The 144179-nt window shown below is 54.0% G+C and overlaps 1 protein-coding gene across 1 annotated transcript; it reads left to right on the forward strand.

The window, feature by feature from the left end:
* Positions 1-5479: 5479 nt before the first annotated feature.
* LOC140424669 (fucolectin-4-like) lies at positions 5480-61476 on the forward strand. The gene is made up of 5 exons (XM_072507932.1): positions 5480-5645; positions 18864-18931; positions 19765-20050; positions 44563-44742; positions 61270-61476. The coding sequence occupies exons 2-4, from the start codon at positions 18865-18867 to the stop codon at positions 44717-44719; spliced, it is 510 nt and encodes a 169-aa protein (XP_072364033.1). The 5' UTR covers positions 5480-5645; position 18864; the 3' UTR covers positions 44720-44742; positions 61270-61476.
* Positions 61477-144179: the final 82703 nt, after the last annotated feature.

Raw genomic sequence — 144179 nt, forward strand, 5'->3', positions numbered from 1 at the left:
GCACAGGGTTAGATACAGAGTAAAGCTCCCTCTACACTGTCCCCATCAAACACTCCCAGGACAGGTACAGCACGGGGTTAAGTACAGAGTAAAGCTCCCTCTACGCTGTCCCCATCAAACACTCCCAGGACAGGTACAGCACGGGGTTAGATACAGAGTAAAGCTCCCTCTACACTGTCCCCATCAAACACTCCCAGGACAGGTACAGCACAGGGTTAGATACAGAGTAAAGCTCCCTCTACACTGTCCCCATCAAACACTCCCAGGACAGGTACAGCACGGGGTTAGGTACAGAGTAACGCTCCCTCTACACTGTCCCCATCAAACACTCCCAGGACAGGTACAGCACGGGGTTAGATACAGAGTAAAGCTCCCTCTACACTGTCCCCATCAAACACTCCCAGGACAGATACAGCACGGGGTAAGATACAGAGTAAAGCTCCCTCTACACTGTCCCGATCAAACACTCCCAGGACAGGTACAGCACGGGGTCACATACAGAGTAAAGCAACCTCCGAACTGTCCCCATCAAACACTCCCAGGACAGGTACAGCACGGGGTTAGATACAGAGTAAAGCTCCCTCTACACTGTCCAGATCAAACACTCCCAGGACAGGTACAGCACGGGGTTAGATACAGACTAAAGCTCCCTCTACACTGTCCCCATCAAACACTCCCAGGACAGGTACAGCACGGGGTTAGATACAGAGTAAAGCTCCCTCTACACTGTCCCCATCAAACACTCCCAGGACAGGTACAGCACGGGGTTAGATACAGAGTAAAGCTCCCTCTACACTGTCCCCATCAAATACCCCCAGGACAGGTACAGCACGGGGTTAGATACAGAGTAAAGCTCCCTCTACACTGTCCCCATCAAACACTCCCAGGACAGGTACAGCACGGGGTTAGATACAGACTAAAGCTCCCTCTACACTGTCCCCATCAAACACTCCCAGGACAGGTACAGCACGGGGTTAGATACAGAGTAAAGCTCCCTCTACACTGTCCAGATCAAACACTCCCAGGACAGGTACAGCACGGGGTTAGATACAGAGTAAAGCTCCCTCTACACTGTCCCCATCAAACACTCCCAGGACAGGTACAGCACGGGGTTAGATACAGAGTAAAGCTCCCTTTACACTGTCCCCATCAACCACTCCCAGGACGGGTACAGCACGGGGTTAGATACAGAGTAAAGCTCCCTCTACACTGTCCCCATCAAACACTCCCAGGACAGGTACAGCACGGGGTTAGATACAGACTAAAGCTCCCTCTACACTGTCCCCATCAAACACTCCCAGGACAGGTACAGCACGGGGTTAGATACAGAGTAAAGCTCCCTCTACACTGTCCCCATCAAACACTCCCAGGACGGGTACAGCACGGGGTTAGATACAGAGTAAAGCTCCCTCTACACTGTCCCCATCAAACACTCCCAGGACAGGTACAGCACGGGGTTAGATACAGAGTAAAGCTCCCTCTACACTGTCCCCATCAAACACTCCCAGGACAGGTACAGCACGGGGTTAGATACAGCGTAAAGCTCCCTCTACACTGTTCCCATCAAACACTCCCAGGACAGGTACAGCACGGGGTTAGATACAGAGTAAAGCTCCCTCTACACTGTCCCCATCAAACACTCCCAGGACAGGTACAGCACGGGGTTAGATACAGAGTAAAGCTCCCTCTACACTGTCCCCATCAAACACTCCCAGGACAGGTACAGCACGGGGTTAGATACAGAGTAAAGCTCCCTCTACACTGTCCCCATCAAACACTCCCAGGACAGGTACAGCACGGGGTTAGATACAGAGTAAAGCTCCCTCTACACTGTCCCCATCAAACACTCCCAGGACAGGTACAGCATGGGGTTAGATTGCATTGGTTTTGAAAGCCTACTATAGTACACGCCGCATGTGGCTTCCTGATTATTTCTTGCACGTACAGACTGATCGTCTGCGTTTCGCTAAGTTCAGGGTGGCGAAATGTCGGGCGGACATGTCAGATGTTTCCGGAGTTTCCATCATCAGAACCGATGCAGGAGAGACGGTGAAACTGGGATGGAATCCCGACTGAGGGAGTCACACGTAATGACACCAAGGTGACAAATAAGACCATAATACATAGGAGCAGAATTAGGCCACTCGGCCCATCGAGTCTGCTCCGCCATTCTATCATGGCTGATATTTTCTCATCCCCATTCTCCTGCCTTCTCCCCAGAACCCCTGATCCCCTTATTAATCAGGAACCTTTCTATCTCTGTCTGAAAGACACTCAGTGATTTGGCCTCCACAGCCTTCTGTGGCAAAGAGTTCCACAGATTCGCCACCCTCTGGCTGAAAAAATTCCTCCTCATCTCTGTTTTAAAGGATCGTCCCTTTAGTCTGAGATGGTGTCCTCTGGTTCTAGTTTTTCCTACAAGTGGAAACATCCTCTCCACATCCACTCTATCCAGGCCTCGCAGTATCCTGTAAGTTTCAATAAGAACCCCCTCATCCTTCTAAACTCCAACGAGTATAGACCCAGAGTCCTCAACCATTCCTCATACGACAGGCTCTTCATTCCAGGGATCATTCTTGTGAACCTCCTCTGGACCCTTTCCAAGGCCAGCACATCCTTCCTTAGATACGGGGCCCAAAACTGCTCACAATACTCCAAATGGGGTCTGACCAGAGCCTTATACAGCCTCAGAAGTACATCTCTGGTCTTGTATTCTAGCCCTCTCGACATGAATGCTCACATTGCATTTGCCTTCCTAACTGCCGACTGAACCTGTACGTTAACCTTAAGAGAATCGTGAACAAGGACTCCCAAGTCCCTTTGTTTCTGATTTCCAAAACATTTCCCCATTTAGAAAATAGTCTATGACTAAATTCCACCTTCCAAAGTGCACAACCTCACACTTTTCCACATTGTATTCCATCTGCTACTTCTTTGCCCACTCTCCGAGCTTGTCCAAGTCCGAGGAATTAAAGTGTCCTTTTCAAATTGGCAGGCAGTAACCAGTGGGGTACCACAGGGATCGGTGCTGGGTCCCCAGCTATTCACAATATATATTAATGATTTGGATGAGGAAACAAAATGTAACATCTCAAAGTTTGCAGCTGATACCAAGTTGGGCGGGAGGGTGAATTGTGACGAGGATTCAGGGATCCTACAGCAAGATCTGGACAGGTTGGGCGAGTGGGCAAACCAATGGCAGATGCAGTATAATTTGGATAAGTGTGAGGTTATTCACTTTGGAAGCAAAAACAGGAAGGCAGATTACTAGCTGAATGGTTGTAAATTCAACACCACAGGAAGTAGTTGATGCTAAAACTTTGAATATATTCAAGAGGCCGCTAGATGTAGCACTTGGGGAGAACGGGATCAAAGGCTATGGGGAGAAAGCAGGATTAGGCTATTGAGTTGGATGATCAGCCATGATGGTGATGAATGGCGGAGCAGCTCGAAGGGCCAAAAGGCCTCTGTCGTGTTGTTCACCCTGGGGTAACGCGGATTGCACACGATGCAATTAACTGATCAAGTATACACCAAAGGCATTGGTTCAATAAAAGATTTATTGAACTCTAGCAACAAAACACACAGCTGCCTGTGAGTTAACTCTCTACTACCCTAAGTAAACTAAAGCTAACTATCTACACCAGGCTAGCTCGGGTCCACGAGTAGGAGGTGTTGAATGATTTGTACACCCTGACTGTCACTACAGCGATCACCAGTGGAAAGAGGCAGAGTGCTGATGCCTCGTGTGTTTTATAGGTGTAAGTCCCCCTCTGGTGTCCTGCCTTGTGATTGGTCGCGTTCTGTCCTGTATGTTGATTGGCTCACCCGAGTGTCTGTCACTGCCTGCTTTTACCTCATGATGTGCAGGGGTGCATATTATGCCAGCCTCTTCCTGCTCCTCTCTTCTATGTGTGTTTCTATGTGTGTTCCTGCAGCACCCTGACCCCCCACCCCAGCTTCTTCAATACTGCCTGTCCCTCTCCAGGGGCGAGATTCTCCGCAAACGGCGCGATATCCTCCGACTGGCGCCCAAAACGGCGCCAATCAGACGGGCATTGCGCCGCCCCAAAGGTGCGGAATGCTCCGCATCTTTGGGGGCCGAGCCCCAACATTGAGGGGCTAGGCCGGCGCCGGAGGAATTTCCGCCCCGCCAGCTGGCGGAAACGGCCTTTGGTGCCCCGCCAGCTGGCGCGGAAATGACATCTCCGGGCGGCGCATGCGCGGGAGCGTCAGCGGCCGCTGACAGTTTCCCACGCATACGCAGTGGAGGGGAGTCTCTTCCGCCTCCGCCATGGTGGAGACCGTGGCGGAGGCGGAAGGGAAAGAGTGCCCCCACGGCACAGGCCCGCCCGCGGATCGGTGGGCCCCGATCGCGGGCCAGGCCACCGTGGGGGCACCCCCCGGGGTCAGATCGCCCCGCGCCCCCCCCCAGAACCCGGGAGCCCGCCCGCGCCACCAAGTCCCGCCGGTAAGGTAGGTGGTTTAATTTACGCCGGCGGGACAGGCAATTTATCGGCGGGACTTCGGCCCATCCGGGCCAGAGAATCGAGCGGGGAGGGCCCGCCAACCGGCGCGGCGCGATTCCCGCCCCCGCCGAATCTCCGGTGCCGGAGACTTCGGCAACCGACGGGGGCGGGATTCACGCCAGTCCCCGGCGATTCTCCAACCCGGCGGGGGGTCGGAGAATGTCGCCCCAGATCTTTGTATCATCTGCAAACTTAGCAACAGGGCCTTCAGTCCCTTCCTCCAGATCGTTCATGTATATTGGGAAAAGTTATGGTCCCAGCACAGACCCCTGAGGCACACCACTAGTCACCGGCTGCTATCCTGGGCGGCACGGTAGCACAGTGGTTAGCACTGTTGCTTCACAGCTCCAGGGTCCCAGGTTCGATTCCCCGCTAGGTCACTGTCTGTGCGGAGTCTGCACGTCCTCACCGTGTCTGCGTGGGTTTCCTCCGGGTGCTCCGGTTTCCTCCCACAAGTCCCGAAAGACATGCTGTTGGGTGAATTGGACATTCTGAATTCTCCCTCTGTGTACCCGAACAGGCGCCGGAGTGTGGCGACTAGGGGCTTTTCACAGTAACCTCATCGCAGTGTTAATGTCAGCCTACTTGTGACAATAAGTGGGATCCTGGCGCTGTGAGGCAACAGTGCCAACCACTGAGCTACCTTGCCCCCACAGTGGGTGCACCGACACCTCAGGGACCGCAGTAGTCAATTCACCACCACCGTCTGAAGGGCAACTAGGGATGGGCAAGAAAGGCCCAACCAGCGACCCCCACATCCCGCAAAGTATTTTCTTAAAACGATGGAGCAGGCCCGATGGGCCGAGTGGTCTGCTCCTATTTCTCATGTACTTTCGGTTCTCTCGCTCTCTCTGTACCTGTGGCTCCCTCTTTGTCACTATCTCTGTGCATCAGCATTTGCCGGCAGTTCTGGCTGTTTACTGATTTCTCAATCGGCAGCCTCTCCTGCCCTCTGTGGCAATGTCCCACGGGCATGGCTCTGACCAGCACGTTGAGCAATGCTGAGAATCTCCGTGGTGTGGAGGGTATAATTGAGGAGGCAGCCCAGACCCACTCAGTCCGCACGCTCAGCTCCTCGACGCACTTTGGAAGAAGCTCACCGGGCTCCTGACCAGGGTTAGTGTCGCGCTTGGAATCAATAACACCCCAAGTGACAAATGTGCCCAAGGGCGGCAACAATTTGAGCCCGTCTTCACCAAGAGCCCACCCGGAGTGGGGTAATATTTACAGGGGGTCTCTGGGAGTGGGTTAATATTTACAGAGGGTTTGGTGGTGGGTTAATATTTACAGGGGGTCTCTGGGAGTGGGTTAATATTTACAGGGGTCTCTGGGAGTGGGTTAATATTTACAGGGGTCTCTGGGAGTGGGTTAATATTTACAGGGGGTCTCTGGGAGTGGGTTAATATTTACAGGGGTCTCTGGGAGTGGGTTAATATTTACAGGGGGTCTCTGGGAGTGGGTTAATATTTACAGGGGGTCTCTGGGAGTGGGTTAATATTTACAGGGGTCTCTGGGAGTGGGTTAATATTTACAGGAGGTCTCTGGGAGTGGGTTAATATTTACAGGGGGTCTCTGGGAGTGGGTTAATATTTACAGGGGGTTTGGTCGTGGGTTAGTATTTACAGGGGGTATCTGGGAGTGGGTTAATATTTACAGGGGGTCTCTGGGAGTGGGTTAATATTTACAGGGGTTCTCTGGGAGTGGGTTAATATTTACAGGGGGTCTCTGGGAGTGGGTTAATATTTACAGGGGTTCTCTGGGAGTGGGTTAATATTTACAGGGGTTCTCTGGGAGTGGGTTAATATTTACAGGGGGTCTCTGGGGGTGGGTTAATATTTACAGGGGGTCTCTGGGAGTGGGTTAATATTTACAGGGGGTTTGGTGGTGGGTTAATATTTACAGGGGGTATCTGGGAGTGGGTTAATATTTACAGGGGTTCTCTGGGAGTGGGTTAATATTTACAGGGGTTCTCTGGGAGTGGGTTAATATTTACAGGGGGTCTCTGGGAGTGGGTTAATATTTACAGGGGTTCTCTGGGAGTGGGTTAATATTTACAGGGGGTCTCTGGGAGTGGGTTAATATTTACAGGGGGTCTCTGGGAGTGGGTTAATATTTACAGGAGGTCTCTGGGAGTGGGTTAATATTTACAGGGGGTCTCTGGGAGTGGGTTAATATTTACAGGGGGTCTCTGGGAGTGGGTTAATATTTACAGAGGGTTTGGTGGTGGGTTAATATTTACAGGGGGTCTCTGGGAGTGGGTTAATATTTACAGGGGTCTCTGGGAGTGGGTTAATATTTACAGGGGTCTCTGGGAGTGGGTTAATATTTACAGGGGGTCTCTGGGAGTGGGTTAATATTTACAGGGGTCTCTGGGAGTGGGTTAATATTTACAGGGGGTCTCTGGGAGTGGGTTAATATTTACAGGGGGTCTCTGGGAGTGGGTTAATATTTACAGGGGTCTCTGGGAGTGGGTTAATATTTACAGGGGGTCTCTGGGAGTGGGTTAATATTTACAGGGGGTCTCTGGGAGTGGGTTAATATTTACAGGGGGTTTGGTGGTGGGTTAGTATTTACAGGGGGTCTCTGGGAGTGGGTTAATATTTACAGGGGTCTCTGGGAATGGGTTAATATTTACAGGGGGTCTCTGGGAGTGGGTTAATATTTACAGGGGTTCTCTGGGAGTGGGTTAATATTTACAGGGGGTCTCTGGGAGTGGGTTAATATTTACAGGGGGTCTCTGGGGGTGGGTTAATATTTACAGGGGGTCTCTGGGAGTGGGTTAATATTTACAGGGGGTTTGGTGGTGGGTTAATATTTACAGGGGGTCTCTGGGAGTGGGTTAATATTTACAGGGGTTCTCTGGGAGTGGGTTAATATTTACAGGGGTTCTCTGGGAGTGGGTTAATATTTACAGGGGGTCTCTGGGAGTGGGTTAATATTTACAGGGGTTCTCTGGGAGTGGGTTAATATTTACAGGGGGTCTCTGGGAGTGGGTTAATATTTACAGGGGGTCTCTGGGAGTGGGTTAATATTTACAGGACGTCTCTGGGAGTGGGTTAATATTTACAGGGGGTCTCTGGGAGTGGGTTAATATTTACAGGGGGTCTCTGGGAGTGGGTTAATATTTACAGGGGGTCTCTAGGGGGTGGGTTAATATTTACAGGGGGTTTGGTGGTGGGTTAATATTTACAGGGGGTCTCTGGGAGTGGGTTAATATTTATAGGGGGTCTCTAGGGGACGGGTTAATATTTACAGGGGGTCTCTGGGAGTGGGTTAATATTTACAGGGGGTTTGGTGGTGGGTTAATATTTACAGGGGGTCTCTGGGAGTGGGTTAATATTTACAGGGGGTCTCTAGGGGGTGGGTTAATATTTACAGGGGGTTTGGTGGTGGGCTAATATTTACAGGGGGTCTCTGGGAGTGGGTTAATATTTATAGGGGGTCTCTGGGGGTGGGTTAATATTTACAGGGGGTCTCTGGTAGTGGGTTAATATTTACAGGGGGTTTGGTGGTGGGTTAATATTTACAGGGGGTCTCTGGGAGTGGGTTAATATTTACAGGGGGTCTCTGGGAGTGGGTTAATATTTACAGGGGGTCTCTGGGAGTGGGTTAATATTTACAGGGGGTTTGGTGGTGGGTTAATATTTACAGGGGGTCTCTGGGAGTGGGTTAATATTTATAGGGGTTCTCTGGGAATGGGTTAATATTTACAGGTGGTCTCTGGGAGTGTGTTAATATTTACAGGGGGTCTCTGGGAGTGGGTTAATATTTACAGGGGCTCTCTGGGAGTGGGTTAATAGTTACAGGGGGTCTCTGGGAGTGGGTTAATATTTACAGAGGGTTTGGTGGTGGGTTAATATTTACAGGGGGTCTCTGGGAGTGGGTTAATATTTACAGGAGGTCTCTGGGAGTGGGTTAATATTTACAGGGGGTCTCTGGGAGTGGGTTAATATTTACAGGGGGTCTCTGGGAGTGTGTTAATATTTACAGGAGGTCTCTGGGAGTGGGTTAATATTTACAGGAGGTCTCTGGGAGTGGGTTAATATTTACAGGGGGTCTCTGGGAGTGGGTTAATATTTACAGGGGTTTGGTGGTGGGTTAATATTTACAGGGGGTCTCTGGGAGTGGGTTAATATTTACAGGGGGTCTCTGGGAGTGGGTTAATATTTACAGGGGGTCTCTGGGAGTGTGTTAATATTTACAGGAGGTCTCTGGGAGTGGGTGAATATTTACAGGAGGTCTCTGGGAGTGGGTTAATATTTACAGGGGTCTCTGGGAGTGGGTTAATATTTACAGGGGTTTGGTGGTGGGTTAATATTTACAGGGGGTCTCTGGGAGTGGGTTAATATTTACAGGGGGTCTCTGGGATTGGGTTAATATTTACAGGGGTTTGGTGGTGGGTTAATATTTACAGGGGGTCTCTGGGAGTGTGTTAATATTTACAGGAGGTCTCTGTGAGTGGGTTAATATTTACAGGGGGTTTGGTGGTGGGTTAATATTTACAGGGGGTCTCTGGGAGTGTGTTAATATTTACAGGGGGTCTCTGGGAGTGGGTTAAGATTTACAGGGGGTCTCTGGGAGTGTGTTAATATTTACAGGAGGTCTCTGGGAGTGGGTTAATATTTACAGGGGGTCTCTGGGAGTGGGTTAATATTTACAGGGGGTCTCTGGTAGTGGGTTAATATTTACAGGGGGTCTCTGGGGGTGGGTTAATATTTACAGTGTGTCTCTGGGTGTGGGTTAACATTTACAGGGGCCCTCTGGTAGTGGGTTAATATTTTAAGCCGGTCTCTGGGAGAGGGTTAATATTTACAGGGGGTCTCTGGAGATGGGTTAATGTTCACAGGGGGTCTCTGGGAGTGGGTTAATATTTACAGGGGGTCTCTGGGGGTGGGTTAATATTTACAGAGGGTCTCTGGGGTGGGTTAATATTTACAGGGGGTCTCTGGGAGTGGGTTAATAGTTACAGGGTGTCTCTGGGAGTGGGTTAATATTTACAGGCGGTCTCTGGGAGTGGGTTAATATTTACAGGGGGTCTCTGGGGGTGGGTTAATATTTACTGGGGGTCTCTGGGAGTGGGTTAATATTTACAGGGAATCTCTGGGAGTGGGTTAATATTTACAGGGGGTCTCTGGGAGTGGGTTAATATTTATAGGGGTTCTCTGGGAATGGGTTCATAATTACAGGGGGTCTCTGGGAGTGTGTTAATATTTACAGGGGGTCTCTGGGAGTGGGTTAATATTTACAGAGGGTCTCTGGGGGTGGGTTAATATTCACAGGGGGTCTCTGAGAGTGGGTTATTCTTTACAGGGGGTCTCTAGGGTGGGTTAATATTTACAGGGGGTCTCTGGGAGTGGGTTAATATTTACAGGAGGTCTCTGGGAGTGGGTTAATATTTACAGGGGGTCTCTGGGAGTGGGTTAATATTTACAGGGGGTCTCTGGGAGTGTGTTAATATTTACAGGAGGTCTCTGGGAGTGGGTTAATATTTACAGGAGGTCTCTGGGAGTGGGTTAATATTTACAGGGGGTCTCTGGGAGTGGGTTAATATTTACAGGGGTTTGGTGGTGGGTTAATATTTACAGGGGGTCTCTGGGAGTGGGTTAATATTTACAGGGGGTCTCTGGGAGTGGGTTAATATTTACAGGGGGTCTCTGGGAGTGTGTTAATATTTACAGGAGGTCTCTGGGAGTGGGTGAATATTTACAGGAGGTCTCTGGGAGTGGGTTAATATTTACAGGGGTCTCTGGGAGTGGGTTAATATTTACAGGGGTTTGGTGGTGGGTTAATATTTACAGGGGGTCTCTGGGAGTGGGTTAATATTTACAGGGGGTCTCTGGGATTGGGTTAATATTTACAGGGGTTTGGTGGTGGGTTAATATTTACAGGGGGTCTCTGGGAGTGTGTTAATATTTACAGGAGGTCTCTGTGAGTGGGTTAATATTTACAGGGGGTTTGGTGGTGGGTTAATATTTACAGGGGGTCTCTGGGAGTGTGTTAATATTTACAGGGGGTCTCTGGGAGTGGGTTAAGATTTACAGGGGGTCTCTGGGAGTGTGTTAATATTTACAGGAGGTCTCTGGGAGTGGGTTAATATTTACAGGGGGTCTCTGGGAGTGGGTTAATATTTACAGGGGGTCTCTGGTAGTGGGTTAATATTTACAGGGGGTCTCTGGGGGTGGGTTAATATTTACAGTGTGTCTCTGGGTGTGGGTTAACATTTACAGGGGCCCTCTGGTAGTGGGTTAATATTTTAAGCCGGTCTCTGGGAGAGGGTTAATATTTACAGGGGGTCTCTGGAGATGGGTTAATGTTCACAGGGGGTCTCTGGGAGTGGGTTAATATTTACAGGGGGTCTCTGGGGGTGGGTTAATATTTACAGAGGGTCTCTGGGGTGGGTTAATATTTACAGGGGGTCTCTGGGAGTGGGTTAATAGTTACAGGGTGTCTCTGGGAGTGGGTTAATATTTACAGGCGGTCTCTGGGAGTGGGTTAATATTTACAGGGGGTCTCTGGGGGTGGGTTAATATTTACTGGGGGTCTCTGGGAGTGGGTTAATATTTACAGGGAATCTCTGGGAGTGGGTTAATATTTACAGTCGGTCTCTGGGAGTGGGTTAATATTTACAGGGGGTCTCTGGAGGTGGGTTCATAATTACAGGGGGTCTCTGGGAGTGGGTTAATATTTACAGGGGGTCTCTGGGAGTGGGTTAATATTTACAGAGGGTCTCTGGGGGTGGGTTAATATTCACAGGGGGTCTCTGAGAGTGGGTTATTCTTTACAGGGGGTCTCTAGGGTGGGTTAATATTTACAGGGGGTCTCTGGGGTGGGTTAATATTTACAGGGGGTCTCTGGGAGTGGGTTAATATTTACAGGGGGTCTCTGGGGGTGCGTTAATATTTACAGAGGGTCTCTGGGGTGGGTTAATATTTACAGGGGGTCTCTGGGAGTGGGTTAATAGTTACAGGGAGTCTCTGGGAGTGGGTTAATATTTACAGGCGGTCTCTGGGAGTGGGTTAATATTTACAGGGGGTCTCTGGGGGTGGGTTAATATTTACTGGGGGTCTCTGGTAGTGGGTTAATATTTACAAGGAGTCTCTGGGAGTGGGTTAATATTTACAGTCGGTCTCTGGGAGTGGGTTTATATTTACAGGGGGTCTCTGGAGGTGGGTTCATATTTACAGGTGGTCTCTGGAGGTGGGTTAATATTCACAGGGGGTCATTGGGATTGGGTTAATATTTACAGGGGGTCTCTGGGAGTGGGTTAATATTTACAGAGGGTCTCTGGGGATGGGTTAATATTTACAGGGGGTCTCTGGGAGTGGGTTAATATTTACAGGGGGTCTCTGGGAGTGGGTTAATATTTACAGGGGGTCTCTGGGAGTGGGTTAATATTTACAGGGGGTCTCTGGGAGTGGGTTAATATTTACAGGGGGTCTCTGGGAGTGGGTTAATATTTACAGGGGGTCTCTGGGAGTGGGTTAATATTTACAAGGGGTCTCTGGGGATGGGTTAATATTTACAGGGGGCCTCTGGGAGTGGGTTATTCTTTACAGGGGGTCTCTAGGGTGGGTTAATATTTACAGGGAGTCTCTGGGAGTGGGTTATTCTTTACAGGGGGTCTCTAGGGTGGGTTAATATTTACAGGGGGTCTCTGGGAGTGGGTTAATATTTACAGGGGGTCTCTGGGGATGGGTTAATATTTACAGGGGGCCTCTGGGAGTGGGTTATTCTTTACAGGGGGTCTCTAGGGTGGGTTAATATTTACAGGGGGTCTCTGGGAGTGGGTTAATATTTACAGGGGGTCTCTAGGGTGGGTTAATATTTACAGGGGGTCTCTGAGAGTGGGTTAATATTTACAGGGGGTCTCTGGGAGTGGGTTAATATTTACAGGGGGTCTCTGGGAGTGGGTTAATATTTACAGGGGGTCTCTGGGAGTGGGTTAATATTTACAGGGGGTCTCTGAGAGTGGGTTAATATTTACAGGGGGTCTCTGGGAGTGGGTTAATATTTACAGGGGGTCTCTGAGAGTGGGTTAATATTTACAGGGGGTCTCTGGGAATGGGTTAATATTTACAGGGGGTCTCTGGTAGTGGGTTAATATTTACAGGGGGTCTCTGTGAGTGGGTTAATATTTACAGGGGGTCTCTGTGAGTGGGTTAATATTTACAGGGGGTCTCTGGGGTGGGTTAATATTTACAGGGGGTCTCTCGGGTGGGTTAATATTTACAGGGGGTCTCTGGGGTGGGTTAATGTTTACAGGGGGTCTCTGGGGTGGGTTAGTATTTACAGGGTAGGGGGCACGGACCCATCAATCCTGCGCCGTTTATATCGGGAACGCCATTTGTTTACGTTTTGCGGCTGCTAGCCCCCACTGGGCTGAGCATCACTGTGGGGGCAACACCACACTGGACCTCCGGACATAACCGGAGAATCCCGTCTACGTTCCCCCACCAGGGACGCTCTGTAACCGGTTTACAATCCCCCGGGAGCGCAGTCTGGATGCAATTCCCTTTCCTGGAGATGTCAATTCTCGCATGAGGGAGTCCGGGTCTCGGGCCGCCATGTTGAGCGAACAGCCTCATCGCGAGGCCCCATACTACCCCCCCCCCCCACCCCCGGATCACCTAGGTGGCCCCCCTACCCCCACATACAGGGGTGACCCGACCTCATCCCTCCTCCACTGACCCCTGTAATATGAGGACCCCCAGGAACCCCCGCAGAATGGAGAGCCCCATGAGACCCCCAGTAATAGGGAGAATCCCCAACATGGACCTCCTAATATGGAGACCCGCCAGGTAATCCTGCAGTTGGGAGACCCCCAGAGGGACCCCTGTAATAGGTAGACCCTTCCCAAGGATGCCGGTAATAGGATGACCCCCCCCAACAGGGACCCCAGTAATAGTGGGATCTTCCACAGGGACCTCCTGCTTAAAGGGACCACCACAGATCCCCCCCTCGCTCCACAGATGCCCCCCCCCCCCCAAGAGACCACACTCCTCCATAAAAGAAACCCCTGTCTAGAAGCTAGAGAACAGTCCAGACACGGCAGTGAGAAGAATTAGCACTGCACCACTGCACTTGACGATCCACCTGTCCATTCCTGGAAGCTGTGCCCAGTGTGTGCTTCCCACAGATCCATTTGCTGCAAACCATTCATAGCTGTCTCGTACTGGCCTGTGATTGACAGCTTCTACAAACCATCTGCAACTTTGATTCATTCATCTCCCTTCACAGTTCAGTGGGCTAAGTGGTGAAACTCCAATGTTTGTAAACATTGACCACACAAAGAGAGGTAAGTGCATTCCAAGCACTAAGTGCATTCGGAGTGCTCAAGCACTGCACTTATCTCTCTTTGATGTGGTCAATTTCTTTGATCTATTCCTTATCGATTTATAAAGCATCTTTTGAGTTTTCTTTGATTTCTCTTGCCAATATTCTATCTTGCTACCCCTTTGTTTTCCTAATTTCCTTCTAATTCCACCCCTGGAGTTTCTGTACTTCTCTGGGCTCCACTAAACTGTAAGCCTTCTTCTACTCTGTTTGCTCTGACATTCGGGGGCGTCAAGAAAAGGGATTTTCCAGCAGGATCTTCCGGCCTCACCGACGACGATCTCCCACCGCAAATTTCCACGTGGCAGAGGTTGCGAACGGGAAATGCCATTGACAGCGGTGGAACAAGAAGGTCCGGCGTCCGGCCAATGGTTGGAAGCGTCCGTCGCGGCACGTGGGGTGCGCGGAAAACCCTGCCCTGGGTTTGAGAGTCCCATCCTCTATCTTTACGGGAACGTATTTGTTCTGAACCTGCTTTATCTCTTCCTTCAATGTCTCCCTCTGCTCCCACACTGATTTACCTCAATGTCTCCGAACGGGTAGAGGGAATCCTGAAGGGGGAGGGCAAACAGGCAGAGGTCGTTGTACATATTGGTACTAACGACATAGGCAGGAAGGGGCATGAGGTCCTGCAGCAGGAGTTCAGGGAGCTAGGCAGAAAGTTAAAAGACAGGACCTCGAGGGTTGTAATCTCGGGATTACTCCCTGTGCCACGTGCCAGTGAGGCTAGAAATACGACGATAGATCAGCTAAACACGTGGCTAAACAGCTGGTGTAGGAGGGAGGGTTTCTGTTATCTGGACCACTGGGAGCTCTTCCGGGGCAGGTGTGACCTGTATAAGAAGGACGGGTTGCATCTAAACCGGAGAGGCATAAATATCCTGGCCGCGAGGTTTGCTAGTGTCACACGGGAGGGTTTAAACTAGTATGGCAGGGGGGTGGGCACGGGAGCAATAGGTCAGAAGGTGAGAGCATTGAGGGAGAACTAGGGAATAGGGACAGTGTGGCTCTGAGGCAGAGCAGACGGGGAGAAGTTGCTGAACACAGCGGGTCTGGTGGCCTGAAGTGCATATGTTTTAACGCAAGGAGCATTACGGGTAAGGCAGATGAACTTAGAGCTTGGATTACTACTTGGAACTATGATGTTGTTGCCATTACAGAGACCTGGTTGAGGGAAGGGCAGGATTGGCAGCTAAACGTTCCAGGATTTAGATGTTTCAGGCGGGATAGAGGGGGATGTAAAAGGGGAGGTGGAGTTGCGCTACTTGTTCGGGAGAATATCACAGCTATACTGCGAGAGGACACCTCAGAGGGCAGTGAGGCTATATGGGTAGAGATCAGGAATAAGAAGGGTGCAGTCACAATGTTGGGGGTATACTACAGGCCTCCCAACAGCCAGCGGGAGATAGAGGAGCAGATAGGTAGACAGATTTTGGAAAAGAGTAAAAACAACAGGGTTGTGGTGATGGGAGACTTCAACTTCCCCAATATTGACTGGGACTCACTTAGTGCCGGGGCTTAGACGGGGCGGAGTTTGTAAGGAGCATCCAGGAGGGCTTCTTAAAACAATATGTAAACAGTCCAACTAGGGAAGGGGCGGTACTGGACCTGGTATTGGGGAATGAGCCCGGCCAGGTGGTAGATGTTTCAGTAGGGGAGCATTTCGGTAACAGTGACCACAATTCAGTAAGTTTTAAAGTACTGGTGGACAAGGATAAGAGTGGTCCGAGGATGAATGTGCTAAATTGGGGGAAGGCTAATTATAACAATATTAGGCGGGAACTGAAGAACATAGATTGGGGGCGGATGTTTGAGGGCAAATCAACATCTGACATGTGGGAGGCTTTCAAGTGTCAGTTGAAAGGAATACAGGACCGGCATGTTCCTGTGAGGAAGAAAGATAAATACGGCAATTTTCGGGAACCTTGGATGACGAGTGATATTGTAGGCCTCGTCAAAAAGAAAAAGGAGGCATTTGTCAGGGCTAAGAGGCTGGGAACAGACGAAGCCTGTGTGGCATATAAGGAAAGTAGGAAGGAACTTAAGCAAGGAGTCAGGAGGGCTAGAAGGGGTCACGAAAAGTCATTAGCAAATAGGGTTAAGGAAAATCCCAAGGCTTTTTACACGTACATAAAAAGCAAGAGGGTAGCCAGGGAAAGGGTTGGCCCACTGAAGGATAGGCAAGGGAATCTATGTGTGGAGCCAGAGGAAATGGGCGAGGTACTAAATGAATACTTTGCATCAGTATTCACCAAAGAGAAGGAATTGGTAGATGTTGAGTCTGGAGAAGGGGGTGTAGATAGCCTGGGTCACATTGTGATCCAAAAAGACGAGGTGTTGGGTGTCTTAAAAAATATTAAGGTAGATAAGTCCCCAGGGCCTGATGGGATCTACCCCAGAATACTGAAGGAGGCTGGAGAGGAAATTGCTGAGGCCTTGACAGAAATCTTTGGATCCTAGCTGTCTTCAGGGGATGTCCCGGAGGACTGGAGAGCAGCCAATGTTGTTCCTCTGTTTAAGAAGGGTAGCAAGGATAATCCCGGGAACTACAGGCCGGTGAGCCTTACTTCAGTGGTAGGGAAATTACTGGAGAGAATTCTTAGAGACAGGATCTACTCCCATTTGGAAGCAAATGGACGTATTAGTGAGAGGCAGCACGGTTTTGTGAAGGGGAGGTCGTGTCTCACTAACTTGATAGAGTTTTTCGAGGAGGTCACTAAGATGATTGATGCAGGTAGGCAGTAGATGTTGTCTATATGGACTTCAGTAAGGCCTTTGACAAGGTCCCTCATGGTAGGCTAGTACAAAAGGTGAAGTCACACGGGATCAGGGATGAACTGGCAAGGTGGATACAGAACTGGCTAGGCCACAGAAGGCAGAGGGTAGCAATGGAGGGATGCTTTTCTAATTGGAGGGCTGTGACCAGTGGTGTTCCACAGGGATCAGTGCTGGGACCTTTGCTCTTTGTAGTATATATAAATGATTTGGAGGAAAATGTAACTGGTCTGATTAGTAAGTTTGCAGACGACACAAAGGTTGGTGGAATTGCGGATAGCGATGAGGACTGTCAGAGGATACAGCAGGATTTAGATTGTCTGGAGACTTGGGCGGAGAGATGGCAGATGGAGTTTAATCTGGACAAATGTGAGGTAATGCATTTTGGAAGGTCTAATGCAGGTAGGGAATATACAGTGAATGGTAGAACCCTCAAGAGTATTGAAAGTCAAAGAGATCTAGGAGTACAGGTCCACAGGTCATTGAAAGGGGCAACACAGGTGGAGAAGGTAGTCAAGAAGGCATACGGCATGCTTGCCTTCATTGGCCGGGGCATTGAGTATAAGAATTGGCAAGTCATGTTGCAGCTGTATAGAACCGAAGTTAGGCCACACTTGGAGTATAGTGTTCAATTCTGGTCGCCACACTACCAGAAGGATGTGGAGGCTTTAGAGAGGGTGCAGAAGAGATTTACCAGAATGTTGCCTGGTATGGAGGGCATTAACTATGAGGAGCGGTTGAATAAACTCGGTTTGTTCTCACTGGAACGACGGAGGTTGAGGGGCGACCTGATAGAGGTCTACAAAATTATGAGGGGCATAGACAGAGTGGATAGTCAGAGGCTTTTCCCCAGGGTAGAGGGGTCAATTACTCGGGGGCATAGGTTTAAGGTGAGAGGGGCAAGGTTTAGAGTAGATGTACGAGGCAAGTTTTTTACACAGAGGGTAGTGGGTGCCTGGAACTCGCTACCGGAGGAGGTAGTGGAGGCAGGGACGATAGGGACATTTAAGGGGCATCTTGACAAATACATGAATAGGATGGGAATAGAAGGATACGGACCCAGGAAGTGTAGAAGATTGTAGTTTAGTCGGGCAGTATGGTCGGCACGGGCTTGGAGGGCCGAAGGGCCTGTTCCTGTGCTGTACTTTTCTTTGTTCTTTGTTCTTTGTAATTGTTTCCCGTCCACTTTTGGTAAATCACCCGCTGGATTCTCCGTTGCGCGGGCAGCGCGCCCACGCCCACGGCTTTCCCAGCGATGTGGGGTAGCCACAATGGGCAATGCCATTGGCAGGTGGCGGAAACTAATAATCCCACTGCCGGCAAGGGCATGCCGCCCAGGAACATTCGGCTGGCGGACCGGAGAATCGCGCCCTGGGTGATACTGCCGGAATAGAATCGCTCCTGGTCTGTGCTGGTACCTGGAGTGGCACCCAGGAGTGATTCACTCACCTTTGCCGTGCAAATCTATGATACCAAGGTCTGATGGCTAGCTCCCACCCCCCCCCCCCCGCCCCCGTAGAACACAAATAATGCCCCCTTCCCCACCCCACTGTCAAGACATGGGAGAAACAGGGGCAGCACGGTAGCCTTGTGGATAGCAATTGCTTCACAGCTCCAGGGTCCCAGGTTCGATTCCGATTTGGGTCACTGTCTGTGCGGAGTCTGCACGTCCTCCCCGTGTGTGCGTGGGTTTCCTCCGGGTGCTCCGGTTTCCTCCCACAGTCCAAAGATGTGCAGGTTAGGTGGATTGGCCATGATAAATTGCCCTTCGTATCCAAAATTGCCCTTAGTGTTGGGTGGGGTTACTGGGTTATGGGGATAGGGTGGATGTGTTGACCATGGGTAGGGTGCTCTTTCCAAGAGCCGGTGCAGACTCGATGGGCCGAATGACCTCCTTCTGCACTGTAAATTCTATGATAATCTATGAAGTAGGGACATCCTCTCTCCCCCATCCCCCACAGCATGCACTCATGAGTGTGACACCCCACCCAGCTAAATGCTTCCTGTGTGAAAAAGAGGAAGTGAAAGCACTTAGCTGCTTTTGAAGTGGTGAGGGTCTGTCAATCAAAGCAAGAGTGTTTATAAACATTGTGGTCAGCATCAAAGCTGGGTAATGGAGATGCATTCAAGTGTGAAAGGAAGTATCAATTGGGAAAATCTTCAGCTCAAAGGAATTATTTGTGAGGTGTAATTAGACGTGTTAAATTCCCGTCTGTCTCTCTGCAGGATGTTTCTCCAGATTTTTGCTGTTATCCTGGTGGTGTCCGGATTGGGAAATGCCCACATTGATCCGGGTAAGGAGCAAACAGGCTTTTCAGGATGGGTGTGGGCCTGAGGTGCGACCCAGGGCAGCAAATCAGAGGTGACCTTACAGTAGAAACTGCTTCAAATATTTCATAGAAGAATTTCATAGAATTTACAGTGCAGAAGGAGGCCATTCGGCCCATCGAGTCTGCACCGGCTCTTAGAAAGAGCACCCACCCAAGGTCCACACCTCCACCCTATCCCCATAACCCAGTAACCCCACCCAACACGAAGTGAAATTTTGGACACTAAGGGCAATTTATCATGGCCAATCCACCTAACCCGCACATCTTTGGATTGTGGGAGGAAACCGGAGCACCCGGAGGAAACCCACGCACACACGGGGAGGACGTGCAGACTCCGCACAGACAGTGACCCAAGCCGGGAATCGAACCTGGGACCCTGGCGCTGTGAAGCAATTGTGCTAGCCACAATGCTACCGTGCTGCCCATAAAGGTAAAGAGAATGAGGCAGGGGCACAGAGAGCAAGAGAGAATGGGGGAAAGAGAGAGAGATAGAAAGAGAGATGGAGAGAAATGAAGAGAGGGCGCACATGGGAGGAAGGCAGACACATGAGTCTTGCCCTCTGATCGGCGTGTCAGGTGGTGAGCACAGGCTGATGGGTGAATGGGACTTAATGTAAGTTAGGATATGTTTGAAATGAGTTGAGGGTTGGGGAGAATGGAAGATTGGCGAGGAGGACATTGGAATAATGGAGACTGGAGTTAAACTGTCCCCTAACAGTACTTCCCCATGGAGGGAGAAGATGTTTGTTGTAATGTTTGAAGAAGGTTATGGAACACTCTCCCTGTTTCACCTCTAGATATGAACCTGGCCTTACAAGGGCGAGCCACACAGTCCAGCTTGGACAGTTTCCTGGGTAATGCCATCAATGCAGTAGACGGGAACTCAAACGCGGACTGTAGCCTGGGCTCCTGCGCCATCACCGCCGTGGAACAGGAGCCCTGGTGGAGGGTGGATCTCCTGGGTTCCTTCACGGTGGCCACTGTATCCATCACCAACAGGATTGACGGCAATACCGGGAGCCTCAACGGAGCAGAGATTCGCATCGGAGACTCCCTCGACAACAACGGCAAATCCAACGCGAGGTAAGCGGCAATTCGACAAAGATTCAGTAACGGGGCCCACTGCCTGATTCGGTGCTGCTCGTGATAACACCAGGGTGGAAAGGACGTTAATGGAAAAGCTGAGCATATTAACAGGGAAGGCGACTGGGTAGAGAATCGCTTCTGACGCCAAAATGGTGATGGGCGCTGGGTTCACGCTAAATCGCAATTCTCCGCCGCCTCGACAGCGGTGTCAGTGTGTTCCACTCCGCACGTACAGTAAACACCGTTGGCATATCATTAACAGGCCCCACCCAGTGTTCAGGCCCCACCCAATATCAGAAAGTTAAAAGAAAGGACCTCTAGGGTTGTAATCTCGGGATTACTCCCTGTGCCATATGCCAGTGAGGCTAGAAATAGGAAGATAGAGCAGCTAAACACGTGGCTAAACAGCTGGTGTAGGAGGGAGGGTTCCCGTTATCTGGACCACTGGGAGCTCTTCCGGGGCAGGTGTGACCTATATAAGAAGGACGGGTTGCATCTAAACTGGAGAGGCATAAATATCCTGGCCGCGAGGTTTGCGAGTGTCACACGGGAGGGTTTAAACTAGTATGGCAGGGGGGTGGGCACGGGAGCAATAGGTCAGAAGGTGAGAGCATTGAGGGAGAACTAGGGAATAGGGACAGTGTGGCTCTGAGGCAGAGCAGACAGGGAGAAGTTGCTGAACACAGCGGGTCTGGTGGCCTGAAGTGCATATGTTTTAATGCAAGAAGTATTACGGGTAAGGCAGATGAACTTAGAGCTTGGATTAGTACTTGGAACTATGATGTTGTTGCCATTACAGAGACCTGGTTGAGGGAAGGGCAGGATTGGCAGCTAAATGTTCCAGGATTTAGATGTTTCAGGCGGGATAGAGGGGGATGTAAAAGGGGAGGCGGAGTTGCGCTACTGGTTAGTGAGAATATCACAGCTGTACTACGGGAGGACACCTCAGAGGGCAGTGAGGCTATATGGGTAGAGATCAGGAATAAGAAGGGTGCAGTCACAATGTTGGGGGTTTACTACAGGCCTCCCAACAGCCAGCGGGAGATAGAGGAGCAGATAGGTAGACAGATTTTGGAAAAGAGTAAAAACAACAGGGTTGTGGTGATGGGAAACTTCAACTTCCCCAATATTGACTGAGACTCACTTAGTGCCAGGGGCTTAGACGGGGCGGAGTTTGTAAGGAGCATCCAGGAGGGCTTCTTAAAACAATATGTAGACAGTCCAACTAGGGAAGGGCCTGTACTGGACCTGGTATTGGGGAACGAGCCCGGCCGGGTGGTAGAAGTTTCAGTAGGGGAGCATTTCGGGAACAGTGACCACAATTCAGTAAGTTTTAAAGTGCTGGTGGACAAGGATAAGAGTGGTCCTAGGGTGAATGTGCTAAATTGGGGGGAAGGCTAATTATAACAATATTAGGCGGGAACTGAAGAACCTAGATTGGGGGCGGATGTTTGAGGGTAAATCAACATCTGATATGTGGGAGGCTTTCAAGTGTCAGTTGAAAGGAATTCAGGACCGGCATGTTCCTGTGAGGAAGAAGGATAAATACGGCAATTTTCGGGAACCTTGGATAACAAGAGATATTGTAGGCCTCGTCAAAAAGAAAAAGGAGGCATTTGTCAGGGCTAAAAGGCTGGGAACAGACGAAACCTGTGTGGAATAGAAGGAAAGTAGGAAGGAACTTAAGCAAGGAGTCAGAAGGGGTCACGAAAAGTCATTGGCAAATAGGGTTAAGGAAAATCCCAAGGCTTTTTACACGTACATAAAAAGCAAGAGGGTAGCCAGGGAAAGGGTTGGCCCACTGAAGGATAGGAAAGGGAATCTATGTGCGGAGCCAGAGGAAATGGGCGAGGTACTAAATGAATACTTTGCATCAGTATTCACCAAAGAGAAGAAATTGGTAGATGTTGAGTCTGGAGAATGGTGTGTAGATAGCCTGGGTCACATTGAGATCCAAAAAGACGAGGGGCGAAATTTTCCGGAAACGGCGCGATGTCCGCCGACTGGCGCCCAAAACGGCGCAAATCAGATGGGCATCGCGCCATCCCAAAGGTGCGGAATGCTCCGCATCTTTGGGGGCCGAGCCCCAACCTTGAGGGGCTAGGTCGGCGCCAGAGGAATTTCCGCCCCGCCAGCTGGCGGAAAAGGCCTTTGGTGCCCCGCCAGCTGGCGCGGAAATGACATCTCCGGGCGGCGCATGCGCGGGAGCGTCAGCGGCCGCGGACAGCTTCCCACGCATGCGCAGGGGAGGGAGTCTCTTCTGCCTCCGTCATGGTGGAGACCGTGGCGGAGGCGGAAGGGAAAGAGTGCCCCCACGGCACAGGCCCGCCCGCGGATCGGTGGGCCCCGATCGCGGGCCAGGCCACCGTGGGGGCACCCCCCGGGGCCAGATCACCCCACGCCCCCCCCAGGACCCGGAGCCCGCCCACGCCGCCTTGTCCCGCCGGTAAGGTAGGTGGTTTAATTTACGCCGGCGGGAAAGGTATTTTAGCGGCGGGACTTCGGCCCATCCAGGCCGGAGAATCGAGCGGGGGACCCGCCAACCGGCGTGCCACGATTTCCGCCCCCGCCGAATTTCTGGTGCCGGAGACTTCGGCAACCGGCGGGGGTGGGATTCACGGCAGTCCCCGGCGATTCTTCGACCCGTTGGGGGGGTCGGAGAATTTCGCCCCAGGTGTTGGGCGTCTTGAAAATATTAAGGTAAATAAAGAACAAAGAACAAAGAACAAAGAAATGTACAGCACAGGAACAGGCCCTTCAGCCCTCCAAGCCCGTGCCGACCATACTGCCCGACTAAACTACAATCTTCTACACTTCCTGGGTCCGTATCCTTCTATTCCCATCCTATTCATATATTTGTCAAGATGCCCCTTAAATGTCCCTATCGTCCCTGCTTCCACTACCTCCTCCGGTAGCGAGTTCCAGGCACCCACTACCCTCTGCGTAAAAAACTTGCCTCGTACATCTACTCTAAACTTTGCCCCTCTCACCTTAAACCTATGCCCCCTAGTAATTGACCCCTCTACCCTGGGGAAAAGCCTCTGACTATCCACTCTGTCTATGCCCCTCATAATTTTGTATACCTCTATCAGGTCGCCCCTCAACCTCCTTCGTTCCAGTGAGAACAAACCGAGTTTATTCAATCGCTCCTCATAGCTTATGCCCTCCATACCAGGCAACATTCTGGTAAATCTCTTCTGCACCCTCTCTAAAGCCTCCACATCCTTCTGGTAGTGTGGCAACCAGAATTGAACACTATACTCCAAGTGTGGCCTAACTAAGGTTCTATACAGCTGCAACATGACTTGCTAATTCTTATACTCAATGCCCCGGCCAATGAAGGCAAGCATGCCGTATGCCTTCTTGACTACCTTCTCCACCTGTGTTGCCCCTTTCAATGACCTGTGGACCTGTACTCCTAGATCTCTTTGACTTTCAATACTCTTGAGGGTTCTACCATTCACTGTATATTCCCTACCTGCATTAGCCCTTCCAAAATGCATTACCTCACATTTGTCCGGATTAAACTCCATCTGCCATCTCTCCGCCCAAGTCTTCAGACAATCTAAATCCTGCTGTATCCTCAGACAGTCCTCATCGCCATCCGCAATTCCACCAACCTTTGTGTCGTCTGCAAACTTACTAATCAGACCAGTTACATTTTCCTCCAAATCATTTATATATATTACAAAGAGCAAAGGTCCCAGCACTGATCCCTGTGGAACACCACTGGTCACAGCCCTCCAATGAGAAAAGCATCCCTCCATTGCTACCCTCTGCCTTCTATGGCCTAGCCAGTTCTGTATTCACCTTGCCAGTTCACCCCTGATCCTGTGTGACTTCACCTTTTGTACTAGTCTACCATAAGGGACCTTGTCAAAGGCCTTACTGAAGTCCATATAGACAACATCTACTGCCCTACCTGCATCAATCATCTTAGTGACCTCCTCGAAAAACTCTATCAAGTTAGTGAGACACGACCTTCCCTTCACAAAACCGTGCTGCCTCTCACTAATACGTCCATTTGCTTCCAAATGGGAGTAGATCCTGTCTCGAAGAATTCTCTCCAGTAATTTCCCTACCACTGAAGTAAGGCTCACCGGCCTGTAGTTCCCGGGATTATCCTTGCTACCCTTCTTAAACAGAGGAACAACATTGGCTATTCTCCAGTCCTCCGGGACATCCCCTGAAGACAGCGAGGATCCAAAGATTTCTGTCAAGGCCTCAGCAATTTCCTCTCCAGCCTCCTTCAGTATTCTGGGGTAGATCCCATCCGGCCCTGGGGACTTATCTACCTTAATATTTTTTAAGACACCCAACACCTCGTCTTTTTGGATCACAATGTGACCCAGGCTATCTACACCCCCTTCTCCAGACTCAACATCTACCAATTCCTTCTCTTTGGTGAATACTGATGCAAAGTATTCATTTAGTACCTCGCCCATTTCCTCTGGCTCCACACATAGATTCCCTTGCCTATCCTTCAGTGGGCCAACCCTTTCCCTGGCTACCCTCTTGCTTTTTATGTACGTGTAAAAAGCCTTGGGATTTTCCTTAACCCTATTTGCCAATGACTTTTCATGAACCCTTCTAGCCCTCCTGACTCCTTGTTTAAGTTCCTTCCTACTTTCCTTATATGCCACACAGGCTTCGTCTGTTCCCAGCCTTTTAGCCCTGACAAATGCCTCCTTTTTCTTTTTGACGAGGCCTACAATATCACTCGTCATCCAAGGTTCCCGAAAATTGCCGTATTTATCTTTCTTCCTCACAGGAACATGCCTGTCCTGTATTCCTTTCAACTGACACTTGAAAGCCTCCCACATGTCAGATGTTGATTTGCCCTCAAACATCTGCCCCCAATCTATGTTCTTCAGTTCCCGCCTAATATTGTTATAATTAGCCTTCCCCCAATTTAGCACATTCATCCTCGGACCACTCTTATCCTTGTCCACCAGTACTTTAAAACTTACTGAATTGTGGTCACTGTTACCGAAATGCTCCCCTACTGAAACATCTACCACCTGGCCGGGCTCATTCCCCAATACCAGGTCCAGTACCGCCCCTTCCCTAGTTGGACTGTTTACATATTGTTTTAAGAAGCCCTCCTGGATGCTCCTTACAAACTCCGCCCCGTCTAAGCCCCTGGCACTAAGTGAGTCCCAGTCAATATTGGGGAAGTTGAAGTCTCCCATCACCACAACCCTGTTGTTTTTACTCTTTTCCAAAATCTGTCCATCTATCTGCTCCTCCATCTCCCGCTGGCTGTTGGGAGGCCTGTAGTATACCCCCAACATTGTGACTGCACCCTTCTTATTCCTGATTTCTACCCATATAGCCTCACTGCCCTCGGAGGTGTCCTCTCGCAGTATAGCTGTGATATTCTCCCGAACAAGTAGCGCAACTCCGCCTCCCCTTTTACATTCCCCTCTATACCGCCTGAAACATCTAAATCCTGGAACGTTTAGTTGCCAATCCTGCCCTTCCCTCAACCAGGTCTCTGTAATGGCAACAACATCATAGTTCCAAGTAGTAATCCAAGCTCTAAGTTCATCTGCCTTACCCGTAATGCTCCTTGCATTAAAACATATGCACTTCAGGCCACCAGACCCGCTGTGTTCAGCAACTTCTCCCCGTCTGCTCTGCCTCAGAGCCACACTGTCCCTATTCCCTAGTTCTCCCTCAATGCTCTCACCTTCTGACCTATTGCTCCCGTGCCCACCCCCCTGCCATACTATTTTAAACCCTCCCGTGTGACACTAGCAAACCTCGCGGCCAGGATATTTATGCCTCTCCGGTTTAGATGCAACCCGTCCATCTTATACAGGTCACACCTGCCCCGGAAGAGCTCCCAGTGGTCCAGATAACGGAAACCCTCCCTCCTACACCAGCTGTTTAGCCACGTGTTTGTCTGCTCTATCTTCCTATTTCTCGCCTCACTGGCACGTGGCACAGGGAGTAATCCCGAGATTACAACCCTCGAGGTCCTGTCTTTTAACTTTCTGCCTAGCTCCCTGAATTCCTGCTGCAGGACCTCATGCCCCTTCCTGCCTATGTCGTTAGTACCAATATGTACAACGACCTCTGCCTGTTTGCCCTCCCCCTTCAGGATTCCCTCTACCCGTTCGGAGACATCCTGGACCCTGGCACCAGGGAGGCAACATACCATCCTGGAGTCTCTTTCACGTCCACAGAAGCGCCTATCTGTGCCCCTGACTATAGAGTCCCCTATTACTATTACTCTTCTGCGCTTTGACCCTCCCTTCTGAACATCAGAGCCAGCCGTGGTGCCACTGCTCTGGCTGCTGCTGTTTTCCCCTGATAGACTATCCCCCCCGACAGTATCCAAAGGGGTATATCTGTTCGAGAGGGGGACAACCACAGGGGATTCCTGCACTGACTGCCTGCCCTTTCTGGTGGTCACCCATTTCTCTGCCTGCACCTTGGGTGTGACCACATTTACATAACTGCGATCTATGACGCTTTCCGCCACCTGCATGCTCCTAAGTGCATCCAATTGCTGCTCCAACCGAACCATGCGGTCTGTGAGGAGCTGCAGTTGGGTGCACTTTCTGCAGATGAAGCCATCCGGGACGCTGGAAGCCTCCCGGACCTGCCACATCTCACAGTCAGAGCACAGCACCCCTCTAACTGACATTGCGTCAATTAATTAAAATTAAAATTTGTCTTTTTTTTTTAAATACTTTTTTTTTAAATTGCAAAGTTACTGTCAACTATCTGTTTCCTAGCACTAGATTTCTAATAGAAATGCGATAGCTAACTATAATATTCTCCGATCTCTGGCTTAGATATCCTCTAAATTATAATTAAGTTATTATGTTTAATTAGTTCCCAAATACTCAATTTTTTTTTTATTTTTTAAATTTAGGTTAGAATCCCAACCAGCCACTCAGGTCACAGCTTTTCTGTGATGTCACTTCAGTTTCCCCCCGACACACACAATTTGAAAAAAGGTATAAAAGTAAAAATCACTTACTTACCTTCTTACCTTCTGAGTGTCTGAGATGTTCTCAGGTTCTCTCGCTGACAGAGACTGCTCCTCCACCAGGGAGGAGTCCCCAGGGCCTAATGGGATCTACCCCAGAATACTGAAGGAGGCTATAGAGAAATTTGCTGAGTCCTTGACAGAAATCTTTGGATCCTCGCTGTCTTCAGGTGATGTCCCGGAGGACTGGCGAATAGCCAATGTTGTTCCTCTGTTTAAGAAGGGTAGCAAGGATAATCCAGGGAACTACAGGCCGGTGAGCCTTACTTCAGTGGTAGGGAAATTACTGGAGAGAATTCTTCGAGACAGGATCTACTCCCATTTGGAAGCAAATGGACGTATTAGTGAGAGGCAGCATGGTTTTGTGAAGGGGGGGTCGTGTCTCACTAACTTGAGGGTTGTAATCTCGGGATTACTCCCTGTGCCACGTGCCAGTGAGGCTAGAAATAGGAAGATAGAGCAGACAAACACGTGGCTAAACAGCTGGTGTAGGAGGGAGGGTTTCTGTTATCTGGACCACTGGGAGCTCTTCCGGGGCAGGTGTGACCTGTATAAGATGGACGGGTTGCATCTAAACCGGAGAGGCATAAATATCCTGGCCGCGAGGTTTGCTAGTGTCACACGGGAGGGTTTAAACTAGTATGGCAGGGGGGTGGGCACGGGAGCAATAGGTCAGAAGGTGAGAGCATTGAGGGAGAACTAGGGAATAGGGACAGTGTGGCTCTGAGGCAGCGCAGACGGGGAGAAGTTGCTGAACACAGGGGGTCTGGTGGCCTGAAGTGCATATGTTTTAATGCAAGGAGCATTAAGGGTAAGGCAGACGAACTTAGAGCTTGGATTACTACTTGGAACTATGATGTTGTTGCCATTACAGAGACCTGGTTGAGGGAAGGGCAGGATTGGCAGCTAAACGTTCCAGGATTTAGATGTTTCAGGCGGGATAGAGGGGGATGTAAAAGGGGAGGCGGAGTTGCGCTACTTGTTCAGGAGAGTATCACAGCTATACAGCGAGAGGACACCTCAGAGGGCAGTGAGGCTATATGGGTAGAGATCAGGAATAAGAAGGGTGCAGTCACAATGTTGGGGGTATACTACAGGCCTCCCAACAGCCAGCGGGAGATAGAGGAGCAGATAGGTAGACAGATTTTGGAAAAGAGTAAAAACAACAGGGTTGTGGTGATGGGAGACTTCAACTTCCCCAATATTGACTGGGACTCACTTAGTGCCAGGGGCTTAGACGGGGCAGAGTTTGTAAGGAGCATCCAGGAGGGCTTCTTAAAACAATATGTAAACAGTCCAACTAGGGAAGGGGCGGTACTGGACCTGGTATTGGGGAATGAGCCCGGCCAGGTGGTAGATGTTTCAGTAGGGGAGCATTTCGGTAACAGTGACCACAATTCAGTAAGTTTTAAAGTACTGGTGGACAAGGATAAGAGTGGTCCGAGGATGAATGTGCTAAATTGGGGGAAGGCTAATTATAACAATATTAGGCGGGAACTGAAGAACATAGATTGGGGGCGGATGTTTGAGGGCAAATCAACATCTGACATGTGGGAGGCTTTCAAGTGTCAGTTGAAAGGAATACAGGACAGGCATGTTCCTGTGAGGAAGAAAGATAAATACGGCAATTTTCGGGAACCTTGGATGACGAGTGATATTGTAGGCCTCGTCAAAAAGAAAAAGGAGACATTTGTCAGGGCTAAAAGGCTGGGAACAGACGAAGCCTGTGTGGCATATAAGGAAAGTAGGAAGGAACTTAAGCAAGGAGTCAGGAGGGCTAGAAGGGGTCATGAAAAGGCATTGGCAAATAGGGTTAAGGAAAATCCCAAGGCTTTTTACACTTACATAAAAAGTAAGAGGGTAGCCAGGGAAAGGGTTGGCCCACTGAAGGATAGGCAAGGGAATCTATGTGTGGAGCCAGAGGAAATGGGCGAGGTACTAAATGAATACTTTGCATCAGTATTCACCAAAGAGAAGGAATTGGTAGATGTTGAGTCTGGAGAAGGGGGTGTAGATAGCCTGGGTCACATTGTGATCCAAAAAGACGAGGTGTTGGGTGTCTTAAAAAATATTAAGGTAGATAAGTCCCCAGGGCCGGATGGGATCTACCCCAGAATACTGAAGGAGGCTGGAGAGGAAATTGCTGAGGCCTTGACAGAAATCTTTGGATCCTCGCTGTCTTCAGGGGATGTCCCGGAGGACTGGAGAATAGCCAATGTTGTTCCTCTGTTTAAGAAGGGTGGCAGGGATAATCCCGGGAACTACAGGCCGGTGAGCCTTACTTCAGTGGTAGGGAAATTACTGGAGAGAATTCTTCGAGACAGGATCTACTCCCATTTGGAAGCAAATGGACGTATTAGTGAGAGGCAGCACGGTTTTGTGAAGGGGAGGTCGTGTCTCACTAACTTGATCGAGTTTTTCGAGGAGGTCACTAAGATGATTGATGCAGGTAGGGCAGTAGATGTTGTCTATATGGACTTCAGTAAGGCCTTTGACAAGGTCCCTCATGGTAGACTAGTACAAAAGGTGAAGTCACACGGGATCAGGGGTGAACTGGCAAGGTGGATACAGAACTGGCTAGGCCATAGAAGGCAGAGGGTAGCAATGGAGGGATGCTTTTCTAATTGGAGGGCTGTGACCAGTGGTGTTCCACAGGGATCAGTGCTGGGACCTTTGCTCTTTGTAGTATATATAAATGATTTGGAGGAAAATGTAACTGGTCTGATTAGTAAGTTTGCAGACGACACAAAGGTTGGTGGAATTGCGGATAGCGATGAGGACTGTCTGAGGATACAGCAGGATTTAGATTGTCTGGAGACTTGGGCGGAGAGATGGCAGATGGAGTTTAACCTGGACAAATGTGAGGTAATGCATTTTGGAAGGGCTAATGCAGGTAGGGAATATACAGTGAATGGTAGAACCCTCAAGAGTATTGAAAGTCAAAGAGATCTAGGAGTACAGGTCCACAGATCACTGAAAGGGGCTACACAGGTGGAGAAGGTAGTCAAGAAGGCATACGGCATGCTTGCCTTCATTGGCCGGGGCATTGAGTATAAGAATTGGCAAGTCATGTTGCAGCTGTATAGAACCTTAGTTAGGCCACACTTGGAGTATAGTGTTCAATTCTGGTCGCCACACTACCAGAAGGATGTGGAGGCTTTAGAGAGGGTGCAGAAGAGATTTACCAGAATGTTGCCTGGTATGGAGGGCATAAGCTATGAGGAGCGATTGAATAAACTCGGTTTGTTCTCACTGGAACGAAGGAGGTTGAGGGGCGACCTGATAGAGGTATACAAAATTATGAGGGGCATAGACAGAGTGGATAGTCAGAGGCTTTTCCCCAGGGTAGAGGGGTCAATTACTAGGGGGCATAGGTTTAAGGTGAGAGGGGCAAAGTTTAGAGTAGATGTACGAGGCAAGTTTTTTACGCAGAGGGTAGTGGGTGCCTGGAACTCACTACCGGAGGAGGTAGTGGAGGCAGGGACGATAGGGACATTTAAGGGGCATCTTGACAAATATATGAATAGGATGGGAATAGAAGGATACGGACCCAGGAAGTGTAGAAGATTGTAGTTTAGTCGGGCAGTATGGTCGGCACGGGCTTGGAGGGCCGAAGGGCCTGTTCCTGTGCTGTACATTTCTTTGTTCTTTGTTCTTTGTTCTTTGATAGAGTTTTTCGAGGAGGTCACAAAGATGATTGATGCAGGTAGGGCAGTGGATGTTGTCTATATGGACTTCAGTAAGGCTTTTGACAAGGTTCCTCATGGTAGACTAGTACAAAAGATGAAGTCACACGGGATCAGGGGTGAGCTGGCAAGGTGGATACAGAACTGGCTAGGTCATAGAAGGCAGAGAGTAGCAATGGAAGGGTGCTTTTCTAATTGGAGGGCTGTGACTAGTGGTGTTCCGCAGGGATCAGTGCTGGGACCTTTGCTGTTTGTAGTATATATAAATGATTTGGAGGAAAATGTAACTGGTCTGATTAGTAAGTTTGCAGACGAAACAAAGGCTGGTGGAATTGCGGATAGCGATGAGGACTGTCAGAGGACACAGCAGGATTTAGATTGTTTGGAGACTTGGGCGGAGAGATGGCAGATGGAGTTTAATCCGGACAAATGTGAGGTAATGCATTTTGGAAGGTCTAATGCAGGTAGGTAGAACCCTCAAGAGTATTGAAAGTCAGAGAGATCTAGGTATACAGGTCCACAGGTCACTGAAAGGGGCAACACAGGTGGAGAAGGTAGTCAAGAAGGCATACGGCATGCTTGCCTTCATTGGCCGGGGCATTGAGTATAAGAATTGGCAAGTCATGTTGCAGCTGTATGGAACCTTATTTAGGCCACACTTGGAGTATAGTGTTCAATTCTGGTTGCCACACTACCAGAAGGATGTGGAGGCTTTAGAGAGGGTGCAGAAGAGATTTACCAGGAAGGCATTAGCTATGAGGAGAGGTTGAATAAACTCGGTTTGTTCTCACTGGAAAGACGGAGGTTGAGGGGCGACCTGATAGAGGTCTACAAAATTATGAGGGGCACAGACAGAGTGGGTAGTCAGAGGCTTTTCCCCAGGGTAGAAGGGTCAATTACTCGGGGGCATAGGTTTAAGGTGAGAGGGGCAAGGTTTAGAGTAGATGTACGAGGCAAGTTCTTTACACAGAGGGTAGTGGGTGCGTGGAACTCGCTGCCGGAGGAGGGGGTGGAAGCAGGGACGATAGTGACATTTAAGGGGCATCTTGACAAATACATGAATAGGATGGGAATAGAGGGATACGGACCCAGGAAGTGTAGAAGATTGTAGTTTAGTCGGGCAGCATGGTCGGCACGGGCTTGGAGGGCCGAAGGGCCTGTTCCTGTGCTGTACTTTTCTTTGTTCTTTGTTCTTGCAACTTCTTCCATCGGGCAGGAGATACAGAAGTCTGAGAACACGCACGAACAGATTCAAAAACAGCTTCTTCCCCGCTGTTACCAGACTCCTAAATGACCCTCTGATGGACTGACCTCATTAACACTACACCCTGTATGCTTCATCCGATGCCAGTGCTTATGTAGTTACATTGTATATGTTGTGTTGCCCTATTATGTATTTTCTTTTATTCCCTTTTCTTCCCATGTACTTAATGATCTGTTGAGCTGCTCGCAGAAAAATACTTTTCACTGTCCCTCGGTACACGTGACAATAAACAAATCCAAATCCAGTACACTCACAGTTAATCCCCAATACACCCACAGTACACTCCCAGTACATCCCCAATGCACACTCAGTACACCCACAGTACACTCACAGTTAATCCCCAATACACACTCAGTACACCCACAGTACACTCCCAGTACACCGCCAGCACATCCCACCACACTCCCAGTACACCCTGTTACACTCCCAGTACAGTCCGAGTACACCCCGTTACACTCCCAGTACACTCCCAGTACACCCACAATACACTCCCAATACACCCCCAGCACACCCCAGCACACTCCCAGTACAGTCCCAGTACACCCCATTACACTCCAATTACACGCCCAGTACACTCCCAGTACACCCCATTACACTCCCAGTTACACTCCCAGTACACTCCCAGTACACCCCCATTACACTCCCATTACACTCCCAGTACACTCTCAGTAAAGTCCGAGTACACACCGTTGCACTCTCAGTTACACTCCCAGTACACTCCCAGTACACCCCCATTACACTCCCTTTACACTCCCAGTACACTCCCAGTACACTCCCAGTACATCCCCAATACACACTCCGTACACTCCCAGTACACCCCAGTACACCCCAGCACACTCCCAGTACACCCCAGCACACTCCCAGTACAGTCCCAGTACACCCCATTACACTCCCAGTACACTCTCAGTACAGTCCGAGTACACACCGTTGCACTCTCAGTTACACTCCCAGTACACTCCCAGTACACCCCCATTACACTCCCTTTACACTCCCAGTACACTCCCAGTACACTCCCAGTACATCCCCAATACACACTCCGTACACTCCCAGTACACCCCAGTACACCCCAGCACACTCCCAGTACACCCCAGCACACTCCCAGTACAGTCCCAGTACACCCCATTACACTCCCAGTACACGCCCAGTCTGCACGTCCTCCCCGTGTGTGCGTGAGTTTCCTCCGGGGGCTCCGGTTTCCTCCCACTGTCCAAAGATGTGCAGGTTAGGTGGATTGGCCAATGATAAATTGCCCTTAGTGTCCAAAATTGTCCTTAGTGTTGGGTAGGGTTACTGGGTTATGGGGATAGGGTGGAGGTGTTGTCCTTGGGTAGGGTGCTCTTTCCAAGAGCCGGTGCAGACTCGATGGGCTGAATGGCCTCCTTCTGCACTGTAAATTCTATGATATGCTATGCTAAAAGCACACTCCCAGCACACTCCCAGCATACTCCCAGTACACCCCATTACACTCCCAGTTACACTCCCAGTCCACTCCCAGTACACCCCCAATTCACTCCCTTTACACTCCCAGTACACTCCCAGTACAGTCCGAGTACACACCGTTACACTCCCAGTTACACTCCCAGTACACTCCCAGTACACCCCCATTACACTCCCTTTACACTCCCAGTACACTCCCAGTACACTGCCAGTACATCCCCAATACACACTCCGTACACTCCCAGTACACCCCAGTACACCCCAGCACACTCACAGTACACCCCAGCACACTCCCAGTACAGTCCCAGTACACCCCATTACACTCCCAGTACACTCCCAGTACACCCCATTACACTCCCAGTACACCCCCGTTACACTGCCAGTACACCCCATTCCACTCCCAGTACACCCCGTTACACTCCCTGTACACTCCCAGTACACCGCCGTTACACTGCCAGTACACCCCATTCCACTCCCAGTACACCCCAGCACACTCCCAGTACACCCCAGCACACTCCCAGTACACTCCCAGTACCCCCATTACACTCCCAGTACACTCCCAGTTACACCCCCAGAACACTCCCAGTACACTCCCAGTACACTCACAGTACAGCCCCAGCATGGTAGCATTGTGGATAGCACAATTGCTTCACAGCTCCAGAGTTCCAGGTTCAATTCCGACTTGGGTCACTGTCTGTGCGGAGCCTGCACGTCCTCCCCGTGTGTGCGTGAGTTTCCTCCGGGGGCTCCGGTTTCCTCCCACAAGTCCAAAGATGTGCAGGTTAGGTGGATTGGCCAATGATAAATTGCCCTTAGTGTCCAAAATTGTCCTTCGTGTTGGGTAGGGTTACTGGGTTATGGGGATAGGGTGGAGGTGTTGTCCTTGGGTAGGGTGCTCTTTCCAAGAGCCGGTGCAGACTCGATGGGCTGAATGGCCTCCTTCGGCACTGTAAATTCTATGATATGCTATGCTAAAAGCACACTCCCAGCACACTCCCAGCACACCCCAGTACACCCCATTACACTCCCAGTTACACTCCCAGTACACTCCCAGTACACCCCCATTACACTCCCTTTACACTCCCAGTACACTCCCAGTACAGTCCCAGTACACTCCCAGAACACCCCCATTACACTCACAGTACACTCACAGTACACTCCCAGTACAGTCCCAGTACACCCCGTTACACTCCCATACACTCCCAGTTACACTCCCAGTACACTCACAGTACAGCCCCAGAACGGTAGCATTGTGGATAGCACAATTGTTTCACATCTCCAGGGTCCCAGGTTCGATTCCCCGCTGGGTCACTGTCTGTGCGGAGTCTGCACATCCTCCCCGTGTGTGTGTGGGTTTCCTCCGGGTGCTCCGGTTTCCTCCCACAGTCCAAAGATGTGCAGGTTAGGTGGATTGGCCATGATAAATTGCCCTTAGTGTCCAAAATTGCCCTTAGTGTTGGGTGGGGTTACTGGGGTATGGGGATAGGGTGGAGGTGTAGACCTTGGGTAGGGTGCTCTTTCCAAGAGCCGGTGCAGACTTGATGGGCTGAATGGCCTCCTTCTGCACTGTAAATTCTATGCTATGCTATGCTAAAAGCACGCTCCCAGTACACTCCCAGTACACCCCCAGTCCACTCACAGTACATGCCAGTACACCCAGTTACATTCCCAGTACACTCCCAGTATGCTCCCAGTACACCCCCTGTACGCTTCCAGTACACCCCGTTACATTCCCAGTACACCCCCCCCCCAGTACACTCACAGTACACTCCCAGTACACTCCCAGTACAGTCTCAGTACAGTCTCAGTACACCCCGTTACACTCCCAGTACACTGCCAGTACACTCCCGGTACACTCCCAGTACACCCCCAGTACACTCCCAGTACAGTCTCAGTACACCCCGTTACACTCTCAGTACACACCCATTACACTCCCAGTACACTCCCAGTACACCCCGTTACACTCCCAGTACACTTCCAGTACACTCCCAGTACAGCCCGTTACACTCCCAGTACACTCCCAGTACGCTCCCAGTACACCCCCAGTACACTCCCAGTACGCTCCCAGTACACCCCGTTACATTCCCAGTACACTCCCAGTACACTCCCAGTACATCCCAGTACGCTCCCAGTACACTCACAGTACGCTCCCAGTACGTTCCCAGTACACTCACAGTAGACCCTCAGTACACTCCCAGTACGCTCCCAGTACACCCCCAGTACACTCACAGTACACCACCCCCAGTACACTCACAGTACACTCACAGTACTCTCCCAGTACGCTCCCAGTACACCCCCAGTACACTCCCAGTACACTCGCAGTACACCCCCAGTACGCTCCCAGTACACCCCCAGTACGCTCCCAGTACACCCCCAGTACACTCACAGTACACCCCAGTACACTCACAGTACACCCCCAGTACACTTACAGTACACCCCCAGTACACTCACAGTACACTCCCAGTACACTCCCAGTACACCCCCAGTACATCCCCAGTACGCTCCCAGTACACCCCCAGTACACCCCCAGTACACTCCCAGTACACTCCCAGTACACCCCCAGTACACTCCCAGTACACCTCCAGTACACTCCCAGCACACCCCTTTACACTCCCAGTACACCCCCAGTACACTCCCAGTACGCTCACAGTACACCCCCAGTACACCCCCAGTACACCCCGTTACACTCCCAGGACACTCCCAGTACAGTCCCAGTACACCCCGTTACTCTCCCAGTACACCGCCAGTACGCTCCCAGTACACCCCCAGTACACTCCCAGTACACTCACAGTACACCCCCAGTACACTCCCAGCACACCCCGTTACACTCCCAGTACACTCCCAGTACACCCCGTTACACTCCAAGGACACTCCCAGTACAGTCCCAGTACACCCCGTTACACTCCCAGTACACTCTCAGTACACTCCCAGTACACCCCGTTACTCTCCCAGTACAGTCCAAGTACACCCCGTTACACTCCCAGTACACCCCGTTACACTCCCAGTACGCTCCCAGTACACCCCCAGTACACTCACAGTACGCTCCCAGTACACCCCGTTACACTCCCAGTACACTCCCAGTACGCTCCCAGTACACCCCTGTACACTCCCAGTACAGTCCCAGTACAACCAGTACACTCACAGTACGCTCCCAGTACACCCCGTTACACTCCCAGTACACTCCCAGTACTCCCCTTTACACTCCCAGTACACTCACAGTACGCTCCCAGTAAACTCCCAGTACACTCACAGTACACTCCCAGTATGCTCCCAGTACACCCCCAGTACACCCCCAGTACACTCCCAGTACACTCCCAGTACGCTCCCAGTACACCCACAGTACACTCACAGTACACTCACAGTACACTCCCAGTACGCTCCCAGTACACCCCCAGTACACTCACAGTACACTCCGAGTATGCCCCCAGTACGCTCCCAGTACACCGCTAGTACACCCCCAGTACACTCAGAGTACACTACCAGTACACCCCCAGTACACCCCCAGCACACCCCCAGTAGACTCCCAGTACACCCCCAGTACACTCCCAGTACACCCCTTGTATACCTCCAGTACACACCCAGTACGCTCCCAGTACACCCCCAGTACACCCCCAGTACACCCCAGTACACTCCCAGTACACTCCCAGTACACCCCCAGTACACCCCCAGTACACCCCCAGTACGCTCCCAGTATGCTCCCAGTACGCCACCAGTACACTCCCAGTACGCCCCCAGTACACTCCCAGTACACCCCCAGTACACCCCCCAGTACACTCCCAGTACACCCCCAATACACTCCCAGTACACCCCCAGTATGCTCCCAGTACGCTCCCAGTACGCCCCCAATATGCTCCCAGTACACCCCCACAACACTCCCAGTACACTCCCAGTACACCCCCAGTACCCTCCCAGTACGCTCCCAGTACACCCCCAGTACACTCCCAGTACGCTCCCAGTACGCTCCCAGTACACCCCCAGTACGCTCCCAGTGCACCCCCAGTACAGTCCCAGTACACTCCCAGTGCACTCCCAGTACACCACCTGTACGCTTCCAGTACACTCCCAGTACAGTCCCAGCACACCCCCAGTACACTCACAGTACACTCCCAGTACAGTCCCAGTACACCCCTAGTACACTCACAGTACACGCCCAGTACACCCCGTTACACTCCCAGGACACCCCGTTACACTCGCAGTACACTCCCAGTACACGCCCAGTACACCCCTTTACACTCCCAGTACACCCGTTACACGCCCAGTACACCCCGTTACACTCCCAGTACACCCCCAGTACACTCACAGTACGCTCCCAGTACACCCCGTTACACTCCCAGTACACTCCCAGTACGCTCCCAGTACACCCCTGTACACTCCCAGTACAGTCCCAGTGCACCCCCAGTACACTCACAGTACGCTCCCAGTACACCCCGTTACACTCCCAGTACACTCCCAGTACACCCCTTTACACTCCCAGTACACTCACAGTACGCTCCCAGTACACCCCGTTACACTCCCAGTACACTCCCAGTACACCTCTTTACACTCCCAGTACACTCACAGTACGCTCCCAGTACACACCCAGTATACTCACAGTACACTCCCAGTATGCTGCCAGTATACCCCCAGTACACCCCCAGTATACCCCCAGTACACTCCCAGTACACACCCAGTACGCTCCCAGTACGCTCCCAGTACACCCCCAGTACACTCACAGTACACTCCGAGTATGCCCCCAGTACGCTCCCAGTACACCCCAGTACACCTCCAGTACACCCCTAGTACACCCCCAGTACACTCACAGTACACTACCAGTACACCCCCAGTACACCCCCAGTACACCCCCAGTACACTCCCAGTACACCCCCAGTACACTCCCAGTACATCCCCAGTACACTCCCAGTACACCCCTAGTACACCCCCAGTACACCCCCAGTACACCCCAAGTACACTCCCAGTACACTCCCAGTACGCCCCCAGTACACTCCCAGTACGCCCCCAGTACACTCCCAGTACACCCCCAGTACACCCCCAGTACACTCCCAGTACACCCCCAGAACGCTCCCAGTACGCTCCCAGTACGCCCCCAGTACGCTCCTGGTACACCCCCAGTACACTCCCAGTACACTCCCAGTATACCCCCAGTACCCTCCCAGTACGCTCCCAGTACACCCCCAGTACACTCCCAGTACGCTCCCAGTACGCTCCCAGTACACACCGGTACACTCCCAGTACAGTCCCAGTACACCCCCAGTACACTCACAGTACGCTCCCAGTACACCCCGTTACACTCCGAGTACACCCCTTTACACTCCCAGTACACTCACAGTACGCTCCCAGTACACCCCGTTCCACTCCCAGTACACTCCCAGTACACCTCTTTACACTCCCAGTACACTCCCAGTACACCCCCAGTACGCTCCCAGTACACTCCCAGTACACTCACAGTACACTCCCAGTATGCTCCCAGTATACCACCAGTACACCCCCAGTACACCCCCAGTACACTCCCAGTACGCTCCCAGTACACCCCCAGTACACTCACAGTACACTCCGAGTATGCCCCCAGTACGCTCCCAGTACACCCCAGTACATCTCCAGTACACCCCTAGTACACCCCCAGTACACTCACAGTACACTACCAGTACACCCCCAGTACACCCCCAGTACACCCCCAGTACACTCCCAGTACACCCCCAGTACACTCCCAGTACATCCCCAGTACACTCCCAGTACACCCCTAGTACACCCCCAGTACGCTCCCAGTACACCCCCAGTACACCCCCAGTACACCCCAAGTACACTCCCAGTACACTCCCAGTACGCTCCCAGTACACTCACAGTACGCTCCCAGTACGTTCCCAGTACACTCACAGTAGACCCTCAGTACACTCCCAGTACGCTCCCAGTACACCCCCAGTACACTCACAGTACACCACCCCCAGTACACTCACAGTACACTCACAGTACTCTCCCAGTACGCTCCCAGTACACCCCCAGTACACTCCCAGTACACTCGCAGTACACCCCCAGTACGCTCCCAGTACACCCCCAGTACGCTCCCAGTACACCCCCAGTACACTCACAGTACACCCCAGTACACTCACAGTACACCCCCAGTACACTTACAGTACACCCCCAGTACACTCACAGTACACTCCCAGTACACTCCCAGTACACCCCCAGTACATCCCCAGTACGCTCCCAGTACACCCCCAGTACACCCCCAGTACACTCCCAGTACACTCCCAGTACACCCCCAGTACACTCCCAGTACACCTCCAGTACACTCCCAGCACACCCCTTTACACTCCCAGTACACCCCCAGTACACTCCCAGTACGCTCACAGTACACCCCCAGTACACCCCCAGTACACCCCGTTACACTCCCAGGACACTCCCAGTACAGTCCCAGTACACCCCGTTACTCTCCCAGTACACCGCCAGTACGCTCCCAGTACACCCCCAGTACACTCCCAGTACACTCACAGTACACCCCCAGTACACTCCCAGCACACCCCGTTACACTCCCAGTACACTCCCAGTACACCCCGTTACACTCCAAGGACACTCCCAGTACAGTCCCAGTACACCCCGTTACACTCCCAGTACACTCTCAGTACACTCCCAGTACACCCCGTTACTCTCCCAGTACAGTCCAAGTACACCCCGTTACACTCCCAGTACACCCCGTTACACTCCCAGTACGCTCCCAGTACACCCCCAGTACACTCACAGTACGCTCCCAGTACACCCCGTTACACTCCCAGTACACTCCCAGTACGCTCCCAGTACACCCCTGTACACTCACAGTACAGTCCCAGTACAACCAGTACACTCACAGTACGCTCCCAGTACACCCCGTTACACTCCCAGTACACTCCCAGTACTCCCCTTTACACTCCCAGTACACTCACAGTACGCTCCCAGTAAACTCCCAGTACACTCACAGTACACTCCCAGTATGCTCCCAGTACACCCCCAGTACACCCCCAGTACACTCCCAGTACACTCCCAGTACGCTCCCAGTACACCCACAGTACACTCACAGTACACTCACAGTACACTCCCAGTACGCTCCCAGTACACCCCCAGTACACTCACAGTACACTCCGAGTATGCCCCCAGTACGCTCCCAGTACACCGCTAGTACACCCCCAGTACACTCAGAGTACACTACCAGTACACCCCCAGTACACCCCCAGCACACCCCCAGTAGACTCCCAGTACACCCCCAGTACACTCCCAGTACACCCCTTGTATACCTCCAGTACACACCCAGTACGCTCCCAGTACACCCCCAGTACACCCCCAGTACACCCCAGTACACTCCCAGTACACTCCCAGTACACCCCCAGTACACCCCCAGTACACCCCCAGTACGCTCCCAGTATGCTCCCAGTACGCCACCAGTACACTCCCAGTACGCCCCCAGTACACTCCCAGTACACCCCCAGTACACCCCCCAGTACACTCCCAGTACACCCCCAATACACTCCCAGTACACCCCCAGTATGCTCCCAGTACGCTCCCAGTACGCCCCCAATATGCTCCCAGTACACCCCCACAACACTCCCAGTACACTCCCAGTACACCCCCAGTACCCTCCCAGTACGCTCCCAGTACACCCCCAGTACACTCCCAGTACGCTCCCAGTACGCTCCCAGTACACCCCCAGTACGCTCCCAGTGCACCCCCAGTACAGTCCCAGTACACTCCCAGTGCACTCCCAGTACACCACCTGTACGCTTCCAGTACACTCCCAGTACAGTCCCAGCACACCCCCAGTACACTCACAGTACACTCCCAGTACAGTCCCAGTACACCCCTAGTACACTCACAGTACACGCCCAGTACACCCCGTTACACTCCCAGGACACCCCGTTACACTCGCAGTACACTCCCAGTACACGCCCAGTACACCCCTTTACACTCCCAGTACACCCGTTACACGCCCAGTACACCCCGTTACACTCCCAGTACACCCCCAGTACACTCACAGTACGCTCCCAGTACACCCCGTTACACTCCCAGTACACTCCCAGTACGCTCCCAGTACACCCCTGTACACTCCCAGTACAGTCCCAGTGCACCCCCAGTACACTCACAGTACGCTCCCAGTACACCCCGTTACACTCCCAGTACACTCCCAGTACACCCCTTTACACTCCCAGTACACTCACAGTACGCTCCCAGTACACCCCGTTACACTCCCAGTACACTCCCAGTACACCTCTTTACACTCCCAGTACACTCACAGTACGCTCCCAGTACACACCCAGTATACTCACAGTACACTCCCAGTATGCTGCCAGTATACCCCCAGTACACCCCCAGTATACCCCCAGTACACTCCCAGTACACACCCAGTACGCTCCCAGTACGCTCCCAGTACACCCCCAGTACACTCACAGTACACTCCGAGTATGCCCCCAGTACGCTCCCAGTACACCCCAGTACACCTCCAGTACACCCCTAGTACACCCCCAGTACACTCACAGTACACTACCAGTACACCCCCAGTACACCCCCAGTACACCCCCAGTACACTCCCAGTACACCCCCAGTACACTCCCAGTACATCCCCAGTACACTCCCAGTACACCCCTAGTACACCCCCAGTACACCCCCAGTACACCCCAAGTACACTCCCAGTACACTCCCAGTACGCCCCCAGTACACTCCCAGTACGCCCCCAGTACACTCCCAGTACACCCCCAGTACACCCCCAGTACACTCCCAGTACACCCCCAGAACGCTCCCAGTACGCTCCCAGTACGCCCCCAGTACGCTCCTGGTACACCCCCAGTACACTCCCAGTACACTCCCAGTATACCCCCAGTACCCTCCCAGTACGCTCCCAGTACACCCCCAGTACACTCCCAGTACGCTCCCAGTACGCTCCCAGTACACACCGGTACACTCCCAGTACAGTCCCAGTACACCCCCAGTACACTCACAGTACGCTCCCAGTACACCCCGTTACACTCCGAGTACACCCCTTTACACTCCCAGTACACTCACAGTACGCTCCCAGTACACCCCGTTCCACTCCCAGTACACTCCCAGTACACCTCTTTACACTCCCAGTACACTCCCAGTACACCCCCAGTACGCTCCCAGTACACTCCCAGTACACTCACAGTACACTCCCAGTATGCTCCCAGTATACCACCAGTACACCCCCAGTACACCCCCAGTACACTCCCAGTACGCTCCCAGTACACCCCCAGTACACTCACAGTACACTCCGAGTATGCCCCCAGTACGCTCCCAGTACACCCCAGTACATCTCCAGTACACCCCTAGTACACCCCCAGTACACTCACAGTACACTACCAGTACACCCCCAGTACACCCCCAGTACACCCCCAGTACACTCCCAGTACACCCCCAGTACACTCCCAGTACATCCCCAGTACACTCCCAGTACACCCCTAGTACACCCCCAGTACGCTCCCAGTACACCCCCAGTACACCCCCAGTACACCCCAAGTACACTCCCAGTACACTCCCAGAACGCCCCCAGTACACTCCCAGTACACCCCCAGTACACCCCCAGTACACTCCCAGTACACCTCCAGTACGCTCCCAGTACACTCCCAGGACGCCCCCAGTACCCTCCCAGTACGCTCCCAGTACACCCCCAGTACACTCCCAGTACGCTCCCAGTACGTTCTCAGTACACCCCCAGTACGCTCCCAGTACACCCCCAGTACACTCCCAGTACACCCCCAGTACACTCACAGTACTCCCCCAGTACACTCACAGTACACCCCCAGTACACCCCCAGTACACTCCCAGTACGCTCCCAGTACACCCCCAGTACACTCACAGTACACTCCGAGTATGCCCCCAGTACGCTCCCAGTACACCCCAGTACATCTCCAGTACACCCCTAGTACACCCCCAGTACACTCACAGTACACTACCAGTACACCCCCAGTACACCCCCAGTACACCCCCAGTACACTCCCAGTACACCCCCAGTACACTCCCAGTACATCCCCAGTACACTCCCAGTACACCCCTAGTACACCCCCAGTACGCTCCCAGTACACCCCCAGTACACCCCCAGTACACCCCAAGTACACTCCCAGTACACTCCCAGAACGCCCCCAGTACACTCCCAGTACACCCCCAGTACACCCCCAGTACACTCCCAGTACACCTCCAGTACGCTCCCAGTACACTCCCAGGACGCCCCCAGTACCCTCCCAGTACGCTCCCAGTACACCCCCAGTACACTCCCAGTACGCTCCCAGTACGTTCTCAGTACACCCCCAGTACGCTCCCAGTACACCCCCAGTACACTCCCAGTACACCCCCAGTACACTCACAGTACTCCCCCAGTACACTCACAGTACACCCCCAGTACGCTCCCAGTACACCCCCAGTACAACCCCAGTACACTCCCAGTACGCCCCCAGTACACCCCCGGTACACTCCCAGTACACCCCCAGTACGCTCCCAGTACACCCCCAGTACACTCCCAGTACACCCCCAGTACACTCACATTACACCCCCAGTACACTCACAGTACACTCCCAGTACACCCCCAGTACACCCCCAGTACACTCCCAGTACACCCCCAGTACGCTCCCAGTACACCCCCAGTACACTCCCAGTACACCCCCAGTACACTCACATTACACCCCCAGTACACTCACAGTACACCCCCAGTACATTCACAGTACACCCCCAGTACACTCCCAGTGCACCCCCAGTACACTCCCAGTACACTCCCAGTACACCCCCAGTACGCTCCCAGTACACCCCCAGTACACTCCCAGTACACCCCCAGTACGCTCCCAGTACACCCCCAGTACACTCACAGTACACCCCCAGTACACTCCCAGTACACTCACAGTACGGTCCCAGTACAGGCAAGCTGTCACTAAGGGCCAATCCAATTCAATTACAAGTTAATTTCCACAGCAGTGTGCATTAAAAATCTTGCTCAATGTTTTGGGGCCTGAAAACAGAGAAGGGAAATGTTTAACTGGATAAGGGATCTTTGGAATGTGGGGCACAGATGGGTAAATGGGATTGGGGATAGAATTTGGTGGAAAGGGCTGACTGGCCTGCTGACCCTCATGTCGTTCTGTTGCTGTGGTAACAGGTGTGGAGAGGTGGTATCGATTGGTCCTGGAGAAACACAGAATTTTGCCTGCAATGGGATGCTAGGCCGCTATGTTACCGTGGTGATACCAGGCCGTCCGGAATCCCTGGCTATCGCTGAGCTCACTGTGTATGGAACTGACCATCACCATCACTGAGACAGAGACCGGCCAATCACAAGGTTCGTGGCTGCGTAACTCAGGCTCAATACGCCCCCTCCCACCCCCTCCATCGGAAGTGACCCCTGGACAGAGTGACCCCTGGACAGAGAGACCCCTGGACAGAGAGTGACCCCTGGACAGAGAGTGACCCCTGGACAGAGTGTGACCCCTGGACAGAGAGTGACCCATGGACAGCGAGTGACCCCTGGACAGCGAGTGACCCCTGGACAGAGTGTGACCACTGGACAGCGAGTGACCTCTGGACAGCGAGTGACCCCTGGACAGCGAGTGACCCCTGGACAGCGAGTGACCTCTGGACAGCGAGTGACCCCTGGACAGTGAGTGACCCCTGGACAGAGAGTGACCCCTGGACAGAGAGTGACCTCTGGACAGCGAGTGACCCCTGGACAGAGAGTGACCCCTGGACAGCGAGTGACCTCTGGACAGAGAGTGACCCATGGACAGAGAGAGTGACCCCTGGACAGCGAGTGACCCCTGGACAGCAAGTGACCCCTGGACAGAGAGTGACCCCAGGACAGAGAGAGTGACCCCTGGACAGAGAGTGACCCCTGGACAGTGAGTGACCCCTGGACAGAGAGTGACCCCTGGACAGAGAGAGTGACCCCTGGACAGAGAGCGACCCCTGGACAGGCAGTGACCCCTGGACAGAGAGTGAACGCTGGACAGCGAGTGACCCCTGGACAGCGAGTGACCCCTGGACAGAGAGTGACCACTGGACAGAGAGTGACCCCTGGACAGAGAGTGACCCCTGGATAGAGAGTGACCCCATGGATGTGAGTGACCCCTGGACAGGGAGTGACCTCTGGACAGCGAGTGACCCCATGGACAGTGAGTGACCCCTGGACAGTGAGTGACCCCTGGACAGCGAGTGACCCCTTGACAGCGAGTGACCCCTGGACAGAGAGTGACCGCTGGACAGCGAGTGGCCCCTGGACACAGAGTGACCCCTGGACAGCGAGTGACCCCTGGACAGAGAGTGACCCCTGGACAGAGAGTGACCCCTGGATAGAGAGTGGCCCCTGGACAGAGAGTGACCCCTGGTCAGCAAGTGACCCATGGACAGCGAGTGACCCCTGGACAGCGAGTGACCCCTGGACAGAGAGTGACCCCTGGACAGAGAGAGTGACCCCTGGACAGCAAGCGACCCCTAGACAGGGAGTGACCCCTGGACAGAGAGAGTGACGCCTGGACAGCGAGCGACCCCTGAACAGGGAGTGACTCCTGGACAGAGAGTGACCGCTGGACAGCGAGTGACCCCTGGACAGAGAGTGGCCCCTGGACAGTGAGTGACCCCTGGACAGAGAGTGACCCCTGGACAGAGAGAGTGACCCCTGGACAGCGAGCGACCCCTGGACAGGCAGTGACCCCTGGACAGAGAGTGACCGCTGGACAGCGAGTGACCCCTGGACAGCGAGTGACCCCTGGACAGAGAGTGACCGCTGGACAGAGAGTGACCCCTGGACAGAGAGTGACCCCTGGACAGAGAGTGACCCCATGGACAGTGAGTGACCCCTGGACAGGGAGTGACCCCTGGACAGAGAGTGACCCCTGGACAGAGAGTGACCCCATGGACAGTGAGTGACCCCTGGACAGTGAGTGACCCCTGGACAGCGAGTGACCCCTTGACAGCGAGTGACCCCTGGACAGATAGTGACCGTTGGACAGCGAGTGACCACTGGACACAGAGTGACCCCTGGACAGAGAGTGACTCCTGGACAGAGAGTGAACCCTGGTCAGCGAGTGACCCCTGGACAGCGAGTGACCCCTGGACAGCGAGTGACCCCTGGACAGAGAGTGACCCCTGGACAGAGAGAGTGACCCCTGGACAGCGAGCGACCCCTGGACAGGGAGTGACCCCTGGACAGAGAGTGACCGCTGGACAGCGAGTGACCCCTGGACAGCGAGTGACCCCTGTACAGAGTGACCGCTGGACAGAGAGTGGCCCCTGGACAGAGAGTGGCCCCTGGACAGGGAGTGACCCCTGGACAGCGAGTGACCCCTTGACAGCGAGTGACCCCTGGACAGAGAGTGACCGCTGGACAGCGAGTGGCCCCTGGACACAGAGTGACCCCTGGACAGAGAGTGACCGCTGGACAGCGAGTGACCCCTGGACAGAGAGTGACCCCTGGACAGAGAGTGACCCCTGGACAGAGAGTGGCCCCTGGACAGAGAGTGACCCCTGGTCAGCGAGTGACCCCTGGACAGCGAGTGACCCCTGGACAGAGAGAGTGACCCCTGGACAGCGAGCGACCCCTGGACAGGGAGTGACCCCTGGACAGAGAGAGTGACGCCTGGACAGCGAGCGACCCCTGGACAGGGAGTGACCCCTGGACAGAGAGTGACCGCTGGACAGTGAGTGACCCCTGGTCAGAGAGTGGCCCCTGGACAGAGAGTGACCCCTGGACAGTGAGTGACCCCTGGACAGAGAGTGACCCCTGGACAGAGAGAGTGACCCCTGGACAGCGAGCGACCCCTGGACAGGCAGTGACCCCTGGACAGAGAGTGACCGCTGGACAGCGAGTGACCCCTGGACAGATAGTGACCGCTGGACAGAGAGTGACCCCTGGATAGAGAGTGGCCCCTGGACAGAGAGTGACCCCTGGTCAGCAAGTGACCCATGGACAGCGAGTGACCCCTGGACAGCGAGTGACCCCTGGACAGAGAGTGACCCCTGGACAGAGAGAGTGACCCCTGGACAGCAAGCGACCCCTAGACAGGGAGTGACCCCTGGACAGAGAGAGTGACGCCTGGACAGCGAGCGACCCCTGAACAGGGAGTGACTCCTGGACAGAGAGTGACCGCTGGACAGCGAGTGACCCCTGGACAGAGAGTGGCCCCTGGACAGTGAGTGACCCCTGGACAGAGAGTGACCCCTGGACAGAGAGAGTGACCCCTGGACAGCGAGCGACCCCTGGACAGGCAGTGACCCCTGGACAGAGAGTGACCGCTGGACAGCGAGTGACCCCTGGACAGCGAGTGACCCCTGGACAGAGAGTGACCGCTGGACAGAGAGTGACCCCTGGACAGAGAGTGACCCCTGGACAGAGAGTGACCCCATGGACAGTGAGTGACCCCTGGACAGGGAGTGACCCCTGGACAGAGAGTGACCCCTGGACAGAGAGTGACCCCATGGACAGTGAGTGACCCCTGGACAGTGAGTGACCCCTGGACAGCGAGTGACCCCTTGACAGCGAGTGACCCCTGGACAGATAGTGACCGTTGGACAGCGAGTGACCACTGGACACAGAGTGACCCCTGGACAGAGAGTGACTCCTGGACAGAGAGTGAACCCTGGTCAGCGAGTGACCCCTGGACAGCGAGTGACCCCTGGACAGCGAGTGACCCCTGGACAGAGAGTGACCCCTGGACAGAGAGAGTGACCCCTGGACAGCGAGCGACCCCTGGACAGGGAGTGACCCCTGGACAGAGAGTGACCGCTGGACAGCGAGTGACCCCTGGACAGCGAGTGACCCCTGTACAGAGTGACCGCTGGACAGAGAGTGGCCCCTGGACAGAGAGTGGCCCCTGGACAGGGAGTGACCCCTGGACAGCGAGTGACCCCTTGACAGCGAGTGACCCCTGGACAGAGAGTGACCGCTGGACAGCGAGTGGCCCCTGGACACAGAGTGACCCCTGGACAGAGAGTGACCGCTGGACAGCGAGTGACCCCTGGACAGAGAGTGACCCCTGGACAGAGAGTGACCCCTGGACAGAGAGTGGCCCCTGGACAGAGAGTGACCCCTGGTCAGCGAGTGACCCCTGGACAGCGAGTGACCCCTGGACAGAGAGAGTGACCCCTGGACAGCGAGCGACCCCTGGACAGGGAGTGACCCCTGGACAGAGAGAGTGACGCCTGGACAGCGAGCGACCCCTGGACAGGGAGTGACCCCTGGACAGAGAGTGACCGCTGGACAGTGAGTGACCCCTGGTCAGAGAGTGGCCCCTGGACAGAGAGTGACCCCTGGACAGTGAGTGACCCCTGGACAGAGAGTGACCCCTGGACAGAGAGAGTGACCCCTGGACAGCGAGCGACCCCTGGACAGGCAGTGACCCCTGGACAGAGAGTGACCGCTGGACAGCGAGTGACCCCTGGACAGATAGTGACCGCTGGACAGAGAGTGACCCCTGGACAGAGAGTGACCCCTGGACAGAGAGTGACCCCATGGACAGTGAGTGACCCCTGGACAGGGAGTGACCCCTGGACAGAGAGTGACCCCTGTACAGAGAGTGACCCCTGGACAGAGAGTGACCCCTTGACAGCGAGTGACCCCTGGACAGAGAGTGACCGCTGGACAGCGAGTGACCCCTGGACACAGAGTGACCCCTGGACAGAGAGTGACCCCTGGACAGCGAGCGACCCCTGGACAGAGAGTGACCCCTGGACAGAGAGTGACCCCTGGTCTGCGAGTGACCCCTGGACAGCGAGTGACCCCTGGACAGCGAGTGATCCCTGGACAGAGAGTGACCCCTGGACAGAGAGAGTGACCCCTGGACAGCGAGCGACCCCTGGACAGGGAGTGACCCCTGGACAGAGAGTGACTGCTGGACAGCGAGTGACCCATGGACAGCGAGTGACCCCTGGACAGAGAGTGACCGCTGGACAGAGAGTGGCCCCTGGACAGAGAGTGACCCCTGGACAGGGAGTGACCCCTGGACAGCGAGTGACCCCTGGACAGAGAGTGGCCCCTGGACAGAGAGTGACCCCTGGACAGGGAGTGACCCCTGGACAGGGAGTGACCCCTGGACAGAGAGTGACCCCATGGACAGTGAGTGACCCCTGGACAGGGAGTGACCCCTGGACAGAGAGTGACCCTTGGACAGAGAGTGACCCCTGGACAGAGAGTGACCCCATGGACAGTGAGTAACCCCTGGACAGTGAGTGACCCCTGGACAGCGAGTGACCCCTGGAAAGAGAGTGACCGCTGGACAGCGAGTGACCCCTGGACAGAGAGTGATCCCTGGACAGAGGGTGACCCCTGGACAGCGAGTGACCCCTGGACAGAGAGTGACCCCTGGTCAGAGAGTGACCCCTGGACAGAGTGACCCCTGGACAGCGAGTGAGCCCTGGACAGCGAGTGACCCCTGGACAGAGAGTGACCCCTGGACAGAGTGAGCCCTGGACAGCGAGTGACCCCTGGACAGAGAATGACCCCTGGACAGAGAGTGACCCCATGGACAGTGAGTGACCCCTGGACAGAGAGTGACCCCTGGAATGAGAGTGAACCCATGGACAGTGAGTGACCCCTGGACAGTGAGTGACCCCTGGACAGCGAGTGACCCCTTGACAGCGAGTGACCCCTGGACAGAGAGTGACCGCTGGACAGCGAGTGACCCCTGGACAGAGAGTGACCCCTGGACAGAGAGTGACCCCTGGACAGCGAGCGACCCCTGGACAGGGAGTGACCCCTGGACAGAGAGAGTGACGCCTGGACAGCGAGCGACCCCTGGACAGGGAGTGACCCCTGGACAGAGAGTGACCGCTGGACAGCGAGTGACCCCTGGACAGAGAGTGGCCCCTGGACAGAGAGTGACCCCTGGACAGTGAGTGACCCCTGGACAGAGAGTGACCCCTGGACAGAGAGAGTGACCCCTGGACAGAGAGCGACCCCTGGACAGGCAGTGACCCCTGGACAGAGAGTGAACGCTGGACAGCGAGTGACCCCTGGACAGCGAGTGACCCCTGGACAGAGAGTGACCGCTGGACAGAGAGTGACCCCTGGACAGAGAGTGACCCCTGGATAGAGAGTGACCCCATGGATGTGAGTGACCCCTGGACAGGGAGTGACCCCTGGACAGCGAGTGACCCCATGGACAGTGAGTGACCCCTGGACAGTGAGTGACCCCTGGACAGCGAGTGACCCCTTGACAGCGAGTGACCCCTGGACAGAGAGTGACCGCTGGACAGCGAGTGGCCCCTGGACACAGAGTGACCCCTGGACAGCGAGTGACCCCTGGACAGAGAGTGACCCCTGGACAGAGAGTGACCCCTGGACAGAGAGTGGCCCCTGGACAGAGAGTGACCCCTGGTCAGCGAGTGACCCATGGACAGCGAGTGACCCCTGGACAGCGAGTGACCCCTGGACAGAGAGTGACCCCTGGACAGAGAGAGTGACCCCTGGACAGCAAGCGACCCCTAGACAGGGAGTGACCCCTGGACAGAGAGAGTGACGCCTGGACAGCGAGCGACCCCTGGACAGGGAGTGACTCCTGGACAGAGAGTGACCGCTGGACAGCGAGTGACCCCTGGACAGAGAGTGGCCCCTGGACAGTGAGTGACCCCTGGACAGAGAGTGACCCCTGGACAGAGAGAGTGACCCCTGGACAGCGAGCGACCCCTGGCCAGGCAGTGACCCCTGGACAGAGAGTGACCGCTGGACAGCGAGTGACCCCTGGACAGCGAGTGACCCCTGGACAGAGAGTGACCGCTGGACAGAGAGTGACCCCTGGACAGAGTGTGACCCCTGGACAGAGAGTGACCCCATGGACAGTGAGTGACCCCTGGACAGGGAGTGACCCCTGGACAGAGAGTGACCCCTGGACAGAGAGTGACCCCATGGACAGTGAGTGACCCCTGGACAGTGAGTGACCCCTGGACAGCGAGTGACCCCTTGACAGCGAGTGACCCCTGGACAGAGAGTGACCGCTGGACAGCGAGTGACCCCTGGACACAGAGTGACCCCTGGACAGAGAGTGACTCCTGGACAGAGAGTGAACCCTGGTCAGCGAGTGACCCCTGGACAGCGAGTGACCCCTGGACAGCGAGTGACCCCTGGACAGAGAGTGACCCCTGGACAGAGAGAGTGACCCCTGGACAGCGAGCGACCCCTGGACAGGGAGTGACCCCTGGACAGAGAGTGACCGCTGGACAGCGAGTGACCCCTGGACAGCGAGTGACCCCTGTACAGAGTGACCGCTGGACAGAGAGTGGCCCCTGGACAGAGAGTGGCCCCTGGACAGGGAGTGACCCCTGGACAGCGAGTGACCCCTTGACAGCGAGTGACCCCTGGACAGAGAGTGACCGCTGGACAGCGAGTGGCCCCTGGACACAGAGTGACCCCTGGACAGAGAGTGACCGCTGGACAGCGAGTGACCCCTGGACAGAGAGTGACCCCTGGACAGAGAGTGACCCCTGAACAGAGAGTGGCCCCTGGACAGAGAGTGACCCCTGGTCAGCGAGTGACCCCTGGACAGCGAGTGACCCCTGGACAGAGAGAGTGACCCCTGGACAGCGAGCGACCCCTGGACAGGGAGTGACCCCTGGACAGAGAGAGTGACGCCTGGACAGCGAGCGACCCCTGGACAGGGAGTGACCCCTGGACAGAGAGTGACCGCTGGAAAACGAGTGACCCCTGGTCAGAGAGTGGCCCCTGGACAGAGAGTGACCCCTGGACAGTGAGTGACCCCTGGACAGAGAGTGACCCCTGGACAGAGAGAGTGACCCCTGGACAGCAAGCGACCCCTGGACAGGCAGTGACCCCTGGACAGAGAGTGACCGCTGGACAGCGAGTGACCCCTGGACAGGCAGTGACCCCTGGACAGAGAGTGACCCCTGGACAGAGAGAGTGACCCCTGGACAGAGAGCGACCCCTGGACAGGCAGTGACCCCTGGACAGAGAGTGAACGCTGGACAGCGAGTGACCCCTGGACAGCGAGTGACCCCTGGACAGAGAGTGACCGCTGGACAGAGAGTGACCCCTGGACAGAGAGTGACCCCTGGATAGAGAGTGACCCCATGGATGTGAGTGACCCCTGGACAGGGAGTGACCCCTGGACAGCGAGTGACCCCATGGACAGTGAGTGACCCCTGGACAGTGAGTGACCCCTGGACAGCGAGTGACCCCTTGACAGCGAGTGACCCCTGGACAGAGAGTGACCGCTGGACAGCGAGTGGCCCCTGGACACAGAGTGACCCCTGGACAGCGAGTGACCCCTGGACAGAGAGTGACCCCTGGACAGAGAGTGACCCCTGGACAGAGAGTGGCCCCTGGACAGAGAGTGACCCCTGGTCAGCGAGTGACCCATGGACAGCGAGTGACCCCTGGACAGCGAGTGACCCCTGGACAGAGAGTGACCCCTGGACAGAGAGAGTGACCCCTGGACAGCAAGCAACCCCTAGATAGGGAGTGACCCCTGGACAGAGAGAGTGACGCCTGGACAGCGAGCGACCCCTGGACAGGGAGTGACTCCTGGACAGAGAGTGACCGCTGGACAGCGAGTGACCCCTGGACAGAGAGTGGCCCCTGGACAGTGAGTGACCCCTGGACAGAGAGTGACCCCTGGACAGAGAGAGTGACCCCTGGACGGCGAGCGACCCCTGGACAGGCAGTGACCCCTGGACAGAGAGTGACCGCTGGACAGCGAGTGACCCCTGGACAGCGAGTGACCCCTGGACAGAGAGTGACCACTGGACAGAGAGTGACCCCTGGACAGAGAGTGACCCCTGGACAGAGAGTGACCCCATGGACAGTGAGTGACCCCTGGACAGGGAGTGACCCCTGGACAGAGAGTGACCCCTGGACAGAGAGTGACCCCATGGACAGTGAGTGACCCCTGGACAGTGAGTGACCCCTGGACAGCGAGTGACCCCTTGACAGCGAGTGACCCCTGGACAGAGAGTGACCGCTGGACAGCGAGTGACCCCTGGACACAGAGTGACCCCTGGACAGAGAGTGACTCCTGGACAGAGAGTGAACCCTGGTCAGCGAGTGACCCCTGGACAGCGAGTGACCCCTGGACAGCGAGTGACCCCTGGACAGAGAGTGACCCCTGGACAGAGAGAGTGACCCCTGGACAGCGAGCGACCCCTGGACAGGGAGTGACCCCTGGACAGAGAGGGACCGCTGGACAGCGAGTGACCCCTGGACAGGGAGTGACCCCTGTACAGAGTGACCGCTGGACAGAGAGTGGCCCCTGGACAGAGAGTGGCCCCTGGACAGGGAGTGACCCCTGGACAGCGAGTGACCCCTTGACAGCGAGTGACCCCTGGACAGAGAGTGACCGCTGGACAGCGAGTGGCCCCTGGACACAGAGTGACCCCTGGACAGAGAGTGACCGCTGGACAGCGAGTGACCCCTGGACAGAGAGTGACCCCTGGACAGAGAGTGACCCCTGGACAGAGAGTGGCCCCTGGACAGAGAGTGACCCCTGGTCAGCGAGTGACCCCTGGACAGCGAGTGACCCCTGGACAGAGAGAGTGACCCCTGGACAGCGAGCGACCCCTGGACAGGGAGTGACCCCTGGACAGAGAGAGTGACGCCTGGACAGCGAGCGACCCCTGGACAGGGAGTGACCCCTGGACAGAGAGTGACCGCTGGACAGCGAGTGACCCCTGGTCAGAGAGTGGCCCCTGGACAGAGAGTGACCCCTGGACAGTGAGTGACCCCTGGACAGAGAGTGACCCCTGGACAGAGAGAGTGACCCCTGGACAGCGAGCGACCCCTGGACAGGCAGTGACCCCTGGACAGAGAGTGACCGCTGGACAGCGAGTGACCCCTGGACAGATAGTGACCGCTGGACAGAGAGTGACCCCTGGACAGAGAGTGACCCCTGGACAGAGAGTGACCCCAAGGACAGTGAGTGACCCCTGGACAGGGAGTGACCCCTGGACAGAGAGTGACCCCTGGACAGAGAGTGACCCCTGGACAGAGAGTGACCCCTTGACAGCGAGTGACCGCTGGACAGCGAGTGACCCCTGGACACAGAGTGACCCCTGGACAGAGAGTGACCCCTGGACAGCGAGCGACCCCTGGACAGAGAGTGACCCCTGGACAGAGAGTGACCCCTGGTCTGCGAGTGACCCCTGGACAGCGAGTGACCCCTGGACAGCGAGTGATCCCTGGACAGAGAGTGACCCCTGGACAGAGAGAGTGACCCCTGGACAGCGAGCGACCCCTGGACAGGGAGTGACCCCTGGACAGAGAGTGACCGCTGGACAGCGAGTGACCCATGGACAGCGAGTGACCCCTGGACAGAGAGTGACCGCTGGACAGAGAGTGGCCCCTGGACAGAGAGTGACCCCTGGACAGGGAGTGACCCCTGGACAGCGAGTGACCCCTGGACAGAGAGTGGCCCCTGGACAGAGAGTGACCCCGGACAGGGAGTGACCCCTGGACAGGGAGTGACCCCTGGACAGAGAGTGACCCCATGGACAGTGAGTGACCCCTGGACAGGGAGTGACCCCTGGACAGAGAGTGACCCTTGGACAGAGAGTGACCCCTGGACAGAGAGTGACCCCATGGACAGTGAGTAACCCCTGGACAGTGAGTGACCCCTGGACAGCGAGTGACCCCTGGAAAGAGAGTGACCGCTGGACAGCGAGTGACCCCTGGACAGAGAGTGATCCCTGGACAGAGGGTGACCCCTGGACAGCGAGTGACCACTGGACAGAGAGTGACCCCTGGTCAGAGAGTGACCCCTGGACAGAGTGACCCCTGGACAGCGAGTGACCCCTGGACAGCGAGTGACCCCTGGACAGAAAGTGACCCCTGGACAGAGTGACCCCTGGACAGCGAGTGACCCCTGGACAGAGAGTGACCCCTGGACAGAGAGTGACCCCATGGACAGTGAGTGACCCCTGGACAGAGAGTGACCCCTGGACAGAGAGTGAACCCATGGACAGTGAGTGACCCCTGGACAGTGAGTGACCCCTGGACAGCGAGTGACCCCTTGACAGCGAGTGACCCCTGGACAGAGAGTGACCGCTGGACAGCGAGTGACCCCTGGACAGAGAGTGACCCCTGGACAGAGAGTGACCCCTGGACAGCGAGCGACCCCTGGACAGGGAGTGACCCCTGGACAGAGAGAGTGACGCCTGGACAGCGAGCGACCCCTGGACAGGGAGTGACCCCTGGACAGAGAGTGACCGCTGGACAGCGAGTGACCCCTGGACAGAGAGTGGCCCCTGGAAAGAGAGTGACCCCTGGACAGTGAGTGACCCCTGGACAGAGAGTGACCCCTGGACAGAGAGAGTGACCCCTGGACAGCGAGTGACCCCTAGACAGGGAGTGACCCCTGGACAGAGAGTGAACCCATGGACAGTGAGTGACCCCTGGACAGTGAGTGACCCCTGGACAGCGAGTGACCCCTTGACAGCGAGTGACCCCTGGACAGAGAGTGACCGCTGGACAGCGAGTGACCCCTGGACAGAGAGTGACCCCTGCACAGAGAGTGACCACTGGACAGCGAGCGACCCCTGGACAGGGAGTGACCCCTGGACAGAGAGAGTGACGCTTGGACAGCGAGCGACCCCTGGACAGGGAGTGACCCCTGGACAGAGAGTGACCCCTGGACAGCGAGTGACCGCTGGACAGCGAGTGACCCCTGGACACAGAGTGACCCCTGGACAGAGAGTGACTCCTGGACAGAGAGTGAACCCTGGTCAGCGAGTGACCCCTGGACAGCGAGTGACCCCTGGACAGCGAGTGACCCCTGGACAGAGAGTGACCCCTGGACAGAGAGAGTGACCCCTGGACAGCGAGCGACCCCTGGACAGGGAGTGACCCCTGGATAGAGAGTGACCGCTGGACAGAGAGTGAACCCATGGACAGTGAGTGACCCCTGGACAGTGAGTGACCCCTGGACAGCGAGTGACCCCTTGACAGCGAGTGACCCCTGGACAGAGAGTGACCGCTGGACAGCGAGTGACCCCTGGACAGAGAGTGACCCCTGGACAGAGAGTGACCCCTGGACAGCGAGCGACCCCTGGACAGGGAGTGACCCCTGGACAGAGAGAGTGACGCCTGGACCGCGAGCGACCCCTGGACAGGGAGTGACCCCTGGACAGAGAGTGACCGCTGGACAGCGAGTGACCCCTGGACAGAGAGTGGCCCCTGGACAGAGAGTGACCCCTGGACAGTGAGTGACCCCTGGACAGAGAGTGACCCCTGGACAGAGAGAGTGACCCCTGGACAGCGAGTGACCCCTAGACAGGGAGTGACCCCTGGACAGAGAGTGAACCCATGGACAGTGAGTGACCCCTGGACAGTGAGTGACCCCTGGACAGCGAGTGACCCCTTGACAGCGAGTGACCCCTGGACAGAGAGTGACCGCTGGACAGCGAGTGACCCCTGGACAGAGAGTGACCCCTGCACAGAGAGTGACCCCTGGACAGCGAGCGACCCCTGGACAGGGAGTGACCCCTGGACAGAGAGAGTGACGCCTGGACAGCGAGCGACCCCTGGACAGGGAGTGACCCCTGGACAGAGAGTGACCCCTGGACAGCGAGTGACCCCTGGACAGAGAGTGACCGCTGGACAGCGAGTGACCCCTGGACAGAGAGTGACCGCTGGACAGAGAGTGACCCCTGGACAGAGAGTGACCGCTGGACAGAGAGTGACCCCTGGACAGAGAGTGACCCCTGGACAGAGAGTGGCCCCTGGACAGAGAGTGACCGCTGGACAGCGAGTGACCCCTGGACACAGAGTGACCCCTGGACAGAGAGTGACTCCTGGACAGAGAGTGAACCCTGGTCAGCGAGTGACCCCTGGACAGCGAGTGACCCCTGGACAGCGAGTGACCCCTGGACAGAGAGTGACCCCTGGACAGAGAGAGTGACCCCTGGACAGCGAGCGACCCCTGGACAGGGAGTGACCCCTGGACAGAGAGTGACCGCTGGACAGCGAGTGACCCCTGGACAGCGAGTGACCCCTGTACAGAGTGACCGCTGGACAGAGAGTGGCCCCTGGACAGAGAGTGGCCCCTGGACAGGGAGTGACCCCTGGACAGCGAGTGACCCCTTGACAGCGAGTGACCCCTGGACAGAGAGTGACCGCTGGACAGCGAGTGGCCCCTGGACACAGAGTGACCCCTGGACAGAGAGTGACCGCTGGACAGCGAGTGACCCCTGGACAGAGAGTGACCCCTGGACAGAGAGTGACCCCTGGACAGAGAGTGGCCCCTGGACAGAGAGTGACCCCTGGTCAGCGAGTGACCCCTGGACAGCGAGTGACCCCTGGACAGAGAGAGTGACCCCTGGACAGCGAGCGACCCCTGGACAGGGAGTGACCCCTGGACAGAGAGAGTGACGCCTGGACAGCGAGCGACCCCTGGACAGGGAGTGACCCCTGGACAGAGAGTGACCGCTGGACAGCGAGTGACCCCTGGTCAGAGAGTGGCCCCTGGACAGAGAGTGACCCCTGGACAGTGAGTGACCCCTGGACAGAGAGTGACCCCTGGACAGAGAGAGTGACCCCTGGACAGCGAGCGACCCCTGGACAGGCAGTGACCCCTGGACAGAGAGTGACCGCTGGACAGCGAGTGACCCCTGGACAGATAGTGACCGCTGGACAGAGAGTGACCCCTGGACAGAGAGTGACCCCTGGACAGAGAGTGACCCCATGGACAGTGAGTGACCCCTGGACAGGGAGTGACCCCTGGACAGAGAGTGACCCCTGGACAGAGAGTGACCCCTGGACAGAGAGTGACCCCTTGACAGCGAGTGACCCCTGGACAGAGAGTGACCGCTGGACAGCGAGTGACCCCTGGACACAGAGTGACCCCTGGACAGAGAGTGACCCCTGGACAGCGAGCGACCCCTGGACAGAGAGTGACCCCTGGACAGAGAGTGACCCCTGGTCTGCGAGTGACCCCTGGACAGCGAGTGACCCCTGGACAGCGAGTGATCCCTGGACAGAGAGTGACCCCTGGACAGAGAGAGTGACCCCTGGACAGCGAGCGACCCCTGGACAGGGATTGACCCCTGGACAGAGAGTGACCCCTGGACAGAGAGAGTGACCCCTGGACAGCGAGCGACCCCTGGACAGGCAGTGACCCCTGGACAGAGAGTGACCGCTGGACAGCGAGTGACCCCTGGACAGATAGTGACCGCTGGACAGAGAGTGACCCCTGGACAGAGAGTGACCCCTGGACAGAGAGTGACCCCATGGACAGTGAGTGACCCCTGGACAGGGAGTGACCCCTGGACAGAGAGTGACCCCTGGACAGAGAGTGACCCCTGGACAGAGAGTGACCCCTTGACAGCGAGTGACCCCTGGACAGAGAGTGACCGCTGGACAGCGAGTGACCCCTGGACACAGAGTGACCCCTGGACAGAGAGTGACCCCTGGACAGCGAGCGACCCCTGGACAGAGAGTGACCCCTGGACAGAGAGTGACCCCTGGTCTGCGAGTGACCCCTGGACAGCGAGTGACCCCTGGACAGCGAGTGATCCCTGGACAGAGAGTGACCCCTGGACAGAGAGAGTGACCCCTGGACAGCGAGCGACCCCTGGACAGGGAGTGACCCCTGGACAGAGAGTGACTGCTGGACAGCGAGTGACCCATGGACAGCGAGTGACCCCTGGACAGAGAGTGACCGCTGGACAGAGAGTGGCCCCTGGACAGAGAGTGACCCCTGGACAGGGAGTGACCCCTGGACAGCGAGTGACCCCTGGACAGAGAGTGGCCCCTGGACAGAGAGTGACCCCTGGACAGGGAGTGACCCCTGGACAGGGAGTGACCCCTGGTCAGAGAGTGACCCCATGGACAGTGAGTGACCCCTGGACAGGGAGTGACCCCTGGACAGAGAGTGACCCTTGGACAGAGAGTGACCCCTGGACAGAGAGTGACCCCATGGACAGTGAGTAACCCCTGGACAGTGAGTGACCCCTGGACAGCGAGTGACCCCTGGAAAGAGAGTGACCGCTGGACAGCGAGTGACCCCTGGACAGAGAGTGATCCCTGGACAGAGGGTGACCCCTGGACAGCGAGTGACCCCTGGACAGAGAGTGACCCCTGGTCAGAGAGTGACCCCTGGACAGAGTGACCCCTGGACAGCGAGTAACCCCTGGACAGCGAGTGACCCCTGGACAGAAAGTGACCCCTGGACAGAGTGACCCCTGGACAGCGAGTGACCCCTGGACAGAGAGTGACCCCTGGACAGAGAGTGACCCCATGGACAGTGAGTGACCCCTGGACAGAGAGTGACCCCTGGACAGAGAGTGAACCCATGGACAGTGAGTGACCCCTGGACAGTGAGTGACCCCTGGACAGCGAGTGACCCCTTGACAGCGAGTGACCCCTGGACAGAGAGTGACCGCTGGACAGCGAGTGACCCCTGGACAGAGAGTGACCCCTGGACAGAGAGTGACCCCTGGACAGCGAGCGACCCCTGGACAGGGAGTGACCCCTGGACAGAGAGAGTGACGCCTGGACAGCGAGCGACCCCTGGACAGGGAGTGACCCCTGGACAGAGAGTGACCGCTGGACAGCGAGTGACCCCTGGACAGAGAGTGGCCCCTGGACAGAGAGTGACCCCTGGACAGTGAGTGACCCCTGGACAGAGAGTGACCCCTGGACAGAGAGAGTGACCCCTGGACAGCGAGTGACCCCTAGACAGGGAGTGACCCCTGGACAGAGAGTGAACCCATGGACAGTGAGTGACCCCTGGACAGTGAGTGACCCCTGGACATCGAGTGACCCCTTGACAGCGAGTGACCCCTGGACAGAGAGTGACCGCTGGACAGCGAGTGACCCCTGGACAGAGAGTGACCCCTGCACAGAGAGTGACCCCTGGACAGCGAGCGACCCCTGGACAGGGAGTGACCCCTGGACAGAGAGAGTGACGCCTGGACAGCGAGCGACCCCTGGACAGGGAGTGACCCCTGGACAGAGAGTGACCGCTGGACAGCGAGTGACCCCTGGACAGAGAGTGGCCCCTGGACAGAGAGTGACCCCTGGACAGTGAGTGACCCCTGGACAGAGAGTGACCCCTGGACAGAGAGAGTGACCCCTGGACAGCGAGTGACCCCTGGACAGGCAGTGACCCCTGGACAGAGAGTGACCCCTGGACAGCGAGTGACCCCTGGACAGCGAGTGACCCCTGGACAGAGAGTGACCGCTGGACAGCGAGTGACCCCTGGACAGAGAGTGACCGCTGGACAGAGAGTGACCCCTGGACAGAGAGTGACCGCTGGTCAGAGAGTGACCCCATGGACAGTGAGTGACCCCTGGACAGGGAGTGACCCCTGGACAGAGAGTGACCCCTGGACAGAGAGTGACCCCTGACCAGAGATTGACCCCATGGACAGTGAGTGACCCCTGGACAGTGAGTGACCCCTGGACAGCGAGTGATCCCTTGACAGCGAGTGACCCCTGGACACAGAGTGACCCCTGGACAGAGAGTGACCCCTGGACACAGAGTGACCCCTGGACAGCGAGTGACCCCTGGACAGTGAGTGACCCCTGGACAGCGAGTGACCCCTGGACAGAGAGTGACCCCTGGACAGAGAGTGACCCCTGGACAGCGAGTGACCCCTGGACAGAGAGTGACCCCTGGACAGAGAGTGACCCCTGGACAGAGTGACCCCTGGACAACGAGTGACCCCTGGACAGCGAGTGACCCCTGGACAGAGAGTGACCCCTGGACAGAGTGAACCCTGGACAGCGAGTGACCCCTGGACAGCGAGTGACCCCTGGACAGCGAGTGACCCCTGGACAGCGAGTGACCCCTGGACAGCGAGTGACCCCTGGACAGCCTGCTCTCAGTGTTGTGAAGATCCTGATGGGTGAATGTTTTGTGATTTGCTGTAGGACTGTGACTGCCGGCAGTGTCCACTCTGCAGCCTCTTCTGATTCGCTCGTCCACGGGACCTTCGGACCTTTCATTGTGTCTCCTGTGTGAACATTACCACGTGCGGTGTTTCTGGAATGTTCTGACATTGCCTCCTCAGCTTCAGGTGGAATGTGCTCGCGTTCTGTGGAATACTCTCTGTTTAATAAAGTCATCTGACCCCCTCAGACTATTTGTTTATTAACCCAAAGCTCACACTGGGACAGTAACCTGGGAAATGGCGGTCAGCTTGGGACTTGTTCTCGAGAGGATTTGAGTGCGGGAGTAGGGACGCTGCATCATACAGGGCCTTGGTGAGGCCGCACCTTGAGAATTGTGTGCCGTTTTGGTCTCCTCGCTTGAGGAAGGGCCCAATAAGAAGTCTTACAACACCAGGTTAAATTCCAACAGGTTTGTTTCGAATCACTAGCTTTCGGAGCGCTGCTCCTTCCTCAGGTGAGTGGAGTTTGAGGAAGGACAGTGTTGTTATTGAGGCCAGCGAACATTCACCCGACCAATTCCCGGGATAGCAGGACTGACATATGGAGAAATACTGGATTTGGATTTGTTTATTGTCACGTGTACCGAGGGACAGTGAAAAGTATTTTTCTGCGAGCAGCTCAACAGATCATTAAGTACATGGGAAGAAAAGGGAATAAAAGAAAATACATAATAGGGCAACACAACATATACAATGTAACTACATAAGCACTGGCATCGGATGAAGCATACAGGGTGTAGTGTTAATGAAATCAGTCCATAAGAGGGTCATTTAGGAGTCTGGTGACAGTGGGGAAGAAGCTGTTTTTGAGTCTGTTCGTGCGTGTTCTCAGACTTCTGTATCTCCTGCCCGATGGAAGAAGCTGGAAGAGTGAGTAAGCCGGGCGGGAGGGGTCTTTGATTATACTGCCCGCTTTCCCCAGGCAGCGGGAGGTGTAGATGGAGTCAATGGATGGGAGGCAGGTTCGTGTGATGGACTGGGCGGTGTTCACGACTCTCTGAAGTTTCTTGCGGTCCTGGGCCGAGCAGTTGCCATACCAGGCTGTGATGCAGCCGGGTAGGATGCTTTCTATGGTGCATCTGTAGAAGGATCGACTGGGATTGTACTGACCAGAGTTTAGAAGAATGAGAGGGGATCTCATAGAAACATCTAAAATCCTGATGGGACTGGGCAGGCTGGATGTGGGAAGAATGTTCCCGATGTTGGGGAGGTCCAGAACTAGGGGGTCACAGCCTAAGAATAAGAGGTTAACACTGCAATGAAGTTACTGTGAACAGCCCCTAGTCGCCACACTCCGCGCCTGTTCGGGTACACAGAGGGAGAATTCAGAATGTCCAATTCACCCAACAGCATGTCTTTCGGGACATCTTTGAAAAACTCAATCACGTTGGTCAGACATGACCTCCCCTTAACAATCCCACGCTGACTGTTCCTGATTAATCCCGGCCTCTCCAAATGCAGATTAATTCTGTCTCTCAGAATTGCTTCCAATAGTTTCCCCACCACTGAGGTCAGACTGACGGGTCTGTAGATTCCTGGTTTATCCCTTCCTCCCTTCTTGAATAAAGGTACCACGTTGACTATCCTCCAGTCCTCCGACACCTCCCCTGTGGCCAGAGAGGAATTAAAAAGTATTGCCAGCACCTCTGCTATTTCCTCCCTTGCCTCACTCAACAGCCTGGGATACATTTCATCTGGGCCTGGAGATTAGTCCACTTTTAACCCTGCCAGACCACTCGGAGCCTCCTCTCTGTGTTAATCTCTTTAATCTTATCACAGTCCTTCGCCCTGATTTCTATACCCACACTGTCCCCCTGACGCGTGATCACCGATAAAGTGGACACCGTGTGTCCAAGTGAACACCTTGGGCAGCACGGTAGCACAGTGGTTAGCACTGCGGCTTCACAGCTCCAGGGTCCCAGGTTCGATTCCCCGCTGGGTCACGCTCTCCCCATGTCTGCGGGGGTTTCCTCGTGGGGCTGGATTCTCCGTTGTTGGGACTATGTCCCCACGCCGTCGTAAAAACGGTGGCCTTTGACTACAGAGAAACTGGCCTGAAAGGGCCACATATTCATAGCCCTGCAGCGGGCCAGCAGGGGGCCGGCGTGAGGCTAGCAGATTCTGCTGCACTTCCGGGCATCCGCACCTCCGGGTCAGAGGCTGCGCTGTGCTCCATGGCGGACTCAGTGAGTTCTCCCAGTGAGCCGGAGAGAACACAGCCAGAGTGAGACAGCAAAGAGTGAGTTTGGGAATTTGAATCTAGGTGGGAATTGAATCAAATCAAATCAGTAAGTCAGCACCTTTTAAATTTCAGGAGTTTAAATTAATTTAAATTAATCTGGAATTGTGCTGTGTAGGTTAACAAGGGCTGCCCCACCCACTCACATAACTGGTTGTCAGTTAAGAGTCAGTCGCTTTTAATCTACCTTGATCTAAAAGCAGGCGGGGGAGGGGAGTCAACTCAGGCCAATTTAAAAAGAGCAACTTGTAACTCACTCCCAGTGAGATCTCCCAGTGAGCCAGAGAAGACACAGCCAGAGTGAGACAGCAAAGAGTGAGTTTGGGAATTTGAATCTAGGTGGGAATTCAAAGCTGGGTGGGGGGGTGGGGGGTTGGGGGGAGTGCTTTTTATCCCTGGTAAGTGACTGGTAAGTAGTTTTTCTTTTTCTTTTCATTGGTATATTTATTTATTTTTTCTCGTTTTTGGGGGGGAAATTGTAGTTGTTGACGTTAACCGAAGGTTTAAGACATGGCAGGAGATCTCAGACCCCTGTCATACTCCTCGTGTGCGATGTGGGAGCTCAGGGACACGCCCACTGTCCCTGGCTCCTTCACGTGCAAGAAGAGTGTCCAGCTGCATCTCCTGTTAGACCGCCTGACGGCTCTGGAGCTGCGGATGGACTCACTTTGGAGCATCCGCGATGCTGAGGACGTCGTAGATAGCACGTTTAGTGAGTTACTCACACCGCAGGTGAAAGGTACTGAGGGAGATAGAAAATGGGTGACCAAAAGACAGAGCAAGAGTAGGAAGGCAGTGAAGGTGTCCCCTGCGGTCATCTCCCTGAAAAACAGATATACCGCTTTGGATACTGTTGAGGGAGATGGTTCACCAGGGGAAGGCAGCAGCAGCCAGGTTCATGGCACCGTGGCTGGCTCTGCTGCGCAGCTGGGCAGGAAGAAGAATGGCAGGGCAATAGTGATAGGGGACTCAATCGTAAGGGGAATAGACAGGCGTTTCTGCGGACGCAGTGGAGACTCCAGGATGGTATGTTACCTCCCTGGTGCAAGGGTCAAGGATGTCTCGGAGCAGCTGCAGGATATTCTGGGGTGTGGGGGGGTGAACAGCCAGCTGTCGTGGTGCACATAGGCACCAACGATATAGGTAAAAAAACGGGATGAGGTCCTACAAGCAGAATTTAGGGAGCTAGGAGTTAAACTAAAAAGTAGGACCTCAAAGGTAGTAATCTCAGGATCGCTACCAGTGCATCGAGCTAGTCAGAGTAGGAATGTCAGGATAGCTAGGATGAATTTGTGGCTCGAGAGATGGTGCAAGAGGGAGGGATTCAAATTCCTGGGACATTGGAACCGGTTCTGGGGGAGGTGGGACCAGTACAAACCGGACGGTCTGCACCTGGGCAGGACTGAACCGATGTCCTAGGGGGGTGTTTGCTAGAGCTGTTGGGGAGAGTTTAAACTAATGTGGCAGGGGGATGGGAGCCGATGCAGGAAGTCGGAAGGTAGTAAAACAGGGACAGAAACAAAAGGCAGTCAGGGGGAAAGTGTAAGGAAGAAAAGCCATAGTCAAAAATCAAAAAGGGCGACAGTACAAGGTACAGTGACTGAGGGGAGCTCAGTGAATAGGACCTGGAATACTAAAAGAAATAAAACGGTAAGTGAAAACATTAATGGTAAGCGACGCGGCAGGTTGTTACATGAAGATCTGGGTTCAACGACAAGGATAATTAGGAGAAAAGTTAAGAGGAAATATAACTTAGGAGAGGTTACTGATCGAGGTGTTAAGATTCAGAACAGAGGTAAAAAAGCCAACATAAGTGTACTTTACCTGAATGCTCGTAGTATTCGGAATAAGGTAAATGAGTTGATGCCGCAAATCATCGTGAATGACTATGATTTAGTGGCCATTACAGAAACATGGTTAAAGGATGGTCACGACTGGGAGTTAAATATCCGAGGGTATCAAACTATTCGGAAGGACAGAGTGGATGATAAGGAAGGTGGTGTAGCTCTGTTATTTAAGGATGACATCCAGGCAACAGTAAGGGATAACATCGGTGCTATGGAGGATAAGGTTGAATCCATTTGGGTGGAAATCAGGAATAGTAAGGCGAAAAAGTCACTGATAGGAGTAGTCTATAGGCCACCAAATAGTAACATTATGGTGGGGCAGGCAATAAACAAAGAAATAACAGATGCATGTAGAAATGATACAGCAGTTATCATGGGGTTTGATCATGTCGATTGGTTTAACCAGGTCGGTCAAGGCAGCCTTGAGGAGGCGTTTATAGAATGTGTCGGCGATAGTTTCCTAGAACAGTATGTAATGGAACCCACGAGGGAACAAGCGGTCCTAGATCTGGTCCTGTGTAATGAGACAGGATTGATTCAGGATCTCATAGTTAGGGATCCTCTCGGAAGGAGCAATCACAATATGGTGGAATTTAAAATACAGATGGAGGGTGAGAAGGTAAAATCAAGCACTAGTGTTTTGTGCTTAAACAAAGGAGATTAAAATGGGATGAGAGAAGAACTAGCTAAGGTAGACTGGGAGCAAAGGCTTTATAGTGAAACAGTTGAGGAACAGTGGAGAACCTTCCAAGCGATTTTTCACAGTGCTCAGCAAAGGTTTATACCAACAAAAAGGAAGGACGGTAAAAAGAGGGAAAATCGACCGTGGATATCTAAGGAAATAAGGGAGAGTATCAAATTGAAGGAAAAAACATACAAAGTAGCAAAGATCAGTGGGAGACTAGAGGACTGGGAAATCTTTAGGGGGCAACAGAAAGCTACTAAAAAAGCTATAAAGAAGAGTAAGATAGATTATGAGAGTAAACTTGCTCAGAATATAAAAACAGATAGTAAAAGTTTCTACAAATATATAAAACAAAAAAGAGTGGCTAAGGTAAATATTGGTCCTTTAGAGGATGAGAAGGCAGATTTAATAATGGGAGATGAGGAAATGGCTGAGGAACTGAACAGGTTTTATGGGTCGGTCTTCACAGTGGAAGACACAAATAACATGCCAATGACTGATGGAAATGAGGCTATGACAGGTGAGGACCTTGAGAGGATTGTTATCACTAAGGAGGTAGTGATGGGCAAGCTAAAGGTAGACAAGTCTCCTGGCCCTGATGGAATGCATTCCAGAGTGCTAAAAAAAATGGCTAGGGAAATTGCAAATGCCCTAGTGATAATTTATCAAACTTCACTAGACTCTGGGGTGGTCCCGGCGGATTGGAAATTAGCAAACGTGACACCACTGTTTAAAAAAGGAGGTAGGCAGAAAGCGGGTAATTATAGGCCAGTGAGCTTAACTTCGGTTGTAGGGAAGATGCTGGAATCTATCATCAAGGAAGAAATAGCGAGGCATCTGGATGGAAATTGTCCCATTGGGCAGACGCAGCATGGGTTCATAAAGGGCAGGTCGTGCCTAACAAATTTAGTGGAATTTTTTGAGGACATTAACAGTGCGGTAGATAACGGGGAGCCAATGGATGTGGTATATCTGGATTTCCAGAAAGCCTTTGACAAGGTGCCACACAAAAGGTTGCTGCATAAGATAAAGATGCATGGCATTAAGGGGAAAGTAGTAGCATGGATAGAGGATTGGTTAATTAATAGAAAGCAAAGAGTGGGGATTAATGGGTGTTTCTCTGGTTGGCAATCAGTAGCTAGTGGTGTCCCTCAGGGATCAGTGTTGGGCCCACAACTGTTCACAATTTACATAGATGATTTGGAGTTGGGGACCAAGGGCAATGTGTCCAAGTTTGCAGACGACACTAAGATAAGTGGTAAAGCAAAAAGTGCAGAGGATACTGGAAGTCTGCAGAGAGATTTGGATAGGCTAAGTGAATGGGCTAGGGTCCGGCAGATAGAATACAATGTTGTCAAATGTGAGGTTATCCATTTGGTAGGAGTTTAAGACTAGGGAGGTTCTGCTGCAATTGTATAAGGTGTTAGTGAGGCCACACCTGGAGTATTGTGTTCAGTTTTGGTCTCCTTGCCTGAGCAAGGACGTACTGGCACTGGAGGGTGTGCAGAGGAGATTCACTAGGTTAATCCCAGAGCTGAAGGGGTTGGATTACGAGGAGAGGTTGAGTAGACTGGGACTGTACTCATTGGAATTTAGAAGGATGAGGGGGGATCTTATAGAAACATGTAAAATTATGAAGGGAATAGATAGGATAGATGCGGGCAGGTTGTTTCCACTGGCGGGTGAAAGCAGAACTAGGGGGCAGAGCCTCAAAATAAGGGGAAGTAGATTTAGGACTGAGTTTAGGAGGAACTTCTTCACCCAAAGGGTTGTGAATCTATGGAATTCCTTGCCCAGTGAAGTAGTAGAGGCTCCTTCATTAAATGTTTTTAAGATAAAGATAGATAGTTTTTTAAGAATAAAGGGATTAAGGGTTATGGTGTTCGGGCCGGAAAGTGGAGCTGAGTCCACAAAAGATCAGCCATGATCTCATTGAATGGCGGAGCAGGCTCGAGGGGCCAGATGGCCGACTCCTGCTCCTAGTGCTTATGTAACAGTTGGCGGGTTGGGTATGCGTACTGCCGTTCCCAGAATGCTGCACTGTGACACTGACTGTCAGGACACCGTTCCCAGACTGCTTCATTGTGACGCTGACTGCGAGGACACCGTTCCCAGACTGCTTCACTGTGACGTTGACTGCAAGGACACCGTTCCCAGACTGCTTCACTGTGACGCTGACTGCGAGGACACCGTTCCCAGACTGCTTCACTGTGACGCTGACTGCGAGGACCCCGTTCCCAGACTGCTTCACTGTGACACTGACTGTCAGGACACCGTTCCCAGACTGCTTCATTGTGACACTGACAGCGAGGACACCGTTCCCAGACTGCTTCACTGTGACACTGACTGTGAGGACACCGTTCCCAGACTGCTTCACTGTGACACTGACTGTGAGGACACCGTTCCCAGACTGCTTCACTGTGACTGACTGCGAGGACACCGTTCCCAGACTGCTTCACTGTGACTGACTGCGAGGACACCGTTCCCAGACTGCTTCATTGTGACACTGACTGCGAGGACACCGTTCCCAGACTGCTTCACTGTGACACTGACTGCGAGGACACCGTTCCCAGACTGCTTCACTGTGACTGACTGCGAGGACACCGTTCCCAGACTGCTTCACTGTGGCACTGACGGTCAGGACACCGTTCCCAGACTGCTTCACTGTGACACTGACTGTCAGGACACCGTTCCCAGACTGCTTCACTATAACACTGACTGTCAGGACACCGTTCCCAGACTGCTTCACTGTGATGCTGACTGCGAGGACACCGTTCCCAGACTGCTTCACTGTGACTGACTGCGAGGACACCGTTCCCAGACTGCTTCACTGTGACTGACTGCGAGGACACCGTTCCCAGACTGCTTCACTGTGACACTGACTGTCAGGACACCGCTCCCAGACTGCTTCACTGTGACACTGACTGCGAGGACACCGTTCCCAGACTGCTTTACTGTGACACTGACTGTGAGGACACCGTTCCCAGACTGCTTCACTGTGACACTGACTGCGAGGACACCGTTCCCAGACTGCTTCACTGTGACACTGACTGCGAGGACACCGTTCCCAGACTGCTTCACTGTGACACTGACTGTGAGGACACCGTTCCCAGACTGCTTCACTGTGACACTGACTGTGAGGACACCGTTCCCAGACTGCTTCACTGTGACACTGAATGCGAGGACACCGTTCCCAGACTGCTTCACTGTGACACTGACTGCGAGGACACCGTTCCCAGATTGCTTCACTGTGACGCTGACTGCGAGGACACCGTTCCCAGACGGCTTCACTGTGACACTGACTGCGAGGACACTGTTCCCAGACTGCTTCACTGTGACGCTGACTGCGAGGACACCGTTCCCAGACTGCTTCACTGTGACGCTGACAGTGAGGACACCGTTCCCAGACTGCTTCACTGTGACTGACTGCGAGGACACTGTTCCCAGACTGCTTCACTGTGACTGACTGCGAGGACGCCGTTCCCAGACTGCTTCACTGTGACACTGACTGCGAGGACACCGTTCCCAGACTGCTTCACTGTGACACTGACTGCGAGGACACCGTTCCCAGACTGCTTCACTGTGACTGAATGTGAGGACACCGTTCCCAGACTGCTTCACTGTGACGCTGACTGCGAGGACACCGTTCCCAGACTGCTTCACTGTGACTGACTGCGAGGACACCGTTCCCAGACTGCTTCACTGTGACACTGACTGCGATGACGCCGTTCCCAGACTGCTTCACTGTGACTGACTGCGAGGACACCGTTCCCAGACTGCTTCACTGTGACACTGACTGCGATGACGCCGTTCCCAGACTGCTTCACTGTGACACTGACTGCGAGGACACCGTTCCCAGACTGCTTCACTGTGACGCTGACTGTGAGGACACCGTTCCCAGACTGCTTCACTGTGACTGACTGTGAGGACACCGTTCCCAGACTGCTTCACTGTGACACTGACTGCGAGGACACCGTTCCCAGACTGCTTCACTGTGACTGACTGCGAGGACACCGTTCCCAGACTGCTTCACTGTGACTGACTGTGTGGACACCGTTCCCAGACTGCTTCACTGTGACGCTGACTGCGAGGACACCGTTCCCAGACTGCTTCACTGTGACTGACTGTGTGGACACCGCTCCCAGACTGCTTCACTGTGACACTGACTGCGAGGACACCGTTCCCAGACTGCTTCACTGTGACACTGACTGTGAGGACACCGTTCCCAGACTGCTTCACTGTGACTGACTGTGAGGACCCCGTTCCCAGACTGCTTCACTGTGACGCTGACTGTGAGGACACCGTTCCCAGACTGCTTCACTGTGACACTGACTGCGAGGACACCGTTCCCAGACTGCTTCACTGTGACGCTGACTGCAGGACACCGTTCCCAGACTGCTTCACTGTGACGCTGACTGCGAGGACACCGTTCCCAGACTGCTTCACTGTGACGCTGACTGCGAGGACACCGTTCCCAGACTGCTTCACTGTGACGCTGACTGCGAGGACACCGTTCCCAGACTGCTTCACTGTGACTGACTGTGTGGACACCGCTCCCAGACTGCTTCACTGTGACGCTGACTGCGAGGACACCGTTCCCAGACTGCTTCACTGTGACACTGACTGTGAGGACACCGTTCCCAGACTGCTTCACTGTGACTGACTGTGAGGACCCCGTTCCCAGACTGCTTCACTGTGACGCTGACTGTGAGGACACCGTTCCCAGACTGCTTCACTGTGATGCTGACTGTGAGGACACCGTTCCCAGACTGCTTCACTGTGACACTGACTGCGAGGACACCGTTCCCAGACTGCTTCACTGTGACGCTGACTGCGAGGACACCGTTCCCAGACTGCTTCACTGTGACACTGACTGCGAGGACACCGTTCCCAGACTGCTTCACTGTGACACTGACTGCGAGGACACCGTTCCCAGACTGCTTCACTGTGACACTGACTGCGAGGACACCGTTCCCAGACTGCTTCACTGTGACACTGACTGCGAGGACACCGTTCCCAGACTGCTTCACTGTGACGCTGACTGCGAGGACACCGTTCCCAGACTGCTTCACTGTGACACTGACTGCGAGGACACCGTTCCCAGACTGCTTCACTGTGACACTGACTGCGAGGACACAGTTCCCAGACTGCTTCACTGTGACGCTGACTGTGAGGACACCGTTCCCAGACTGCTTCACTGTGACGCTGACTGTGAGGACACCGTTCCCAGACTGCTTCACTGTGACACTGACTGCGAGGACACCGTTCCCAGACTGCTTCACTGTGACACTGACTGCGAGGACACCGTTCCCAGACTGCTTCACTGTGACACTGACTGCGAGGACACCGTTCCCAGACTGCTTCACTGTGACACTGACTGCGAGGACACCGTTCCCAGACTGCTTCACTGTGACTGACTGCGAGGACACCGTTCCCAGACTGCTTCACTGTGACTGACTGTGAGGACACCGTTCCCAGACTGCTTCATTGTGACACTGACTGCGAGGACACCGTTCCCAGACTGCTTCACTGTGACGCTGACTGTGAGGACACCGTTCCCAGACTGCTTCACTGTGACACTGACTGTGAGGACACCGTTCCCAGACTGCTTCACTGTGACTGACTGTGAGGACACCATTCCCAGACTGCTTCACTGTGACGCTGACTGTGAGCACACCGTTCCCAGACTGCTTCACTGTGACGCTGACTGCGAGGACACCGTTCCCAGGCTGCTTCACTGTGACGCTGACTGCGAGGACACCGTTCCCAGACTGCTTCACTGTGACACTGACTGCGAGGACACCGTTCCCAGACTGCTTCACTGTGACGCTGACTGCGAGGACCCCGTTCCCAGACTGCTTCACTGTGACACTGACTGTCAGGACACCGTTCCCAGACTGCTTCATTGTGACACTGACAGCGAGGACACCGTTCCCAGACTGCTTCACTGTGACACTGACTGTGAGGACACCGTTCCCAGACTGCTTCACTGTGACACTGACTGTGAGGACACCGTTCCCAGACTGCTTCACTGTGACTGACTGCGAGGACACCGTTCCCAGACTGCTTCACTGTGACTGACTGCGAGGACACCGTTCCCAGACTGCTTCATTGTGACACTGACTGCGAGGACACCGTTCCCAGACTGCTTCACTGTGACACTGACTGCGAGGACACCGTTCCCAGACTGCTTCACTGTGACTGACTGCGAGGACACCGTTCCCAGACTGCTTCACTGTGGCACTGACGGTCAGGACACCGTTCCCAGACTGCTTCACTGTGACACTGACTGTCAGGACACCGTTCCCAGACTGCTTCACTATAACACTGACTGTCAGGACACCGTTCCCAGACTGCTTCACTGTGATGCTGACTGCGAGGACACCGTTCCCAGACTGCTTCACTGTGACTGACTGCGAGGACACCGTTCCCAGACTGCTTCACTGTGACTGACTGCGAGGACACCGTTCCCAGACTGCTTCACTGTGACACTGACTGTCAGGACACCGCTCCCAGACTGCTTCACTGTGACACTGACTGCGAGGACACCGTTCCCAGACTGCTTTACTGTGACACTGACTGCGAGGACACCGTTCCCAGACTGCTTCACTGTGACACTGACTGTCAGGACACCGCTCCCAGACTGCTTCACTGTGACACTGACTGTGAGGACACCGTTCCCAGACTGCTTCACTGTGACACTGACTGTCAGGACACCGCTCCCAGACTGCTTCACTGTGACACTGACTGTGAGGACACCGTTCCCAGACTGCTTCACTGTGACACTGACTGCGAGGACACCGTTCCCAGACTGCTTCACTGTGACACTGACTGCGAGGACACCGTTCCCAGACTGCTTCACTGTGACACTGACTGTGAGGACACCGTTCCCAGACTGCTTCACTGTGACACTGACTGTGAGGACACCGTTCCCAGACTGCTTCACTGTGACACTGAATGCGAGGACACCGTTCCCAGACTGCTTCACTGTGACACTGACTGCGAGGACACCGTTCCCAGATTGCTTCACTGTGACGCTGACTGCGAGGACACCGTTCCCAGACGGCTTCACTGTGACACTGACTGCGAGGACACTGTTCCCAGACTGCTTCACTGTGACGCTGACTGCGAGGACACCGTTCCCAGACTGCTTCACTGTGACGCTGACAGTGAGGACACCGTTCCCAGACTGCTTCACTGTGACTGACTGCGAGGACACTGTTCCCAGACTGCTTCACTGTGACTGACTGCGAGGACGCCGTTCCCAGACTGCTTCACTGTGACACTGACTGCGAGGACACCGTTCCCAGACTGCTTCACTGTGACACTGACTGCGAGGACACCGTTCCCAGACTGCTTCACTGTGACTGAATGTGAGGACACCGTTCCCAGACTGCTTCACTGTGACGCTGACTGCGAGGACACCGTTCCCAGACTGCTTCACTGTGACTGACTGCGAGGACACCGTTCCCAGACTGCTTCACTGTGACACTGACTGCGATGACGCCGTTCCCAGACTGCTTCACTGTGACTGACTGCGAGGACACCGTTCCCAGACTGCTTCACTGTGACACTGACTGCGATGACGCCGTTCCCAGACTGCTTCACTGTGACACTGACTGCGAGGACACCGTTCCCAGACTGCTTCACTGTGACGCTGACTGTGAGGACACCGTTCCCAGACTGCTTCACTGTGACTGACTGTGAGGACACCGTTCCCAGACTGCTTCACTGTGACACTGACTGCGAGGACACCGTTCCCAGACTGCTTCACTGTGACTGACTGCGAGGACACCGTTCCCAGACTGCTTCACTGTGACTGACTGTGTGGACACCGTTCCCAGACTGCTTCACTGTGACGCTGACTGCGAGGACACCGTTCCCAGACTGCTTCACTGTGACTGACTGTGTGGACACCGCTCCCAGACTGCTTCACTGTGACACTGACTGCGAGGACACCGTTCCCAGACTGCTTCACTGTGACACTGACTGTGAGGACACCGTTCCCAGACTGCTTCACTGTGACTGACTGTGAGGACCCCGTTCCCAGACTGCTTCACTGTGACGCTGACTGTGAGGACACCGTTCCCAGACTGCTTCACTGTGACACTGACTGCGAGGACACCGTTCCCAGACTGCTTCACTGTGACGCTGACTGCAGGACACCGTTCCCAGACTGCTTCACTGTGACGCTGACTGCGAGGACACCGTTCCCAGACTGCTTCACTGTGACGCTGACTGCGAGGACACCGTTCCCAGACTGCTTCACTGTGACGCTGACTGCGAGGACACCGTTCCCAGACTGCTTCACTGTGACTGACTGTGTGGACACCGCTCCCAGACTGCTTCACTGTGACGCTGACTGCGAGGACACCGTTCCCAGACTGCTTCACTGTGACACTGACTGTGAGGACACCGTTCCCAGACTGCTTCACTGTGACTGACTGTGAGGACCCCGTTCCCAGACTGCTTCACTGTGACGCTGACTGTGAGGACACCGTTCCCAGACTGCTTCACTGTGATGCTGACTGTGAGGACACCGTTCCCAGACTGCTTCACTGTGACACTGACTGCGAGGACACCGTTCCCAGACTGCTTCACTGTGACGCTGACTGCGAGGACACCGTTCCCAGACTGCTTCACTGTGACACTGACTGCGAGGACACCGTTCCCAGACTGCTTCACTGTGACACTGACTGCGAGGACACCGTTCCCAGACTGCTTCACTGTGACACTGACTGCGAGGACACCGTTCCCAGACTGCTTCACTGTGACGCTGACTGCGAGGACACCGTTCCCAGACTGCTTCACTGTGACACTGACTGCGAGGACACCGTTCCCAGACTGCTTCACTGTGACACTGACTGCGAGGACACAGTTCCCAGACTGCTTCACTGTGACGCTGACTGTGAGGACACCGTTCCCAGACTGCTTCACTGTGACGCTGACTGTGAGGACACCGTTCCCAGACTGCTTCACTGTGACACTGACTGCGAGGACACCGTTCCCAGACTGCTTCACTGTGACACTGACTGCGAGGACACCGTTCCCAGACTGCTTCACTGTGACACTGACTGCGAGGACACCGTTCCCAGACTGCTTCACTGTGACACTGACTGCGAGGACACCGTTCCCAGACTGCTTCACTGTGACTGACTGCGAGGACACCGTTCCCAGACTGCTTCACTGTGACTGACTGTGAGGACACCGTTCCCAGACTGCTTCATTGTGACACTGACTGCGAGGACACCGTTCCCAGACTGCTTCACTGTGACGCTGACTGTGAGGACACCGTTCCCAGACTGCTTCACTGTGACACTGACTGTGAGGACACCGTTCCCAGACTGCTTCACTGTGACTGACTGTGAGGACACCATTCCCAGACTGCTTCACTGTGACGCTGACTGTGAGCACACCGTTCCCAGACTGCTTCACTGTGACGCTGACTGCGAGGACACCGTTCCCAGGCTGCTTCACTGTGACGCTGACTGCGAGGACACCGTTCCCAGACTGCTTCACTGTGACACTGACTGCGAGGACACCGTTCCCAGACTGCTTTACTGTGACGCTGACTGCGAGGACACCGTTCCCAGACTGCTTCACTGTGACACTGACTGCGAGGACACCGTTCCCAGACTGCTTCACTGTGACACTGACTGCGAGGACACCGTTCCCAGACTGCTTCACTGTGACACTGACTGTCAGGACACCGTTCCCAGACTGCTTTACTGTGACGCTGACTGCGAGGACACCATTCCCAGACTGCTTCACTGTGACACTGACTGCGAGGACACCGTTCCCAGACTGCTTCACTGTGACACTGACTGCGAGGACACTGTTCCCAGACTGCTTCACTGTGACTGACTGCGAGGACACCGTTCCCAGACTGCTTCACTGTGACACTGACTGCGAGGACCCCGTTCCCAGACTGCTTCACTGTGACTGACTGTGAGGACACCGTTCCCAGACTGCTTCACTGTGACACTGACTGCGAGGACACCGTTCCCAGACTGCTTCACTGTGACGCTGACTGCGAGGACACCGTTCCCAGACTGCTTCACTGTGACGCTGACTGCGAGGACACCGTTCCCAGACTGCTTCACTGTTACGCTGACTGCGAGGACACCGTTCCCAGACTGCTTCACTGTGACGCTGACTGTGAGGACACCGTTCCCAAACTGCTTCACTGTGACACTGACTGCGAGGACACCGTTCCCAGACTGCTTCACTGTGACGCTGACTGCGAGGACACCGTTCCCAGACTGCTTCACTGTTACGCTGACTGCGAGGACACCGTTCCCAGACTGCTTCACTGTTACGCTGACTGCGAGGACACCGTTCCCAGACTGCTTCACTGTGACACTGACTGCGAGGACACCGTTCCCAGACTGCTTCACTGTGACTGACTGTGAGGACACCATTCCCAGACTGCTTCACTGTGACGCTGCGAGGACACCGTTCCCAGACTGCTTCACTGTGACTGACTGCGAGGACACCGTTCCCAGACTGCTTCACTGTGACTGACTGCGAGGACACCGTTCCCAGACTGCTTCACTGTGACGCTGACTGCGAGGACACCGTTCCCAGACTGCTTCACTGTGACTGACTGCGCGGACACCGTTCCCAGACTGCTTCACTGTGACACTGACTGCGAGGACCCCGTTCCCAGACTGCTTCACTGTGACACTGACTGCGAGGACACCGTTCCCAGACTGCTTCACTGTGACTGACTGTGAGGACACCGTTCCCAGACTGCTTCACTGTGACACTGACTGCGAGGACACCGTTCCCAGACTGGTTCACTGTGACGCTGACTGTCAGGACACGGTTCCCAGACTGCTTCACTGTGACTGACTGTGAGGACACCGTTCCCAGACTGCTTCACTGTGACAATGACTGCGAGGACACCGTTCCCAGACTGCTTCACTGTGATGCTGACTGCGAGGACACCGTTCCCAGACTGCTTCACTGTGACACTGAATGCGAGGACACCGTTCCCAGACTGCTTCACTGTGACGCTGACTGTGAGGACACCGTTCCCAGACTGCTTCACTGTGACGCTGACTGCGAGGACACCGTTCCCAGACTGCTTCACTGTGACACTGACTGCGAGGACACCGTTCCCAGACTGCTTCACTGTGACACTGACTGCGAGGACACCGTTCCCAGACTGCTTCACTGTGACACTGACTGCGAGGACATCGTTCCCAGACTGCTTCACTGTGACTGACTGCGAGGACACCGTTCCCAGACTGCTTCACTGTGACGCTGACTGCGAGGACACCGTTCCCAGACTGCTTCACTGTGACTGACTGCGAGGACACCGTTCCCAGACTGCTTCACTGTGACACTGACTGCGAGGACACCGTTCCCAGACTGCTTCACTGTGACTGACTGCGAGGACACCGTTCCCAGACTGCTTCACTGTGACACTGACTGTCAGGACACCGTTCCCAGACTGCTTCATTGTGACACTGACTGCGAGGACACCGTTCCCAGACTGCTTCACTGTGACGCTGACTGTGAGGACACCGTTCCCAGACTGCCTCATTGTGACACTGACTGCGAGGACACCGTTCCCAGACTGCTTCACTGTGACGCTGACTGTGAGGACACCGTTCCCAGACTGCTTCACTGTGACACTGACTGCAAGGACACCGTTCCCAGACTGCTTCATTGTGACACTGACTGTCAGGACACCGTTCCCAGACTGCTACACTGTGACGCTGACTGCGAGGACACCGTTCCCAGACTGCTTCACTGTGACACTGACTGTCAGGACACCGTTCCCAGACTGCTACATTGTGACACTGACTGCGAGGACACCGTTCCCAGACTGCTTCACTGTGACGCTGACTGCGAGGACACCGTTCCCAGACTGCTTCACTGTGACTGACTGCGAGGACACCGTTCCCAGACTGCTTCACTGTGACACTGACTGTCAGGACACCGTTCCCAGACTGCTACATTGTGACACTGACTGCGAGGACACCGTTCCCAGACTGCTTCACTGTGACACTGACTGCGAGGACACCGTTCCAAGACTGCTTCACTGTGACTGACTGCGAGGACACCGTTCCCAGACTGCTTCACTGTGACACTGACTGCGAGGACACCGTTCCCAGACTGCTTCACTGTGACACTGACTGCAGGACACCGTTCCCAGACTGCTTCACTGTGACACTGACTGCGAGGACACCGTTCCCAGACTGCTTCACTGTGTCACTGACTGCGAGGACACCGTTCCCAGACTGCTTCACTGTGACTGACTGCGAGGGCACCGTTCCCAGACTGCTTCACTGTGACTGACTGCGAGGACACCGTTCCCAGGCTGCTTCACTGTGACACTGACTGTGAGGACCCCGTTCCCAGACTGCTTCACTGTGACACTGACTGCGAGGACACCGTTCCCAGACTGCTTCACTGTGACACTGACTGTGAGGACCCCGTTCCCAGACTGCTTCACTGTGACACTGACTGCGAGGACACCGTTCCCAGACTGCTTCACTGTGACTGACTGCGAGGACACCGTTCCCAGACTGCTTCATTGTGACACTGACTGCGAGGACACCGTTCCCAGACTGCTTCACTGTGACTGACTGTGAGGACACCGTTCCCAGACTGCTTCACTGTGACACTGACTGCGAGGACACCGTTCCCAGACTGCTTCACTGTTACGCTGACTGCGAAGACACCGTTCCCAGACTGCTTCATTGTGATGCTGACTGCGAGGACACCGTTCCCAGACTGCTTCACTGTGACGCTGCGAGGACACCGTTCCCAGACTGCTTCACTGTGACTGACTGCGAGGACACCGTTCCCAGACTGCTTCACTGTGACGCTGACTGCGAGGACACCGTTCCCAGACTGCTTCACTGTGACTGACTGCGAGGACACCGTTCCCAGACTGCTTCACTGTGACACTGACTGCGAGGACCCCGTTCCCAGACTGCTTCACTGTGACACTGACTGCGAGGACACCGTTCCCAGACTGCTTCACTGTGACACTGACTGCGAGGACACCGTTCCCAGACTGCTTCATTGTGACACTGACTGCGAGGACACCGTTCCCAGACTGCTTCACTGTGACTGACTGTGAGGACACCGTTCCCAGACTGCTTCACTGTGACGCTGACTGCGAGGACACCGTTCCCAGACTGGTTCACTGTGACGCTGACTGTCAGGACACGGTTCCCAGACTGCTTCACTGTGACTGACTGTGAGGACACCGTTCCCAGACTGCTTCACTGTGACACTGACTGTGAGGACACCGTTCCCAGACTGCTTCACTGTGACTGACTGCGAGGACACCGTTCCCAGACTGCTTCACTGTGACACTGAATGCGAGGACACCGTTCCCATCCTGCTTCACTGTGACGCTGACTGTGAGGACACCGTTCCCAGACTGCTTCACTGTGACACTGACTGCGAGGACACCGTTCCCAGACTGCTTCACTGTGACACTGACTGCGAGGACACCGTTCCCAGACTGCTTCACTGTGACGCTGACTGCGAGGACACCGTTCCCAGACTGCTTCACTGTGACTGACTGCGAGGACACCGTTCCCAGACTGCTTCACTGTGACACTGACTGCGAGGACACCGTTCCCAGACTGCTTCACTGTGACTGACTGTGAGGACACCGTTCCCAGACTGCTTCACTGTGACGCTGCGAGGACACCGTTCCCAGACTGCTTCACTGTGACTGACTGCGAGGACACCGTTCCCAGACTGCTTCACTGTGACTGACTGCGAGGACACCGTTCCCAGACTGCTTCACTGTGACGCTGACTGCGAGGACACCGTTCCCAGACTGCTTCACTGTGACTGACTGCGAGGACACCGTTCCCAGACTGCTTCACTGTGACACTGACTGCGAGGACCCCGTTCCCAGACTGCTTCACTGTGACACTGACTGCGAGGACACCGTTCCCAGACTGCTTCACTGTGACTGACTGTGAGGACACCGTTCCCAGACTGCTTCACTGTGACACTGACTGCGAGGACACCGTTCCCAGACTGGTTCACTGTGACGCTGACTGTCAGGACACGGTTCCCAGACTGCTTCACTGTGACTGACTGTGAGGACACCGTTCCCAGACTGCTTCACTGTGACACTGACTGCGAGGACACCGTTCCCAGACTGCTTCACTGTGATGCTGACTGCGAGGACACCGTTCCCAGACTGCTTCACTGTGACACTGAATGCGAGGACACCGTTCCCAGACTGCTTCACTGTGACGCTGACTGTGAGGACACCGTTCCCAGACTGCTTCACTGTGACGCTGACTGCGAGGACACCGTTCCCAGACTGCTTCACTGTGACACTGACTGCGAGGACACCGTTCCCAGACTGCTTCACTGTGACACTGACTGCGAGGACACCGTTCCCAGACTGCTTCACTGTGGCACTGACTGCGAGGACACCGTTCCCAGACTGCTTCACTGTGACTGACTGCGAGGACACCGTTCCCAGACTGCTTCACTGTGACGCTGACTGCGAGGACACCGTTCCCAGACTGCTTCACTGTGACTGACTGCGAGGACACCGTTCCCAGACTGCTTCACTGTGACACTGACTGCGAGGACACCGTTCCCAGACTGCTTCACTGTGACTGACTGCGAGGACACCGTTCCCAGACTGCTTCACTGTGACACTGACTGTCAGGACACCGTTCCCAGACTGCTTCATTGTGACACTGACTGCGAGGACACCGTTCCCAGACTGCTTCACTGTGACGCTGACTGTGAGGACACCGTTCCCAGACTGCTTCACTGTGACACTGACTGCAAGGACACCGTTCCCAGACTGCTTCATTGTGACACTGACTGTCAGGACACCGTTCCCAGACTGCTACACTGTGACGCTGACTGCGAGGACACCGTTCCCAGACTGCTTCACTGTGACACTGACTGTCAGGACACCGTTCCCAGACTGCTACATTGTGACACTGACTGCGAGGACACCGTTCCCAGACTGCTTCACTGTGACGCTGACTGCGAGGACACCGTTCCCAGACTGCTTCACTGTGACTGACTGCGAGGACACCGTTCCCAGACTGCTTCACTGTGACACTGACTGTCAGGACACCGTTCCCAGACTGCTTCACTGTGACGCTGACTGCGAGGACACCGTTCCCAGACTGCTTCACTGTGACTGACTGCGAGGACACCGTTCCCAGACTGCTACATTGTGACACTGACTGCGAGGACACCGTTCCCAGACTGCTTCACTGTGACACTGACTGCGAGGACACCGTTCCCAGACTGCTTCACTGTGACTGACTGCGAGGACACCGTTCCCAGACTGCTTCACTGTGACTGACTGCGAGGACACCGTTCCCAGACTGCTTCACTGTGACACTGACTGCGAGGACACCGTTCCCAGACTGCTTCACTGTGACACTGACTGCAGGACACCGTTCCCAGACTGCTTCACTGTGACACTGACTGCGAGGACACCGTTCCCAGACTGCTTCACTGTGTCACTGACTGCGAGGACACCGTTCCCAGACTGCTTCACTGTGACTGACTGCGAGGGCACCGTTCCCAGACTGCTTCACTGTGACTGACTGCGAGGGCACCGTTCCCAGACTGCTTCACTGTGACACTGACTGCGAGGACACCGTTCCCAGGCTGCTTCACTGTGACACTGACTGTGAGGACCCCGTTCCCAGACTGCTTCACTGTGACACTGACTGCGAGGACACCGTTCCCAGACTGCTTCATTGTGACACTGACTGCGAGGACACCGTTCCCAGACTGCTTCACTGTGACTGACTGTGAGGACACCGTTCCCAGACTGCTTCACTGTGACACTGACTGCGAGGACACCGTTCCCAGACTGCTTCACTGTTACGCTGACTGCGAGGGCACCGTTCCCAGACTGCTTCACTGTGACACTGACTGCGAAGACACCGTTCCCAGACTGCTTCATTGTGATGCTGACTGCGAGGACACCGTTCCCAGACTGCTTCACTGTGACGCTGCGAGGACACCGTTCCCAGACTGCTTCACTGTGACTGACTGCGAGGACACCGTTCCCAGACTGCTTCACTGTGACGCTGACTGCGAGGACACCGTTCCCAGACTGCTTCACTGTGACTGACTGCGAGGACACCGTTCCCAGACTGCTTCACTGTGACACTGACTGCGAGGACCCCGTTCCCAGACTGCTTCACTGTGACACTGACTGCGAGGACACCGTTCCCAGACTGCTTCACTGTGACACTGACTGCGAGGACACCGTTCCCAGACTGCTTCATTGTGACACTGACTGCGAGGACACCGTTCCCAGACTGCTTCACTGTGACTGACTGTGAGGACACCGTTCCCAGACTGCTTCACTGTGACGCTGACTGCGAGGACACCGTTCCCAGACTGGTTCACTGTGACGCTGACTGTCAGGACACGGTTCCCAGACTGCTTCACTGTGACTGACTGTGAGGACACCGTTCCCAGACTGCTTCACTGTGACACTGACTGTGAGGACACCGTTCCCAGACTGCTTCACTGTGACTGACTGCGAGGACACCGTTCCCAGACTGCTTCACTGTGACACTGAATGCGAGGACACCGTTCCCAGACTGCTTCACTGTGACGCTGACTGTGAGGACACCGTTCCCAGACTGCTTCACTGTGACACTGACTGCGAGGACACCGTTCCCAGACTGCTTCACTGTGACACTGACTGCGAGGACACCGTTCCCAGACTGCTTCACTGTGACGCTGACTGCGAGGACACCGTTCCCAGACTGCTCCACTGTGACTGACTGCGAGGACACCGTTCCCAGACTGCTTCACTGTGACACTGACTGCGAGGACACCGTTCCCAGACTGCTTCACTGTGACACTGACTGCGAGGACACCGTTCCCAGACTGCTTCACTGTGACGCTGACTGCGAGGACACCGTTCCCAGAATGCTTCACTGTGACACTGACTGCGAGGACACCGCTCCCAGACTGCTTCACTGTGACACTGACTGTCAGGACACCGTTCCCAGACTGCTTCATTGTGACACTGACTGCGAGGACACCGTTCCCAGACTGCTTCACTGTGACGCTGACTGCGAGGACACCGTTCCCAGACTGCTTCACTGTAACGCTGACTGCGAGGACACCGTTCCCAGAATGCTTCACTGTGACACTGACTGCGAGGACACCGCTCCCAGACTGCTTCACTGTGACACTGACTGCGAGGACACCGTTCCCAGACTGCTTCACTGTGACGCTGACTGCGAGGACACCGTTCCCAGACTGCTTCACTGTGACACTGACTGTCAGGACACCGTTCCCAGACTGCTACATTGTGACACTGACTGCGAGGACACCGTTCCCAGACTGCTTCACTGTGACACTGACTGCGAGGACACCGTTCCCAGACTGCTTCACTGTGACTGACTGCGAGGACACCGTTCCCAGACTGCTTCACTGTGACACTGACTGCGAGGACACCGTTCCCAGACTGCTTCACTGTGACGCTGACTGTGAGGACACCGTTCCCAGACTGCTTCACTGTGACACTGACTGCAGGACACCGTTCCCAGACTGCTTCACTGTGACACTGACTGCGAGGACACCGTTCCCAGACTGCTTCACTGTGTCACTGACTGCGAGGACACCGTTCCCAGACTGCTTCACTGTGACGCTGACTGTGAGGACACCGTTCCCAGACTGCTTCACTGTGACTGACTGCGAGGACACCGTTCCCAGACTGCTTCACTGTGACGCTGACTGCGAGGTCACCGTTCCCAGACTGCTTCACAGTGACGCTGACTGCGAGGACACCGTTCCCAGACTGCTTCACTGTGACACTGACTGCGAGGACACCGTTCCCAGACTGCTTCACTGTGACACTGACTGCGAGGACACCGTTCCCAGACTGCTTCACTGTGACTGACTGCGAGGGCACCGTTCCCAGACTGCTTCACTGTGACTGACTGCGAGGACACCGTTCCCAGACTGCTTCACTGTGACACTGACTGTGAGGACACCGTTCCCAGACTGCTTCACTGTGACTGACTGCGAGGACACCGTTCCCAGACTGCTTCACTGTGTCACTGACTGCGAGGACACCGTTCCCAGACTGCTTCACTGTGACGCTGACTGCGAGGACACCGTTCCCAGACTGCTTCACTGTGACACTGACTGTGAGGACACCGTTCCCAGACTGCTTCACTGTGACGCTGACTGTGAGGACACCGTTCCCAGACTGCTTCACTGTGACACTGACTGCGAGGACACCGTTCCCAGACTGCTTCACTGTGACTGACTGTGAGGACACCGTTCCCAGACTGCTTCACTGTGACTGACTGCGAGGACACCGTTCCCAGACTGCTTCACTGTGACACTGACTGCGAGGACACTGTTCCCAGACTGCTTCACTGTGACGCTGACTGTCAGGACACCGTTCCCAGACTGCTTCACTGTGACTGACTGTGAGGACACCGTTCCCAGACTGCTTCACTGTGACTGACTGCGAGGACACCGTTCCCAGACTGCTTCACTGTGACACTGACTGCGAGGACACCGTTCCCAGACTGCTTCACTGTGACTGACTGCGAGGACACCGTTCCCAGACTGTTTCACTGTGACACTGACTGTGAGGACACCGTTCCCAGACTGCTTCACTGTGACGCTGACTGCGAGGACACCGTTCCCAGACTGCTTCACTGTGACTGACTGCGAGGACACCGTTCCCAGACTGCTTCACTGTGACTGACTGTGAGTACACCGTTCCCAGACTGTTTCACTGTGACACTGACTGTGAGGACACCGTTCCCAGACTGCTTCACTGTGACGCTGACTGCGAGGACACCGTTCCCAGACTGCTTCACTGTGACACTGACTGCGAGGACACCGTTCCCAGACTGCTTCATTGTGACACTGACTGCGAGGACCCCATTCCCAGACTGCTTCACTGTGACGCTGACTGCGAGAACACCGTTCCCAGACTGCTTCACTGTGACACTGACTGCGAGGACCCCGTTCCCAGACTGCTTCACTGTGACGCTGACTGCGAGGACACCGTTCCCAGACTGCTTCACTGTGACGCTGACTGCGAGGACACCGTTCCCAGACTGCTTCACTGTGACACTGACTGCGAGGGCACCGTTCCCAGACTGCTTCACTGTGACACTGACTGCGAGGACACCATTCCCAGACTGCTTCACTGTGACACTGACTGCGAGGACACCGTTCCCAGACTGCTTCACTGTGACGCTGACTGCGAGGACACCGCTCCCAGACTGCTTCACTGTGACATTGACTGTGAGTACACCGTTCCCAGACTGCTTCACTGTGACACTGACTGCGAGGACAATGTTCCCAGGCTGCTTCACTGTGACTGACTGCGAGGACACCGTTCCCAGACTGCTTCACTGTGATGCTGACTGCGAGGACACCGTTCCCAGACTGCTTCACTGTGACACTGACTGCGAGGACACCGTTCCCAGACTGCTTCACTGTGACGCTGACTGCGAGGACACCGTTCCCAGGCTGCTTCACTGTGACACTGACTGCGAGGACACCGTTCCCAGACTGCTTCACTGTGACACTGACTGTCAGGACACCGTTCCCAGACTGCTTCACTGTGACACTGACTGCGAGGACACCGTTCCCAGACTGCTTCACTGTGACGCTGACTGCGAGGACACCGTTCCCAGGCTGCTTCACTGTGACACTGACTGTGAGGACACCGTTCCCAGACTGCTTCACTGTGACACTGACTGCGAGGACACCGTTCCCAGACTGCTTCACTGTGACGCTGACTGCGAGGACACCGTTCCCAGACTGCTTCACTGTGACTGACTGTGAGGACGCCGTTCCCAGACTGCTTCACTGTGTCACTGACTGCGAGGACACCGCTCCCAGACTGCTTCACTGTGACACTGACTGCGAGGACAATGTTCCCAGGCTGCTTCACTGTGACTGACTGCGAGGACACCGTTCCCAGACTGCTTCACTGTGACACTGACTGTGAGGACACCGTTCCCAGACTGCTTCACTGTGACACTGACTGCGAGGACACCGTTCCCAGACTGCTTCACTGTGATGCTGACTGCGAGGACACCGTTCCCAGACTGCTTCACTGTGACACTGACTGCGAGGACACCGTTCCCAGACTGCTTCACTGTGACGCTGACTGCGAGGACACCGTTCCCAGGCTGCTTCACTGTGACACTGACTGCGAGGACACCGTTCCCAGACTGCTTCACTGTGACACTGACTGTCAGGACACCGTTCCCAGACTGCTTCACTGTGACACTGACTGCGAGGACACCGTTCCCAGACTGCTTCACTGTGACGCTGACTGCGAGGACACCGTTCCCAGGCTGCTTCACTGTGACACTGACTGTGAGTACACCGTTCCCAGACTGCTTCACTGTGACTGACTGTGAGGACACCGTTCCCAGACTGCTTCACTGTGACACTGACTGCGAGGACACCGTTCCCAGACTGCTTCACTGTGACACTGACTGCAGGACACCGTTCCCAGACTGCTTCACTGTGACACTGACTGCGAGGACACCGTTCCCAGACTGCTTCACTGTGTCACTGACTGCGAGGACACCGTTCCCAGACTGCTTCACTGTGACTGACTGCGAGGGCACCGTTCCCAGACTGCTTCACTGTGACTGACTGCGAGGACACCGTTCCCAGGCTGCTTCACTGTGACACTGACTGTGAGGACCCCGTTCCCAGACTGCTTCACTGTGACACTGACTGCGAGGACACCGTTCCCAGACTGCTTCATTGTGACACTGACTGCGAGGACACCGTTCCCAGACTGCTTCACTGTGACTGACTGTGAGGACACCGTTCCCAGACTGCTTCACTGTGACACTGACTGCGAGGACACCGTTCCCAGACTGCTTCACTGTTACGCTGACTGCGAGGGCACCGTTCCCAGACTGCTTCACTGTGACACTGACTGCGAAGACACCGTTCCCAGACTGCTTCATTGTGATGCTGACTGCGAGGACACCGTTCCCAGACTGCTTCACTGTGACGCTGCGAGGACACCGTTCCCAGACTGCTTCACTGTGACTGACTGCGAGGACACCGTTCCCAGACTGCTTCACTGTGACGCTGACTGCGAGGACACCGTTCCCAGACTGCTTCACTGTGACTGACTGCGAGGACACCGTTCCCAGACTGCTTCACTGTGACACTGACTGCGAGGACCCCGTTCCCAGACTGCTTCACTGTGACACTGACTGCGAGGACACCGTTCCCAGACTGCTTCACTGTGACACTGACTGCGAGGACACCGTTCCCAGACTGCTTCATTGTGACACTGACTGCGAGGACACCGTTCCCAGACTGCTTCACTGTGACTGACTGTGAGGACACCGTTCCCAGACTGCTTCACTGTGACGCTGACTGCGAGGACACCGTTCCCAGACTGGTTCACTGTGACGCTGACTGTCAGGACACGGTTCCCAGACTGCTTCACTGTGACTGACTGTGAGGACACCGTTCCCAGACTGCTTCACTGTGACACTGACTGTGAGGACACCGTTCCCAGACTGCTTCACTGTGACTGACTGCGAGGACACCGTTCCCAGACTGCTTCACTGTGACACTGAATGCGAGGACACCGTTCCCAGACTGCTTCACTGTGACGCTGACTGTGAGGACACCGTTCCCAGACTGCTTCACTGTGACCCTGACTGCGAGGACACCGTTCCCAGACTGCTTCACTGTGACACTGACTGCGAGGACACCGTTCCCAGACTGCTTCACTGTGACGCTGACTGCGAGGACAGCGTTCCCAGACTGCTTCACTGTGACTGACTGCGAGGACACCGTTCCCAGACTGCTTCACTGTGACACTGACTGCGAGGACACCGTTCCCAGACTGCTTCACTGTGACACTGACTGCGAGGACACCGTTCCCAGACTGCTTCACTGTGACGCTGACTGCGAGGACACCGTTCCCAGAATGCTTCACTGTGACACTGACTGCGAGGACACCGCTCCCAGACTGCTTCACTGTGACACTGACTGTCAGGACACCGTTCCCAGACTGCTTCATTGTGACACTGACTGCGAGGACACCGTTCCCAGACTGCTTCACTGTTACGCTGACTGCGAGGGCACCGTTCCCAGACTGCTTCACTGTGACACTGACTGCGAAGACACCGTTCCCAGACTGCTTCATTGTGACACTGACTGCGAGGACACCGTTCCCAGAATGCTTCACTGTGACACTGACTGCGAGGACACCGCTCCCAGACTGCTTCACTGTGACACTGACTGTCAGGACACCGTTCCCAGACTGCTTCACTGTGACGCTGACTGCGAGGACACCGTTCCCAGACTGCTTCACTGTGACACTGACTGTCAGGACACCGTTCCCAGACTGCTACATTGTGACACTGACTGCGAGGACACCGTTCCCAGACTGCTTCACTGTGACACTGACTGCGAGGACACCGTTCCCAGACTGCTTCACTGTGACTGACTGCGAGGACACCGTTCCCAGACTGCTTCACTGTGACACTGACTGCGAGGACACCGTTCCCAGACTGCTTCACTGTGACGCTGACTGTGAGGACACCGTTCCCAGACTGCTTCACTGTGACACTGACTGCCGGACACCGTTCCCAGACTGCTTCACTGTGACACTGACTGCGAGGACACCGTTCCCAGACTGCTTCACTGTGTCACTGACTGCGAGGACACCGTTCCCAGACTGCTTCACTGTGACGCTGACTGTGAGGACACCGTTCCCAGACTGCTTCACTGTGACTGACTGCGAGGACACCGTTCCCAGACTGCTTCACTGTGACGCTGACTGCGAGGTCACCGTTCCCAGACTGCTTCACAGTGACGCTGACTGCGAGGACACCGTTCCCAGACTGCTTCACTGTGACACTGACTGCGAGGACACCGTTCCCAGACTGCTTCACTGTGACACTGACTGCGAGGACACCGTTCCCAGACTGCTTCACTGTGACTGACTGCGAGGGCACCGTTCCCAGACTGCTTCACTGTGACTGACTGCGAGGACACCGTTCCCAGACTGCTTCACTGTGACACTGACTGTGAGGACACCGTTCCCAGACTGCTTCACTGTGACTGACTGCGAGGACACCGTTCCCAGACTGCTTCACTGTGTCACTGACTGCGAGGACACCGTTCCCAGACTGCTTCACTGTGACGCTGGCTGCGAGGACACCGTTCCCAGACTGCTTCACTGTGACACTGACTGTGAGGACACCGTTCCCAGACTGCTTCACTGTGACGCTGACTGTGAGGACACCGTTCCCAGACTGCTTCACTGTGACACTGACTGCGAGGACACCGTTCCCAGACTGCTTCACTGTGACTGACTGTGAGGACACCGTTCCCAGACTGCTTCACTGTGACTGACTGCGAGGACACCGTTCCCAGACTGCTTCACTGTGACACTGACTGCGAGGACACTGTTCCCAGACTGCTTCACTGTGACGCTGACTGTCAGGACACCGTTCCCAGACTGCTTCACTGTGACTGACTGTGAGGACACCGTTCCCAGACTGCTTCACTGTGACTGACTGCGAGGACACCGTTCCCAGACTGCTTCACTGTGACACTGACTGCGAGGACACCGTTCCCAGACTGCTTCACTGTGACTGACTGCGAGGACACCGTTCCCAGACTGTTTCACTGTGACACTGACTGTGAGGACACCGTTCCCAGACTGCTTCACTGTGACGCTGACTGCGAGGACACCGTTCCCAGACTGCTTCACTGTGACTGACTGCGAGGACACCGTTCCCAGACTGCTTCACTGTGACTGACTGTGAGTACACCGTTCCCAGACTGTTTCACTGTGACACTGACTGTGAGGACACCGTTCCCAGACTGCTTCACTGTGACGCTGACTGCGAGGACACCGTTCCCAGACTGCTTCACTGTGACACTGACTGCGAGGACACCGTTCCCAGACTGCTTCATTGTGACACTGACTGCGAGGACCCCATTCCCAGACTGCTTCACTGTGACGCTGACTGCGAGAACACCGTTCCCAGACAGCTTCACTGTGACACTGACTGCGAGGACCCCGTTCCCAGACTGCTTCACTGTGACGCTGACTGCGAGGACACCGTTCCCAGACTGCTTCACTGTGACGCTGACTGCGAGGACACCGTTCCCAGACTGCTTCACTGTGACACTGACTGCGAGGGCACCGTTCCCAGACTGCTTCACTGTGACACTGACTGCGAGGACACCATTCCCAGACTGCTTCACTGTGACACTGACTGCGAGGACACCGTTCCCAGACTGCTTCACTGTGACGCTGACTGCGAGGACACCGCTCCCAGACTGCTTCACTGTGACATTGACTGTGAGTACACCGTTCCCAGACTGCTTCACTGTGACACTGACTGCGAGGACAATGTTCCCAGGCTGCTTCACTGTGACTGACTGCGAGGACACCGTTCCCAGACTGCTTCACTGTGATGCTGACTGCGAGGACACCGTTCCCAGACTGCTTCACTGTGACACTGACTGCGAGGACACCGTTCCCAGACTGCTTCACTGTGACGCTGACTGCGAGGACACCGTTCCCAGGCTGCTTCACTGTGACACTGACTGCGAGGACACCGTTCCCAGACTGCTTCACTGTGACACTGACTGTCAGGACACCGTTCCCAGACTGCTTCACTGTGACACTGACTGCGAGGACACCGTTCCCAGACTGCTTCACTGTGACGCTGACTGCGAGGACACCGTTCCCAGGCTGCTTCACTGTGACACTGACTGTGAGTACACCGTTCCCAGACTGCTTCACTGTGACTGACTGTGAGGACGCCGTTCCCAGACTGCTTCACTGTGTCACTGACTGCGAGGACACCGCTCCCAGACTGCTTCACTGTGACACTGACTGCGAGGACAATGTTCCCAGGCTGCTTCACTGTGACTGACTGCGAGGACACCGTTCCCAGACTGCTTCACTGTGATGCTGACTGCGAGGACACCGTTCCCAGACTGCTTCACTGTGACACTGACTGCGAGGACACCGTTCCCAGACTGCTTCACTGTGACGCTGACTGCGAGGACACCGTTCCCAGGCTGCTTCACTGTGACACTGACTGCGAGGACACCGTTCCCAGACTGCTTCACTGTGACACTGACTGTCAGGACACCGTTCCCAGACTGCTTCACTGTGACACTGACTGCGAGGACACCGTTCCCAGACTGCTTCACTGTGACGCTGACTGCGAGGACACCGTTCCCAGGCTGCTTCACTGTGACACTGACTGTGAGTACACCGTTCCCAGACTGCTTCACTGTGACTGACTGTGAGGACACCGTTCCCAGACTGCTTCACTGTGACACTGACTGCGAGGACACCGTTCCCAGACTGCTTCACTGTGACACTGACTGCAGGACACCGTTCCCAGACTGCTTCACTGTGACACTGACTGCGAGGACACCGTTCCCAGACTGCTTCACTGTGTCACTGACTGCGAGGACACCGTTCCCAGACTGCTTCACTGTGACTGACTGCGAGGGCACCGTTCCCAGACTGCTTCACTGTGACTGACTGCGAGGACACCGTTCCCAGGCTGCTTCACTGTGACACTGACTGTGAGGACCCCGTTCCCAGACTGCTTCACTGTGACACTGACTGCGAGGACACCGTTCCCAGACTGCTTCATTGTGACACTGACTGCGAGGACACCGTTCCCAGACTGCTTCACTGTGACTGACTGTGAGGACACCGTTCCCAGACTGCTTCACTGTGACACTGACTGCGAGGACACCGTTCCCAGACTGCTTCACTGTTACGCTGACTGCGAGGGCACCGTTCCCAGACTGCTTCACTGTGACACTGACTGCGAAGACACCGTTCCCAGACTGCTTCATTGTGATGCTGACTGCGAGGACACCGTTCCCAGACTGCTTCACTGTGACGCTGCGAGGACACCGTTCCCAGACTGCTTCACTGTGACTGACTGCGAGGACACCGTTCCCAGACTGCTTCACTGTGACGCTGACTGCGAGGACACCGTTCCCAGACTGCTTCACTGTGACTGACTGCGAGGACACCGTTCCCAGACTGCTTCACTGTGACACTGACTGCGAGGACCCCGTTCCCAGACTGCTTCACTGTGACACTGACTGCGAGGACACCGTTCCCAGACTGCTTCACTGTGACACTGACTGCGAGGACACCGTTCCCAGACTGCTTCATTGTGACACTGACTGCGAGGACACCGTTCCCAGACTGCTTCACTGTGACTGACTGTGAGGACACCGTTCCCAGACTGCTTCACTGTGACGCTGACTGCGAGGACACCGTTCCCAGACTGGTTCACTGTGACGCTGACTGTCAGGACACGGTTCCCAGACTGCTTCACTGTGACTGACTGTGAGGACACCGTTCCCAGACTGCTTCACTGTGACACTGACTGTGAGGACACCGTTCCCAGACTGCTTCACTGTGACTGACTGCGAGGACACCGTTCCCAGACTGCTTCACTGTGACACTGAATGCGAGGACACCGTTCCCAGACTGCTTCACTGTGACGCTGACTGTGAGGACACCGTTCCCAGACTGCTTCACTGTGACCCTGACTGCGAGGACACCGTTCCCAGACTGCTTCACTGTGACACTGACTGCGAGGACACCGTTCCCAGACTGCTTCACTGTGACGCTGACTGCGAGGACACCGTTCCCAGACTGCTTCACTGTGACTGACTGCGAGGACACCGTTCCCAGACTGCTTCACTGTTACACTGACTGCGAGGACACCGTTCCCAGACTGCTTCACTGTGACACTGACTGCGAGGACACCGTTCCCAGACTGCTTCACTGTGACGCTGACTGCGAGGACACCGTTCCCAGAATGCTTCACTGTGACACTGACTGCGAGGACACCGCTCCCAGACTGCTTCACTGTGACACTGACTGTCAGGACACCGTTCCCAGACTGCTTCATTGTGACACTGACTGCGAGGACACCGTTCCCAGACTGCTTCACTGTAACGCTGACTGCGAGGACACCGTTCCCAGAATGCTTCACTGTGACACTGACTGCGAGGACACCGCTCCCAGACTGCTTCACTGTGACACTGACTGTCAGGACACCGTTCCCAGACTGCTTCACTGTGACGCTGACTGCGAGGACACCGTTCCCAGACTGCTTCACTGTGACACTGACTGTCAGGACACCGTTCCCAGACTGCTACATTGTGACACTGACTGCGAGGACACCGTTCCCAGACTGCTTCACTGTGACACTGACTGCGAGGACACCGTTCCCAGACTGCTTCACTGTGACTGACTGCGAGGACACCGTTCCCAGACTGCTTCACTGTGACACTGACTGCGAGGACACCGTTCCCAGACTGCTTCACTGTGACGCTGACTGTGAGGACACCGTTCCCAGACTGCTTCACTGTGACACTGACTGCAGGACACCGTTCCCAGACTGCTTCACTGTGACACTGACTGCGAGGACACCGTTCCCAGACTGCTTCACTGTGTCACTGACTGCGAGGACACCGTTCCCAGACTGCTTCACTGTGACGCTGACTGTGAGGACACCGTTCCCAGACTGCTTCACTGTGACTGACTGCGAGGACACCGTTCCCAGACTGCTTCACTGTGACGCTGACTGCGAGGTCACCGTTCCCAGACTGCTTCACAGTGACGCTGACTGCGAGGACACCGTTCCCAGACTGCTTCACTGTGACACTGACTGCGAGGACACCGTTCCCAGACTGCTTCACTGTGACACTGACTGCGAGGACACCGTTCCCAGACTGCTTCACTGTGACTGACTGCGAGGGCACCGTTCCCAGACTGCTTCACTGTGACTGACTGCGAGGACACCGTTCCCAGACTGCTTCACTGTGACACTGACTGTGAGGACACCGTTCCCAGACTGCTTCACTGTGACTGACTGCGAGGACACCGTTCCCAGACTGCTTCACTGTGTCACTGACTGCGAGGACACCGTTCCCAGACTGCTTCACTGTGACGCTGACTGCGAGGACACCGTTCCCAGACTGCTTCACTGTGACACTGACTGTGAGGACACCGTTCCCAGACTGCTTCACTGTGACGCTGACTGTGAGGACACCGTTCCCAGACTGCTTCACTGTGACACTGACTGCGAGGACACCGTTCCCAGACTGCTTCACTGTGACTGACTGTGAGGACACCGTTCCCAGACTGCTTCACTGTGACTGACTGCGAGGACACCGTTCCCAGACTGCTTCACTGTGACACTGACTGCGAGGACACTGTTCCCAGACTGCTTCACTGTGACGCTGACTGTCAGGACACCGTTCCCAGACTGCTTCACTGTGACTGACTGTGAGGACACCGTTCCCAGACTGCTTCACTGTGACTGACTGCGAGGACACCGTTCCCAGACTGCTTCACTGTGACACTGACTGCGAGGACACCGTTCCCAGACTGCTTCACTGTGACTGACTGCGAGGACACCGTTCCCAGACTGTTTCACTGTGACACTGACTGTGAGGACACCGTTCCCAGACTGCTTCACTGTGACGCTGACTGCGAGGACACCGTTCCCAGACTGCTTCACTGTGACTGACTGCGAGGACACCGTTCCCAGACTGCTTCACTGTGACTGACTGTGAGTACACCGTTCCCAGACTGTTTCACTGTGACACTGACTGTGAGGACACCGTTCCCAGACTGCTTCACTGTGACGCTGACTGCGAGGACACCGTTCCCAGACTGCTTCACTGTGACACTGACTGCGAGGACACCGTTCCCAGACTGCTTCATTGTGACACTGACTGCGAGGACCCCATTCCCAGACTGCTTCACTGTGACGCTGACTGCGAGAACACCGTTCCCAGACTGCTTCACTGTGACACTGACTGCGAGGACCCCGTTCCCAGACTGCTTCACTGTGACGCTGACTGCGAGGACACCGTTCCCAGACTGCTTCACTGTGACGCTGACTGCGAGGACACCGTTCCCAGACTGCTTCACTGTGACACTGACTGCGAGGGCACCGTTCCCAGACTGCTTCACTGTGACACTGACTGCGAGGACACCATTCCCAGACTGCTTCACTGTGACACTGACTGCGAGGACACCGTTCCCAGACTGCTTCACTGTGACGCTGACTGCGAGGACACCGCTCCCAGACTGCTTCACTGTGACATTGACTGTGAGTACACCGTTCCCAGACTGCTTCACTGTGACACTGACTGCGAGGACAATGTTCCCAGGCTGCTTCACTGTGACTGACTGCGAGGACACCGTTCCCAGACTGCTTCACTGTGATGCTGACTGCGAGGACACCGTTCCCAGACTGCTTCACTGTGACACTGACTGCGAGGACACCGTTCCCAGACTGCTTCACTGTGACGCTGACTGCGAGGACACCGTTCCCAGGCTGCTTCACTGTGACACTGACTGCGAGGACACCGTTCCCAGACTGCTTCACTGTGACACTGACTGTCAGGACACCGTTCCCAGACTGCTTCACTGTGACACTGACTGCGAGGACACCGTTCCCAGACTGCTTCACTGTGACGCTGACTGCGAGGACACCGTTCCCAGGCTGCTTCACTGTGACACTGACTGTGAGTACACCGTTCCCAGACTGCTTCACTGTGACTGACTGTGAGGACGCCGTTCCCAGACTGCTTCACTGTGTCACTGACTGCGAGGACACCGCTCCCAGACTGCTTCACTGTGACTGACTGCGAGGACACCATTCCCAGACTGCTTCATTGTGACACTGACTGCGAGAACACAGTTCCCAGAATGCTTCATTGTGACACTGACTGCGAGGACACCGTTCCCAGACTGCTTCACTGTGACGCTGACTGTCAGGACACCGTTCCCAGACTGCTTTACTGTGACTGACTGCGAGGACACCGTTCCCAGACTGCTTCACTGTGACGCTGACTGCGAGGACACCCATACGAACGATTGCCCTGCGTTCACTGTGAGCAGTCAGCGTCTGCAGTCCACCATGACCCCACAGCCCACCTCCTGGCCAACCCCCGCCACCCCCCACCCCCCCCCCCGGCCCTGGCAGAAGCTCCACAGCGAGCGGCACAACGGTCTGCAATTTGTAGCGATGTTGGGCACGTTACGTACCCACTCTCTCTCCTTCACCAGCTGCAGCACCGTGAATTCTCCCTGTGGAAGTGGAGAACCTCGGCGGCCCCGGGGAATCGCGGGTTGGACCCGCTAATGACGCGCAAACGGTGTTTACTGTACGTGCGGAGTGGAACCCATTGACGCCGCGGTCGAGGCGACGGAGAATTGCGATTTCGGCGTCAGAACGGATCCTCCGCCCAATCACCTTTCCCACCACCCCGGCGACCGCCGCGGCGAATCCCCCCCACCCGTTTCGGTTGAAACGGCGAGCCCCGCCGGGACTGTTTGCACCTTCCGGGCCGGATTATCGGGAATCCTCCCGTGCTGACGGGAGAGGATTCTGTTTGCAACAACGAGGTGAGACAATCAAATTGAAATGGAAGGACGGCAGAATTGTTCGTTAAAGCTGCAGCGGGAGCGGACAGAGCTGGCGGCACGCACGCGAATCCCTGCAACTGGCAAGGCCGATCGGGAAGGCCTCCAACCGCGCACCAAGATACTGAGACACAACGGAATTAGCAGAATCATGCGGGGAGGGAGACATTGAAAATCTCTTTCAAAGTGTTGGCACCGGGGAGAGGGGCCAAATGGCCTTGTGCTGTTCTGTACACACCACAAATGACAGGGAATTACATTCAACTTTAATAAAGCACTGGCTGGGTCACAGCTGGGCGCTCCAGGGACAGCGCAGGGGCCTGGAGAGGGTGCGGAGGAGCTGGGTCAGGATGCTTCCAGGGAGCAGGAAGGTCAGTCAATGTGGAGAGATTAACTGCGCAGTTAAGGTCAGCGGAGAAGGTCAGTGGACATTTAATCGAGGTGGTCAAAATCAGGACGGGTCAACAAAGACTTCACAAAATGTCCCCGCTCCAGTTGGCACAAACAGCTTGTCCAAGTTCACATGGTGACGGCAGCAATGAGGAAAATACAGAGACATCAGCTCAGAAAACCCTCACACAGACTCTCAGACAGACAGAGATCAGAGGGACAAGCTGTGGAACGGGCAGACAGCTCGGTGTACTGACTAATAACTAACTCTGTGTAAATACCTCCTGTAAACACTGCTTACTGCAAACCCGTCACAGTTAATTCCAGTAATCTAACAGGCCACACACCTCTCACATTAACGTCAACTCATCCAGCACTCAGTCAGACTTAACCATTCCACTTCCCCCATCACTCCCTCTACAGCACTCCCTCAGTACTGACCCTCTGACAGTGCAGCACTCCCTCAGTACTGACCCTCTGACAGTGCGGCACTCCCTCAGTACTGACCCTCTGACAGGGCAGCACTCCCTCAGTACTGACCCTCTGACAGTTCAGCACTCCCTCAGTACTGACCCTCTGACAGTGCGGCACTCCCTCAGTACTGACCCTCTGACAGTGCGGCACTCCCTCAGTACTGACCCTCTGACAGTGCGGCACTCCCTCAGTACTGACCCTCTGACAGGGCAGCACTCCCTCAGTACTGACCCTCTGACAGTGCAGCACTCCCTCAGTACTGACCCTCTGACAGTGCAGCACTCCCTCAGTACTGACCCTCTGACAGTGCGGCGCTCCCTCAGTACTGACCCTCTGACAGCGCAGCACTCGCTCAGTACTGACCCTCTGACAGTGCTGCACTCCCTCAGTACTGACCCTCTGACAGTGCGGCACTCCCTCAGTACTGACCCTCTGACAGTGCAGCACTCCCTCAGTACTGACCCTCTGACAGTGCGGCACTCCCTCAGTACTGACCCTCTGACAGTGCGGCACTTCCTCAGTACTGACCCTCTGACAGTGCGGCACTCCCTCAGTACTGACCCTCTGACAGTGCGGCAGTGCCTCAGTACCGACCCTCTGACAGTGCGGCACTCCCTCAGTACTGACCGTCTGACAGTGCGGCACTCCCTCAGTACTGACCCTCTGACAGTGCGGCACTCGCTCAGTACTGACCCTCTGACAGTGCAGCACTCCCTCAGTACTGACCCTCTGACAGTGCGGCACTGCCTCAGTACTGAGCCTCTGACAGTGCGGCACACCCTCAGTACTGACCCTCTGACAGTGCGGCGCTCCCTCAGTACTGACCCTCTGGCAGTGCGGCACTCCCTCAGTACTGACACTCTGACAGTGCAGCACTCGCTCAGTACTGACCCTCTGACAGTGCAGCACTCCCTCAGTACTGAACCTCTGACAGTGCGGCACTGCCTCAGTACTGACCCTCTGACAGTGCGGCACTGCCTCAGTACCGACCCTCTGACAGTGCGGCACTCCCTCAGTACTGACCCTCTGACAGTGCGGCACTCCCTCAGTACTGACCCTCTAACAGTGCGGCACTCCCTCAGGACTGACCCTCTGACAGTGCGGCGCTCCCTCAGTACTGACCCTCTGACAGTGCAGCACTCCCTCAGTACTGACCCTCTGACAGTGCGGCGCTCCCTCAGTACTGACCCTCTGACAGCGCAGCACTCCCTCAGTACTGACCCTCTGACAGTGCTGCACTCCCTCAGTACTGACCGTCAGACAGTGCAGCACTCCCTCAGTACTGACTCTCTGACAGTGCAGCACTCCCTCAGTACTGACCCTCTGACAGTGCAGCACTCCCTCAGTACTGACTCTCTGACAGTGCGGCGCTCCCTCAGTACTGACCTTCTGACAGTGCAGCACTCCATCAGTACTGACCCTCTGACAGTGCAGCACTCCCTCAGTACTGACCCTCTGACAGTGCAGCACTCACTCAGTACTGACCCTCTGACAGTACAGCACTCCCTCAGTACTGACCCTCTGACAGTGCGCGCTCCATCAATACTGACACTCTGACAGTGCAGCACTGCCTCAGTACTGACCCTCTGACAGTGCAGCACTCCCTCAGTACTGACCCTCTAACAGTGCAGCACTCCCTCAGTACTGACCCTCTGACGGTGTGGCACTCCCTCAGTACTGACCCTCTGACAGTGCACACTCCCTCAGTACTGACCCTCTGACAGTGCAGCGCTCCCTCAATACTGACACTCTGACAGTGCGCACTCCATCAATACTGACCCCCTGACAGTGCGGCACTCCCTCAGTACTGACCCTCTGACTGTGCAGCACTCCCTCAGTACTGACCCTCTGACGGTGCGGCACTCCCTCAGTACTGACCCTCTGACAGTGCACACTCCCTCAGTACTGATCCTCTGACAGTGCAGCGCTCCCTCAGTACTGACCCTCTGACAGTGCAGCACTCCCTCAGTACTGACCCTCTGACAGTGCAGCGCTCCCTCAGTACTGACCCTCTGACAGTGCAGCACTCCCTCAGTACTGACCCTCTGACAGTGCGGCACTCCCTCAGTACTGACCCTCTGACAGTGCGGCACTCCCTCAGTACTGACCCTCTGACAGTGCGGCACTCCCTCAGTACTGACCCTCTGACAGTGCAGCCCTCCCTCAGTACTGACCCTCTGACAGTGCGGCACTCCCTCAGTACTGACACTCTGACAGTGCAGCACTCGCTCAGTACTGACCCTCTGACAGTGCAGCACTCCCTCAGTACTGAACCTCTGACAGTGCGGCACTGCCTCAGTACTGACCCTCTGACAGTGCGGCACTCCCTCAGTACTGACCCTCTGACAGTGCAGCCCTCCCTCAGTACTGACCCTCTGACAGTGCGGCACTCCCTCAGTACTGACACTCTGACAGTGCAGCACTCGCTCAGTACTGACCCTCTGACAGTGCGGCGCTCCCTCAGTACTGACCCTCTGACAGTGCAGCACTCCCTCAGTACTGACCCTCTGACAGTGCGGCGCTCCCTCAGTACTGACCCTCTGACAGTGCAGCACTCCCTCAGAACTGAACCTCTGACAGCGCAGCACTCCCTCAGTACTGACCGTCTGACAGTGCAGCACTCCCTCAGTACTGACCCTCTGACAGTGCTGCACTCCCTCAGTACTGACCCTCTGACAGTGCAGCACTCCCTCAGTACTGACCCTCTGACAGTGCGGCACTCCCTCAGTACTGGCCCACTGACAGTGCAGCACTCCATCAGTACTGACCCTCTGACAGTGCAGCACTCCCTCAGTACTGACCCTCTGACAGTGCAGCACTCACTCAGTACTGACCCTCTGACAGTGCAGAACTCCCTCAGTACTGACCCTCTGACAGTACGGCACTCCCTCAGTACTGACCCTCTGGCAGTGCAGCACTCCCTCAGTACTGACTCTCTGACAGTGCGGCACTCCCTCAGTACTGACCCTCTGACAGTGCAGCGCTCCCTCAGTACTGACCCTCTGGCAGTGCAGCACTCCCTCAGTACTGACCCTCTGACAGCGCAGCACTCCCTCAGTACTGACCCTCTGACAGTGCAGCACTCCCTCAGTCCTGACCCTCTGACAGTGCAGCACTCCCTCAGTACTGACCCTCTGACAGTGCGACACTCCCTCAGTACTGACCCTCTGGTTGTCAGGACACCAATAGGTGTGTGAGTGTGTATGTGTGTGTACACGTGTGTGTGTGCCTGGGTGTGTACACATCGGTGTGAGTCTGTTTGGATGTGTACATATGTATGTGAATGTGTCTGGGTATGCACATGTGTGTGTGTGTGTGTGTGTGTATGTCTGGGTGGGTACACATTTTTTGAGCATGTGCATGTGTGTGTACATGCATGGGTGAGTATGTACACACTTGTGTACACATATGTGTGTGTACAGGTATGTGCGTACACGTATGTGTGTGTACACATGTGTGTGTGTGTTGTTATGGGCCAGGGTTTAGAAAACTCCAAAGTGTATCTTGGAGTCCCCCTGACCTCTGACTGTGTATTGATTCTTGTTCCGGTGCCCGCAGGAACCTGCCTTTCACGTGTTATTCAACAGACTTCTCAGGCGCTTTTCATGAAAAATCAAGCTTTATGCTACAAATTTCGTTCACATTTGTATAAACACACACTGTAAGAATTTTTACCAACTACAAAAATAAACACCTCACACAGCGACAGTAATCTATGTACAACCCTTAATGAATTCCCCCTTAACTGTTCCAATTCAATAACAAATACAAGTAAAAGCAGAAACCCCTTTTCAAAGGTGAGGCCCAGCACCCGGCCCTCTTGCTGGTCTCAGACTTGTTACATAGATACATAGAACATACAGTGCAGAAGGAGAACATTCGGCCCATCGCGTCTGCACCGACCCACTTAAGCCCTCACTTCAACCCTATCCCCATAACCCAATAACCCCTCCTCACCTTTTTTGGACACTAAGGGCAATTTATCACAGCCAATCCACCTAATTTGCACATCTTTCGGGACTTGTGGGAGGAAACCGGAGCACCCGGAGGAAACCCACGCAGACACGGGGAGAACGTGCAGACTCCGCACAGACAGTGACCCAGCAGGGAATTGAACCTGGGACCCTGGCGCTGTGAAGCCACTGTGCTATCCACTGTGCTACCGTGCCACCCTAAAGTGATACTCAATTCCCCTTTTTAACCAGCAGATTTAAATTCCTTCCTGGGCAACTGTTTAGGGCATGAGGGGTGCATGAGTAAGGGGAGAAGGCATGGAAGGATTATGGGCCTGCTGGGGAGGTTTGGAGGGTTCTCGGGATACAAGCTGAATGTAGGGAAAAGCGAGGTATTCCCGGTGAATGAGCTGGCACAGCGGGCTAATTTAGGGGGGATGCCATTTACGGTCATGAGGGATAGGTTTAGGTACTTGGGGATTCAGGCAGCGAGGGAATGGACGGGGCTCCATGAGTGGAACTTAATGAAGCTGGTGGAGGAGGCCAGGGAGGATCTGAAGAGGTGGGATACACTGTACTGAACGTTGGCGGGGAGGGTCCAAGTGGTGAAAATGGATATTCTGCCGAGGTTCTTGTTATCTTTCAGGCTCTCCCGATCTTTATACCAAAGGCCTTTTTTCGGAAAGTGGACACAATCATCTCTGACTTTGTTTGGGCGGGGAAGGTGCCGAGGGTGGGGAGGACCCTGCTACAGAGGCAGAGGCAGCAGGGGGGGGTTGGCGTTGCCAAACTTGCTTCATTATTATTGGGCGGCGAATGTGGACAAGGTGCGGCGGTGGTGGGAAGGGGAAGGGGTAGAGTGGGTTAGGATGGAGGAGGAGTCTTGTAAGGGGTCTAGTTTGAGGGCGATGGTGACGGCAGCATTGCCAATGGCTCCGAGTAGGTATTCAGGGAGCCCAGTGGTGCAGTCCACGGTGAAGATATGGAATCAGCTGAGGAGGTGTTTTAGGGCGGAAGGGATGTCGGTGCTAACGCCGCTGTGCGAGAATCATGGGCGGGATTCACCGACCCTCTGCCGGGTGGGAGAATCACCGAGGGTCGGCGTGAATCCCGCTCCCCCGCTCCCCCGGCGGCTGCCGAATCCTCCGGCGCCGGTTTTCGGGCGGGGGGGGCGGGGATCGCGCCGGTCGGGGGCCATTGGCAGCGGCCCCCCCCCCCCGGCAATTCTCCTGGCCCCGATGGGCCAAGCGGCTGCCCGTTTCCTGCCGGTCCCGCCGGCGTGAAATGGACATGGTCCATCCCGGCGGGCCCTAGCTTGGAGGGCGGTTAGCGGGGTCCTCGGGGGGGGGGGGCGGGGGGGGCACGGGGGGTTCCGCCCCGGAGGGGGTCCTCCACAGTGGCCTGGCCCGTGATCGAGCCCACCGATCTGCATGCGGGCCTGTGCCGTGGGGCCGCTCTTTCCCTCCGCGCATGGCCGGCGCGGCGACGAAACCCCCTGCGCAGGAAACACGCCGGCGGCGCTGCGCGTGCGGCTCCAACCCCTCCAGCGCCGGCCTAGCCCCCAGAAGCACAGAGGATTCCGCAAGTGCCGGGCGGCCAACGCCGGAGTGATTCACGCCGCTCTTTGGCACCGGTACGGGCCCGACCGCCAATTCCAGGAGAATCCCGAGCCATGGGTTTGAGCCGGGGGGGGGGGAGATGGTGTATACAGGAGGTGGAGGGAAGTGGGGCTGGTCAAGGTGAGGGATCTGTATTTGGAGGAAGGGTTCGCCAGTCTGGAGGAGCTCAGGGAGAGGGTAGAGCTGCCGAGGGGGAGTGAGTTCAGGTATCTACAGGTTAGGGACTTTGTACGAAAGGTCTGGAAGGGGTTCCCTAGATTGCCGGGATACATCCTGCTGGAGCGACTGCTGCTTCCGGATGTGGAAGGGGAGGGAAGAATTGGGGATATATATAAGTGGCTGGGGGAGCAGGAAGGTGAAGATCAGGGAGAAATGGGAGGTGGAGTTGGGAATGGAGATCAATTGGGGAGTATAGAGTGAGGCACTGCGAAGGGTAAACGGGACCTCCTCTTGTGCAAGGATGAGCCTGATATGGTTTAAGATGGTGCACAGGGTGCATATGACTCGGGCGAGAATGAGTGGGTTCTTTCAGGGGGTAGTAGATGAGTGTGAGAGGTGTGGGCGGGGGCCAGCGAATCACGCGCACATGTTTTGGGGTGGTGAAAAATTGGGAAGATTCTGGGCGGGAGTGTTCGTGGTCTTCATAGAATCTGCAGTGCAGAAGGAGGCCATTCGGCCCATCGAGTCTGCACCGGCTCTTGGAAAGAGCACCCTACCCAAGGTCAACACCTCCACCCTATCCCCATAACCCAGTAACCCCACCCAACACTAGGGGCAATTTTGGACACTATGGGCAATTTAGCATAGCCAATCCACCTAACCTGCACATCTTTGGACTGTGGGAGGAAACCAGAGCACCCGGAGGAAACCCACGCAGACACGGGGAGGATGTGCAGACTCCGCACAGACAGTGACCCAAGCCGGAATCGAACCTGGGACTCTGGAGCTGTGAAGCAATTGTGCTAATCACTGTGCTACCGTGCTGCCCTGCCTAGTGGAGGAGGACGTGGACCCGGACCCTTTGGTGGTGATATTTGGGGTTTCAGAGAAGCCGGAGCTCATGGAGAGGAGGAAGGCCGATGTCGTGGCCTTCGCCTCTCTGATTGCACGGTTGCGGATTTTGCTGGAGTGGCGGTCGGCATCGCCACTGGGGGTAGCGGCATGGTTGGGTGACCTGTACGACTTCCTGCGGTTAGAGAAGATAAAGTATGAGTTAAGGGGCTCAGCAGAGGGTTTTGAGAAAAGGTGCGGGGTGTTTGTGACCGTGTTTGAGGAGACGGGGGCGGGGGGACGGTGAAAAAGGGTAAAACATTTGTACAGACTGTACATTTGATTACTGAAGTCGCTGCCAGGACATTTTGGGCACTTTGGGGATTTGGCATTGGACCAGCTCATTCAGGTCATTGACGTCAGGAGGCCATGTCCAGTCTGGCACAGGACAGGCTGACACTGCACCGCCACAGCGCAGTCAGACACACAGGTCGTGCCTTAGGGGCACGACCCTAAGGAGCCTTAGGAGCATCACAAAATAAAATAGCATCACAACTCAGGGACTGTCTCTAAATAATAATTCCTAAATAGTGACAGTGCAGTAAGGGACTGTCTCTAAATAATAATTCCTAAATAGTGACAGTGCAGTAAGGGACTGTATGTAAATAATAATTCCTAAATAGTGATAGTGCAGTAAGGGACTGTCTCTAAATAATAATTCCTAAATAGTGACGGTGCAGTAAAGGACTGTCTCTAAATAATAATTCATAAATAGTGACAGTGCAGTAAGGGACTGTCTCTAAATAATAATTCAGAAATAGTGATGGTGCAGTAAGATCCCGAATTCGCCTCCGCGAGTGGGCCAGTTGCATCGCAAACTGTTTGGCGCCCAGTGCGATTCTTGTTTTTGGCCTCTCCCGCTATTCACCGGCCTCATTTCGCTCGAGCAAGATCGTAACGAGGCCACTAAATTGCACCCAATAATTCATAAACAGTGACGGTGCAGTAAGGGACTGTCTCTAAATAGTCATTCAAAACAGTGACACTGCAATAAGGGACTGTATGTAAATAGACAGACATAAATAATGAAAAAAAGGATTTCTCTAAACGGTAATTCACAAATAGTGACAATGTAGTAAGGGACTCTTTGTGAATGGACACACACAGATATGATAATCAGTAAGGGACTGTGTCCAAATGATTATATACCAATAGCGATACTGCTGTAAAGGGCTATCTCAAGCTAGTCAAACAAACAATATTGTTTTACTGTTGGGATTGCCTGCAAGTATTCTTGTTGCACCAACTGGTATTAAAGTAAGGGAGCATCTATAAATATTCTTCGGTTATAGTTCACCAGGTTGATCCCGGGTACGGATGGATTTTCTAATGAGGGGAGGTTGAGTAGGTTGGGTCTGTGTTCATTGGAGTTTAGAAGAATGAGATGTGACCTTATTGAGACATATCGGATTCTCGGGGAGTTTGACATGGTCGATGCTGAGAGGATGTTTCCTCTGGTGGGAGAGTCTAGGACCAGAGGGCAGAATCTCAGAGTGAGGGGTCGCCCATTTCAGACAGAGACGAGGAGGAATTTCTTCTCTCAGAAGGGAGTGAATCTGTGGAATTCTTCACCGCAGAGAGCTGGAGAGGCTGGGCCGTTAAGTATGTTTAAGGCTGGGATAGAGATTTTTAATCACTGAGGGAATCGAGGGTTATGGGGATAAGGCAGGAAAGTGGAGTTGAGAATTATATCAGATCAGTCTTGATCTCGTTGAACGTTGGGCAGACTCGATGGGCCGAATGGCCTACTTCTGCTGCTACTCCTCATGATCTTCTCGGTTTCAATTTTTGTTCCAGTCAACAATTGTCAGGTTTAAACAGAGTGATTGAGACTCACACAACTGGAGTTGAACCTTGCGTTTCACTAACACTTTGACAAGTAAAAGTGACTCATATAAAAAACAGAACGTTTATTAAAATTATTATTGTACACAGCGTATGGTATACACATCCTGAATTCAGTGCGTACAGTGAGTATATTGTACAGTGTTTGGTATACAGATCCTGAATTCAGTGTGCACAGTCTGCATAATGTGCACAGTGTGTGGTATACACATCCTGAATTCAGTGTGCACAGTGAGTATAGTGTACACAGTGTGTGATATACAAGTCCTGGATTCAGTTAGTACAGTGAGCATATTATACAGTTTATGATATACAGAATCTGAATTCAACGTGTACAGTGAGTATGTTGTACACAGCGTGTTATATACAGGTCCTGAATTCAGAGTGCGCAGTGAGTATGTGATAAACAGTGTGTGATGTACAGATTTTGAACTCAGTGTACATGTGAGTATATTGTACACAGAGTGTGATATACAAACCAGAATTCAGTGTACATGTGAGTATATTGTACACAGAGTGTGATATACAAACCAGAATTCAGTGTACATGTGAGTATATTGTACACAGAGTGTGATATACAAACCAGAATTCAGTGTACATGTGAGTATATTGTACACAGAGTGTGATATACAAACCAGAATTCAGTGTACATGTGAGTATATTGTACACAGAGTGTGATATACAAACCAGAATTCAGTGTACATGTGAGTATATTGCACACAGAGTGTGATATACAAACCAGAATTCAGTGTACATGTGAGTATATTGCACACAGAGTGTGATATACAAACCAGAATTCAGTGTACATGTGAGTATATTGCACACAGAGTGTGATATACAAACCAGAATTCAGTGTACATGTGAGTATATTGTACACAGAGTGTGATATACAAACCAGAATTCAGTGTACATGTGAGTATATTGCACACAGAGTGTGATATACAAACCAGAATTCAGTGTACATGTGAGTATATTGCACACAGAGTGTGATATACAAACCAGAATTCAGTGTATATGTGAGTATATTGTACACAGTGTGTGGTACACAGGTTTTGAATTCAGTGGGTATCTGCCCCAGTAAATTAATACTTTAATTCTTGGTTATTTCCATGGTGTTGTTAATGATTGAAGTTGATACCCAGCAGGTGAGGACAAAGTCTGGTCGGGAGCGTAACGTCCGCCATCTTCTCGCTAATCAATTATTTCTATGTCAGTTATTTCCTCCAAGACTTCCTTCACCTTTTCCCAAGCCCCTTCCACTCCTTCAGTAATGCTGGAATTAGAAGAGGCAAACACAGATCACAGACCCCTTCCACGTTTTTTAAATTTGTTATTCGTGTCACAAGTAGGCTTACATTAACACTGCGATGAGGTTACTGTGAAAAGCCCCTAGTCGCCACATTCCGGCACCTGTTCGGGTACACTGAGGGAGAATTCAGAATGCCTGATTCATCTAACAAGCACGTATTTCGGGACTTGTGGGAGGAAACCGGAGCACCCGGAGGAAACCCAACGCAGACACGGGGAGAACGTGCAGACTCCGCACAGACAGTGACCCAAGCCGGGAATCGAACCTGGGACCCTGGAGCTGTGAAGGGTAAAGTTCCTGGAACTCCCTCCCTAACAGCAGAGTGGGTGTGACTGGTAAAGCCAGCATCTGTTGTCACAAAGAACTGTCCTTGGTGGTGGTGAGCTGCCTTCTTGAACCGTTGCGGTCCGTGTGGTGTAGGTGCATCCACTGTGCTGTTAGGGAGGGAGACAAGGTTATAAAAAAAAATGAAGGGGTACTCGGAGAGAGTGGAACAGTGGGATTAGTTTGGGTTTGATACAGGGCTATGGGGAGAGAGTGGGGCAGTGGGACTGGTTTGGGGATTGATACAGGGCTATGGGGAGAGAGCGGGACAGTGGGATTAGTTTGTGATTGATACAGGGCTATGGGGAGAGAGCGGGGCAGTGGGATTAGTTTGGGATTGATACAGGGCTATGGGGAGTGAGCGGGGCAGTGGGATAAGTTTGGGATTGATACAGGGCTATGGGGAGAGAATGCGGCAGTGGGATTAGTTTGGGATTGATACAGGGCTATGGGGAGAGAGCGGGGCAGTGGGATTAGTTTGGGATTGATACAGGGCTATAGGGAGAGAGCGGGGCAGTGGGATTAGTTTGGGATTGACACAGGGCTATGGGGAGTGAGCGGGGCAGTGGGATAAGTTTGGGATTGATACAGGGCTATGGGGAGAGAATGGGGCAGTGGGATTAGTTTGGGATTGATACAGGGCTATGGGGAGAGAGCGGGGCAGTGGGATTAGTTTGGGTTTGATACAGGGCGATGGGGAGAGAGCGGGGCAGTGGGATTAGTTTGGGTTTGATACAGGGCTAAGGGGAGAGAGCGAGGCTGTGGGATTAGTTTGGGATTGATGCAGGGCTATGGGGAGGGAGTGGAAGAGTGGGATTAGTTTGAGACTGATACAGGGCTATGGGGAGAGAGCGGGTCAGTGGGATAAGTTTGGGATTGATCCAGGTCTATGATGAGAGAGCGGGGCAGTGGGATTAGTTTGGGATTGATACAGGGCTATGGGGAGAGAGTGGGGCAGTGGGATTAGTTTGGGATTGATACAGGGCTATGGGGAGACAGCGGGGCAGTGGGATAAGTTTGGGGATTGATACAGGGCTATGGGGAGAGAGTGGAACAGTGGGATTAGTTTGGGATTGATACAGGGCTATGGGGAGACAGCGGGGCAGTGGGATAAGTTTGGGGATTGATACAGGGCTATGGGGAGAGAGTGGAACAGTGGGATTAGTTTGGGATTGATACAGGGCTATGGGGAGAGTGCGGGTCAGTGGGATTGTTTGGGATTGATATGGGGCTATGGGGAGAGAGCGGGGCAGTGGGAGAAGTTTGGGATTGATACAGGGCTATGGGGAGAGAGCGGGGCAGTGGGAGAAGTTTGGGATTGATACAGGGCTATGGGGAGAGAGTGGGGCAGTGGGATTAGTTTGGGGCTTGATACAGGGCTATGGGGAGAGAGCGGGGCAGTGGGATTAGTTTGGGATTGATACAGGGCTATGGGGAGAGAGTGGGACAGTGAGATTAGTTTGGGATTGATACAGTGCTATGGGGAGAGAGCGGGGCAGTGGGATTAGTTTTAGATTGATACAGGTCTATGGGGAGAGAGTGGGGCAGTGGGATTAGTTTGGGATTGATACAGGGCTATGGGGAGAGAGCGGGTCAGTGGGATTAGTTTGGGATTGATACAGGGCTATGGGGAGAGAGCGGGTCAGTGGGATTAGTTTAGGATTGATACAGGGCTATGGGGAGAGAGCGGGTCAGTGGGATTTGTTTGGGATTGATACAGGGCGATGGGGAGAGAGCGGGGCAGTGGGATAAGTTTGGGATTGATAAAGGGCTATGGAAAGAGAGCGGTGCAGTGGGATTAGTTTGGGAGTGATACAGGGCTATGATGAGAGAGCGGGGCAGTGGGATTAGTTTGGGAGTGATACAGGGCTATGGGGAGAGAGCGGGGCAGTGGGATTAGTTTGGGAGTGATACAGGGCTATGGGGAGAGAGCGGGGCAGTGGGATTAGTTTGGGATTGATACATGGCTATGGGGAGACAGCGGGGCAGTGGGATTAGTTTGGGATTGATCCAGGGCTATGATGAGAGTGCGGGGCAGTGGGATTAGTTTGGGATTGATCCAGGGCTATGATGAGAGAGCGGGGCAGTGGGATTAGTTTGGGATTGATGCAGGGCTATGGGGAGGAAGTGTGGCAGTGGCATTGGTTTGGGGATTGATACATGGCTATGGGGGGAGAGTGGGGCAGTGGGATTAGTTTGGGATTGATACAGGGCTATGGGGAGAGAGTGGGCAGTGGGATTAGTTTGAGAGTGATACAGGGCTATGGGGACAGAGTGGGGCAGTGGGATTAGTTTGGGATTGATACAGGGCTATGGGGAGTGAGTGGGGCAGTGGGATTAGTTTGAGAGTGATACAGGGCTATGGGGAGAGAGTGGGGCAGTGGGATTAGTTTGGGATTGATACAGGGCTATGGGGAGAGAGTGGGGCAGTGGGATTAGTTTGGGATTGATACAGGGCTATGGGGAGACAGCGGGGCAGTGGGATAAATTTGGGGATTGACACAGGGCTATGGGGAGAGAGTGGAACAGTGGGATTAGTTTGGGATTGATACAGGGCTATGGGGAGAGAGCGGGTCAGTGGGATTAGTTTGGGATTGATACAGGGCTACGGGGAGAGAGCGGGGCAGTGGGAGAAGTTTGGGATTGATACATGGCTATGGGGAGAGAGCAGGGCAGTGGGATTAGTTTGGGATTGACACTGGGCTATGGGGAGAGAGCGGGGCAGTGGGATTAGTTTGGGATTGATACAGGGCTATGGGGAGAGAGTGGGACAGTGAGATTAGTTTGGGATTGATACAGTGCTATGGGGAGAGAGCGGGGCAGTGGGATTAGTTTTGGATTGATTCAGGGCTATGGGGAGAGAGTGGGGTAGTGGGATTAGTTTGGGATTGATACAGGGCTATGGGGAGAGAGCGGGTCAGTGGGATTAGTTTGGGATTGATATGGGGAGAGAGCGGGTCAGTGGGATTAGTTTGGGATTGATACAGGGCTATGGGGAGAGAGCGGGTCAGTGGGATTAGTTTGGGATTGATACAGGGCTATGGGGAGAGAGCGGGGCAGTGGGATAAGTTTGGGATTGATAAAGGGCTATGGAAAGAGAGCGGGGCAGTGGGATTAGTTTGGGATTGATACACGGCTATGGGGAGACAGCGGGGCAGAGGGATTAGTTTGGGATTGATACAGGGCTATGGGGAGAGAGCGGGCAGTGGGATTAGTTTAGGATTGATCCAGGGCTATGGGGAGAGAGCAGGGCAGTGGGATTAGTTTGGGATTGATACAGGGCTATGGGGAGAGAGCGGGCAGTGGGATTAGTTTAGGATTGATCCAGGGCTATGATCAGAGTGCGGGGCAGTGGGATTAGTTTGGGATTGATCCAGGGCTATGGGGGAGAGCAGGGCAGTGGGATTAGTTTGGGATTGATACAGGGCTATGGGGAGAGAGTGGGGCAGTGGGATTAGTTTGGGATTGATACAGGGCTATGGGGAGACAGCGGGGCAGTGGGTTTAGTTTGGGATTGATCCAGGGCTATGATCAGAGTGCGGGGCAGTGGGATTAGTTTGGGATTGATCCAGGGCTATGATGAGAGAGCGGGGCAGTGGGATTAGTTTGGGATTGATGCAGGGCTATGGGGAGGAAGTGTGGCAGTGGCATTGGTTTGGGGATTGATACAGAGCTATGGGGAGAGAGTGGGGCAGTGGGATTAGTTTGGGATTGATACAGGGCTATGGGGAGAGAGTGGGGCAGTGGGATTAGTTTGGGATTGATACAGGGCTATGGGGAGAGAGTGGGGCAGTGGGATTTGTTTGGGATTGATACAGTGCTATGGGGAGTGAGTGTGGCAGTGGGATTAGTTTGAGAGTGATACAGGGCTATTGGGAGAGAGTGGGGCAGTGGGATTAGTTTGGGATTGATACAGGGCTATGGCGAGAGAGTGGGGCAGTGGGATTAGTTTGGGATTGATACAGGGCTATGGGGAGACAGCGGGGCTGTGGGATAAGTTTGGGGATTGATACAGGGCTATGTGGAGAGAGTGGAACAGTGGGATTAGTTTGGGATTGATATAGGGCTATGGGGAGAGAGCGGGGCAGTGGGATTAGTTTGGGATTGATACAAGGCTATGGGGAGAGAGCGGGTCAGTGGGATTAGTTTGGGATTGATACAGGGCTATGGGGAGAGAGTGGGGCAGTGGGATTAGTTTGGGGATTGATACAGGGCTATGGGGAGAGTGTGGGGCAGTGGGTTTAGTTTGGGATTGATACAGGGCTATGGGAAGAGCGTGGGGCAGTGGGTTTAGTTTGGGGATTGATTCAGGGCTAAGGGGAGAGAGCGGGGCAGTGGGATTAGTTTGGGATTGATACAGGGCTATGCGGAGAGAGCGGGGCAGTGGGATTAGTTTGGGATTGATACAGGGCTAAGGGGAGAGAGCGGGGCAGTGGGATTAGTTTGGGATTGATGTAGGCCAGACCAGATAACGGCGGCAGTTTTCCCTCTCTGAAGGACACGAGTGAACCAGGTGGTTTTCTGCTGCTTCTATTTTCTATGTCTCCAGGATAGTTTCCACGATAGATTCATGGTCACCTTTACTGAGGTGTTATCAATTCCAGATTTATTAATTGAATTTACCGACCTGCTGACAGTGGGATTCGAAGCCATGTCCCCAGACCATTAACCTGAGTCTCTGGATTACTAGCCCAGTGACATTACCAACACCCCACCTGTGGTGTTCTTTGCGAGTCTTGTTATCAGGATGGGTGTCGCAGTGTTCACAAAGGCCACAGCTGCGAAGTTCATTAACAAAGCTAACATTTATTACACTACTTATTAAAGCTCGACCACTTACTCCTATAGCAAGCAATAATCTAGTAATCTACACTCCACTAATACTAGTCTCTACACTCTATCTATAACTCTACTCTGTACTCTCTAGACTTCTCCTCTGCACTCTCTCCCAGATGCCTGGGAGTCAGTGCTTTATATAGGTCTGCATCTAACTCCATCTAGTGGTCAATTGTGGTATTACATTAACCTTTTATATTCTCGACATATAATCATAACAATCTTTATTGTCACAAGTAGGCTTACATTAACACTGCAATGAAGTTACTGTGAAAATCCCCGAGTATTGTTTTAAAATTTAGAGTACCCAATTCATTTTTTTCCAATTCAGGGGCAATTTAGCGTCACCAATCCACCTACCCTGCACATCTTTGGGTTGTGGGGGTGAAAACCACGCAGACACGGGGAGAATGTGCAAACTCCACACGGACTGTGACCCAGAGCCGGGATCGAACCTGGGACCTCAGCGCCGTGAGACAGCAGGACTACCAGAAAACCCTCTATTCGCCACATTCCGGCGCCTGTTCGAGTACACGGAGGGAGAATTCAGAATGTCCAATTCATCCAACAGCACATCTTTGGACTGTGGGAGGAAACCTGAGCACCCGGAGGAAACCCACGCACACACGGGGAGAACGTGCAGACTCCGCACAGACAGTGACCCAAGCCGGGAATCGAACCTGGGACCCTGGAGCTGTGAAGCCACTGTGCTAGCCACTGTGCCACCGTGCTGCCCCAAATATGCATACATTCCTCGTCGGGGAATTGAATCCCGGTCTCCCGCGTTACAGGCGGGTATACTAACCACGATACTAACGAAGAAGTGACATTCTACATGTCACACCACCTGCTCCCTGGTTTCAAGGAGGCAGTTCTCGAGGGTAATGAGGGTGGGAAATAATGTCCAAATGGCACGGGGAAATAAAATCAATCTCGATTCTTCCAGTTCTATAATTCTCTCTCTTTCTTTGTTTCGATCCCTCTCTCTATCTATCCTCCATCAAGCGATTTGCCTCAGAGTTAAGTTTCAATTTAAACATTGCCCCATTTATCGAACCTTTCCAGTAGATCAGTTAAATCTGTCGATCTCTTCAGCCGTTTGATGAAGTTCTTTGCCGTGACCTTGTTCATGAAGACTTCTGGAAAGAAACCAATGGGCATGTTGAAACATGGAGGCCTCGACACGTGACTGACTCTGCGTCCCCCAGTCCCCCTCTCTTGTTTGCATTCACTCGGTCCAGAAAGATACTGCATGCCTGTAGGCCTGAGGCCTTCCTCCTGAAGGTGCGGCCTCCTGTTGGATTTCAGTTCACAGGGTAGTGATCACCAATACGCACCGTTCACTGGACAGTGAGTACGGCCAAGCTTTGGGCTGTGAATAGCTTTGCAGCTGAGAGACCCAATCGGAGCAGGGGGAGGCCATTCGGCCCATCCATCCGGCTCCACCATTCAATACAATCACAGCTGACCTTGGTGCCGTCTTGAACATACTCAATGATTGAGCTTCCTCAGCCTCTGGGGGAGTGAGTCCCACAGGTCGCCCTCTCTCTGAGTGAAGAAATTCCTCCTCATCTCAGTCCTGAATGGCCTCCCCTTATTCTGAATTGTGGCCCCTGGGGTCTGGAGTCACATGGAGGCCAGGCTGGGTAAGGGCGGCAGATTTCCCCTTCCCTAAAGGACATTAGGGACCCAGATGGGTTTCGGTAACAATCCTGTTATTACTTATCATTATTATTACTGAGACCAGATTTAATGAATTGAATTTAAATTCCCCCCCCCCCCGCCGAGAATGTTACAGTGAACGTTCTGTTAGTGTAAGAATGTACAAACCTGTCTGTTTGCCTTCTTCAGGTGGTTCTGCGGTGTCTGGAAGGGAGACAATTAAAAGTCTGTTATTATCCAAAAATAAGTGAGTGTACCGAGTGAGACCGCTCTGGTCTCCTTAGAGTGGAGAAGGTCTAGAAACGAGGTATAAACTGCATAGGATAAAGGTGCTGGATGTTACGGGTAATGTGTTAGCATGGATAGAGGATTGGTTAATTAATAGAAAGCAAAGAGTGGGGATTAATGGGTGTTTCTCTGGTTGGCAATCAGTAGCTAGTGGTGTCCCTCAGGGATCAGTGTTGGGCCCATAGCTGTTCACAATTTACATCGATGATTTGGAGTTGGGGACCAAGGGCAATGTGTCCAAGTTTGCAGACGACACTAAGATAAGTGGTAAAGCAAAAAGTGCAGAGGATACTGGAAGTCTGCAGAGGGATTTGGATAGGCTAAGTGAATGGGCTAGGGTCTGGCAGATGGAATACAGTGTTGACAAATGTGAGGTTATCCATTTTGGTAGGAATAACAGCAAAAGGGATTATTATTTAAATGATAAAATCTTAAAACATGCTGCTGTGCAGAGAGACCTGGGTGTGCTAGTGCATGAGTCGCAAAAAGTTGGTTTACAGGTGCAACAGGTGATTAAGAAGGCTAATCGAGTTTTGTCTTTCATTGCTAGAGGGGTGGAATTCAAGACTAGTGAGGTTATGCTGCAATCGTATAAGGTGTTAGTGAGGCCACACCTGGAGTATTGTGTTCAGTTTTGGTCTCCTTACCTGAGAAAGGACATATTGGCACTGGAGGGAGTGCAGAGGAGATTCACTAGGTTGATCCCAGAGTTGAGGGGATTAGATTATGACGAGACGTTGAGTAGACTGGGACTGTACTCATTGGAGTTTAGAAGGATGCGGGGGGATCTTATTGAAACATATAAAATTATGAAGGGAATAGATAGGATAGATGCGGGCAGGTTGTTTCCACTGGCGGGTGAAAGCAGAACTAGGGGGCATAGCCTCAAAATAAGGGGAAGTAGATTTAGGACGGAGTGTAGGAGGAACTTCTTCACCCAAAGGGTTGTGAATCCTGGAATTCCTTGCCCAGTGAAGCAGTTGAGGCTCCTTCTTTAAACGTTTTTAAGATAAAGATAGATAGATGTTTGAGCAAAGGAATAAGTGGTTACGGTCCACAAAAGATCAGCCATGGTAGCATTGTGGATAGCACAATTGCTTCACAGCTCCAGGGTCCCAGGTTTGATTCCGGCTTGGGTCACTGTCTGTGCGGAGTCTGCACATCCTCCCCGTGTGTGCGTGGGTTTCCTCCGGGTGCTCCGGTTTCCTCCCACAGTCCAAAGATGTGCAGGTTAGGTGGATTGGCCATGATAAACTGCCCTTAGTGTCCAAAAAGGTTAATTGGGATTACTGGGTGAAGGGGATGGGATGGAGGTGTGGGCTTGGGTTGGGTGCTCTTTCCAAGGGCCGGTGTAGACTCGATGGGCCGAATGGCCTCCTTCTGCACTGTAAACTCTATTAAATCTCATTGAATGGCGGAGCAGGCTCAAGGGGCAAGATGGCCGACTCCTGTTACGTAATGGGCTAAGAGACATTGCAATTAGTTGTCTCATTTATGTTAAGTATCCATTAATTGACACTGATATGTAAAGGGGCTTCAGGTGGCCTCTGGCAGGTAGTGTATAGTGAGAGATTTGTGCAAAGGCTGTTGGAAGGAAATAAATGTGTGTTTATGAAAAAGGAACAGAACTTTAGACTCTTCATATCACAGCAACTAAAACGTCTAAAAATTGGTAGCAGAGGATGGTTGCTGTGTAAATGTGAAGGGTTGAAAGATACAACTTTTCCTGATCAAACCAGGAGTGAGTGAGAAAAGAAAAAAAGGGATATATGGCTGAACCGAGGATAAAGATGGCTGGATGTGACTATCCTCCCTTATTTTCTGAAAGGGAAGCGTACGACCAATGGAGAAGTGCAGTAGTTATGTGGACTAAAGTAACTGCTTTGGGAAAGAGAAAACAAGGTATGGCATTGGCTCTTTCTCGACCATATGGCAGTAAAATCCGAAACAAAGTGCTTTCTGAGCTGGAATTGGGAGAGTTAGACTCAGAAGAAGGTCTGGAGACTTTATTACATTATATGGATAAGATTTATAAGAAAGATGACTTGTTAAGTGCGTATGAAGCATGGTCGGATTTTGATAAGTTCCGGAAAATGGAGGATATCTCCATGGAAGACTATATAATGGAATTTGGCAGACTATATAAAAGGCTGCAGAAACACAACCTGGAATTTCCAGTCTTGTGTTGGCCTTTAAATTACTTGACTGTGCTAGAGTGAGCAACATGGATAGGCTCCTGGTTTTAACACGAGTTCAGTTTACTGATAAGGATACCTTATTCGAGCAGATGACAGAAGCTTTACAAAAGTTTCTGGGGAAACATTCGATTCCGATGGCTCTGATGACCCAAATAGGTCAGTCTGCAATAAGGCAGAATATGGAAGATACACTAGTAACAGGATGGCGAAATCGCACGGCTACAAACAGGTTCCAAGACTCTAGACTGAGACCGAGACAAGGAAATTATGAAGACAGAAACCTAGTTAGAACCTACAATAGGAAGATGAACCTCAGAAATGCACGGGGCATGATAAATCGATGTTTTCGATGTGACTCTCAATACCATTATGCTTTCAACTGTCCAACTCGTTATGATAGAGTGTTTGAAGCGACACATGACACGGAAGAGTCAGAAGAGGAAAAAGATAGTGACCAGAAAGAAGGCATTGTCCTATTGACAAGCAGTTTTACGCCGGGAATGAGGGTGTTAGTTGCAGAATCCTTCAATTGTGCTGCATTGGACAGTGGCTGCACATCTACTGTGTGTGGAATTGACTGGTTAAAATGTTACCTGGACTCTTTGAATGCTGAAAATCGTAACACGGTTAAGGAATTTGAAAGTTCCACAAGTTTCAGGTTTGGGGATGATAATACTCTGAAGTCGCTGAAAAGAGTGGTGATCCCTTGCAATATTGCCGGAGTGAATTATTTCATGAGCACGGATGTTGTATCAAGTGAGATACCTTTGCTTCTGAGCAGACCATCGATGAAGAAAGCCCACATGAAACTGGATATGGAACAGGATCAGGCAACAGTTTTTGGAAAGACGGTGAACTTACAATTTACACAGTCGGGACCCTATTGTATTCCATTACTAGCAAATAATATTTCAAGTAGAGTGGTTAAGGATGTGTTAATGGCAGTTGAAAATGGGACTTTAGCTGATAAAAAGCTTGTGGTATTAAAACTGCAGAGGCAATTTGCACATCCGTCTCCTCGGAGGCTGAAAAATTTATTAAAGGATGCAGGGGTAAGGGATGACGACTATACTAAAATGATAGGACAGGTTAGTGACCGCTGTGAAGTTTGTAGGAAGTACAGAAGGACACCAGCATGACCGATAGTAACCCTACCCTTGGCCAGGGATTTTAACGACATTGTGGCCATGGACCTTAAGATCAGGGATAAAGCAAATAATATATTTATTTTACATTTTGTAGATTTAGCAACCAGATTTAGTCAATCAACGATTGTACGAAGTAAAGAAAAGAGAGTAATTCTGGATCAAATCATGGAAAAATGGATAGGGACAGGAATGGGTCCACCGGCAAAATTCCTTACGGACAATAGGGGAGAATTTGCTAATGATGAGTTATGGGATATGTGTGAAAACATGAATATCAGAGTTATGAATACGGCTGCAGAAAGCCCATTTAGTAATGGTGTCTGTGAAAGAAATGCTGTCATCGATGACCTGCTTCGGAAAATTTTGGCAGATCGACCAAATTGCAGGCTAAATTCAGCTTTAGCATGGGCAGTACATGCAAAGAATTCATTGCAGATGGTTGGGGGCTATAGTCCTTATCAATTAGTGTTTGATAGAAATCCTAAAATTCCGTCCATTTTGGATGACCAGCCTCCAGCTTGGGAAGGGACTACAATTGGCTCTGGTTTTGCTGAACATTTAAATGCATTACATAGCAGTAGAAAAGCTTTTTTGGAAGCAGAAGTCTCTGAAAGAATTCGCAGAGCTTTAAGACATAACGTACGGCCATCAGATGCTGTTTTTCAGCATGGAGGCATGGTATACTATAAGGGAGACAATTCTAATGAATGGAAAGGCCCAGGGAAGATCAGACGCATAGATGGCAAAACAATTATTTTGCAACATGGTAATCAAACTGTCAGGGTACATTCATCAAGGATAATGGGTACAGATTACAAATATTCAAATTTAGACAGAGCAGACAGACATGAAGAGGAACCAGAGTCATCTGGTACGCATGTGTTACAGAACTATGAGGACCAATTAACTGATATAGACAGAGTTTCTGTGGAGGAACACAACACTTCTGATGAATTAGAACAGGCCATTTTTCCGAAAGGGCAACTGCCAAAAGTTGGTACAAAAGTGACATACTTGCCTGAAGGGCCTAGTCAATGGAAGGATGCAACTGTTATTAGTAGAGCAGGGAAGGCCACTGGAAAGTATAAACATTGGTTGAATGTACAGCATTCAGGGGAAGGAGTCAAGACAATGGATTGGGAAAACAAAGTTCAAAAATGGAGGGCACAGAAACGCAGTGCCAGTTCAGATAGTACATCGGACAGTGAACAGGTCCGCAGGAAAAGGTCGAAAGGACCTCCCACAGCACAGCAGAAGGGAAAGATCAAGCCGTAGCAGTACAGAACGAGATACCAGGCGGGAGAGGGGACGTAGTTTGTCAAGATCTCGGAACATGAATAAGACTACGAATACAAATAGGAGTAGAAGCCCACATGCACATGAGATTTTGGTGGCTTCAAATAAATTAGATGAAAAAGTTATCAAAGATGCTAAACAGCAAGAATTGCATAGTTGGTGTGAATTTGGGGTATACACGGAAGTACCGGATAGGGGACAAAGAGCTCTATCCCACAGATGGAATTGCACGGAAAAGGTTCTTCCGGATAGAACTTATAAGGCAAAGGCCAGGCTTGTGGCAAGCGGATTTGAAGAAAACTTAGAAGATCAGGATTGAAGGGTAGATTGACCTACAGCAGGAAAGGTTATTTTAAGGATCTTCTTGGCTCTATTAGCCACAACGGCATGGGAATGCAAATCTATAGATATAAAAGCTGCCTTTTTGCAGGGGCATCAGCTCCAGAGAGACATTTTTCTCCGCCCTCCTAAAGAAGCAGCTAACACAGAAGGGGTACTCTGGAAGTTGAACAAATGTGTATATGGATTAAATGATGCATCTAGAGTCTGGTATTTTTCGGTAAGGTCAGTTTTGTTAAAGTTAGGCTGTTGCCAGTTGAAAGCAGATCCTGCAATGTTTTACTGGCACTATAAAGGAAATCTTTCTGGAATCTTTATAATGCATGTCGCTGATTTTCTGTGGGGTGGGACTAGTGATTTTGAAGCTATTGTAATCTCTGGTTTGAGGAAAGAATTCAGGGTTGGAAGTCAGGCTTCCGGTGCATTTAAATATATTGGACTGGAAATTGGACAGACTAAGTTAGGGGCAACTTTACGTCAGCAATCCTATTTGGAGAGCATCAGCCCAATAGCAATTAGTCGTGGCCGAGTTTCACAAAAAGACGCAATGGTTTCAAAGATAGAAAAAGAGCAACTGTGAAGTTTAATTGGGCAACTGAACTGGTTAGGTAGACAGACTAGACCGGACGTGAGTTTTGATGCCTTAGAGTTGAGTACAAAAATGAATGATCCCAAAGTGGAAGACATATTAAGAGCAAATAAAGTGTTGGCCAAACTAAAAATGCAGGAATGTGTTTGGAAGTTCCCGGCTTTAGGTGACCTTAAGCACTTGAAACTCATAGTTTATAATGATGCGTCCTCCGCAAATTTATGTGATGGGGTTTCAAGCGCAGGAGGTTTTATAATTTTCCTTTATCGGGAACAATGGTAAATGTTGCCCACTTGTGTGGGAAACAAAGAAAATAAGGAGAGTGGTAAAAAGCACTTTGGCTGCTGAGACATTAAGCCTTGTAGAGGCGGTGGATATGGCCTTTTATATAAGTATGATATTGACAGAAATTTTGGGATTAGGGGATTTGGGTAATATACCTATTGACTGTCACATTGACAATAAATCCCTGTGGGAAAATGTGCACTCTACAAAAAGTGTCAATGAAAAGAGGTTACGGATAGAGAGAGACAGAGCCCAGAGAGACAGAGCCCAGAGAGACAGAGCCCAGAGAGAAACAGAGCCCAGAGAGACAGAGCCCAGAGAGAGACAGAGCCCAGAGAGAAACAGAGCCCAGTGTGAGAGACAGAGCCCAGAGAGAGACAGAGCCCAGAGAATGAGAGAGCCCAGTGAGAGACAGAGCCCAGTGAGAGGCAGAGCCCAGTGTGAGAGACAAAGCCCAGAGAGAGACAGAGCCCAGAGAGAGACAGAGCCCAGAGAGACAGAGCCCAGAGAGACAGAGACAGAGAGAGAGAGACAGAGCCCAGAGAGACAGAGCCCAGAGAGAGACAGAGCCCAGAGAGAGACAGAGCCCAGAGAGAGACAGAGCCCAGAGAGACAGAGCCCAGAGAGACAGAGCCCAGAGAGACAGAGACAGAGAGAGAGAGACAGAGAGAGACAGAGTCCAGAGAGAGACAGAGCCGAGAGAGACAGAGCCCAGAGAGTCAGAGCCCAGAGAGACAGAGCCCAGAGAGAGACAGGGCCCAGACAGAGACAGAGCCCAGAGAGAGACAGAGCCCTGAGAGAGACAGAGCCGAGAGAGACAGAGCCCAGAGAGTCAGAGCCCAGAGAGACAGAGCCCAGAGAGAGACAGGGCCCAGAGAGAGACAGAGCCCAGAGAGAGACAGAGCCCAGACAGAGACAGAGCCCAGAGAGACAGAACCCAGAGAGAGACAGAGCCCAGAGAGAGACATAGCCCAGTGAGAGACAGTGCCCAGAGAGAGACAGAGCCCAGGCAGAGACAGAGCCCAGACAGAGACAGAGCCCAGAGAGACAGAGCCCAGAGAGAGCGAGCCAGAGAGAGACAGAGCCCAGAGCGAGACAGAGCCCAGAGAGAACAAGCCCACTGCGAGACAGTGCCCAAAGAGTGACAGGACCCAGAGAGAGGCAGAGCCCAGAGAGAGACAGAGCCTATAGACCGAGGCCAGAGTGCGACAGAGCCCACTGCGAGACAGTGCCCAGAGCGAGATAGAGCCCAGTGAGAGACAGGGCCCAGAGAGAGACAGAGCCCAGTGTGAGAGACAGAGCCCAGTGAGAGACAGAGCCCAGTGAGAGACAGAGCCCAGTGAGAGACAGAGCCCAGTGTGAGAGACAGAGCCCAGTGAGAGACAGATCCCAGTGTGAGAGACAGAGCCCAGAGAGAAACAGAGCCCAGAGAGAAACAGAGCCCAGTGTGAGAGACAGAGCCCAGTGAGAGACAGAGCCCAGTGAGAGAGAGAGCCCAGTGAGAGACAGAACCCAGTGAGAGACAGAGCCCAGTGAGAGAGAGAGCCCAGTGAGAGAGAGAGCCCAGTGAGAGACAGAACACAGTGAGAGACAGAGCCCAGTGTGAGAGACAGAGCCCAGAGAGAGACAGAGCCCAGTGAGAGACAGAGCCCAGAGAGAGACAGAGCCGAGTGTGAGAGACAGAGCCCAGAGAGAGACAGAGCCCAGTGAGAGACAGAGCCCAGAGAGAGACAGAGCCGAGTGTGAGAGACAGAGCCCAGTGAGAGACAGAGCCCAGTGAGAGACAGAGCCCAGTGTGAGAGACAAAGCCCAGTGAGAGACAGCCCAGTGAGAGACAGAGCCCAGACAGAGGCAGGGCCCAGTGAGAGACAGAGCCCAGTGAGAGACAGAGCCCAGAGAGAGACAGAGCCCAGTGAGAGACAGCCCAGTGAGAGACAGAGCCCAGACAGAGGCAGGGCCCAGTGAGAGACAGAGCCCAGTGAGAGACAGAGCCCAGTGAGAGACAGAGCCCTAGGAGACAGAGCCCAGAGAGAGACAGAGCCCAGTGTGAGAGACAGAGCCCAGGGAGACAGAGCCCAGAGTGAGGCGGAGCCCAGAGAGAGAGACAGAGCCCAGAGAGAGACAGAACCCAGTGTGAGACAGAGCCCAGTGAGAGACAGAACCCAGTGTGAGAGACAGAGCCCAGAGAGAGGCAGAGCCCAGAGAGAGACAGAGCCCAGAGAAACAAAGCCCAGAGAGAGACAGAGCCCAGAGAAACAAAGCCCAGAGAGAGACAGAGCCCAGAGAGTCAGAGCCCAGAGAGAGACAGAGCCCAGAGAGTCAGAGCCCAGAGAGAGACAGAGCCCAGAGAGACAGAGCCCAGAGAGAGACAGAGCCCAGAGAGTCAGAGCCCAGAGAGAGACAGAGCCCAGAGAGACAGAGACAGAGAGAGAGAGCCTTGAGCGAGACAGAGCCCACACACTCATCCCAGCCGCACCCACACATTACACTCCCCGCACACACTCATCCCAGCTGCACACACACATTACACTCCCCACACACACTCATCCCAGCCGCACAAACACATTACACTCCCCACACACACTCATCCCAGCTACACACACATATTACACTCCCCACACACACACATCCCAGCCGCACCCACATATTACACTCCCCACGCACACTCATCCCAGCCGCACACACACATTACACTCCCCACACACACTCATCCCAGCTGCACACACAGATTACACTCCTCACGCACACTCATCCCAGCCTCAACAACACATTACACTCCCCACACACACTCATCCCAGCCGCACACACACATTACACTCCCCACACACACTCATCCCAGACGCACACACATTACACTCCCCACACACACTCATCCCAGCCTCAACAACACATTACACTCCCCACACACACTCATCCCAGCCACGCATACACATTACACTCCCCCCACACACTCATCCCAGCCGCACACACACATTACACTCCCCACACACACTCATCCCAGCCGCACACACACATTACAGTCCCCACACACACTCATCCCAGCCACACACACATTACACTCCCCACACACACTCATCCCAGCCGCACACACACATTACACTCCCCACACACACTCATCCCAGCAGCACACACAGATTACACTCCCCACGCACACTCATCCCAGCCTCAACAACACATTACACTCCCCACACACACTCATCCCAGCCTCACACACATTACACTCCCCACACACACTCATCCCAGCCGCACACACACATTACACTCCCCACGCACACTCATCCCAGCCGCACACACACATTACACTCCCCACACACACCCATCCCAGCCTCGCATACACATTACACTCCCCACACACACTCATCCCAGCCGCACACACACATTACACTCCCCACACACACCCATCCCAGCCTCACACACACATTACACTCCCCACACACACTCATCCCAGCCGCACACACACATTACACACCCCACGCACACTCATCCCAGCCTCGCATACACACATTACACTCCCCACACACACTCATCCCAGCCGCACACACACATTACACTCCCCAAACGCACTCATCCCAGCTGCACCCACACATTACACTCCCCACGCACACTCATCCCAGCCTCGCATACACACATTACACTCACCACACACACTCATCCCAGCCGCACACACACATTACACTCCCCACACACACTCATCCCACCCGCACACACACATTACACTCCCCACACACACTCATCCCAGCCGCACACACACATTTCACTCCCCACACACACTCACCCCAGCCTCACACACATTACACTCCCCACACACACTCATCCCAGCCTCACACACACATTACACTCCCCACACACACCCATCCCAGCCGCACACACAGCTTACACACCACACGCACACTCATCCCAGCCGCACACACACATTTCACTCCCCACACACACTCATCCCAGCCGCACACACACATTTCACTCCCCACACACACTCATCCCAGCCGCACACACACATTACACTCCCCACACACACTCATCCCAGCCACACACACATTACACTCCCCACACACACTCATCCCAGCCTCACACACACATTACACTCCCCACACACACCCATCCCAGCCGCACACACAGCTTACACACCACACGCACACTCATCCCAGCCGCACACACACATTTCACTCCCCACACACACTCATCCCAGCCGCACACACACATTTCACTCCCCACACACACTCATCCCAGCCGCACACACACATTACACTCCCCACACACACTCATCCCAGCCGCACACACACATTACACTCCCCACACACACTCATCCCAGCCGCACACACACATTACACTCCCCACACACACTCATCCCAGACGCACACACATTACACTCCCCACACACACTCATCCCAGCCTCAACAACACATTACACTCCCCACACACACTCATCCCAGCCACGCATACACATTACACTCCCCCCACACACTCATCCCAGCCGCACACACACATTACACTCCCCACACACACTCATCCCAGCAGCACACACACATTACACTCCCCACACACACTCATCGCAGCCGCACACACATTACACTCCCCACACACACTCATCCCAGCCATACACACACATTACAATCCCCACACACACTCATCCCAGCCTCGCACACACACATTACACTCCCCACACACACTCATCCCAGCCTCGCACACACACATTACACTCCCCATACACACTCATCCCAGCCGCACACACACATTACACTCCCCACACACACTCATCCCAGCCTCGCACACACATTACACTCCCCACACACACTCATCCCAGCCACACTCACATTACACTCCCCACACACACTCATCCCAGCCGCACACACACATTACACTCCCCACGCACACTCATCCCAGCCGCACACACACATTACACTCCCCACACACACTCATCCCAGCCGCGCACACACATTACACTCCCCACACACACTCATCCCAGCCACACTCACATTACACTCCCCACACACACTCATCCCAGCCTCGCATACACATTACACTCCCCACACACACTCATCCCAGCCGCACACACACATTACACTCCCCACACACACTCATCCCAGCCACACTCACATTACACTCCCCACGCACACTCATCCCAGCCTCACACACACATTACACTCCCCACACACACTCATCCCAGCCGCACACACACATACAGTCCCCACACGCACACATCCCAGCCGCACACACACATTACACTCCCCACACACACTCACCCAGCCGCACACACACATTACACTCCCCACACACACTCATCCCAGCCGCACACACACATTACACTCCCCACACACACTCATCCAGCCGCACACACACATTACACTCCCCACACACACTCATCCCAGCCGCACACACATTACACTCCCCACACACACTCATCCCAGCCGCACACACACATTACACTCCCCACACACACATCCCAGCCACACACACACATTACTCTCCCCACACACCCTCATCCCAACCGCACACACACATTACACTCCCCACACACACTCATCCCAGCCTCGCATACACATTACACTCCCCACACACACTCATCCCAGCCGCACACACACATTACACTCCCCACACACACTCATCCCAGCCTCACACACATTACACTCCCCACACACACTCATCCCAGCCACACACACACATTACACTCCCCACACACACTCATCCCAGTCGCACACACACATTACTCTCCCCACACACACTCATCCCAGCCGCACACTCACATTACACTCCCCACACACACTCATCCCAGCCACACACACACATTACACTCCCCACACACACTCATCCCAGCCACACACACACATTACACTCCCCACACACACTCATCCCAACCGCACACACACATTACACTCCCCACACACACTCATCCCAGCCTCGCATACACATTACACTCGCCACTCACACTCATCCCACCCGCACACACACATTGCACTCCCCACACACACTCATCCCAGCCTCGCATACACATTACACTCGCCACACACACTCATCCCAGCCTCGCACACACACATTACACTCCCCACACACACTCATCCCAGCCTCGCACACACACATTACACTCCCCACACACACTCATCCCAGCCACACACACACATTACACTCCCCACACACACTCATCCCAGCTGCACACACACATTACACTCCCCACACACACTCATCCCAGCCGCACACACACATTACACTCCCCACACACACTCATCCCAGCCTCACACACACATTACACTCCCCACACACACTCATCCCAGCCGCACACACATTACACTCCCCACACACACTCATCCCAGCCTCACACACACATTACACTCCCCACACCCACTCATCCCAACCGCACACACACATTACACTCCCCACCCACACTCATCCCAGCTGCGCACACACATTACACTCCCCACACACACTCATCCCAGCCTCACACACATTACACTCCCCACACACACTCATCCCAGCCACACACACACATTACACTCCCCACACACACTCATCCCAGCGACACACACACATTACACTCCCCACACACACTCATCCCAGCTGCACACACACATTACACTCCCCACACACACTCACCCCAGCCGCACACACACATTACACTCCTCACACACACTCACCCAGCCACACATACACATTACACTCCCCACACACACTCACCCAGCCACACACACACATTACACTCCCCACACACACTCATCCCAGCCACACATACACATTACACTCCCCACACATACTCATCCCAGCCGCACTCACATTACACTCCCCACACACACTCACCCAGCCACACACACACATTACGCTCCCCACACACACTCATCCCAGCCGCACATACACATTACGCTCCCCACACACACTCACCCAGCCACACACACACATTACGCTCCCCACACACACTCATCCCAGCCGCACATACACATTACACTCCCCACACACACTCATCCCAGCCGCACATACACATAAGCTGCAGAGCTGGGCTGAGAGGTGGCAAATGGAGTTTGATGTAGAGAAGTGTGAGGTGATTCACTTTGGAAGGAATAACAGGAATGCGGAATATTTGGCTAATGGTAAAGTTCTTGAAAGTGTGGATGAGCAGAGGGATCTAGGTGTCCATGTACAGAGATCCCTGAAAGTTGCCACCCAGGTTGATAGAGTTGTGAAGAAGGCCTATGGAGTGTTGGCCTTTATTGGTAGAGGGATTGAGTTCCGGAGTCAGGAGGTCATGTTGCCGCTGTACAGAACTCTGGTACGGCCGCATTTGGAGTATTGCGTACAGTTCTGGTCACCGCATTGTAGGAAGGACGTGGAGGCTTTTTAGCGGGTGCAGAGGAGATTTACCAGGATGTTGCCTGGTATGGAGGGAAAATCTTATGAGGAAAGGCTGATGGACTTGAGGTTGTTTTCGTTGGAGAGAAGAAGGTTAAGAGGAGACTTAATAGAGGCATACAAAGTGATCAGGGGGTTGGATAGGGTGGACAGTGAGAGCCTTCTCCCGTGGATGGAAATGGCTGGCACGAGGGGACATAACTTTAAACTGAGGGGTAATAGATATAGGACAGAGGTCAGAGGTAGGTTCTTTACGCAAAGAGTAGTGAGGCCGTGGAATGCCCTACCTGCTACAGTAGTGAACTCGCCAACATTGAGGGCATTTAAAAGTTTATTGGATAAACATATGGATGATAATGGCATAGTGTAGGTTAGATGGCTTTTGTTTCGGTGCAACATCGTAGGCCGAAGGGCCTGTACTGCGCTGTATTGTTCTATGTACACTCCCCACACACACTCATCCCAGACACACACACACATTACACTCCCCACATACACTCATCCCAGCCGCACACACACATTACACTCCCCACAGACTCATCCCAGCCACACACACACATTACACTCCCCACAAACACTCATCCCAGCCGCACACACATTACACTCCCCACTCACACTCATTCCAGCCTCACAGACACATTACACTCCCCACGCACACTCATCCCAGCCGCACACACACATTACACTCCCCACACACACCCATCCCAGCCTCGCATACACATTACACTCCCCACACACACTCATCCCAGCCGCACACACACATTACACTCCCCACACACACCCATCCCAGCCTCACACACACATTACACTCCCCACACACACTCATCCCAGCCGCACACACACATTACACACCCCACGCACACTCATCCCAGCCTCGCATACACACATTACACTCCCCACACACACTCATCCCAGCCGCACACACACACACATTACACTCCCCGCACACACTCATCCCAGCCGCACACACACATTACACTCCCCAAACGCACTCATCCCAGCTGCACCCACACATTACACTCCCCACGCACACTCATCCCAGCCGCACACACACATTACACTCACCACACACACTCATCCCACCCGCACACACACATTACACTCCCCACACACACTCATCCCAGCCGCACACACACATTACACTCCCCACGCACACTCATCCCACCCGCACACACACATTACACTCCCCACACACACTCATCCCAGCCGCATACACACATTACACTCACCACACACACTCATCCCACCCGCACACACACATTACACTCCCCACACACACTCATCCCAGCCGCACACACACATTACACTCCCCACGCACACTCATCCCAGCCTCGCATACACATTACACTCCCCACACACACTCATCCCAGCCTCACACACACATTACACTCCCCACACACACACTCATCCCAGCCACACACACATTACACTCCCCACACACACTCATCCCAGCCTCACACACACATTACACTCCCCACACACACCCATCCCAGCCGCACACACAGCTTACACACCACACGCACACTCATCCCAGCCGCACACACACATTTCACTCCCCACACACACTCATCCCAGCCGCACACACACATTTCACTCCCCACACACACTCATCCCAGCCGCACACACACATTACACTCCCCACACACACTCATCCCAGCCATACACACACATTACAATCCCCACACACACTCATCCCAGCCGCACACACACATTACACTCCCCACACACACTCATCCCAGCCTCGCACACACACATTACACTCCCCATGCACACTCATCCCAGCCGCACACACACATTACACTCCCCACACACACTCACCCAGCCTCGCACACACATTACACTGCCCACACACACACCCAGCCGCACACACACATTACACTCCCCACACACACTCATCCCAGCCATACACACACATTACAATCCCCACACACACTCACCCCAGCAGCACACACACATTACACTCCCCACACACACTCATCCCAGCCACACTCACATTACACTCCCCACGCACACTCATCCCAGCCGCACACACACATTACACTCCCCACACACACTCATCCCAGCCGCACACACACATTACACTCCCCACACACACTCATCCCAGCCGCACACACACATTACACTCCCCACACACACTCATCCCAGCCGCACACTCACATTACACTCCCCACGCACACTCATCCCAGCCTCGCATACACATTACACTCCCCACACACACTCATCCCAGCCGCACACACACATTACACTCCCCACACACACTCATCCCAGCCGCACACACACATTACACTCCCCACACACACTCATCCCAGCCACACTCACATTACACTCCCCACACACACTCATCCCAGCCTCACACACACATTACACTCCCCACACACACTCATCCCAGCCGCACACACACATTACACTCCCCACACACACTCATCCCAGCCACACTCACATTACACTCCCCACGCACACTCATCCCAGCCTCACACACACATTACACTCCCCACACACACTCATCCCAGCCGCACACACACATACAGTCCCCACACGCACACATCCCAGCCGCACACACATTACACTCCCCACACACACTCATCCCAGCCGCACACACACATTACACTCCCCACACACACTCATCCAGCCGCACACACACATTACACTCCCCACACACAGTCATCCCAGCCGCACACACATTACACTCCCCACACACACTCATCCCAGCCGCACACACACATTACACTCCCCACACACACATCCCAGCCACACACACACATTACTCTCCCCACACACCCTCATCCCAACCGCACACACACATTACACTCCCCACACACACTCATCCCAGCCTCGCATACACATTACACTCCCCACACACACTCATCCCAGCCGCACACACACATTACACTCCCCACACACACTCATCCCAGCCTCACACACATTACACTCCCCACACACACTCATCCCAGCCACACACACACATTACACTCCCCACACACACTCATCCCAGTCGCACACACACATTACTCTCCCCACACACACTCATCCCAGCCGCACACTCACATTACACTCCCCACACACACTCATCCCAGCCACACACACACACATTACACTCCCCACACACACTCATCCCAGCCACACACACACATTACACTCCCCACACACACTCATCCCAACCGCACACACACATTACACTCCCCACACACACTCATCCCAGCCTCGCATACACATTACACTCGCCACTCACACTCATCCCACCCGCACACACACATTGCACTCCCCACACACACTCATCCCAGCCTCGCATACACATTACACTCGCCACACACACTCATCCCAGCCTCGCACACACATTACACTCCCCACACACACTCATCCCAGCCTCGCACACACACATTACACTCCCCACACACACTCATCCCAGCCACACACACACATTACACTCCCCACACACACTCATCCCAGCTGCACACACACATTACACTCCCCACACACACTCATCCCAGCCGCACACACACATTACACTCCCCACACACACTCATCCCAGCCTCGCACACACATTACACTCCCCACGCACACTCATCCCAGCCTCACACACACATTACACTCCCCACACCCACTCATCCCAACCGCACACACACATTACACTCCCCACCCACACTCATCCCAGCTGCGCACACACATTACACTCCCCACACACACTCATCCCAGCCTCACACACATTACACTCCCCACACACACTCATCCCAGCCACACACACACATTACACTCCCCACACACACTCATCCCAGCGACACACACACATTACACTCCCCACACACACTCATCCCAGCTGCACACACACATTACACTCCCCACACACACTCACCCCAGCCGCACACACACATTACACTCCTCACACACACTCACCCAGCCACACATACACATTACACTCCCCACACACACTCACCCAGCCACACACACACATTACACTCCCCACACACACTCATCCCAGCCACACATACACATTACACTCCCCACACATACTCATCCCAGCCGCACTCACATTACACTCCCCACACACACTCACCCCAGCCACACACGCACATTACACTCCCCACACACACTCACCCAGCCACACACGCACATTACACTCCCCACACACACTCATCCCAGCCGCACATACACATTACACTCCCCACACACACTCACCCAGCCACACACACACATTACGCTCCCCACACACACTCATCCCAGCCGCACATACACATTACGCTCCCCACACACACTCACCCAGCCACACACACACATTACGCTCCCCACACACACTCATCCCAGCCGCACATACACATTACACTCCCCACACACACTCATCCCAGCCGCACATACACATAAGCTGCAGAGCTGGGCTGAGAGGTGGCAAATGGAGTTTGATGTAGAGAAGTGTGAGGTGATTCACTTTGGAAGGAATAACAGGAATGCGGAATATTTGGCTAATGGTAAAGTTCTTGAAAGTGTGGATGAGCAGAGGGATCTAGGTGTCCATGTACAGAGATCCCTGAAAGTTGCCACCCAGGTTGATAGAGTTGTGAAGAAGGCCTATGGAGTGTTGGCCTTTATTGGTAGAGGGATTGAGTTCCGGAGTCAGGAGGTCATGTTGCCGCTGTACAGAACTCTGGTACGGCCGCATTTGGAGTATTGCGTACAGTTCTGGTCACCGCATTGTAGGAAGGACGTGGAGGCTTTTTAGCGGGTGCAGAGGAGATTTACCAGGATGTTGCCTGGTATGGAGGGAAAATCTTATGAGGAAAGGCTGATGGACTTGAGGTTGTTTTCGTTGGAGAGAAGAAGGTTAAGAGGAGACTTAATAGAGGCATACAAAGTGATCAGGGGGTTGGATAGGGTGGACAGTGAGAGCCTTCTCCCGTGGATGGAAATGGCTGGCACGAGGGGACATAACTTTAAACTGAGGGGTAATAGATATAGGACAGAGGTCAGAGGTAGGTTCTTTACGCAAAGAGTAGTGAGGCCGTGGAATGCCCTACCTGCTACAGTAGTGAACTCGCCAACATTGAGGGCATTTAAAAGTTTATTGGATAAACATATGGATGATAATGGCATAGTGTAGGTTAGATGGCTTTTGTTTCGGTGCAACATCGTAGGCCGAAGGGCCTGTACTGCGCTGTATTGTTCTATGTACACTCCCCACACACACTCATCCCAGACACACACACACATTACACTCCCCACATACACTCATCCCAGCCGCACACACACATTACACTCCCCACAGACTCATCCCAGCCACACACACACATTACACTCCCCACAAACACTCATCCCAGCCGCACACACATTACACTCCCCACACACACTCACCCCAGCCGCACACACACATTACACTCCCTACACACACTCATCCCAGCCGCACACACACATTACACTCCCCACACACACTCATCCCAGCCGCACACACACATTACACTCCCCACACACACTCATCCCAGCCACACACACACATTACACTCACCACACACACTCAGCCCAGCCTCGCACACACATTACACTCCCCACACACACTCATCCCAGCCGCACACACACATTACACTCCCCACACACACTCATCCCTGCCGCACACACACATTACACTCCCCACACACACTCATCCTAGCCGCACACACACATTACACTCCCCACACACACTCATCCCTGCCGCACACACACATTACACTCCCCACACACACTCATCCTAGCCGCACACACACATTACACTCCCCACACACACTCATCCCAGCCGCACACACACATTACACTCCCCACACACACTCACCCAGCCTCGCACACACATTACACTCCCCACACACACTCATCCCAACCGCACACAGACATTACACTCCCCACACACACTCATCCCAGCCTCGCACACACATTATACTCCCCACACACACTCACCCAGCCTCGCACACACATTACACTCCCCACACACACTCATCCCAGCCTCGCACACACATTACACTCCCCACACACACTCATCCCAGCCTCGCACACACATTACACTCCCCACACACACTCATCCCAGCCGAACACACACATTACACTCCCCACACACACTCATCCCAGCCTCGCATACACACATTACACTCCCCACACACTCACCCAGCCACACACACACATTACACTCCCCACACACACTCATCCCAGCCGCACACACACATTACACTCCCCACACACACTCATCCCAGCCACACACACATATTACACTCCCCACACACAGTCATCCCAGCCTCGCACACACATTACACTCCCCACACACACTCAACCAGCCTCGCACACACTTTACACTCCCCACACACACTCATCCCAGCCGCACACACACATTACACTCCCCACACACATTCATCCCAGCCGCACATACACATTACACTCCCCACACACACTCATCCCAGCCGCACACACACATTACACTCCCCACACACTCATCCCTGCCGCACACACACATTACACTCCCCACACACACTCATCCTAGCCGCACACACACATTACACTCCCCACACACACTCATCCCTGCCGCACACACACATTACACTCCCCACACACACTCATCCTAGCCGCACACACACATTACACTCCCCACACACACTCATCCCAGCCGCACACACACATTACACTCGCCACACACACTCACCCAGCCTCGCACACACATTACACTCCCCACACACACTCATCCCAGCCGCACACACACATTACACTCCCCACACACACTCATCCCAGCCGCACACCCACATTACACTCCCCACACACATTCATCCCAGCCGCACACACATTACACTCCCCACACACACTCATCCCAGCCGCACACACACATTACACTCCCCACACACACTCATCCCAGCCGCACACACACATTACACTCCCCACACACACTCATCCCAGCCTCGCATACACACATTACACTCCCCACACACTCACCCAGCCACACACACACATTACACTCCCCACACACACTCATCCCAGCCGCACACACACATTACACTCCCCATACACACTCATCCCAGCCACACACACATATTACACTCCCCACACACACTCATCCCAGCCTCGCACACACATTACACTCCCCACACACACTCAACCAGCCTCGCACACACATTACACTCCCCACACACACTCATCCCAGCCGCACACACACATTACACTCCCCACACACACTCATCCCAGCCGCACATACACATTACACTCCCCACACACTCATCTCAGCCGCACACACACATTACACTCCCCACACACACTCACCCAGCCTCGCATACACATTACACTCCCCGCACACACTCATCCCAGCCACACACACACATTACACTCCCCACACACACTTACCCAGCCACACACACACATTACACTCCCCACACACACTCATCCCAGCCGCACACACATTACACTCCCCACACACACTCATCCCAGCCGCACATACACATTACACTCCCCACACACACTCATCCCAGCCGCACACACACATTACACTCCCCACACACTCATCCCTGCCGCACACACATTACACTCCCCACACACACTCATCCTAGCCGCACACACACATTACACTCCCCACACACACTCATCCCTGCCGCACACACACATTACACTCCCCACACACACTCATCCTAGCCGCACACACACATTACACTCCCCACACACACTCATCCCAGCCGCACACACACATTACACTCCCCACACACACTCACCCAGCCTCGCACACACATTACACTCCCCACACACACTCATCGCAGCCGCACACACACATTACACTCCCCACACACACTCATCCCAGCCGCACACCCACATTACACTCCCCACACATATTCATCCCAGCCGCACACACATTACACTCCCCACACACACTCATCCCAGCCGCACACACACATTACACTCCCCACACACACTCATCCCAGCCTCGCATACACACATTACACTCCCCACACACTCACCCAGCCACACACACACATTACACTCCCCACACACACTCATCCCAGCCTCGCACACACATTACACTCCCCACACACACTCAACCAGCCTCGCACACACTTTACACTCCCCACACACACTCATCCCAGCCGCACACACACATTACACTCCCCACACACATTCATCCCAGCCGCACATACACATTACACTCCCCACACACACTCATCCCAGCCGCACACACACATTACACTCCCCACACACTCATCCCTGCCGCACACACACATTACACTCCCCACACACACTCATCCTAGCCGCACACACACATTACACTCCCCACACACACTCATCCCTGCCGCACACACACATTACACTCCCCACACACACTCATCCTAGCCGCACACACACATTACACTCCCCACACACACTCATCCCAGCCGCACACACACATTACACTCGCCACACACACTCACCCAGCCTCGCACACACATTACACTCCCCACACACACTCATCCCAGCCGCACACACACATTACACTCCCCACACACACTCATCCCAGCCGCACACCCACATTACACTCCCCACACACATTCATCCCAGCCGCACACACATTACACTCCCCACACACACTCATCCCAGCCGCACACACACATTACACTCCCCACACACACTCATCCCAGCCTCGCATACACACATTACACTCCCCACACACTCACCCAGCCACACACACACATTACACTCCCCACACACACTCATCCCAGCCGCACACACACATTACACTCCCCATACACACTCATCCCAGCCACACACACATATTACACTCCCCACACACACTCATCCCAGCCTCGCACACACATTACACTCCCCACACACACTCAACCAGCCTCGCACACACATTACACTCCCCACACACACTCATCCCAGCCGCACACACACATTACACTCCCCACACACACTCATCCCAGCCGCACATACACATTACACTCCCCACACACTCATCTCAGCCGCACACACACATTACACTCCCCACACACACTCACCCAGCCTCGCATACACATTACACTCCCCGCACACACTCATCCCAGCCACACACACACATTACACTCCCCACACACACTTACCCAGCCACACACACACATTACACTCCCCACACACACTCATCCCAGCCGCACACACATTACACTCCCCACACACACTCATCCCAGCCGCACATACACATTACACTCCCCACACACACTCATCCCAGCCGCACACACACATTACACTCCCCACACACTCATCCCTGCCGCACACACACATTACACTCCCCACACACACTCATCCTAGCCGCACACACACATTACACTCCCCACACACACTCATCCCTGCCGCACACACACATTACACTCCCCACACACACTCATCCTAGCCGCACACACACATTACACTCCCCACACACACTCATCCCAGCCGCACACACACATTACACTCCCCACACACACTCACCCAGCCTCGCACACACATTACACTCCCCACACACACTCATCCCAGCCGCACACACACATTACACTCTCCACACACACTCATCCCAGCCGCACACCCACATTACACTCCCCACACACATTCATCCCAGCCGCACACACATTACACTCCCCACACACACTCATCCCAGCCGCACACACACATTACACTCCCCACACACACTCATCCCAGCCTCGCATACACACATTACACTCCCCACACACTCACCCAGCCACACACACACATTACACTCCCCACACACACTCATCCCAGCCTCGCACACACATTACACTCCCCACACACACTCAACCAGCCTCGCACACACATTACACTCCCCACACACTCATCTCAGCCGCACACACACATTACACTCCCCACACACACTCATCTCAGCCGCACACACACATTACACTCCCCACACACACTCACCCAGCCTCGCATACACATTACACTCTCCACACACACTCATCCCAGCCGCACACACACATTACACTCCCCACACACACTCATCCCAGCCTCGCACACACATTACACTCCCCACACACACTCAACCAGCCTCGCACACACATTACACTCCCCACACACTCATCTCAGCCGCACACACACATTACACTCCCCACACACACTCATCTCAGCCGCACACACACATTACACTCCCCACACACACTCACCCAGCCTCGCATACACATTACACTCCCCACACACACTCATCCCAGCCGCACACACACATTACACTCCCCACACACACTCATCTCAGCCGCACACACACATTACACTCCCCACACACACTCACCCAGCCTCGCATACACATTACACTCCCCACACACACTCATCCCAGCCGCACACACACATTACACTCCCCACACACACTCATCCCAGCCTCGCACACACATTACACTCCCCACACACACTCAACCAGCCTCGCACACACATTACACTCCCCACACACTCATCTCAGCCGCACACACACATTACACTCCCCACACACACTCATCTCAGCCGCACACACACATTACACTCCCCCCACACACTCACCCAGCCTCGCATACACATTACACTCCCCACACACACTCATCCCAGCCGCACACACACATTACACTCCCCACACACACTCATCCCAGCCGCACACACAGATTACACTCCCCACACACACTCATCCCAGCCGCACACACACATTACACTCCACACACACACTCATCCCAGCCGCACACACACATTACACTCCCCACACACACTCATCCCAGCCGCACACACACATTACACTCCCCACACACACTCATCCCAGCCGCACACACACATTACACTCCCCACACACACTCACCCAGCTACACGCAGACATTACACTCCCCACACACACTCACCCAGCTACACACCCACATTACACTCCCCACACACACTCATCCCAGCCGCACACACACATTACACTCCCCACACACACTCACCCCAGCCGCACACACACATTACACTCCCCACACACACTCATCCCAGCCGCACACACACATTACACTCCCCACACACACTCATTCCAGCCGCACACACACATTACACTCCCCACACACACTCATCCCAGCCGCACACACACATTACACTCCCCACACACACTCATCCCAGCCGCACACACACATTACACTCCCCACACACACTCATCCCAGCCGCACACACACATTACACTCCCCACACACACTCATCCCAGCCGCACACACACATTACACTCCCCACACACACTCATCCCAGCCGCACACACACATTACACTCCCCACACACACACTCATCCCTGGCACTGTGCTGGAGCCCGCCCATACAGCTGGTGGGTGGTCCTGGGGCAGGGGGCACCCAGAGGGGGACACCCATACGAACGATGGCACTAAGTTCACAGTGAGCAGTCAGCGACGGGCACAGCTGCATGGCTGCCTTGCACGGCTGCGGCAATGGTGTTCCGTGCCCGTCTAACCCCCCCCCCAACCTCACAGCCCACCTCCTGGACACCCCCCGGTACTTCCCCCGGCCCTGGAGAAGCACCCTCCCCCGGCCCTGGGGAAGACCCCCAGCCAGCGGCACAACTGACAGCAAACTGTGGCGATGTCGGACACCTTCCGCCGGCCCCTCTCTCACCCTCAGCACCAGTGAGCCGTGTCATCGGGGACTCGGCCTGTCGGAGGCGGAGAATGGCGGAGGCCCCGGAGAATACCGGGTCGGGCCCGCTCATGATGCACAAACGGAGGCTCTGGCACGTGCAGAGTGAAACGCATTGACGCCGCTGTCGAGGTGCTGGAGCGTCGCGGTTTGGCGTCAAATATGCGCCCGCCGCAATTCCGGTCTCGGAACCAATTCTCCGCCCAATCACCATTCCCGATTTCGCCGTCGGCTAACGGAGTATCCGGCCCAAGGTGCCCGCTTGATCAAATGAAGACGGAAATGGACTTTCGGTTGCGGCTATGCGGAGCTAAGTCGCACATTCGGCGGCTCCCGCTAAAAACTGACTTTTGTGCTCTTTTCAGGGCCCCCAACGGCATTTTCTTCGACGTTTCCCGGTGTGGGAAGGAGTTAATAACAGCTCCCCGTCAGTATATGGCGTTTACCAGGAGCGGGGCGACAAAAAAGGTGGTGGTGAACCCGAAGAAGGGAGGGAAGAAAAACAAAATGGCGGCGGGCGGAGACCAGGCAGCGTGGAGGCAGTGGGCGGAGGAGCAACAGGAGGGTATCCAGCGCTGCCTCAGAGAGATAAAAACGGACCTGCCAGAGCCGATGAAGGCTTCTATTGATAAGCTGCTGGAGACACAGGCGGCCCAGGGGGGTGGCGATCCGCGAGGCTCGACAAAAGATCTCTGACAACGAGGACGAGATCTTAGGCCTGGCGGTAAAGGTGGACGCGCACGAGGCACTCCACAAGAAATGGCAGGAGCGGTTCGAGGAGATGGAGAATCGGTCGAGGCGGAAGAATCTGCGGATTCTGGGCCTCCCGGAGGGGCTGGAGGGGCCGGACGTGGGGGCCTATGTGGTCACCATGTTGAACTCGCTGATGGGAGCGGGGTCCGTCCAGGGGCCCCTGGAGCTGGAAGGGGCCCATAGAGTGCTGCCGAGGAGGCCCAAGGCTAACGAGCCTCCGCGGGCGGTGCTGGTGCGGTTCCATCGGTTCGTCGATAGTGAGTGTGTGCTCAGGTGGGCCAAGAAGGAGAGGAGCAGCAGGTGGGAGAACGCGGAGGTTCGGATATACCAGGACTGGAGTGCGGAGGTGGCGAAGAGGAAGGCCGGGTACAATCGAGCGAAGGCGGTGGTGCGGGGTGGGGAGGGGCATAGGGTGTCGCTCCATGCGGACGACTTGCTGCTATATGTGGTGGACCCGATGGGGGGAATGCTGGAGGTAATGAGGATCCTCAGGGAGTTCGGGGATTTCTCAGGGTACAAGCTCAACATGGGGAAGAGCGAGTTGTTCGTGGTTCACCCAGGGGACAAAGGGCAGAGAGGAGCTTCAGGTATTTGGGGGTCCAGGTGGCCAGGAGCTGGGGGGCCCTGCATAGATTTAATTTCACGAGGCTGGTGGAGCAAATGGAGGAGGAGTTCAAGAGGTGGGACGCGTTGCCGCTGTCCCTGGCGGGTAGGGTGCAGTCAGTCAAAATGACGGTGCTCCCAAGGTTTTTGTTCCTGTTCCAGTGCCTCCCCATTTTTATCCCGAAGGCCTTCTTTAGGCGGGTCAACAGGAGCATTGTGTGGGCGTGAGGGACTCCGAGGGTGAGAAGGGTGTTCCTGGAGCGGAGTAGGGATGGGGGGGCTGGCGCTGCCCAACCTCTGTGGGTACTACTGGGCCGCCAATGCGACGATGGTGCGCAAGTGGGTGATGGAGGGGGAGGGGGCTGCATGGAAGAGGTTGGAGACAGCGTCCTGTGTGGGTACGGATCTGGGGGCGCTGGCAACGGCGCCGCTGCCGCTCCCTCCAAGGAGGTATACCACGAGCCCGGTGGTGATGGCGGCCCTCAAAATCTGGGGGCAGTGGAGGCGGCATAGGGGGGGGAAGTTGGGGCCTCGGCGTGGACCCCATTACGGGGGAACCACCGGTTCGCCCCAGGAAGAACAGGTGGAGGGTTTTCGGGGTGGCACAGGGCAGGGATACAAAAGTTGGGGGACCTGTTTGTGGACGGGAAGTTCGTGAGGCTGGGTGAGCTGGAGGAGAAGTACGGGCTCCCCCCGGGGAACACCTTCAGGTACTTACAGGTAAGGGCGTTTGCCAGACGGCACGTGGTGGAATTCCCGCGGCTACTGCCACACACAGTACAGGACAGGGTGCTCTCGGGAGGGTGGGTGGGAGTGGGGAAGATCTCGGAAACTTACCAGGTGATGCAGGAGGAGGAGGAGGCCTCGGTCGTGGAGTTGAAAGGTAAGTGGGAGGAGGAGTTGGGAGAGGAGATCGAAGAGGGGACGTGGGCAGATGCCTTGGGGAGGGTGAATTCTTCCTCTTCGTGCGCGAGGCTCAGCCTCATACAGTTTAAGGTGCTGCACAGGGCACACATGACCGGAACAAGGATGAGCTGGTTTTTTTGGGGTGAGGACAGGTGTGTACGGTGCTCAGGGAGCCCAGCAAACCACACCCATATGTTCTGGGCATGCCCAGCGCTGGAGAAATTTTGGAAGGGCGTAGCGAGGACGATGTCGAGGGTGGTAGGATCCAGGGTCAAACCGGGCTGGGGGCTCACAATATTTGGGGTTGCAGAGGAGCCGGGAGTGCAGGAGGCGAAAGAGGCCAGAATTCTGGCCTTTGCGTCCCTGGTAGCCCGGCGAAGGATTCTCCTTCAGTGGAAGGACGCGAGGCCCCCAAGCGTGGAATCCTGGATCAGCGATATGGCGGAGTTTATTAAATTGGAGAGGGGGAATGAAGGGGATCGGTGCAAGGGTTCTTTAGGCAGTGGCAACCGTTCTTGGACTTCCTGGCAGAACGGTAGACAATGGTCAGCAGCAGCAGCAACACTGGGGGGGGTGGGGGTGGGGTTCTATTTTATTTTGTTTGTCTATACTGGGGGATCTGAGGGGGTGTATATATTTGCTATGTTTGCTATGTGTTAATTCGGGGTGTTAATTTATTATTTATGTATAGGGGGAGGGGGGCACGAGGGCTGTTTTACTTTGTTCTGTATTTAACTCTATCGGGTTCCTTTCTCATTCTGTTGTTGATATTTTGTGAAAATCCGAATAAAGATGATTTTTTTTTTAAAATGAAGACGGAAATGATCGACACTCGGACACTATCTTACCTCCATCTCGGACCACCATGAGGAAAGCCACAATCCCCAACGACAGCCAAAGTGTCCAGTTCATGACGGTGAAGTACCGCTTCTCTCCGAGTGTGGGATAAAGTGACGGAGGAGCAGGCGGAGGAGAAGACAACCTGAACCGAGTGATGGAGGAGGAGGCTCGATTCTCTGCTGCTGAACTCGGTTTAAATACCTGTGAGTGCCGGGGAAGTCTACCCAGTAACTCACGTGTGAGTGCCTCACCCTCCCCTCAGTCACCATCACTCTGTAATTCAGGATAATTTCAGACCCTGGGCTCTGTTATTTTCTTCAGAACATTGCTCACTAATGCTGGGGATTAGATGACAGCAACCCTGGGCTTAGAGAATCTGGATGGTTAGCAGAACCGAGTGCACCCTGGCGAAGGGCCATAGTTCAGGGGGTCGGACGAGGCTGAGATGAGACGGGGTGAGGACCAGGGCAATGTTGGAGGTGGGGAGGGGTGTCGCTGGGCTCCAAGTGGAGCATCGGGCCCGAGGGCGAGATTAGAACCTCAACTAAAAACCTGAAGAAATGAGTCAGGAATGAGGAAGGTTAAATTTCACGGTAACAGCATGAAAAGGTAACTTCTCTCAGCACACAGGAGGGGGAGAGAATTCTACTGGCCGAGAGAGGCGGTTTTCCACCTTACAGCCAACATAAACCCCAGGAGCTGCACAAGGTTAACTGGGGATTTAACAAACAATTTTGATTTATTGAGTGCCAGTGTGAGATTGCACCCTGAGCTTTGAGATAAGGGGCTTTCTTTAATTCATTTACGGGGTGTGGGGTCGTTGGTTAGGCCCAGCATTTATCGCCCACCCCGAGTTGCCCTTCAGAGGGTGGCGGTGAGCTGCCTTCTTGACCCGCTGCAGTCCACGTGGTGTAGGTACACCCACTGTGCTGTTAGGGAGGGAGTTCCAGGATGTTGCCCCAGCGACAGTGAAGGAACGGCCGATATATTCCCAAGTCAATCGCGAGATTGACTCCCTACTGAAGGACAGATCTGAGGCGTTCAAGGCAGATGACCCTGACTTAGACAAGAAATCCAGGTACGACCTCCGCAAAGCCATCCGGAATGCCAAGAGAGAATATCAAACCAAGCTAGAGTCACAGACAGACTCTCGCCGGTTGTGGCAAGGACTAAACAACATAACGGGCTACAAAGCGAAGCCGAACAGTATCTCTGGCAGCAGCGCACCCCTCCCCGATGAACTCAATGCATTCTATGCTCGGTTTGAGCAGGTAACCAACAATCCGCTGTCGAGTGCCCCAGCAGCCCATAATTCACCCATACCCACCATCACAGCTTCCGAAGTCAGATCGGCCTTCCTGAAAGTGAACCCTCGGAAGGCGACGGGCCCGGACGGGATCCCTGGTCGTGCACTCAGAGCCTGCGCGGACCAGCTGGCACAGGTGTTCGCGGACATCTTTAACCTGTCCCTACTCCACTCCGAGGTCCCCACCTGCTTCAAGAAGACCACCATCATACCGGTGCCAAAGAAGAACCAGGCAACGTGCCTCAATGACTACCGACCAGTGGCCCTGACTTCAGTCGTAATGAAGTGCTTCGAGAGGTTGATCATGAAGTGCATCACCTCCATACTCCAGAACGCCTCGATCGACTGCAATTCGCATTCCCTCGCAACCTGTCCACAGCAGACGCCATTTCCCTGGCCCTACACTCATCCCTAGAGCATCTCGAAAACAAGGACTCCTACATTAGACTCCTATTTATTGACTACAGCTCCGCCTTCAACACCATAATCCCAGCCAAGCTCATATCAAAGCTCCAAAACCTAGGACTTGGCTCCCCACTCTGCAACTGGATCCTCGATTTTCTGACCCACAGACCACAATCAGTAAGAATGAACAACAACACCTCCTCCACAATAGTCCTCAACACCGGCGCCCCGCAAGGCTGTGGACTTAGCCCCCTACTCTACTCCCTGTACACACACGACTGCGTGGCAAAACTTGGTTCCAACTCCATCTACAAGTTTGCTGACGATACGACCATAGTGGGCCGGATCTC

This window comes from Scyliorhinus torazame, chromosome 6 (assembly GCF_047496885.1).
Source record: "Scyliorhinus torazame isolate Kashiwa2021f chromosome 6, sScyTor2.1, whole genome shotgun sequence".
Lineage (NCBI taxonomy): Eukaryota > Metazoa > Chordata > Chondrichthyes > Carcharhiniformes > Scyliorhinidae > Scyliorhinus > Scyliorhinus torazame.

Bases quoted from the DNA above. Each gene is read 5' to 3' on its own strand.
- LOC140424669 (XM_072507932.1), top strand. From the start codon at position 18,865: ATGTTTCTCCAGATTTTTGCTGTTATCCTGGTGGTGTCCGGATTGGGA. The intron at 18,932-19,764 runs GTAAGGAGCAAA...TTTCACCTCTAG, and splicing joins AAATGCCCACATTGATCCGG to ATATGAACCTGGCCTTACAA. The intron at 20,051-44,562 runs GTAAGCGGCAAT...CTGTGGTAACAG, and splicing joins AACGGCAAATCCAACGCGAG to GTGTGGAGAGGTGGTATCGA.